Below are 144179 nucleotides of genomic sequence, written 5' to 3' on the forward strand. Positions count from 1 at the left end.
ACTTGTCCCCTTCACTCATACGAATATCCCCTTGTGTCTTCATAAGGGACAGATGTCACTTACATGCTTGCCCGCTTTGTTTAAATCATGCTCATCTTCAGCTTGTAGGCAAGTGGCAACCATTGATTTACCCAAGATCATCGGTGAGTCAACCTTTGAAATATCTTGGACCCATGTAATCAGACTGTGCTATGTGCCCTCTTCATGCTTCCTCGCATTTTGTAATGACCTCGCATCTCAAAAATGTGAGAATGCATGGACCATCGATCTGAACAAGATCAACGATCACCAAGACTTGCATGGTAAGTTTGAAATGCAACTCTTTTAGATTTAAAACCATGTAAACCATGATTACCTTAAACTTAAAACAGATTTAATCAAAACATTATTTCATATTTTCCTAAGGTTTAAAAGGCATGCCCTGAGCAAGAATTTGAGAAGGGGCTAAAGGATTTCAAAAGATGTGGAAAAATGGCATAAAGTAATAGGTTCTTGACTGGATTTTGCATATTAATTGGGGTAGATAGCAGATTTAGGATTGGTTCAAAAATAAGGCTTTGTCAAATAACTTAGAATGAAAAATTATCATCATGAAACAATTAGGCAAACTGAAATGAAAGGTATCAGAAACATTGAACACCTTAAGGGCTTTAAAGGTACAGTCGATTACACAACCATTTATGGGGCTTGATTTATCAAATTATTTGAAATGGGACTAAAAAAATGAAGCATATAATTTTTCATCCCAATAGTGGCTCTTTCTGGGGATGCATGCCCCTTGTGGGCATGACAAGATTTCAGATCTCTAGGAGAAGCAAACTACTCCAAAAAATTTTAAAACTTCTCTCAAACAACTTATTTAAAGTAGGGGAACAACTACTACTACTACAATTATGTACACACGATGGCCCCGGGCTATCGAACTTTAGCAAAAATTTTTACCTCTATCATAAACATGATTCTCATCTAAACTTTCATGAGGTAAACTGAAATTTCTTCTCCTATCAGTTTCATCAATCATATTATCATCATATAACAAATCACTTGGAAAAACAAAAACATCACTCTTACTTTCAAAATGCATATAAAAACTTACTTCATCTTCAACCATTAGCTCATTATGAAAATACTGATCAACATGCTTGAACATATTAGATTGAAACTGAAAACTCTCTTCATTTAATGGCTCATGCATCCTATCATTCTCAAATATGAAGGCTTCATATTCAACTTGGCAAAAACGACCACTCATACCTTCAAAATGTGTATCCTTTTGTAAAATCGGATAGGAATCAAATGAATAATTTGATTTGTACTCACACATATCATCAATATCAACATCTAAAACTAATCTGGCATCTTCAAATGATTCTCTGAAATCAGCAAGTGGATTAGTCACCACATTAAAATATTCATCATAAAAATCATTGCAAGGTATAGGCAGATTTTCAATAACCGTCTCATCAAACACCTTGTTATCATAATCAGATGCAATATCATGATCATATTCACTGTCATATTTGGAAGAGGAAAAGTCTGACCTCTTACAGCAATAAGAAAAAGTATCATCATTAAACTTATTCCCTTCTAAATCTAAAACTTCCATGTGTTCTTCAAAAAGAGGATTGATAACTCCATGTAAAGCGCCTTTGTAGACATTAAGACAAGTGATGTGCTGATCAATGTCAAACTCCTCACCATATAACAGATTAGTAAAAGCTTTAAAACCATCTCTAACATCACTGTCATGGACACTTTCAGGATATGAAAAAGAAAAAACAGAATCGTCATAGGAGGACACACCATCAACTCCATCAAAGAAGCATGCAGAATATAAACCAAAGTTATTTTCATTGTCTTCATGTAGGTGATTCAAATGTCTTGCAAGCAAATCATCATTTATCTGATTAATAGGTGCTGATGCATTAATCTTAGGATCACTCATATACTGATCATCACCATACACATCCTCAAGATAGTCTTCTAAATAATTAGGTAATACATCCTTATAAATAACCTCTTTGTCTTCATATTGTGTAGATACATTTTCTTCATAAATTTCAATCTCAAACTGATTTACACAATTTTGAAATGGACACTCACTTTCAGATTTGGAAATAGTACTAATACCTTTACTAGTAAGAGAACACTCACTTCTGTCATTGCTCTCTTCTTCCCAATCAGCATCTGATTCACATGAAGACACATATGTACTATCACAATCCTCTTCTTGACTTGAGCAACAAGTCTCGCCATTGTCTTCACATGATGCTTCTTCACAATATGTCGGATCAGCAATTTCATCTTTATCACTTGATGCATCACTTCTAGGTTCTTCATCCTCATACCGAGATAAATACATTTCCTCTTCTTGATTCATTATGTTTTTAACACAATGCAAATCATCAATAGGAAAATGAATGACCAGATTTCTATCTTGCATGCATAACTCATTAAGTGAATCAACTCTCTCATTTGTTGTTGTAACACCATACACATGTGCATTCAATTCAGCACGAATGGAATCATTTCTTCTTTGCAACAAAGAGATTTCATGTTCACATGTTTTTATTTTTGAATCTTCAATGAAGCTATTTACAACATCAGGGGTACTTATTTACTAATCTGAAATTAAACATTCTATATGACATTGATTTTTTCTTTGCATCTCATCTTGCCGGCAAATATTTATAGAGAAGTGACTCTGGGTTAAGCCATATATTATGTTATTCTCAATCCCTATATCTATCATGAATGCTTGATGCAAAGTCTTGGGTTCTTTATCTCTCAACAGATAATTCATCTTCCTATCAAATGCACTGAGATAAATCACTAAACACATTTGATGATCTGGTTTGTAATTTTTAGGAATTTCATTTAAAACCTTAGCAAATTGGATATTAAATTCAGGAACTAACTCACCATTCCTAACTTGGTTATTCAAAAACTTATCAAATTAATCAGAGATGCTTATTCTTTTCCCAAACTGCATCATGAAATCTGACAGTAACTCATCCTTGGATGAAATTGAACATGCTGGTAAAAATGAAAACCAGTCCCTAGCATCATCTTCTAAAGTCTGAACAAACAACTTCATCTAAACATCTTCATGAGCAATTTCATAGTCACCCATCAAGTCACTGAAAACTTGAACATGTTGACTAGCTGAAACATTATGGTTTCCACTAAACTTAGGCAAAATTTTCCTAACATCATTAAGAATGACATTTGGGAAACCATGAATACCATTGAAATTCAATGGCATATACTATTTGGTAGAAATGGATCTAGGCATTTCATTAACTGACTGCATATTAGGTGAAATAAATCTTGACATTCTTAACAAATTTGAACCTCATTTAAATATAATAACTTCTAATTTATAATTAGCAGCAGATCTATACCTTTCTACCCATGAACTTTAAACACACTTCACAAACTTAAAAACAACTGACTGAAATTCAATCCAATGAAGTGTATAACCTTAAAACCATTCTCCTCTTCTTAGTGATGAAACTTCACTTGACAGAGAACACATATGTAAAACTTTTTTTCTTTCATAACAAGAAAATATCATGAAAATGACATACCTCAAGTTTTGCTACCTGAAACCACTGATCTGCTGATTAGCCTGGTGTTAATCTAAATTCTTTACACCACTGATCATAACCTTACAGAGTCGCCATCTCCTCGAGGAGAATTAAATGAAATCACTATTGTGATTCATCTTTTATCATTTCAAAGACTTTTATAACAACAAATCAAACAACACTTCCAAACTTATTAGTCAAAAACTTATAATAGATCTCTCTTCTTGCTTGCAAATTCACCTAACTTTCAGATCTGCTTGATTCCATTGAAAAAATCTTGAAATCAATTTATACATCATTGATCTACAAAGATTTAGAGATCCTTTAGATAGAGTCACCACTCACTATTGTGAGAAAGATTTTAAACATGATTCATACCACTACAGATCTAAAATGAAAAATCAACTTGAAATTTTTGAAAATCACCAAAAACCTTGAAGAGAGAGAAACTTTTGATCACCCTTGACTCTGAAATTGCAATAACACTATTGAAAACAACAACTAAATGAATTGAATAAAACTTAGTAACAACACAATCTAAACTCAACCATTAAGTTACTATTGCAAATGGATAAAACATACTGGGGTGCATGATTTGCAGTAAGAAAACTAGAAAGAACATCATAGAACTTACTGCTGAAACATTTTAATGCACTTCTCTTGCTGTATTGAATCTCTTCTTTTCAAATTCTCAAGGTTTGTCTTAAAACTAATTCAATACTTCCCAAGCAGAGCCACCATTTTGTTGGTCTTTGAAAACATGGCAGGGTTTTCAATTATCCCCATGAGAATATGACACATCTAGGGGCAGCTAACTTCCATTATCAACATATCATTTTAGACACAGGGCCAACTATAAGGCATGACCCTTCTTCTACTTCAAGCTCTGCAAAACCTAGGCAGGTGAACCTCTTTAGATCTAACATATGGAACCAATGTAATAAACATAATTAGGATCTATGATAGCAGATGAAAACCCCTTATATCTCCTAGTGGCTTATGAAACAACACAGATTCTACAATAGCTAGGTGCAAACCTATATTATTCATAAACTAAGTGAGGGTTTAAACTTTTATGTCCACTTCAACATGAAGGGAAAAAGGATTGATTTATATTGAGAAAAGACAACATGTCCAATATGCAGCAAAAACTTAGTGATCCTATAAATGACTAGTGCCTTATCCATTAGGGCAATCTTATACTTTAGAATTATGCATCCTTGAACATTAATCAACATATGACATATGTTGAGACATTCATGTTTAGTCTGTTCACTTTATGAATTAGACAACAATATCCAATATAATTCCATATTTTCACACATCCTTCTTAATGAATCTGCAACCTTGTCTGAAACCACAAGCAATTATATGACTCCTTGAGTCAAAGGCAAGCAAACTTCAAACATACAACTGGGTAATTGCTCAATAACCAGTGCACTATTCTTTTATCATAAAACATGTGGCATTTCAAAATGGCGTGACTTGGTCAATTGCGATACGTGTCCACAACCTGTTTACCTACATTATTAGAACATATTGAGATTAAATAATGTGGGCAAATGCTAGCCCTTGATGCTAGCTTAAATCAACGGTGATTCAAAATTTCAATATTTGGTGGCCCACTACAATGATCCTGACCAATGAGAAATCACCTTTTATTGCACATGCTTTGACAAACCTGATCGTGACATTCAAAACTTTGGTGCCCATGAAATCGTTACTTCCACACTTGGTCCCACTGTGCCATGCGTTGCAAAGTGGCATTCCTGCAATATTTATCTGCCTCGCATCTTGAAAATTTGGATATGCCTCATCCGTTGATCTCTCACAGATTGACAACTTTCATAACTTGTCCCCTTCACTCGTACAAATACCCCCTTGTGTCTTCACAAGGGATAGATGTCAGTTATGCGCTTGCCCACTTTTTTTAAACCATGCTCATCTTCATCTTGCAAGCAAGTGGCAATCGTTGATCTACCCAAGATCATTGGTGAGTCAACCTTTGAAATATCTTGGACCCATGTAGTCAAATTGTGCTACGTGCCCTCTTCGCACTTCCCTGCATTTTATAATGGCCTTGCATCTCAAAAATGCAAGAATACATGGTCCGTCGATCTAAACAAGATCAACGATCACTGGGACTTGCATGGTAAGTTTGAAATGAAACTCTTTTAGATTTAAAACCACGTAAACCATGAATACCTTAAACTTAAAATAGATTTAATCAAAACATTATTTCATACTTGCCTAAGGTTTAAAAGGCATGCCTTGAGCAAGAATTTGAGAAGGGGCTAAGGGATTTCAAAAGATGTGGAAAAATGGCATAAAATAATAGATTCTTGACTGGATTTTGCATATTAATTGGGGTAGAAAGCAGATTTAGGATTGGTTCAAAAATAAGGCTCTGTCAGATAACTCATAATGAAAAATTATCATCATGGAACGATTAGGCAAACTGAAATGAAAGGTATCGGAAACATTGAACACCTTAAGGGCTTTAAAGGTATAGTCGATTAAACAAGCATTTATGGGGCTTAATTTATCAAATTATTTGAAATGGGACTAAAAAAATGAAGCATATAATTTTTTGTCCCAACATATTCCTTGTAGAATAATTGTCTGTATTGTGCTTTATCCTCTTTCCTCTATCTTGTCAACTATACCAATCACTATTAGACCTTGTAGACTGGGTCACAAACCTTGACTATTCTTATCTTTAAAATTACACAATGTTCATCTCTTTTCTCCTCCCTTTTCTCTTCATACTTCATTCAATCAATCATATATAAGAAACGAAAATGTCCTTCCATTATACCAAGTCTGTAAAATAATTCCCTGAGTCAGCTATTACACCTTGTCAATTAATTATTATAAGACCTCATTAAGAATACATTTTACTTAGCAATTACATCAATGTGTCACCTTGCAACTAGAATAACTTTCCATATTATAACAAGCAAGCTTAGCCACATCATTTCCAACATGTCTTCTACATGCTTTTAAACATTCTTCTTAGAATGATATGCAAGAATTTTTTAGAGTAACTGGGGGGGGGGTGAATTAGTTACTCAAGGTCTAATAAAACTTTTCACTTATCCTAGTGAGCCCATTAAACATTCATTAATCCAAGCTTGTCAATCTAAAATTCCAGATTATTGATAAATCAACATGCAACAATAAAACATGAAATATCAAAACATAACACAATGATTTGCATAGAAACCCAATTTGGAAAAAACCACCAGTAACATGCTACCCTTTTTCTCAATCTTCTGAAGTGATGCCCTGTGAAAGGCTTGCCCTATTAAAGGCTACAACACACACTGTAAAATATGACTTGGTTAAGGGATTTGAACCACTCTATTAGAAGTGAGCTAGGTTAAGGGACTTTAGAACATTCACTTGGAATGCCACCCTATTAAAGAATTTTCAAATGGCTATTAAACCAACCTTAGTCCAAAGGATTTTTCCTAATTAATACAATTGCTAGGGAATATTCAATAAGGGCTTTTGACTTGAAAAGACTTACAACTTGACTTGCTGATATTAGATCACTTATTCTATTCACAAATCTACTTAGCTTTCAGTCTCCGCAGTTCTGACAGCTTGTTCCCTCTTCAAGCGTCTTTCTCCTTAAGCTTCTTGCTCATTATATCAATGAAGTCACTTCAATGGTCCTTTGAAAAATTAGAGCAACTATACTCTATTCTCTTAGGTTTTCCCTTAACCTTCTCAATGCCTTCTCTTTGGCACCACTCTCCAATCTAATTGACCACTTTCTCTCTATCTTCGTCTTATCACCTTGCATTCCTTAAATAAGAATTTTAATTTCTTTTTCTGCTCTAATTTCCCTCATCAAAATTAGGGTTTTGAATTAATTAGGTATGATACAATGTATTTATCCCTTATATTGTTTCCTTCTAGAAACTTCTTTTGGAATCCACTAGTATTCGCCTAAAATGGTTAGCCTAGAATTTTATACCACCAGCTCAACATTCTTATCTTCCATCTGGTTCAAAAAATTCAAGGTAACAAACTTATTAGCTTAGATCTAGCAAATCTTTTACTTTTCAAATAATGCAGTACCTTGACACTATTGACTCTCTAATGCTCAGCACATATTGTGTTACTTGGCACCTATTACATTTTCACTCAACATCAACCAAGTTTTTTTGATGCTCAACACCTATTACATTTTTCTTGGCACCAACAAGGTTACTTGACACACACCAGATTTTCCATTTACTCAGCACATACTGATAATCTTCTCGGCATAAACTAACTTTTCTCAGCACCTACTATAGACTTTGTTCAGGCTTTGCAGACAGTCTTTGTTATAACTTGTTCTTCTAAAGTTCTTTACTATAGCCAATCTTTATATCTTCAAGTATATTACCAATACATTATTTCACCATTGTCTTAACTGATCCTTGCACTACATTACAAAATCATAACTCAAACCTTCCTTTAGGTGTTGTTGTTACATCTTATTTAGCAAATTCTCTTCATCAAACAATTAAGTGATAGTGCTTGGATCTTATAAGAAATTGTCTTAGCAGAAAATGGTAGGTTTGACATCAGTGACAATATAATGATTGAAATATACCTCTTCAACAATCTCAATGATCTTTTCAATTAGATTCCAATAATCTCCCTCTTTGGCATTGATGGCAAACCAAACTGATCAACCAAGTTACTTAAAATGAAAACCATAACTAGGTTAAAACAGTAAGACAATGCCAAAAAAAATTGTTGTCATTTCTATTTTTATCAGCTTTTGTATCTCCCTATTTTTTGATACACTACTTCCTTTTATCTGCTCCCTCTTAGATCTATTATCTTGATTGATTTCTTTGCTTCTCCCTCTTTGCTGTTGTATCCCTTTCTCTATCTTTTTGCTATAGCTCTCTCTTTTCTTCTACTATTTCTCCCTCTTTTCTTCTACATCTTCAAACTTGATCAATTTATTAGTTCTTTTTCACTATGCTTTGATCAATTTTTCTATTTCTCCCTCTTTGACAAAAATGCCAAAGACATAATAGCTTAGCATCTTCATTTATGCAGATGTAGACTTTGCAGTTTCCAGTTTCTCCCTGTGTCACCATGCTTGTGACTGATTTGGAATTTCAGCACTTTAAGTACTTCAGGAAAAATCTTAAGTATGATCCTTTGCATCAATTATGTCATTCAACAATCAGCCTATTTGATGCAAGGAAATTTTTTTGTTGCTTAAATAGCCTTTGATAGGGGTATTACCCCTAGCTTGCCTCTAAGATATTTATATGTATCCTTAGGTAATGGCTTTGTGAAGATGTTAGTAATTTGTTCCTTTGAACTCACATACTCCATCTTCACCTCTTTTTCTTCCACTAATTCTCTTACATAATGATACTTGATTGCAATCTACTTTGTTTTGCCATGCATCACATGATTATTTGATATCTTGATTGCACTGGTATTATCACAATAAAGTATCACTAGTTTAGTTATCTCTTCCTTCATACCTTTGAGTAGATACTTGATCCAAACAATGCTTGTACAATTTATGGTAGCAGCAACATACTCAACTTTAGCTATAGATTGTGAGGTACAACTTTTCTTTTTGCTAGTCCAAGTGACTAATCTTCTACCTAAAAAGAGTTCTCCTCCACTGGTTTTTTTTTCCCCATCTATATTACCTCCCCAATCTACATCGATGTAGGCTTTCAACTCAAACTTTTGAGTTCTCTTATAGTATAAGCCAAAGTCATCTGTTCCTTTTAGGTACCTCATTATTCTCTTTACTACCATAAGATGATTTTCTCTTGGATTTTCAAAAAATCTTGCTACTATTTCAATAGATCATGCAATGTCTGGTCTATTGTGTACAATATATTGTAGCTTTCCAATCATTGATCTATATGATGTCTGATTCACTTCAGCTGATTCATCATTCTTTGATAACTTATGTCCTATTATCATTGGTGTACTAACTAGTTTTGAGTCTTCTAGGACAAATGTTTTGAGTATCTCCTTAATGTATTTTGATTGGGTCACAAATATGCCATATTTCAGTTGATAAAGTTGTAATCCAACAAAGAATTTGATTTCCCAAACATTGACATCTCAAACTCGTGTTTCATCTGATCAACAAAATCTTTGCATAGGACATCCTTTCCTCCAAATATTATATCATCAACAAAGATTTCAAATATCAGAATGTCCTTACCTTTTCAGTCTTGATATACAAGTTTTTGTTGTCATTTGTTCTCTCAAATCCAATCTTTACAAGATACTTGTCAAGTCTCTCATACCATGCTCTAGGTGCTTGTTTCAAATGACAGAGTGTTGTATGCAATTTTCATACCATATCCTTGTTGTTGTCATCAACAAATACCTCTGGTTGTTCTATGTAGACTTTCTCTTCCAATATACCTTTCAAAAAAGTAGACTTAACATCTATCTAATAGACTTTAAAACCTTTGTAAGCTGCATATGCAAGTAAAGTTCTGACTCCTTTTATCCTTGCAATAGGGGCAAATGTCTCCCCATAGTCTAGTCCTTCTTCTGGAGCATAAAATTTATATACTAGTCTGGCCTTGTTTCTTGTGATCTCACCATTCTCATCTAGCTTGCTCCTAAATACCCACTTGGTACTAATCACATTCTTATCATCTAGTCTTGGAACTAAACTCCTATTTTTGTTCTTCTCTATATATTCAATCTCCTCTTCCATAGCTTTGCACCAACCATCATCTTCTAGTGCATCTCTCACTGTCTTGGGTTCTATCTTTCTTAGTAGACATGATTCATTTCTTAGTTTGTTCCTTGTCATTGGTCTTGCTTCCTTATCACCAATGATTTGTTCAGTAGGGTGATTTCTTTTCACATACTTGGATAGACTTGGTTCTATCCTTATTTTTATGTTTGGTCTTTCAACTTTAGAGTCACTATGCACATCTCTTTCATGTGTACTAACTTCAGAATTAGAATGTGCATTTTCTTTATTTTGCAACTGGGCATCTAAATGAAACTCAACATTCATTGGTTGTGACTTAACAGATACTGAAACTTGTTTCTAGTTGACTATTTGATTGGCAACTTCTTCTTCAGTAGGCACTCCCTCGTAGAAGTATATAAAAGGTCTATATTTTTTTGGTCTTTTGATGGATTCATCATCATGAATTTCTGTGTATTCATTAAAGTTTACATTTTCACTTTCTACAATTTTGTTAGTGTTAGTATTTAAGCACTTGTATGCTTTGATTCTAGTGGAGTATCTAAGGAATATACCTTCATCACTCTTTGCATAAAACTTGTCATTTCAAGAATCTTTAAGAATATAGCATTTACAACCAAATACTTTGAAATGTTTTACAGTGGGTGAGTGACCATACCATAATTCAAAAGGTGTTGCATTTATACCTTTCTTGATTTGTACTTGGTTCAAGGTGTAGATAGTTGTGCTTACTACTTCTGTCTAGTACTTTAGAGAAACATTTTTCTCCATCACCAATGTTCTGGCATGGTCCATTACTGATCTATTTCTTCTCTCTACAATTCTATTATGTGGGGGAGTCCTTTGCCAATGTTTGTCTCTTGATTCATTTTTCATTACAAAACATCTCAATTTTTTTTGACGTGAACTCTCCTCCTATGTCTAATCTCAAGCATTTTAGATTCTTACCTATTTCTTTTTCAAGCCTTGCCAAATACCACTTAAACATTTGAAAAGCATTAGATTTTTTCTTTAGGAACATGGCAGTCATCATCCTGGAGTAATCATCTACAAACAACATTATGCATCTGTCTCCCTTGTAACTTTGCACTTCTATAGGTCCACACAAGTCAATATGAACAATCTCTAAAATATCTTTTGAAGTATAAGTTTTTCTTTTGAAACTAGACTTGGTCATTTTGCGTAACTAACATTATTTGCACATTATAGTGTTAGGCTTCTTTAATTTATGCAAACCTCTTACTTTCTTCATATTGCTAATGTTAATCAAGTTATAAAAATTGCCATGACAAAGCCTTTTATGACATAGACACACATCATCAATTTTAACAATAAGACAATTGGCATCATCAATGTCTAGATAAAATAGATTGATCTTAGTTTGATCTCCTTTTCCTATCTAATTTCCATTTGTGTCAAAAATCTTGGCAATTTTGTTTCCAGATTCAACTTCGCAACCTTTATTACTTAATTGTGACATACTCAATAGATTGTAGTTTAATCCTTCAACATAATATGAATCATCACATGTAATCTTTTTTGTAAGCTTAATGGAAGCTTTGCCTTTTATTAAACTGGAGTATCATTACCAAATCAAACATTGTTTCCATCATAATGAGTTAATGTCATGAACTTACCTTTGTCTCCTATCATGTGGTGTGAGCAACCACTATCAATGATCCATTTTTCATTCTTGTTCACACAAGTTACAAGTGTAGTTGCTTCATCTTCATCTGACTCATCCTTCATAGCAACATAGACTACCTCATTATCATTTTCATTTGAGTCACCACCTTCTACAATGTAGCACTTTTTGCCTTTTTCTTTGTACTCTCTGCTATCTTCACTTCTTTTGCCTTTGGATTTCTCATTTCTTTTGAAGTTTCTCTTTTTTGGACACCTAGCAGCAATATGTCCTACTTCATTGTAATTGAAACAAATAAAAGGCAACATATCTTTAAATTTTCCTTTTTCTTTGAGAAACCTCCTTGCTAGAAATGGTTCCAATTATTCAATATCTTCTTCTTCAGTGTCACTATCACTAGACACATTGTTTATCCTTCTCTTCTTCCTTTGTTTCTTTTCATCAAAATCTTTGAGAAGCAACTTAGCCTTGAAAGCAGACTCAAGACTCCCTGGCTTGTAGTTGTCAAAGTTGGTTTGTTCCCTGGTATGCATCTCTCTTGGATGGTTAATACTCTAATAGCATATATAGGGAGCAAGGTTCTTAAAGCTATGCTAAAAATACTTTTATCATCTAGATGACCAGCAACACTTCTTATTGCACTTACCACTTCCTTTATTCTAGAGGCATATTGAGCAATATTTTCACCTTCCTCCAGTCTCATGTCATCAAACTTTCCTCTGAGGATTTTTGATTTTTCTCTTTCGACATTTTTATCTCCTCCATAAATAGTTGTTAGGGCTTCCCACATCTTGAATGCAGTGGTACATCCCTTGATGTCATCAAATTCAGCATAGTTAAGAGCAAAGGCAGTCTCCAACATTTCCTGATTGTGCTCCTTCTTTTTCATATATTTAGTAGTAGGGACACCAGCTAGATCAACATGTTCCACTATAATTGAGGTTTTTACATGATCACCTATTGATCCAAGGTGCAACTTCATTAAAATTTTCCATGCAGTGAAGTCTCTGTTAAGCTTTCGAACTTCCCTCTTAGACATCTTGATTTTTGTGCTTCTAGTACCTTTAAACTAAATCAGCAGATGGCTCTAATACCAATTGTTAGAATTCTTTAGAGCAATTTTTGGGGAGGGGGGACATGAATCAGTTACTCAAGGTCCAATAAAACTTTTCACTTATCCTAATGAGCCCATTAAACATTCATTAATCTAATCTTGTCAATCTCAGCTTGTAGGTTACTGATAAATCAACATGCAACAATAAAACATGAAAGATCAACACATAACACAATGATTTACGTGGAAACCCAATTTGGGAAAACCACCATTAACATGTTACCTTGTTTCTCACTCTTCTAAAGTGATGCCCTGTGAAAGGCCTGTCTTGTTAAAGGCTACAACACACACTATAAAATATGACTTGGTTAAGAGATTTCAACCACCCTGTTAGGAGTGAGCCTAGTTAAAGGACTTTAGAACATTCACTTGGAATTCCACCCTATTAAAGGATTTTCAAATGGCTATTAAACTAACCTTAGTCCAAAGGATTTTTCCTAACTAATACAATTTCTAGAGAGTATTCAATAAGGGCTTTTGACTTGAAAAGACTTACAACTTGACTTGCTAATATTAGATCACTAATTTTGTTCACAAATCTGCTTGGCTTTCAGTCTCTATAGTTCTGACAGATTGTTCCCTCTTCAAGCTTTTGTCTCCTTAAGCTTCTTTCTTTTTGTACCAATGCAATCACTTTAGTGGTCCTTTGATGAAGCAAAACATCTATACTCTATTCTTTTAGATTTTCCCTTAACCTTCTCAATGCCTTCTCTTTGGCACCACTCTCCAATCTAATTGACCACTTTTTCTCTATCTTCATCTTATGACCTTGCATTACTTAAATATGAATTTTCAATTCTTTTCCTGCTTTAATTTCCCTCATCAAAATTAGGGTTTGAATGGATTAGGTAGGCTACAACGTATATGTCCCTTATATTGTTTTCTCCTATAAACTTCTTGTGGAATCCACTACTATTTGCCTAAAAATGGTTAGCCTAGAATTTTGTACCACTAGCTCAATATTCTTATCTTCCATCTAGTTCAAAAAATTCAAGGTAACAAACTTATTATCTGAGATCTGGCGAATCTTTGACTTTTCAAATAATGTAGTAGCTTGACACTATTGACTTTCTGATGCTCAGTACATACTATGTTACTCAACACCTATTACATTTTCACTTAGTATCAACCAATTTTTTTGATGCTTGGCACCTGTTACATTTTTCTCGGCACCAACTAAGTTACTTGGAACACACTAGATTTTCCATTTACTTAGAACATATTGATAATCTAATTGACATGAACTAACTTTGCTCGGTACCTATTATAGACTTTGTTCAGGCTTTGTAGACAGTCTTTGTTATAACCTATTCTTCTAAAGTTCTTCAATGTAGCCAATCTTTGTATCTTCAAGTATATTACCAATACATTACTTCACCATTTTCGTAACTGATCCTTGCACTACATTAAAAAATCATAACTCAACCTTTCCACTAGGTGTTGTTGTTACATCTTATTGATCAAATTGTCTTCATTAATCAACTAAGTGATAGTGCTTGGATCTTATAAGCAATTGTCTTACCAAAAAATAGTAAGTTTGACATCAGTGACAAAATAATAATTGAAACACACTTCTTCAACAATTTCAATGATCTTTTCAATCAAATTCCAACATAACAACTCTGCTAAAAGATATAACAAGTTTACTAGAACATGCTTCTATAAACTCTATTTTAGAACAGTCTTCACCAAAATTTAAATAACTTCTTCCAGACTTAATATCTTTTTCTCTTGAGGTTAGCTGCATATACTAGAGAATTAGTAGTATCTCTCTTTAACCTTGCTAGTAAAAATACTCAACAATCTATCCCTAACAACTTGATCTTTATCTTTTTTCTTCGTTCAGATACCACAAAAAATTGTTATGTTGACATCAATGAAAAACATAGTCATGAATGTAACATATCATTATGATAATGATCTAATCATGTTTTTACAATACTCCCACAAAGGAGTATCATCAAAATTCATTCTTTCAACATGTTCACTCTTGTATCCTTCAACTCCTGAAGCCTTCTTGCTCAATATGCCAATATATAAAAAGTTCTTTCCTTTGACCAGCATCTAAAGCAACACCTCTAGACTTTCAACCACACTCATTACTTTTGGCCTTGTATCCCCTTATAAAGAGAATTTCTATCTTTTTCTGCCCAAACACAATCGTCCATCTTAGGGTTAGGTTAGATTCACCAAATCCTCCCCCTTTCCATTAGGTTACCTATAGAAATTTCTCTTACACTCCTTATTAGATTCACCTCAAAATAGTTTACCTTGAATTATGTGCCACTAGCTCACCATACTTATCTTCCACACACCACATAATTCAAGAAATCAACTTTGTTAGCTCAAATTCATCAAATCTTTGATTAAACTCTTTTTTTTGTCATTCAAAATCTACACTATCCACTCAACAATAATAGTCTTTTGATGCCTAGCCAATATTAGGTTGCTCGGCATGAAATAATTCTTCCTTTCTCGATCATTACTGTTATTCCACTGACACTCAAAACTTACTATATTTTACTAATAACTAACACATACTAAATTTTTGCTTGGCCTATACTAAATTTTCCTGGCTTACACTACTTACTCAGTTAGGCTTGGCAAACACTTTTTGTGTAAACTATTCTTCTTATCTTAGCTTAAGCAACCATTTAGTTTACCTTAAGTTCATAAATAATATATCATATCATCAATGTCTTATCTAGTCTTAGTGCTTCTTTAATATACCACATAGCTCAACCTTTCTCTAGGCACTCTTGTTATCCTTTCTTTTCAAATTCTCTTCAATAATAAATCAGATGATAGAATTTAGACCAAAATTAAGTTGTTTTACCAACAAGTAGCAAGTTTGACACCAATCAAAATATAATGATTCTTCCATGATAGGTTCCAACACTTTAAAAAATCTTCTTTTCAACAAATAAAACTCTAATTGTTAGAAGAATATATTTCAAGTAGTTCTCTTATTTGTGTAGACCTTCAAATAACTTCATGGATGTTCTTTGTCCTCTTCTAATTATTTAGAGATATAAAATCTCTACTAAACCCCTTGTCTATATAGGGGGAGAAAATCATGTATCTTTCACATTGAGGTTAGTTAAATCAAATCTTTCCTTCTCATTTTTTAGATTTCAATCTAATAGCGGATTAGTTTCTCTATAACTAACACTTCTACTATATGTCACCTTCTATGTAAAAGGGTCTCATATTTCCTATTCTTTACACAATAAACATATCCTATAAATATATGCTTCACAACCTTGTTCTCTAATTTTTCTTTCTTTTTCTTTAGAATATATACATACTCTTCACAAATAGAAACTCCAAGATATTTCAATACATGCTTATGGAAAAACTATGCACTATGGGAATTGTTTGATAAAAATTGATGTAGAAGACATATTAATTAGGTAGAGAGAAGTGAAAAAAACTTCATTAAATATTCTTTTTCTCTAGAGGAACACACCACAAAACATACTGCTAGCCTTCTCTGTCAATATCTTATGCATGCTTTCTATAACTCTTATGGGGAACACAAAAATATATTTTACTTATGAATGCCAATTTTTTAAATAAAATCTATAAAAAATATTAGAGAAAGCATTATAGCCATTATTATCCTCAAACCTTATATTTTACTTCTAGTCTGTAATTCAACTCTACATATACACACATACATAGTGCTAATGATAGATGACACTAAGAGTGTTGATTGAACCAACGAAACCAAAAATTCAAATCCTTTAACTTTTACATTCGACAATATCAAAAATTCAATGAAAAGTATATCATAGAAGTAAAGTAGATCAAGAATTTGATGGCCTAATTTTTCACTTATTTCATTTTTTTTTTAATATTGTGAAAATTAGGAAGAAACTAGTTTTCAATTGATTAGGATTTCTAAAAATGTTGTTATCCTCAAGAAAAAGCCATAGAACTAGTACCATACCATATATTTTGATGAATTATTCATAAGGTTGGTGTACAAGTATAAAATAGGGATATGATTAAAACTTTGGTTATATGTTTGATTTTTATATCCCTGAGTCATTTGGTTATTTTTCATGTTATAATTCATATCCCTGAGTATTTGTAAGTCACAATGTCGTAAGAAAATTCCAATCACAAAATCTCCCTATTTTTCCCTCTAACTACTTTGAAGACCATGAAGTAGTGAAGCAATCATCAAAAGGGTCATCACAACATCACATGCTTCAATGCTAACTTTTAAGTTAGAGTTGTGAAGAGGAGATTAACTAAGGATCACAAGCTCAGGGCTTGGGACTAGCTTAAGATATTTTAATTTGTGATGATGCAAATGATAACCATGGTAATCAGAATTCTAAGCCATCACTACATCATGGATAGTTAAAGTTAACCCGAGATTACAATAGCAAAGAGGAGATGGCTTATAATCGTAACATCACAAGGTTAATAGACGAGTTAAATTTTTTAGTTTCAAAGCTATGAACAACATAAAAATTAACTCCAAATGGTTTTTGCACCATCAGGGCCAACAAAATAGACAATAGGTTTTAAGATATAAGCTAGCAATTGTGACATTGTGGCTTGTGCTTTACTAAATAATATTTGAGTTGTGAAAAGGTAACTTGGATAGACAAGATTAAGGCTATCACTTCATCGCATGTAGGTAAAGTGATCTAAGGTTAAGGTAGTGAAGAAGAGGTATATAATCATCGCACCATCACAATATTTTATCATGAGTTAAATTCTTTGGTTATGAAGCCATGAAACAATGTAGAAATCAATAAAAATAGATATCAAACCATCACACGACTTAAGAGTGTTATATGTTTGGTAGTTGTGAAGTGGTGATAAGGTTAGAATGAAGGTTTCACAACCACATAGAAGTTGCAAAGTTGTCAATTCAAAAGGTTTTGCTACTTTGCAGGCTTGAAGTGATGGTTGAGAATATGAGTAGCAATGTGGAGATAAGTGGTTTCACATCATTGCGAGTATCAAGCCACTGTTAGATTTTCAAGCAACGATGTTCTGATAAGATGTCAAGTAATTGTTTCACTAGGTCACTACAATTAAAGAAATAAAAAGCTATAAGGTTGTAAAGCTGTGAGATTGTTAAGTTCAATGTATTTGGCCACTTTACAAGCTATTGCAAGACAATTTGTTTCAATGTTGCAATGCAATGATAAGGTCAGTTTGATGGTTATCACCACATCTCTGCAGCTAGTAAGGTGGAATGATAAAAAGTTGTGATGAGGCAATAAAGAGTGAAATGAATTCCTCACTACTTTGTGGGTCTATGTGATAAATAAGAAAATAGAACTACAAAGTGGAGAATGGCTTCAAGTGTGACATCGCATGGTTGACATTGTAATTAAATAATTAGGTGGAAAAGTTGTGAAATGTTTAGAATACAAAATTTTGAATGGTCATAGTTTTCTTGAAACAAAGAAAAGAATGGAACCATCAAGATGTATAGATAAAAGTTTAATCACCACTTCACAACACTCAGTTTTAAAGGCATAAAATGAGCTAAAAGTGCATGTCTAAGGTGGAAAAAGAGAAAGTAGGAGGTACAAATAGTGTAAAAAAGTGAAGACAACACAACTTTTCAAGGACTGAAAGGATTTCAATCATGCCAATTTTTTAATGACATTAATGTTATGCTCCAATTTGTAGAAATAAGTAAATTATGAGAAGAACAAGAATTTTCATTACTAGTTGCACAATGTTTGAAGTTCCAGAGTACAATCTAAATTGCAAAGAAAATTTTAACATAGAGGGTTTGATATTATTGTGATACTTGAAGCTATGGCACAAAAGGAAGGAGATTTGATAGCATAGACACAAACTGAGTCTATGTCAAAACAAAAATTGCCTAGCCCTTTTGTTGATGATTAGTTATAGATTTTACAAGGTTCCTCTATTCTCCAATTTTCTAATGACCATGCATTCAAAGATCCCTATTGTTTTTGCTGAGATATAGAGGTTCTTAATAGAAATGGAAGTGAGTTCTTTTGGTACTTTTACAAGAATAGGGTGGAAAAGGTTCCTATTTCCACCCTTTGAACAAGGAATTTGGTGAAGTTGATCATTCTTGAGGTGTTCATAGATGTTTGTTTAATCAAGGCACTAATAAAATCATACAACCTAGTTAGCAAAGCATTCCATGAAAGGAACAAAAGTATACTTTGTGCAATGGACAAGGAACCATTAATTGAAGCTTTTGACTTGGGAGGACCTATGTCATTACCAATTGAAATTAACAAATTCAATGAGATTTTTAGCAATCACAAGAATTTCTACATGGTTAGAGTCATGACCAAACACATCCTAATGTGAAAGAAGGAGAAAGGAGAGATACCAAAGAAGAAGGAGGTGGGAGCTTTATGACTCTTGAATATTTTTGGAGATATCTTTAGATGTAATATGCTTAAGTCATATTATGATGATGCTTTTGAATGTGATGATAATGAAAATGATATTCATGAAAGAAGATAACTCCATAATATAGTACATCAACAAATTTTCTCAGATGAAGATGATGAGGTGGACACAATCTGCAATATGGTGTCATAAAAAAATGAGATGACTCTAAGGATGCATACTAAACAAGAAATTAATTAGATCAATACAAATGTGGTTGTCCAAGTATAGATCAGAGATATGTTGCAAAAGACTGAAGGATTCAAAGTGTTTAGTGTCTTTATCAAGAACTTTTATCCAAGAAAGCAGAATTCAATGAGCCTAAGGATAAAAATAAAATCAAGGTTAAGACTATGAATAAAAAGTGGGAAGCCTAGAAAGGGGATACTGTAAAAGATCCTAAAGTTCACACTAATGACACTAACAAAGAAGAAACATCATTGGTGGTCACTACTATGAATGAAAATCAGAATAATGAGAATATTGCAAGGTCATCTGACAAGAAGAAGGAGGTGAAATGTATGTCTTTTTATAATCTTCTATTTTCCAATTTATATGTTGTCAATACTGTCAAAAATCATAATAAAAGTTCCTTTGTCAGAATTGTTAAGAATTCCTAAACATAAGAGTAAAGTCATAGCATGGGTTAAGGATGTGGGTGATAGGGTTAGTCATGACTACAACTCAAATCAAATCCTTAATGAACATGAGAAAGAAATAAAAACTGAAGTTTATGTGTCTTGAATTCCATCCATGTACTTAGATGATTCAGTAAATTGGTGTTTGGGAAGTGTTGACCCCTATTTCTTAAGCATTATTTTAAATGAAAAGAGATTGAAGAATTGTATGATTGATTTTGGAGCATCAAACATAATTATGCCTTTTAGGATAATAAATGAACTAGACTAAAAAGTTGAGACTACTCAAGGTAGATGTTGTGCCATAGAAAAGAGAGAAGTTACTATCATAGGAACAATAAATATAATTCCTTATATTTATCTTCAAATCTTGATAAAGAAGAAACAATGAGTGTATTAGTTGAAGATATCATACTCAAATATGGCATGTTGTTTTCTAGGAAATGGTGTCAAACAATAGGGAGAAGTCTTCAATGTGATCTTTCATATGCAACTTTTTAGATTGATGATAAGTTGGTAAAAGTAAATAGAGATCCTAAGAGCGTCTACATGATTCAAGAAGAAATTGAAGATAATATGACATGTTTTTAGACACTAATGTTAATTCATTTAAGTCTGAAGTGTTGGTATTAACGAAAGTAAAAATCAAGTCACCCATTATAGTATAAGTTGAGTCAAAATTAGAGAAGGGTGATCTATGGACAATGTATGTTGATGGAGCATGATGCAAGGAGGGATCAAGAGAATGTATTATTTTGATTTCTCCTTATGGTTACAATTATAAGTTCTCATTTACTCTAAAATTTATATGTACAAAAAAATGGCAAAATATGAGGCCTTACTATTAGGGTTAAGATTGGCTCATAAACATGGCATAAAATGTTTACATGTCATATGTGACTTTGAGTTCATTGCTTCCGAAGTAAGAGGAGCATATGTATCTAAGAATAAAATGCTAAAACAATATAGAAATATTTTTTGGGATATGATAGAATTTTTTTGATTCCTTTGGGTTTACATAGAAAGATAAGAGTAATAATGAGATGGATGCCCTAATGGAAAATATTGCTATAAATCTTGATGACATAACCTTTGTTGGCTTATGCCAATAGTGGCATGTTTTGATGGTAAAATTTTGACATTTTTATCCTTGCCATCAAGGTTTGAATCTAATAGGGATGAGGTCCCCCATTTGTGGCATCACTGGTTCATAGCTCTAGGTCAAAGTGTTTACCCCTCTTTAAAAAAAAACAAACTTTACTGGCTTATCAAAAGTAGAAGTACAAACTTGACCCATAGTCCTAGATATTATCCAAAAATGGAAAGTATTTGAAGAAGAAAAATATATTATATGGTTTCTAAATGGTGAAGATCAGTTTTTGGGATAGGATATTGATTTTGAAACATTTATGAAAACAATAGATGGCAAGCACATTGTTTTTCGTGAGGAAGTTGTCCAATTAAAAAAGAAATAAGATTCCTAAAGGGTTGGTTGTGTTAGAAATTGTTTTTGATAATCATGGTAGATTCAAGACAACTAAAAATGAACATGATGCAAAGGACTTAGAAGACATTAACCTTGGGTACAAAGAAGCACCTAAGAAAGTATATATAGGGAAGAAGCTATCTCCTAAAATTAGGAAGAGTTCGATTAATTTTCTAAGAAAATACAAGCATGTATTTTCTTGGTCATATGATGATTTGATGACCTATAGAGAGGATCTTTTCTAGCATGAAGTTCCATTGAAGGAAGGAGCTAAGTTTTTCAGATAAAAATAGAGATCTATTAATCGAGCACTAACACCAAAGATGCAAGAGGAATTGATAAAATTAAGAAATGTTTGGATCATTAAGAAAATTAGGCATTCTTCTTGGGTATGAAATTTAGTCCTTGTTAGAAAGAAGAATAATCACATAAGATTGTGCATTGATTTTAGAAATCTAAACATTTCTTCATTGAAAGATAATTATGGTTTTCCTAACATGGAAGCCATGCTACAAAGAGTCACTAGATCAAAGTTGATGTCTATGATGGATGGGTTCTTTGGATATAATCAAGTGGTTATAAAGGGATAAGAGAAATACAAGACTACATTTACAACACCTTGGGTAATATATGTCTATAGCAAAACACTTTTTGGCCTAAGTAATGCTAGTACTACTTTCTAGATAGCTATGGATGTGGCCTTTGCAAACATAATTGACAAGTTTCTAGTGGTATACTAGGATGAATTGATAACATATTCAAAGGATGAAAAATGAACATTATATGCATCTTGAAAAAGTATTTATTAGAGCACTTAAATATGGAATTTCTTTGAATCCTAGGAAGTGTGCCTTTGTTGTTATTGAAGGCAAATTTTTAGGCCACTTTGTTGGGAAAGAAGGAGTTAGAATAGACCTAGAGAGGGTGGAAGCTATATATAAGATTAAAAAGCCTAAGAATGTAAAGGGAATTCAATCATTCTTTGGACAAATCAGTTTCCTCAAAACATTTGTTACAAATTTTGTAGAAATAAGTAGACCTATCTCTAAGATATTAAAGATGGGCTCCAAAATAAGATGAGATGATGAACCAAGTGTATCTTTTCCAAAAGATAAAATAAGCAATAAAAGATTCTTTTATTTTAAGGGTTCCTAACTATTATAAGATCGTACACATATTCTCATTTGCATCATTCCATATTGTTGCAATAGTTTTATTATGGAATAATGTAGATGGATATGAGCAACTAATAGTATTTTTTTTAGTAAATCCTTGTAGGCTGTGTTGGCTCCTGATTTAACAAAGTTTAAACAACCAAGTATACAAGGAAATAATGCATCTATGAGAAGCTATCTCCAATAATGGACACAATTCACCAAGAACCGGGGCCAACTATAAGGCTACACTCCTTCTACACTTCAGGCTCTGCAAAACCTAGGCGGGTGAACCTCTTAGGATCCAATTATGTGACCAGTGCAATGAGCATAATTAGAATCTAGAATAGCAGATGAAAACCCCTAAATCTTCTATACTTAACTAGGAATCACAAGCATGAAATAGCTAAGAACATGATTCATGAAACTGGCAAGCTAAGTGTGGGTTAAACATTAAATAACTTTCAACATAAAAGGGAAAATTGATTTAATATGTTGATATCAGTAATACCTAGGTATGAGCAACCAAATTGAATGATCCTACAATTGATTAATGCCTTATCTATTGGGTAATTACATGAATTACAACCATACATCTTCTAGAAATATATGACATAATTCCTACATCAAGATCCCTAATCTATCTTTCACCTTGTGAATAGACATTTGCATCAATATGAATCTCATACTTAGACTATCGTTTCATGAAATTTGAAAACCCTATGATAAAAATCAAGCAATTACATAGGTCTTTGATCCATAAGCAAGACATTTCAACCACATGCACTTCTAAACAAAATGCAACCTAGTTTATGCTCTTTGTTCACAAACTAGAAGAAATTACAGATCCAAAAATAGGAGACATGATTCAAACTAAATTTAAATCCCTTTGTTGTTCTTTATTTGTTTTCCTTGAAACCAAATACATGAAAGATGTATAGAAATGACTCAGAAATCACCTAACAAATCTCAACTATCTTCATAAAACATAAATGCTGCTCAATACAAGAGAAATGTTGGGTGTGTAGTTTTCATAGCCTGAGAAGAGCTCCTAGAATTGAAAATTGAAAACCAACCAACCACCTTTTTAGAGAAGAAGAAAGAATATGTATGAAGATGGCAACTCCTAGATTGAATTTGCAATCGACATGTGTCCCTTCAGAATTCCCCTTCAAGAAGCTCAAAAGAATCTCTCTACCTTCTCTCTTCAACTGCTAGAATCAAAATCTTCCTTTATTTTACCTCTGAAAGGCATCAAATCATCTCAGAAATCTCATGATGAATGAATGTAAATGATTTTCGTGTTAAAATGAAATCATGGTAAAAGTGAAAAACCAGTTACAATAACCTCCAGAAGCTAAGAAAACATCTCAGAATTAATTTTCTTAATTTTCACATTTCATCAAACCGTCATATCTATCTTTTAACCAATTTTGATGATCAATGTTGAAATTTTCTTGTTCTGCTGAGAATGCCCCAAAATTCACAAATTGGCTTATAGCACTAACTAGTGAGCACTTGTGCAAAATCTGACCTCATATTTGGAAAATTTAGATCTTCCCAGTTTCGGTGGTATATTAAAGCACCCATTTTGGATAAAAAATGCCTAGGTTATGGCCCTCTAAAGTTTCAAGCTCCCATTCACAGTTCCATAAATAAAGAATGAAATTGAAAATTTTAAAATGCCCTATAGTTTCAACTATAGAAATTCAAAATTTTAAATCAAATCTTTCAAAATGGCATGAATGTGTAGGAACAAGAATATTTTATTTTTTAGAAAAACTCTTCATATCTCTTTAGTCAATAGGGCAATGCCACTTGTCATCATCTTATTGGCTCTGACCATCAAACTACACCACATGTCACCTCGTCATTTGTCATTGGTATCCGAGCGGGACCCACCTCTCAACTCTATTGGGTTCTTCAAATTTTTGGCAAGTTGCCAAGTAGCTTGTTAGAATTTCTCAACTTTTTCGGTGGCGACTTGGTGACCACCAAATTTCGGTGAGATTTTCTAGACATCTCACCTATCCACATCTGCACCACCTCAATGCCATGTCATAGCCAGCTTATTAAGCCACATCATCATCATTATCTCACCATACTAATTATCGTGCATCTTTCCTTTAGCAAGATAGCAACGATCATCAGATCATCCTCATGGCACCAAATTCGAAGTCCAGATCCACATCAACATCTTCGCTTTTTCATTCAAAATTTAGCTTCGGCGACCTGCCAGCTGTCAATAATATCCAAGCCAGTCATAGGGGCCCCACGCACTAACATGCTTTACCTTTTCTAAAAGCGCTTGTCACAAGAAACTATTCTTTTTGTTTGGAATTGTATTTAAATAGTTCTGAAAAACACCACATCCCCAATGTGGGATTAAATGTTTCAAATGTTGTGTCAGCTTCCTTTTCTCTTTCAAACTCTGCGATATGAGGATGTGTTTATTAACGAATCTCCATTATTTTTTGCTGACTGCTCCATATGTGTCTACCTTCTTAGCACATGTTGATTGTTCCTTTACTTAGTAACTATTCCCTACACATTGTGTGAGGCTAGGTCCTCTTTCCACAAGCGTGGCTCCATTTCAACTGTTATTCTCTGCTCCTGCTATTCATTCTTGTTGGCATGAGTTTCCTATTTTTGACCTACGTTAATTCTCAAGTCTTCTTCTCCTTTTGGCATCCCCTATTCATACGACTTCCTCTCAAGCCACTGCTTTCCTTTATCATAGTGTGGAGATCCCTTTTCTAAGCTACTCTTTCTAAATGGTCAACTCCCTTTTTTAGAGTGTTTGAGTGGTTTTTATGCTACATCCTCCAATGTGTGAGTTTTTAATCTAAACTTTCCTGTTGCATACTCTATGGATTCCTTCTGTGAGGCTCTACATGAGGCTTTTTATTTAGCATGGAGACTCCATTCTGCTCCCACCTTGGCTTTATTTTTTGTTTTTTAACACCTCCCCTGTTCTAGCATTGATTCCCTTAACTGGCTCTGCTTATGCTTTGCTCTTGTTCAACAGATCCTTTTGTTTACTAGCATGAATATCCTCGGACTTTAACACTAATCTGCTCTCCTCTAACCATGCATAAATCCCTTCATCATACTGCCTTTGACTAGCTTGTAGAGCCTTCTTTGTTTTTTATGATGCCTCTATCTTTAATGCAGGCTCTCCTATTCATGCCGTGGGTAGCACTACCTTCAAGCTTGGTGTGAGTCTTTTATACTTTGGTTTGCTTCTCTTTTGACCCACATGGTCTTCTTCTCTGCATGGTGGGACCTCCCCTTTTGATGCTCTAGCTTATTTATATAAGCCGACTCTTCACCCTCCAATGTGTGATTTTTTATGTTACTGTGGATGCTCTATTTTTGCCTGTCCAGATTAAGACATCCTTATGTTTCTAGTATTTTGGTCTTGTGGATATGCATTTATTTGATATGCACACACATGATAAAATATCTCCACCCAACAAGAGATCGTATAGTTCAATTCCCAAATCATGCTAATGAATTGATTACATTTGGACCATGTATTGGTTTTCTAAATAGTATGCCTTTTCTCAACCATCTATACCAAACCTATCATTACACACTTCCACTTAGAAAATTATAAAAAACCTCAGTGTTCCTATCAATCTAATGTAGATTAGTCAAGCCCCAAGTGGGTCTGGCTAATTTTTTTTTTGTTTCTGAACAATTGAATCTTCAAACTGATCCATCAAACCCATCATATTGATTAGAAACAAATTTGATCACTGAATAATCAAATAAAACTCATTTTATCCTTTTTTGCAACCTGTCACTTTTGTGCTAGGAGGTCCATTGACTGGCCCTAAAAATTGACCAAATCACCTGATCAGGCTCTAAAAACTAGCACACTAACTCCTTGTTCCACACACTTGCACCCTGTCAAATATTGCCTCATGAAAAATTTGGGGTCAAAATATATTCACTTTTAAAGTTGACCTCTCAAAACTACCTACAAGCAAACACGTTAGAAAGCAATAAATTAGGTTCAGATTTGGCCTTGAAAACTAGGCAAATGAACACTTGGGAAAATGAAACTTGGGGCATTGTTTCTCTGTCATGAGAACATTATGGATATGAAATTTGGGCTCATGATGAATAAAAGGATGCATTTGGTGAGCGGTCAAAGTGAGCTACTTGGATTTGCTGACTGGAAAGAATGACAAGAAATCAATTTTTGCAAATGGAATTGACTTGGAAAAGTGTGCAAATGGATTCTTCATGACTTAAAAACCGACACACTTGGAGCATTTTCAGAGGAAAACATAGGGGTACAATCCATTTGATCTTACCAATCATGGATCTCAAGTTATGATGTCCCAAATAGGGGTACCAAACAATTTGCAAATGCTAACACCAATTAAAAGATAGAAATTGTGTTTGGAATCGCATTTGAAAACTAATCAAACGGATTCGGTATGAGCTGAAACTTGAAACATAAAAAGTATCTAACATCTACAATACAATTCAAAAGGAAATTTAGCATTTTGGTCAACTGGTTAAAATTTATAACACATCAAACAGGGCTTCCCAGAAATTTGCATAATTACACAAAAGCATGGAACAGTAACAGACCAACTTTGAGGGATTCAAAACCTAATCAAACAAACTTGAAACGACTCAAAATCTGAAACATAGGTTCTTGAGTATGGACACTAGATATTCCCAAAGTGGAAAATCACAAAAAAATTTTGGCTGCAAGATATTCAGATGCAAACAAGGCCTCTTGTTGCTATTTGACACTTGGGGTAAAAATGCAGAATTGACATTTGCTCAAAACAAGACTTCGCCAAATGACTCAGAATGATAGTTTATCATTACAGAACATAAGGATAATCTGGATGAAGGGTGTTAGAAACATAAAACACCACTTAGTCCTTAGACTGACAACATAGTACAATCTCATTTATGGGCATTTAGAAGGGCTCGAATTCTCAAAATTGCTCAAAAATTGGGCTACAATTTTGAGTGCCAACAGGCTATAGGATTAAAATATGATATAAATAAGGTGCATGCCTATGCATTAGTCAAGGAAGTCAAGGCATTTAGGTTTTATCTAATTGGAGATACTATGATTGCATTTGTTCCAAGTGCTATAATGAAGGACATCTTCTCACAAAAGGAAGTTTCAGGGATAAGATGCAAATTGATCAACAGGATGCAAGAATTCAATATAGACATCCAAATTATCAAGTTAGTAATAGGGAGAGGATTCTTTGGGCTAATAGAAGAGATAAAATTTGAAGCAAATCAAATAAATCAACTTGATGATAATGGTATAAATGGATTATGTGATAGGGATACCTTTGATTGGTATAAATACATAATATTTTACTTGCAATACACAAAGACTCTAGTGGGATTGATTGATAATTAGAAAAGAGTTTTAAAGTTACATGCTATCAAATATTTTATTGTAAGTGGAGAATTATGGTGGTGGAGTATGGAATGTGTCTTACTCAAATTTGTTGATAAAGATCATTCAATGATAATTTTGAATGACATGCATAATAGAGTGTGTAGAGGCCATTATATGGCTAAAACAATATCTCACAAGGTGATTTGAGCTAGATTTTGCTGTCCTAATCTTTTTAAATATGCACATGCACTTGTGAGAAAGTGTGATTCTTCTCAAAGATTTAGTGGAAAATTAAAGTTCTCTAGAAATTTTCCATTAAAATCAGTAGAAGTACAAGCACCTTTCTAGCAATGGGGAATAGATTTCATAGGTGGAAATTCAACCAAGTTTAGTACTGGTTATTCATGGATATAAGTGGCAATAGACTACTTCACAAAATGGATAGAGGCCTTACCTATTAGGAATGCTACTACTAAAGTGGTGAATAATTTTATGTTAACTAACATCATAACCAGATTTGAATGTCGTGAAAAGATTGTAACTAATAATGCCATGTGCTTTAGGTCTAAAGAATATATAAAATTTTGTGACAAATATGGTATTACAAGATCAATATCTTCCTCATACCATCCCCAAGGAAATGGGAAAGAAGAATCAAGCAACAGAAGTCTGTTGAAGATCATCAAAAGGACTCTAGAACAAAACAAATACATATGTGACTCCAAATTGCCATTGGCATTCTAGACTAATAGGGTGACAATAAAGAAAATCATAGGATGTGCACCAACTGATTTGGTATATGGGATACAGGCTAGGTTACCCCAAAATAATTTAAGAGGAATGTAGAATTTTTCTCAAAAATATGATGATGTTATCATTGATGAAATGAGGATTAGAATGGATGATATTATGTAGCTAGATGAGACAAGAAGATATGCTTCTACCAAAAATGAAAAGTTGTAGGTTTAATTTAAGTACTTATATGATAAGAGGATTGTATCAAAAAAAAATCAGCCTAAAGACATGGTATTTTTATGGAATGCCAGATTGGAAGACAAGGTAAAATATGGAAAGTTGATCCTATCTAGTTAGCCCATATATAGTTCATGAAAATTGGGGATAATATTCCTATGTCATCAAAGAATTATCAGGAGGTATTCTAGAATTACTAGTTCATGGACAATTCCTAAAGAGTTATTTCTATTGAAATACCTAGTTTCCATGAATATTAGTATAGGGTTTTTGTACATTTTATAAATATTTGTACAGTCTTTTTGTTCCTATTTTTCTATTTGTTCCCTTGTTTCATCAGGCGTTACTGTCCAACATTGTCATTCCCAGAAATTCTGAATTCTTGCATGGATACAAGTTATCCATCATTCCCACACAAAGCCACTGATGGCCTAATTTTCCACTCATTAAAAAAAATTGTATCTTGTGAAAATCAAGAAGAAACTAGTTTTCAATTGATTAGGGATTGTAAAAATATTGTCATCCTCAAGAAAAATCTCTATAACTAGTACCATACCCTATGTTTTGATGAATTATTCATAACTATGATGTGCAAGTATAAAATAAGGATTCTATTAAAACTTTGGTTTTATGTTTAATTCTTATATCCCTAAGTCCTTTGGCTATTTTTCATATTAAAAATCATATCCCTAAGTGTTTTTAAGTCACGATGTCATGAAACTTTTTCAATTGTAACATCTCCCTATTTTCCCCTCTAATTGCTTTGAGGACCATGATGTCACAAAGTAGTCAGTAAAAGGGTCATCGAAGCATCATAGGTGTTAGTGCTAACATTCAAGTCAGAGCTTCGAAGAAAAGATTACCTAAGGATGGCAAGGTCATACCTTGGGATTAGCTTAAGATATTTTAAGTTGTGATGACATGAACAATAACCATGACATTCAGAGTTCTAATTTATTGCTACATTAAAAAAAGTTAAAGTTAAACTGGGATTACATCAACGAAGAGGACATGGCTTGTAATCATAGTGTCATGGGGTTAATAGACGAGTTAAAGATTTTAGTTAAAAAGTTATGAATAAGGTGATAGTTAACTCCAAAGGGTTTTCACAAAATTATAGACAACAAAGAAGATTATAATAGGTTTTAAATTATGAAGTGTAGAAAAGCTAGACATCTTGACATTGCGATTTGTGCTTCACTAAATAATATTTGAGTTGAGAAGGTGTGAATGGTAACCTAGGTAGTCAAGATTGGGTCTATCACTTCATCCCATGTAGTTAAAGTGATTTGAAGTTAAGATAGAAAAGAAGAGGTATATATTCATTACATCATCACAATATTTTATCATGAATTAAATATTTTGGTCACAAAGCTTTACTTTTCAATGATCACTTCAACTCATCTCTTGCTTCATTCAACTGATGTAGGAGAAGATGGATTTCAATCTTCTATTTCTCAATAGTCTTTCCCAACTTCTAGACTTCCATCTTCAAGATCTTTCCTCAAAGATGCAAAGCTTTCCTTTCTAGAGGACCAACACACTAATACCAATTTTTGGAAATAAAATAGTGAAAGTAAGCTCTAAGAGTGGGGGGGGTGAATCAACACTTCAAAAATTCAACCATAAATTCATTCACCACCCATTCATCTCACAATTTTCATGTAAACCGAAATACGAAATTAAGCATGTACATCCATAGCATGAAAATAAAATAAACATTGACATATATGACACAAGATATGATTACCCAAAAAACCCTCCAATGAGAAGGTAAAACTGGGGTCAGGATCACACCGACAAATCTTCACTACTGCAACTATAAAGTGTGTCCAATGAAGGTTACAATGTTTGATCATGAACTATGATCTACCTTGTGAAAGCTTTTCTCTGTTAAAGGATTACAAGATTGTTAGATCTTACCGTGTTAAAGGATTTCAACACTTGGTTAGATGTGTTCCTAGTTAAAGTAATTCAAATTACAATGAAGTAAGAATTTTTTTAAAGGATTTTCAATAGCCTATTAACACTACTCTATTAAGAGATTTAATTGATTCACCTATTATAATGTCATAGCAATGATCGTATAGATAGCGCTCTATTGCTAGATAAAAAATCACCTTTTCAAATGTATCTCTTTTTTCCTCTAATTCCTTTCCTTTATTATCCTCTAACTAATTCTACAATCTATCTCTCATTCACAACTCCTTATCCACCATGAACACTCTATTTTTCATACAAACTTCTCTCTTCACTCCTTCCACACCCCTTAAATGTTTAGGTTTTGTCCTCCTTAAAATAGGTGACTTAGGGTTAGGTATAAATCATGTTATTCTCCACATGAATTACTTGTTCAGTATGAAGTAAGTTATAACTTGTAAATGACTGAAATGTATAGACACTCATATGTCAAAACCAATCTAAGGTCAACAGATGTAATGCCGATCATCATGATATTATGATTTTTCTTTTCAACAATCTTCTCTACAGTCAATGTTCTAGCAAGATCCTTATACTGAGCATTCAAATATTTTAGACCTAAAACATTGATGGTATTCATATCATAAGTTCTTGCTACAACTTGAAATTATCCTTGTTCAACTTGGGAATATCTCTCCTGTAAGACATCTTGATCTTTAACTTATATCCTTCTTTGGAAGAACCAAAAGCTTTGATACCAATTGTTGGAAATATATGAGGAGTAACTAAGAGGGGAGGTGTGAATTAGATATTAAAAAAAAAATCTCAAATCCCTTTAGGTTTCAATCAAAAACATAAAGCTTTGCTAGAATTGTTGTTACTTGGTTAACACATAGATACTTGGTTAATACTAATATGTTGTAACTTGACAAGCACTATAATAACAATTGTTACTCAGTAAATATTGAACATGCATAAATTAAAATATTATCTTGTGATTATCCTTAATTAAAATAGTTGTATACACATAATAGAAATGAACACAAGTGACACCAAGATTTAATGTGAAAATCCAATTTGAGAAAAACCATCAATTGTAACTACTTATTGATTCTCACTCTTCTGAAGTGAGCCCTGTTAGGAGACAACCTTGTCAAAGGTTACAAAACACACTATTAGTTGTGACCCTATCATAGGATTTAATCATCCTATTAGGAGTGGCCTTGTTAGAGGTCTTTAGACACTACAATCTAGAAATTCCACCTTGTTAGAGGATTTGACAAATAGTTGTTAATACAACTCAGTTAAGAGATTTGATACCCTACTACAATGGTTAGAGAGTAACAATTATATGACCTGATTACTAATGCAATTATATTGGTGATTTCAAATCTCAATTCTCACTCAAACACTTGATCCTTCCTAATCAAATTTATCTTTCTAGCTCAACAAGGATATTTTTCTTATGCTTCCAACTTGCTTCCTCTAAGCATATACTTATCTTTCACACTCTCACTTAAACATTCAATCCTCAACTTAACCTTATACTTATACCATAGACATTGTCAATTCATCTTGAATACAACTTATAATAATTAATATTCATCTTCTTAGTATGATAGAACTAACAAATAAATCCATAACCTCAATATGCCAAAACAAAAAATCCTTCATTAGCCCATCCTACTCGATGGATACTAACTAAAAAATGATTTTTCCATGTTAACAAGTGAACTTGGTTAACACTCCATTTTCACAAACTTCCTTTAGTAACTAATTGAGCTTAGTTAGCTCTAGTTCCATCCAACTTTCTTTTGTTACCCGAGTGAGCTCGGTTAACACTCAACGTTTGTGAACTTCTGACACCCAGGTGAACTCGATAGACATTGTCTTCTGAACTTGGCAAACCTTAAAATTCTTGATAGACACAAGAATATGACTACATCACCTAACTAAGCTTGGCATACACTAACTAGTAAAGATATGAAATTTTGTGTAACATCAAAGACATATATACAATTGATCAACACTTCCACTAGAAATTTTTGGAGCTTTTGAAGGAGGACTTGCTGAAAGTGGTGGAAGAATCAAGGAGGGAAGGATTTATCCTGAAAGAATTAAACAACACATTGATTTCTCTCATCCTAGAGAAAGTTCACCCATCAAGGTACGAGGAATTTAGACTAATCTCTCTTTATAATATAGTTTATAATATTATTACCAAGATTGTAGAAAATAGGATGAAAATTTTGTTGGACTCAATAATCTCCCTTGAGAAAAGTGGTTTTACACCAAAGGGAAGTATAATGGATGGAATAATTGTAGTACACGAGGAAATACATATATCTAGCAAGAGAAAAGAGAAGAAAATGAAGCTCAAGTTGGACATTCATAAAGCTTATGATAGGGCCAATATGGGTTTCTTGATAGCAGTCATGAGGAAATTTGTGTTTAGCGAAAGATGGTTTAAGTGGATAAATAGTTTGATCTCTTATTTTAGAGCGTCAGTGCTACTAAATGGAAGCCCTTGAGGTATTTTTAGTACAACTAGAGCTATCAGATAGGGAGATCTCATATTGCCATTCCTGTTCATTATTTTGATGGAGGTATTGGGCAAATCTATATCAAGAAAGCATGTTTTGGTTTCTTGCAAAGGTGTCTTGATTTTGAATGGGATAGAAGCCTCAACACATTCTTAGTTAGCAAATGACACATGCCTCTTTGGGGAAGCTTCAATGGAAAAGGAATAGGTTACGAAGTAAGTCTTGGATGGCTACAACATGATTTTGGGGTAGTCTGTCAATTGGGATAAGTTAGAAATATATTTTTTCAACACAAAAGTGGGGTCTTAGAGAATTATAGCAGAGTCTTTTGGAGTAACAATTGGAAAACTCCCAACCATATCTTTATGTACACCATTGTTTGGTGGTGTGGGAAAAGGCCATATATGGAATAATTAATTAGAGGATTGTAATAATAGAATGGAGAAATGGAAAGGTCAGTGGCTCACTTTGGTAGGGAGGATTACAATGCTCAAGGTAGTCATTTTGACCATGCTTGTGTAATCTATGGCATGTTTAAAAATTCTAACGAATAAAATTCAAACTATTCAGTGAAGCATGTACAAATTCATGTGGAATAGATCACAAGAAGGTGACAAGATATCCATGATGGCATGGTCAATAATTTGTAGACTAAGAGGAGGGAGTGGTGCTGGGATAGAGAATTGGAGATTCTTAAATATTGCCCTTGGTGCCAAATTAGTTTGGCAGGTATTTAATGTAGGCAATCAAAGATGGATTAAGATTCTTAGAGTTAGATATTTAGAGAGTATGGATGATGACCAAATTTTGACAAGGACAAATCCTCCTCAGGGATCTACAATTTGAAACTTCTTATTGAGTTGCAGATATTTAATCAAAAGCCATTTGATCTAAAAGATTGGGGATGATGTGAAGGAAGATTTCTAGAGATATTTGTGGGATGGGGGACAATAATTAGACAAGCTAGGAGTCCTAGAGTAGCTTATTGCAAAAACACAACAACAATGGAGTATCAAAGTAAGAGATTATATTGAAGATGTGAACTTCAACAAGGGCATTCCAAGATAGTGGAAGGAGACCTCTATACTAAATTTGGATTTTGCAAATAAGGTGAGTATGGATCAGATACTTAAGGAAAGAAGGTTAGTTTTGGCTGATAGAAAGGACTAGTTGATTTGGAATGGCTCCAAGAGTGGAAAATACATAGTCAAAATTGGATATAAACTCCTAGAGGGTATTCACATAGCATGGGAGGCTAATTTGTGTTGGGATAGTGCATGCTTTCCCAAGCTATGTGCTTTTATTTGGTTGGTAGGTAATGGTAAAATTATAACCAGAGCAAGATTGAAAAATATAGGCTTTAAAGGTCCCTTGAGATGCCCCCTATGTAGAACTATGGAAGAAAATATAGATCATTTGCTTCTCCACTTTAGTTTTTCTCAAAAGACATGGGAAATGATCAAGACTAAACTTGGATGGGAAAGTCCAGTAACATAAATATTGAAGGGATGGTTGGAAGCATAGCTAGGTAAGAAGAAAAAATAGATTTTTGTGTTAGCATAGAAGGTAATCCTTACAGTAACACTGTAGGAGGTTTAGAAAGAAAGGAATAGGAGAATTTTCTAGGAAAAGGAGGAGGACTGGCTTCATTTTGGGCAGTGACTAGTGTAGGCTATAACAGAAGTAATTAGCTTCTTCATCCTCAACATCCCAAAATGTGACATTAATAAGGCATGACTCACAATTGCAGTCCAACTTCCCTACCATCAAATTTTGGCCCACTAATGGGCTTGGTAGGGTTAATCCTAATCTAAAAAGGGATAAGGTGTTATGGACACCACCAAAGGAAGGATGGGATAAAATAAACTTTAATGGCCTGCTGCCATGGGTAATCTGGGAGTATCTAGGTTTGGCTATATAGTTAAACATCATAAGGGAAACATTCTTTCTTTTTGTGGCCAAAAGACTGAGTGATGGCATGAGCAATGTGTAAGAATATGTTGTGGCCAAAAAGGCTCTAGTATTAGGGGCTAAATTGGGTATCCAAAGAATCCATATTGAAGGGGACTTAGAGATTATCACTAATGGTATTAAGAAAGGGAAGTTGAAAGCATGGCATCTTGAAAAATACATTCAATAGATTAGAGGCCTATGAATAGAGTTTGAAGACTTTAAGGTCTCCCATATTTACAAAGAAGAAAACAAGGTGGCAAATAAGCTAGCCAATATGGGTGCGAATGCAACTTTGGGGATCCAAAATAATTAATTCAAAGACCTAAGACTTCTCAAATCAGATTAAAGAGTGGAAGAAACAATAAAGAGGCCAAATCAAAAAATAAAGTGTTATTGCTAATCATTTTGGGAGTACATTTTTCATCATGATCCCATCCCCCCAATGGCATTCATGAAATTAAAATTTCTTGAGATCACATTCTCTAGTGCGTGTTAGAGAATGAAATAATTTATTGATAGCACTATGACAACTTGCTTCCCGATTGTTTGAAATAAGTGAATTAAAGGAGGGAAAATAGGGTACTTCATAGATTTTTTTACAAGGAAGTCAAAAATGGAGGAAAATTTTATGCATAGATCTGAGAACCATACTTAAACCTGTGAAGAGAAGATTATAGTCTATAAGGTTGAAGAATATCTTCATGTTTGATAATTTGAAATTCTTGGAGGGCATACAACAAATGTACAAAGTAGAGTACCTAAAGTTTTATTGAAAGTGATGCTCTAATCTAGAGGTGGCTTCACTTTTGGTGGCATTGGCACTAGTGGTGGGTGATTCCAAGGAGGAAGATTGCAAGGTCATGGCAACTTGTGTTGACCCATAATGGCTATAGGGGTTGGAAAAAATAGTGGAATGCATTGTTCTAGGTGTGGGATTGGAGATGGGACAAGAGCTATGGCATTTGATTGGGGGTGGGAAGACTTCTTTACAACCCTTAGTTATCTAGTCTTTTGCAAGCCCAAAAGGGGTGCACGCCTCACAGGCAAAGAAAGGATGGCATAAAATAGTGAATTCCGTTGAGGTGAAGATTTGGATGTCAGCTGAGGATAGGTTTTGTTTGATGAAGGGTACAACATACAAGCACATTTTAGCTCCAAGATAGCCCCTACAACATCAAATAGTGAGGAAGAACCAAAAGGGAGGGGGAGATTCCATTGTGCAAGGCATGTGGATGAACATTTCCTTGACAAAAGTTGTGGAAGAAAGTAGCAAGCGTCACCAAGTTGCCACTCCACAGGCGAAGCCAAGGTCAAGGTCTATGTAGGATGATCAATCTACTCCAACCTTCACATCAGAGGAGGTGGCTCGATGGTTCAAAGATTAGTCACAAGTGGCAGATGAAGGAGGATGTTGTCAGTTCCTTGGGTGCCAAATGTTACTTTCTTGTGGTTTAGATGGTTTGGGCTTTCAGTGCTTATGGCAAGCTATTTATGTCCAGTTTTTTGTTCTTATTGTATGTTGAAAAGGTTGTGTATGGCTTTGAGGTTGTGTAAATATAAGTGTGCAAGGATTTTGGCCAAATTATGCATATGGCAATATATTGTAATTCCTCTTTTTAAAATCAATACAAAATTATAGTGTTACCTATAACAAAAAAAGAACATATCCACATTTAGAGTAAGATTCAAAACAAAATTCATTGCATATCTATCCAAAAGGGATTTGTACCTTCAAAATTTAGAGGGAAGTGAAGGGGGGAGAGCGACCAAGGTAACTTCCCATCTATCAGTAACAAACTGTCCACACTATTGGGAAAGAAAGAGTTAAGATTTCTATTTAGAAAAGTGAAAGAACAAACTATCAACCAACACATAGTCATTGTCTATGAAGTAGAAAAATATTTTAAAAAATAAAGAGAAATTGAAAACTAATGCATTTGAATTTTAACATTTCTTAAATAAACATATATTTAATGAAATATAAGAAAATTAATTCATGTATTAATATTTCAAGTTATATAATAATTACTTATAAAGAGAAACATAGATCACCTAGCCTGATGTTTAGTACTTTAGCAATAACTAATTTATAGTGATAATATTACCAAGAAAAGGTTAAATAGTTTGTATGTTTAATAGTTTTTATCCTATGATTTGTTATATGGAGATGTTGCTTCTAGTTTGGGAAGTTGTGTGGTCTTGTAATATGGCTATGTTTTTCTGCAACATTATGTATTTTTTTTCTAATTGAGGCCTATGCTTGGTCTTAATGAGAATTCTATGACATTCATAATGCTTGTTTGTTCTATAGTGGTGATTAAGGTAGTAATTAGAGATAGTGTGGGGAGAGAGAGAGAGAGAGAGAGAGAGAGAGAGAGAGAGAGAGAGAGAGAGAGAGAGAGATGTCTCAATTTATTTTATAGACCATTTGGGTAAGAGCTAGACAAATTGAACACTTCATATTTCATATTGGTTAAATGGTTTTTCAGGAGGTGGTGCAAGTGCTAGTTCTAAGACAAGATAGTTAAGTTGGGATGTAGAAAGTATTGAAATACTAATTCAATTGTGAATTCTACTTCAAAATAATAATTTCTCAACTTCTTACGTTATTTTCTAAGAACATTCGTAACATCTCTTTTTAATTGTTTTAATTTATATTAATTAATCTTTTGATAAAAATAAATTTTAATAGTATTTTTTTCTAATATTCATTTCATTATTTAAATTTGTAAAAAAACTATCCAAAAGTTTAATCTCTATTAGTAATTTAATATTTGTACTTAACTTGTGTTTTTAAATATTAATATCATTTACATTAGTATTTTGTTTTACAAGAAACCTACCATACAATACAATCATGCTTATCAATACAATGTTAATTAGACGTGTCGTTCCAAGAGCTCATATTCCCCTATTTTTTTCTAATCATCCGTTCGTTCTCCAATCAATGATTCTTAAACACCCAACTAAGATCAAGTTGCTACCATATTTCCATATTGTTTGTAATGACCCATTCGTCCTCCAATCAATGATTCTTAAACACCAAATTAGAATCAAGTTTCTAGCATATTTCCATGTTATTTCTAATGATCCATTCTTCCTCCAATCAATGATTCTTAAACACCCAACTAGATCAAGTTTCTAGCATATTTCCATATTGTTTCTAATGATGCACTCGTTGTCCAATCAATACTTTTAAATACCCAACTGAGATCAAGTTGCTAGCAGTTAATGAAAATAAAGAGGATATAAATGAATAAATGCATATATTAATCAAGGAATATGAATGTAAATATTCTATTTGGGAAAAAGAGGGGTAAAAATTTATTAAAACATAAATGATTATAACAAAGAGAGCTCAACAAGGAGCTCTATCCTGAGCAACAAGTTCATCAAATTCTTGCACCAACTCAAAGGGAAGTTGCCCCCTATCCATAACATTCTAACCTGGAGCATGACCAGAAGCCAATTTGGCCAAATAGTAAGCAACTTTGTTTCATTCACGATGAATTTAAGTAAACCTAATGAACTCAAGAGAGGTACAAAAGAGAAGACTCGATTAACAACAATGGCCAACTGCCAACTAACATCCTCAAGCTCCTTCGAGGAAAGCAAGTTCACGACCACTTCAGAGTCAGAGTCACACATAATCTTGCACCATTCCCCCAAACAACACTATTCCACAGCATATACAATTGCTTGAGCCTCCATGAGATTATTAGTGTAGTCACCCTTACGCACTGAGAAAAAGAATTTAACTTCAGCAGAACTGCAATGAGCCACTCCCCCAATACCAGCAAGGTCTAGGTTCTTCCATGAAGAACCATCAGTGTTTATTTTCAGAACTCCATGAAGAGGAGGAGTCCAATGCCCCTCCCGATTCGCCCATCCTTTCCTCTTTTGTTGAGGCTGCTTGAACACTCTTTGATACAATTGAGCTGCAACCCCATCCAAAGATGAAATTTGAGGTGATTGCATATAGCAAGATTAGCCAGATCCATACCCCCATCTAGCACACATTTCACTTGAATAGTTCCCTGAAGAGAATGTAAGATCTTCCACCAAAGATGGTGGAACACCAATCTGAACATCTTGGAAGATTCGACAATGTATTGATATTGATATGCTTAGCTTATTTTTGCAGCTGCTTATTGTATTGTGACACAATTTGTGGAGCTATTCTGAAAACCAACATATAGGCAAACAAAAAGAATATGAAAAAAATGTGGTGAAGACATGTGTCACTTTTTTAAATAAGCAGCCATTGCTTATTTCTAGCTCCACTTTTTTCCCCACAGCTTACTGCTTAAATTTAAGCACAAAATTGATTTAAGTAACAGCATAGAAAATGGTGTAAGAATGTGTTGAAAATGAAGTATGAGTCAACAATATGAGCACATCAGGGTCGACAGCATCCAATAGAGAAAGATAACTTAACAGATACGTTTCTGCCACATATTGATATATAATACAATTTACAATAACCCCAAAATAACCCTATACGGATTAGGGTTAAGAATATGAGATATAATACAACTAATAGCTATGAACATCTTAATTAAAATTGCAACATGCGGTAGATGAAAAAGGTAACTTAATTGATACGTTTCTTCCATTATCCATGTACGAAATGCTCAGATCACCCATCTCAGAAGCAGTCCGCCCTTCCAGATTTCAAATGGTGGAGCCGCAGGTTACAAAAATTTGGAAAAGCTTTGAGTGTCTGCAAATAAAGTTCTTATCCTTTCTATATTGTGTTGTTGACATTTCATTTGAATATCTTTTCACATCCTTGTGACATTCCATTTGAAGTTTATCATGCAAATCTACATGCAAATAAAACCAACTTAGGCAAAACCAAAACATAATCCACGCTTTGGATAGTGATGTTGAATTATAAAGATTGAATAAAAGCCTGAAACCTTACAATACCTGACGTGATTTCTTTGGAATCCACAAAGACTGTGTGAGGACCACAGGCTTCCAAATAATCAGACTTAACTTCTGAAAGAAGAGAGGCTTTTGTTGGTGTTCCAAAAGGCATCACAAGGCTTTTTCTCTTCAAGGCCACATCCCTTGTATAGCTATGAAATTTTGAGATTTCCTCAATCAGATTCCTCTTTAAATCTGCCAACCTTGGGTTCACTTCCTACATTTCCCAAATAATCATAAAGCCCAGTTTAATGAGGGAAAAGATTGAAGAAACTTTTAATTAAGAAAGAAAATTTAGAAGAAAAATACCTGTATAGATTCAAGCTGAGTCAAGTAATCTGTGAGGTGATCATATATCTTCAAAACAACTGCTCTATTTTTGGTCTTTATGATCTCCGTTTTACACTTGAGTACATAGTCCCATTTTTGCTTCACCTCAATTATGATGTTAAGGTTAAATGATGTTCTTTTGACTAAAGACTTTGTATTATCTCCATTCAGCCCCATATTCACCAGGACTTTGTAACCTGCAGCAAGCAAAGCAAACTAATGCATGAAGCAAAACTACAGAAACAGTAATGTAAATGGCTCGTAATTAAAAGATAAACCAGGCTCAAATAGTTGCCATTTTATTTAGGTCGTCAAAATATGATTTAGTATGTAGGAGCAATGAATTTTTTTTAAAAAATTTATCAGGCACTGCCACTTCCTATTTTGCCTTTACAGATATACAAATTTCTGATTGTTTCTTAAATCTCCCAAATCTCCAAATGCTATCGTCTTCTCTGTTTTTTATCACCTTATCATTGATTTTTCTATATTTTTGTTGGAATGTGTAATTTTCCTGTGTAATTTTCCACCGAATAGGGTTAGGGCAAATTAATATTTAGGTTTGTAAAGTTTTAGAAGTTGGATGATTATTTAATGAAATATATTAGTGCCATAGCACATTGAGTATTTTGTATTTTAGTTTATTTTGTCCATACAACATACAACTTTCACAAGGTGTATCAAAGTTGTCCTGGGTTTCTCAAAATGCTATCAGAGCTAGGGCAAGAAAATCCTGTCACCATTTGTGACAAATGAATTAGGGATAGCTGAAGAAAGAAGGAATTTGTTTGTCACCATTTGTGACAGATGAACCTAATTTAAATTTGTACTGAATCCTATCACTATTTGTAGTAGATGTCATAAGAGGCTATCAAGGGGCAGCTTAAAGAAGACATGAATCTGATCAAGGTTATTAGTGAATCATGTCATCGATGTTTGTGACAGATAAGACAAGATTATCAGGATTCTAGGATTAGGGCAAATTAATATTTAAATTTGTAAAGTTCTAAAAGTTATTTATGTTTAGATAATCACAGAAAAGGCTATTTGTACTATGTTGGCTAATTTAGATGTTTTTGAAAGCAATCGAAAACCTAATGTTACAAAATGTTTAATGAAATATATTAGTGCCATAGCACATTGAGTATTTTCCATTTTAGTTTATTTTGTCCATCCATCTTTTACAAGGTGTATCAGAGTTATCCTGGATTCCTACAATTTTTGCTCATCACTAATCTTGAAATTTATTAATATCGCTTTAAAAACAATATGTAAAACATACTATCTCTAAGAATAATATGTGGAAAAATACCTGTTTGCAGGCGAGTATGATCACTCAAGCGTTATGCTGTGGAACAGAGTGCAATTGCAAATCAGAGAAAGTATGTTATTCAACTGGAGATAAGCTGCCTTCGCTGATTTTGGCATTACTTTGTTAAACACTTAAAATTTAATATGGTAGTTTTCTTAATAAGTGGCACACAAGATTATATTAAAAGTCGGCTGACTGGAAAGACCACGAAAGTGCGATGTAGTTGAAATTCAATTTCAATGCACCTTGATTTATTTATAATTATTCTTCTCCTATGAAAGTATGGAGAAAGAAAAACTAGATCATCATATTTATCATCTTCCTACTTAGTCAAGTTAATTTATTCTTCTAACTAATAAATTCACCTTTTTATCTATTGAGTCACTAAGAGTTCAAAATAGCAATTTTTTATTATTAGTTACATTCTCTCTTCTAAGAATAACAAGTTAATTCTAAAATCAGTATAGTTCACTTATAATATTTTGATCTTCATCTTCATCTTCATCTTTCAATTGGTTTTAGGAAAAAATAATTATTCAAAGATATCATTTTTAATTCTAATGTTAGTTTTTTCTATCTTTTTAATTATTTAAAAGAATATATTGTTATGCTATTGAGATGCATCCACATCCATTCACAAGCAAGTCATTGCAATATGGTCATTTTAAAGTTTACCATGAAGTCTTCATAAAAAATAAGATTTGTTTGTTAGTTTTGTTTATATGTACTTTCATAGCTTCATGTTTATTTCTTCTATGATTAGGATATTTTAGTCTATAGGCTATAATCGGAAAACTGCCAGCGTTTTCTTTTTCTTAGTTGTTCTCTTCACTTTTAACTCATGTTTTTCTTTCTTTTTAATTTGATTTTTAAAATTGATTTAAGTTTTAGTTTTTAAATTATTTAGATTATTTTATTATTTTATTTTAAATATTAATTTTTAGTTTAGCCAATAGGATATTTGTGAGAGGAGCTCTTTTTTTTTACTATATTTTCCTATATTTATCATATTAATTTTTAGAATTTTTTAAAAATAATTATTTTATTCATATATTTAAGCCAATAGACTTTAAATTAGTTAAGTTTTAAGTTTTTATAATTATTTATTAAATTTTTAGTTTTAAATTAGTTTAGCAAATAGGATTAGTAATTAGGATATTTGTATGAATGAAATTTTAGTTTTAAAATTGTTTTAATTTATTTTTAAAATTAGTATAGTTTTTCATTCAAATATTGATTTTTAGTTTAGGCAATATGATATTTGTGGGAGTTGTTATATATATATATATTATGATATTTGTATGAATGAAGTTTTAGTTTTTAAATTGTTTTATTTATTTTTTAAATTAGTATAATTTTTTATTCAAATATTGATTTTTAGTTTAGGCAATATGATATTTGTGGGAGTTTCTATATATATATATATATATATATATATATATATATATATATATATATATATATATATAGTCTTTCTCATATTAAATTTTGATAATAATTTTTTTTTTGAAGAATATTTTTAAATGATTCTAAATTAGTTTAGTTTTTTATTTTTTCTAAATGATTTTATTCATATATTTAAACTAATAGACTTTAAATTAATAAGTAGGAGATTTTTTTGAAGCAAGTTAAATTGTGATATTGTTATCAAGGTTTAACTATGTAGTTTTTGAGTCAAACTCATTGACACATGTTTAATGAGTAGTGATTTACAAGAATCCATCTCTAATGATTATATAAGTAGAACACTTGGCACTCATTTGATCTAGGTGATGCTCATAAAGGTGAAGCAAGACTTCCATTAGTTTAGTTAAATTAATTTTTCTAATTATTTGAGTTAATATTTTTTGCTCCACTTTATACATTCATTTTTTTTCATATAATTTTCTTATTAGTTTTTCATAATAGATTTTTATGGGAATATTTTTTAGATGATAATTTATTACAAAATCAAATCTTATTTTACTTAAAGTAAACACCTATTGACTCATTGTTGCAAGCACAAAAACTTGCGACTATTAGTTATTTTGGTGTTGTATATTTTGTACCTTTATTATATTGTTATATGTCATTTTAGAGGTCAACATTTTCTTTAGTTCTTAATACAAAATAAACATAATGATTTTGTTGGGAATGGTCCATAAATAAAACTTTCCATATATCACTATATCTTCTAATTACAATTTTTTTTTTTTATAGATATGTGGGTCCTATGGAATTAGATACAATACTAAGTCCATATCGTTGTACATTTTTATTGTGTTGATTGTACTATGTTTTGGATTTATTTCCATTTTTTCATTTTTGTATGTTTCAACATACATTTTCTATATATAGTAAAAAATATTAAGAATATGCATAAACTCCAATGTTGCAGCATAGATCAACTACATTTATCTACTAAATCATATAGTATATATTTACACTATCATGTATACCATGTCATCTATGATATGTATACTCTATTTTTTTGGATTAAGGTAAAAATGTGGTTTAAGAGGATCATAAAATTTATACAATAATCGTGAGATGGAACATTAAGATTCCCTAATACAAACAACAAGCTAACTAGGACCAATACCAACAAAAAAAATATAAGACTAGGAAGACCTAACAACCCAAAAAGCATAAAAACTCTCTGGGGATTTTAGCCCTCTTCTTTAGGACCTTAGGGTCATATCAAATGCTTTTGGCATAAACTTAGAATGTGTGCCCTTCACAAAAATTCATCAATCTTCAACCTTGGCAAGAGCCTCCTACCAACATGAAGAATTAGGGTAATGAGTGCCGACATCCCCCAATCAAGATGCAAGAAACAAATTACTATCTAAATCAGGCCAAAATGATCAAGGAAAGGATGTAGAACCATCAGAAATAGGTATAAAACTTAGAATGTACACCCGTTAACCTCTAAATACACAATTTGTATCTATTATATTATATATAACTATAATGATAGATGTTAGCCTCAATCTTGGGTCTAATCTAGGCTTCCATGCATTATCTATCAAATTAAAAATATCATAGATGCACAAACAATCACTACATGTTAACTACTAAGCCCTTAGTTGCCTAGTTTTAGTAACCCTCAATCATAGTAATGACTACAAGAAAGGATAAAAGAGATGGACCTATCTTCCCTACCTTCCAAAACAAAAAACAAAAAATAAAATAAAATATCTACTTATAATATTACATTTGCTAGCTATATATCACTAAATGGAAAACATAATTATGGGTTCAAAAGGATTACTTACCAAACTAAGAAAATTTAGGAAAATTTGGGTGTCTTTTATGTTTGAAATTTTTGGATTAAAAATAAATAAAAATAAAAATGAAAGGGAATATTATCCTATTAAGTCATGGGAATTTTACTTTTCTATTTTGTCTTAACTTACTTTTCAAAATTGAAAAGAAATACCAAAAAAAATAGGGCTATATATGTTTAGGTCATCTATCATTATGTTTCAAGGAAAAGACCATGAAACAAAATAGTTCAAAATGTATTAAAATAATTAATTATACCCATGTTAAATTTATAAGAATAACTGAAAATTAAATCAAGATGATCTCATAGATTTACCAAGTTTATCAAATATGGCCTTACCCACACCTACCTAGATTTTTTTTAATCTTAAGTAGGATAAATGTCCTACACAATCTCAAAAAAGAGGGACAAATACTCTTCACTACCTTTTATAATTCTAAGTTAACTAGCTTCATTATGAAGGAACATGCATTTGCATATGATATGCAAAAAATAACCTCTCTCGTCTACTCTTAACTAATAGAAAAAAATAACAAGTTTATTATACAAGTACTGCACAAGCGCCATAGTCACTCTAATTTCAAAATTGTGTTCTATATGTATTCACAATAAATAACCAATTATCTTTTCAGTTTAGTAATAGCTCATCAAAGAGAAAATGTTTGCCACTTTTCTTAGTACATCATACTCAACCTCATTACTTCCAATAGAGCTACAATTCATCTAGCATAAAATGAAACTCATTATATAACCCTATTTATAATAGGATCCAACCTACATCAGCCAATTAGTGTTTTCCTCCTTATTAAATAACATTCTCATGTATGGCACAACTATACTATCATGCACCACCTACAGTTCAACATATCTATATGTTATTAATTTTGTATCAACAATAAATATTATCACCAATAAACATATCCCAAAATTATTCTAATTTTTTTTTTTTTTTTCTAAATATACATATATAGCTTATATTTCAATTTGCACATTAAAAAAAATTAAATTTGAGCCCACATATAAAATCATATAAATTCCTAACATGTGATTGTTAAGAAATCAAAGATAATATACAATTAATATTAAAATATTAAAAATAAGAAATTATTTTAAAATATAATTATTATAATAAAAATGATAATTAAATGAAATTGAATCTTATTCCAAAAAGAGAGGGGGCTAATCAATGATCTTTTTAGACCAATTGTCTTATGTAAAATCACTACAATCCACTATATTTTTTTAAAAACTAATTAGTTTGGTCAAAATTTTGACCAACCCTTTGGTGGTGACCATGGCATCCTAGTTGTAGGATGGGCTAGGATTGGTTAAATTTTTTAACAATTTGTAAATGTTTTCCACCAAGGATTGGTCAAAATTTTTACCAATCCTTTAGTCATGGGATGGCTCAAAATTGGTCAAAATTTTGACCAATTCTTAAATGTTTCCACCAAGGATTGGTTGAAATTTTCACCAATCATCTAGTAATAACCATGGTATCCTAGTCATGGGATGGCCTAGAATTGGTCAAAATTTTGACCAATTCTTGGAAATTTTCCACCAAGATTTGGTCGAAATTTTGACCAATAATGACAAATTAACCTCAAAAGGAATAACAAAATTTTGACCAAAGCATTGGTCAAAATTTCAACCAACTAGAAGGTTGGTCAAAATTTTGAGGAGAAAAATTGTGATGAATTGCTTGGTTGCACTTTCGACCAACATGGGTCAAAATTTCAACCAAAATTTGTCAAAAATTGAGTCAAAATTTACTAATGCTTCCTCCATCCAGCCATGGGCCCCACAAAAAGAGTCTTTGGCTCATAAAAGGCATTGTGTTTTAAGACAACAAGTAATTTGAGTGTGCATACATTAAAAAACTTTAAAAGTTTTTCACTCAATGCATGTGGGATAATTCATTTTTGAATAAAATGAAGATTGAAGCTCAAACCATGGCTGTGTCTTACTCAGTCATCAAATGTGTTTTAAAATATCTGATCCCTCACACAAATTGAATGGCAACAATGGGGCTTTTGAATTTGACCATCTTCTTCACATGAGATTGGTCTAGGAGGTTTTTCAAGCCCTTGATTTGATGAAGAGACCCGCCCAATTCAAGTCAGTCCAATATAGGAATAAAATCTTCAATCTTGAATTGATCATGGCTTTCATCATGAACTCCATTGACTCGTGAGACTCTTCTACATTAAATTTACACATCGTTCCAAGTGTAAATTGCATTTTTTTACCAAAACAACTATCTATAATCCTTGGCACTCACAAGGCTTCCAAGTTGGTGAAGAGACACAACATCACCGTACAACGCAAGGAATTATGCATTAAATTTCAATTACATCCTTCCCTAAAAATTTATTAGATTTTAGTCATAAATGCATTAAAGAAGAACTGTCTTGGCCAAAAACTAACCCATGGAGTGATTGTCCTCATGTGGCTTGCATACTCTACCCACTTGCGTGTTGGCCCTTTGGAATCACCTTTCAATAAGAAAGTTGCATGAGAAATTGCTACCTTTTGGAACATACAAAAATATGAACCACTCCTACAAGTCAAAATCATGGCATCTCTTTAATTCAATCTCAACACTAACATGCCATAAGTCAACTTTTCAAATTAAAAAATGTGTAATTCTTTATCCATTTTGGTGGCAGCTTATATACATAGCCTTTGGAAAAGCATTTCGTGGAATTTTCCTCACATGCACTGAATGGAAGCTATACTAGTACATCCTTATACCAGAGGAAAGTGGACTCAAATACTTATTTATGTTTAAATCTAGTCTCATGAGCATCTACTCTAACTTTGTCTTGTTTGATGAAAATTTCAAAAATTTAATAAGCATTTTATTTTATGGCATACAAGTTCAAGAAAAAGATTTTCAAAGCATTTGGAGAAAATCAATGTAACTTGGCCCAGTCTATGTAGGAGTGATGGGTGGTTTGCAAAGTTTTCAAGACATCAAAAGGATCTCAAAGTAATGAATAGAATGAAGCTCAGGAAGGAGATCAAGTGAAGACTACCAAAACCATATTATTGCACCCAATTTTTGATACCATGACTCTGAGAGAAATTAATGAGCACCCAATTCCTGAATACATGGATAATATTTTACTATGCAATGAGAATGATGATAATGTACAACACTTAGATCACACATATGGTAATTTGGCCCCGATCCATTTCTTTATTAGTCATTTTGTGTATAATTCATACTCCTTTTTGATCTCGAATTAAGATATAAGCATACTAAGATATTTAATAATCACAAACATTAGGATCTTTAAGATAACCTTGATATCCATGGTATTATATGGATCTAATGGAAACATCTGTGCCCCAAAGTGGGTCCGGCTAAAAATATTCTTGTTTTCAAACAACTGAACTCTCAAATTGATCTATTAATCATCTGATGCTAATTTGATCAAAATTCAATCATTGTTGCATTATTTAAAATTGACTTTCAACCTTTCCTACAAATTGCCAGTTTTGTACCAAGGGGTCCTCTGATTGGTTTGTAAAACTAACCAAGACCCCTAACCAAGCTCTAAAAATAGACATATTGATTCTTTGTTCTCCACTCTTCCACCCCCCAAATCTCATTGCATGATGATCACTCAGTCAAAAGATATTGACCATCAAAGTTTCCTTCTTAGAACTTCCTGCAAGCAAACATGTTAGAAAACCATAAAACACCTTCAAATTTGGCTTTGTATACAGGGAAAACTGACACTTGGGGGTCAAAATTTAGGGTTTTGGTTTAGTGTCATGAGGAGACTATAAAATTTTGATTTTGTCTCATGAAAAATAACATGACACATTTGGCAAGTGGTCAAAGTGGGCTACCTGGATTTGCAAAACTAGGAACACTAGTAGCAAAGCGATTTTTGCAAATGGAATGGACCTGGGAAACTGTGCATACAGAATCGTCAAGACTTGTAAACTAGCAAACTGATATATTTTTTAGAGTTAAATGCAATAGTACAATCCATTTGATCTCACCTATCATGAATTCACAGTCATGACATCTTGAACAGGGATAATAATCAATCTACACTTTATGACACTAGTAAAACTTTACAAATTGCATTTGAAAACTAATCAAACGAATTCATCGTAAGCTCAAAATTAAAACATAACAATTCTCTAACCTCTAGAATGAAATTCAAAAGGAATTATCTCATTTTGGTCAACTAGGTCAAAATTATAACAAGTCAAATAGGGCCTCCCAGAATTCTAAACAATTTGCATCAACATGGCAACAATAAACAACTAACTTTGAGGGATTCAAAACAACTTGAAATGTGTAACATAGGTTCTTTGATATGGATACTAAACACTACCAAAGTTTTGAGTCATGAAACATTAGTGGGCATAAGATATTCAATTGCAAACTAGGCCTCCTGTTGCTATTTGACACAGGCAAAAATGCAGCTTTGGACATTGCTCGAAACAAAACTTCATGAAATGACTCAGAATTGTAGTTTATCTTCATCGGAAAAGTGGATATACTGAATGCAAGGTGTTAGAAACATTAAACACTTCTTAGGCCTCAAAAGGACAATCAGGTACACATGCATTAAAAAGTGCTTATAGGGCCTAATTTTTAAAATGGTACTGAAAATCAGGGCTTCAATTTTGAGTCCCAATAGTGGCTCTATTTGGGGATACATGTCTCTTGTGGGCATGGCAAGGATTTAGATCTCTTGAAGAAGAATATCACACACTTGAGAACAAAAAATTTTCTCAAATAACTTTTTTGAAAGAAAAAAAGCACTCTAAAACTATACAAATGATGGCCCCAGGCCATCGAACTTTAACAAAAACTTTTACCTTTGTCATAGATCTAGTTTTCATCTAAATTTTCATGAGGTAAGCTGACATTATAAATTTTTTTAGTTTCACCAATCAGATTAGCACTCTAAATCAACTCACTTGGCCAAATAGAATATACATCTTCACTTTCATAATGCATATAAAAACTATGATAACTCTCTTCAACTTGCTCATTATTAAAGTACTATCTAGCATGCTCAAACATATCAAACTAAAACTAAAACTCACTCTATAAACTGTATCATGCATGCTTTCAATCTTTAATATGAAGGCTATGTATTCAACTTAGGGAAAAGAACACACATACCTTGAAATTATGTATCTTTATGTATAACTGGATGGTATTTAAATGAGCAATCAAATTTATAGTCACATATTTCATCCACATCAATATCTAAAACTAATTTGGAGTCCTCCAATGATTCTTTGAAATTAGAAAATGGATTAGCCATCACATTAGAGTATTCACCATAAAACTTAGTGCAAGGTGCATGCTTATCTTCAATAACAACTTTGTCAAACATCTTGTTATCAATCTCATGAGATGCAACATCATTATGATAATTATTGCCACACCTAGAAAAGAACAATCTAATTTTTGAGAGTAGTAGGATAGTGTATCATCATTAAGATCAGCATTAACTAAATCTAAACCTTCCATTTTCTCTTCAAAAAGTGGGTTTATAACTCCATGCAAGGCTTCCTTATAAATGTTATAGAAAGTGATGTGTTTCTCAACATCAAATTCTTCACCATACAACAAATTTTTGGAAAACTTGAAACCATTTCTAACATTACTGTCATGAACACTTTCAACATATGAATAAGAAAAAATAGAATCATCACATGAAGACACACCATCCACTCCATCAATGAAGCATGTAGAATATAAGTCAATGTTACTTGCATTGTCTTCACTAAGATATTCAAATGTCTTGAAAACCAATCATCTTTCCTTTTATCAATAGGTACTGATGCATTAATCTTAGAATCACTCATGTGTTGCTGATGAAAATTGCATGCAACCTTATGACATTTATCCACACAAATAAGCAATTTGTCCTTATAAATGATCTCTTTATCATCATATTTTGTAGAGAACTCTTCTTTGACAACTTCAAACTCAAGCTGATCTCTATAATTCTAAAATGTAACTTCATTTTCAGATTTAGAAAAAGAATTCATACCTTTACTTGCATACGATCACTCATTTCCATCATTGCTTTCTTCCTTCCAATTTGCATCAGATTCATATGAAGATGAACATGTGCTATCATTGTCCTTCTTTTGACTTGAGTAACCACTCTTATCATCTTCTTCATAGTATATCGGATCAGAAACCTTATCTTCATCACTTGAAACATAACTTTCGGCTTCTTCCTTGTCATACTGAGAAGAATACCTTTCAACTTCAAGGCTAATAACATTCTCAACACAATGCAATCCATCAATAGGAGGAGTGATTGAAATTTATTCTTGCATATCTAACTAATCAAGTGAACTAACTCTATCATCTACTACTGTAATATTATAAACATGTGCACTATTTTCAACAAGAAAAGGATCAACTCTTCTTTGAAAAAAAGGGGCTTCATCTTCACATGTTTTTATTTCTAAATTTTCAACAAAATTGTTTACAACAATAGGGGTACCTACATGTTGATCTAAAATTGAACAGTCTTTATGACATTGATTTCTCCTTTGAAGCTCGTCTTGTTGATAAACACTTATAGAGAAATGACTCTTAGTCAGTCCATACCTTATATTATTTTTTATCTCTATTGCTTCCATGAATGCCTGATGCAAAGTCTTAGGCTCTTTATCTCTCAATAGATAACTCATCTTTTTATCAGATCCATCAAGATAAACCACTAGACACATTTGATCATCTAACCTACAATTTTCAGGAATCTCACTTAAAACTTTTGCAAATCTGACATTAAATTCAAGAGCTAATTCATCATTCCTGATTTGGATCTTCAAGAACTTCTCAAAAGAATTGAGGATGCTCACTCTTTCCCTAAATTGCGTCATGAAGGCTGAATGTAATTCATTCCAAAATGAAATAGAACATACTAGCAGAAAGGAAAACCAATCTCTAGCATCACCTTCCAAAGTTTGAACAAACAACTTCATATGCACATCTTCATGAGCAATCTCAAAATCACCAATCAAATCACTAAGAATTTGAACATGATGACTGGCTGAATCTTCATGGTTCCAATCAAACTTAGGTAAATTCTTTCTAAGATCATATGACATGGTGTTTGGGAAACTATGAATGCCATCAAAAATTAATGGCATGTATCTCTTGGTATAAATAGACCTACAATCTTTATTCATGAATTGCATACTAGGTGAAGAGAAATTTTCCATTTCTTGCAAACTTACAATTTATTCACCAAAAACTACTTTCAAAATTTGTAACTTGTAGATCTGAAAATTCTTCTCCCAATTTAATCTCCAAACATACTTCAAAAGATAAACACATTCACTAAATCTATCCTTTATAAAGTATGTTGAAAATACAAATATCTTGCTTCATGCTGAAAATACCACTTGACAGAGAAACTTTTGTGGAAATTACTTTCATGGAAAATAAATCTCATGAAAGGGGAAATACCTTGAGTGTTGATGCATGCCAACTCAGTCCGTTGATTTGGCATAGGTGCAAACTTCATTTCTTCAATCTATTGATTAAAAACAAGTAGAGCCACCATCTCCTTGAGGAGAACCAAATGAAATCACTACTATATTCATTCATAACATTCAAATTTCTTATGCCAAAAGATCACATAAAACACTTCAAAAATTATCAGTCAAGGATTTGTATATTTTCTCTTCTTGCTTACATCTTCTTACAATTTTTTTAGATCTACACAACTAAGTTGAAAACTCTTGAAAACATTTATATAGAACCAATTTGCACCAGTAGAGAGATCTTTTATCTAGAGTAGCCATTCACAATAGAGAGGAAGATTTAAAACATGATTCATAGCATGACAAATCTGAACTGAACTTTCAACTTATGGAACTTGCAAATTATCAAACACTTTGAAGAGAGAAAACACTTTTGAAAAATTCTAACTTTGATTTTACAAAAATATCTTGAAAACCAAATCTAGCTGAATTGATTGAAGATTAAACCTAGTAATAATACAAGTTGCACTCAACGCTCAAAGCTACTATTGCAAATAGATAAAACTTCACTAGGTGCATAACTTGGAGTAACCAACTAGAAAAACACATTAGAAAACTTACTGTTGCAAATTTTTTCGTGCAATTCTCCTACTATATCAAATCTCCTTTTCACAAATTTTCAAGGTTTATCTACAATTAAAATTCAATACAGTCCCTAGCAGAGTCACCATTTTGTTGGCAACTCAGATGGGAAAAACCATACTAAAAAATAAGACTGAAATATTCAAGTAATATGAAAGATTCACATCCTTCTAATAAGGTTTATTTTCTATCATTTCCCTAAGAGAGTCACCATTTTGTTGGTGTTTTGAAACATCAAGGTTTCAAATTACCCTAATGAGAACAAGATACATCTAGGGGTAGCTACTTCCCATCTACAACACATCCTTTCAGAGACCAAGCCAACTATAAGGCTAGATCCTTCTTATAATTCAATATTTTAAAAACCTAGGTGTGTGGACCTCAAATTAACTTATATGGTACCAGTTCTAAAACATACACCTAAATCTAACAAAGTAGATAAAATCCTTAATCTTCTAACACTTATGCAAAGATCCCAGACATGAAATAGCTAAAGACATGACCTAAGAAATTGATAAGTTAAGTGAGGGCATCCTTTTTAGTTCCTTCAACATTAAAGGGAAAGATATTTGATTAATGATGCTGATTGTAGCAAAAACATGATAGGAACAACATAACACTTTCATCTTGTAGCTTATTAGTGCCTTATCTATTGGGCAATCCCACAAACCCCTAACACACATCACTGAATGTCATTGACATATCCCATACATCAAGTCTTCCTGATCTATCTATTCACCTTGTGAATGAAACATTTGAATCTTTTTGAATCTCATTCTTGACCTATCCCTTCATGGCATCTATGTAAGAATCCCAAATAGGCTCTACGCTGATCACTGTTTGTTTCCCTAGGTGTAATGATTGTTTTTGGTTTGTTTTTGAATGTTTTAAGCTGTTTTTGGGTTTTTGAGTTGATGAAAAGAAAATACAAATATTGAAAACTAATCTTACCTAAAATTGTAACTCAAATCTGGTTATAATGCTAATCAAATTCATTTATTCGGATGGCTCCTAATGTATGTACAATACTTATTGCTGGAAGAATACATTAAAAACATCATCATTAATAGTTGAAAAAAAACCTGATTTTTGTCTCCAATATGCAACCACGCTGCTGGTTGCTTCCTCCTTGGGCAGCGACTATCAAAAACTGCAATATCAAATCTCTGATTTTTAATTCACTGTAGCGCTGTACTGTTCACAGCACTGTAGCTGCTGTTATAACCCCTTCCAACCTGTAAATAGATTCATCCACTTTTTCCCTACTGAAACACAATATTGACTCCAAAATGAAGTCAACTCATAGGCAAAATTCAAGTGATATTTCACACCCTCAAATTGCATGAACTCTGAAGATACTACGTTCTCCACAGTCCGAATTCTTCTCAAACTTGTAGAAACCCTTGTTGCCACAACTTCAAGAAATTTCACAAGGCAAAGTTTTTAAGAAACTCTCATAACCTTCTCTTGAAGGAAGAAAAGGTTTGTTTATAAGGACTCCTCAACTCCAGAATGAGTCTCCACGCTCAATGTGGGATAAAAGATATAATAATAACATAAAAAATGTTATTACATTAAAACTTAGAAAATCCCTTTTAATTTTTTCATAAGCTTGGACCCACAATTAATTGAAACAATGGCCCCTTTTATGATATCATGACCCTCACTTAAGTTATATATTATAACTTAACAATATAGGCTCAAAACCAATAATGTTTATTTTTAACTGCATATGACCATACCCCTTTTCTAAAAATAGTAGGGGTCTATCTTTATAACTCAAAACTGCTAAAAATAGCCTGACCAAGCCAAACTCAAAGGAAAACTCATCATAAACAAACTTTGGCAACCCAAAAGAGTACTCTGCTCTGGTCCTTGGAGGATCTCCACACCAAGGTGACCCTCTATCCAATCTTATTAGCCTACGAGGGTCTCTGATAGGCTAATCACCAGCTAAAGTGATGTCTCTAGCTAGAAGGGGACATTACAGTCCACCCTCCCTAAAATTGCTTGTCCTCAAGCAATCTCAACTCTGGATGCTGTAAAATGTCCTCGCTCTCCCAAGTAGCATCCTCTATCGACAAATCCTTCCATTTCACCAAATATTCTCGGATGGTACGTTTCCTCAAGTTCCTCTCTCTAAAATCAATGATAGCCTCTGGTATCAAAACAAACTTTCCGTCATCATCCAGGGGTGGTAGTACTGTAGAAGGCACAATATGATGCCCTAGCGCCTTTTTGAGGTGTGACACATGAAAAACATTGTGCACCTTGCTCTCCGCTGGCAAGTCTAACTCATAAGCCACCTCTCCCACTTTCCTGATAATCCTAAATGGACCATAGTATCGTGGCTTGAGTTTCTCGGCACCACTCTTCTTGAGAGTGGATTGATGGTAAGGTTGCAACATAAGATACACCATGTCTCCAAACTCAAAAGTCTGCTTAGTCCTCTTCTGATCTGCATAGTGCTTTTGCTAATTTTGTGCCTTAGTTAGATTATCCTTGAGAGTCTTAACAAGGTCTTGACTCTCCTGTAAAAAATCACCAGCACTGGGCACTCTATTGTCACTCAAAAATAGATCCATAAAATTGGGTGCCTCATACCCATACAGGGCCATAAAGGGTGACATCTAAATAGACATGTGATAAGTGGTATTGTAGCAATACTCACAAAGATAAATCCACTTTACCCATGCCCTCTGTTGCCCTACTATATAATTTCTGAGGTATCCCTCCACCCATTTGTTTACTATCTCTGTTTGACCATCTGTCTGAGGGTGGTAGCTAGTACTCGGAGTGAGCTCTGTCGCACACAACCTGAATAGCTCCTATGAAAAGTGACTCATAAATATACTGTCTCTGTCACTTACAATGCTCCGAGGTAAGCCATGTAATTTGAACATCTCTTTGAAGAACAACTCTACCACCTGTGTAGCAGTGTATGTAGCAGTGATTGGAAAGAAGTGTGCAAACTTCGTAAGGCGATCCACAACCACATATATGCAGTCCCTGCCTTGGGCTCTAGGCGGTCCTATGATGAAGTCCATAGACAAACACTCCCACTTCCTATCAGGAATCGGAAGTGGCTACAGTAAACCGGTTGGATAGGAGTGTTCTTGCTTATTCTGCTGGCAAGTGGGACACTCCCTAACATACTGAAGTACCTTTGCTTTGAGCCCTTTCCATGTGAATCATTCTCTAATCTCTCGGTATGTCTTGTAGAAACCAGGATGTCCTACCATAGGTGAATCATGGAAAGATTTCAAAACCACCCTCCTCACTACTGATCCTGGGACCAAAAATATTCGTCCTTTGTAAATGATGAGCTCATTCACAAGGGTGTATCTGCTGTCCTAAATAGTCCCATCTATGAATCCAACTGCCCAAGTGTCCTTTGCATACTTTGCAAGGATCAAGTGTCTCCAATCCTCCGATATGTCTGTTAGTAAGCTCAAATGGGGCCTACATGATAAGGCATCAGCAACTACATTCTGTGTCCCCTTAAAATATGTAATGTCAAAGTCATAGGACTATAACTTGCTCACCCACTTTTGTTGCCTATCATTGACATCTCACTGCCCCAAAAAGTGTCTTAGGCTATTATGGTCGGTTTTGATACAAAATTTGCTACCTACCAAATATTGCCTGAATTTGGCCAAAGCATGCATAATGGCTAACATCTCCTTATCATATATGTTGAAGCTCCGCTCTGGCCCTCTCAATTTCTTGCTCTCATAAGCAATAGGGTGCTTCTCCTGCATAAGCACCGCTCCAATGCCCTCTTCAGAAGCATCACAATGTAGCTCAAAAGGTTTTTTGAAATCTGGTAATGCTAACACTGGACAAGAAGTCATCAACCCCTTAAATTTGTTAAAACACTCCTGTGCCTCAAGAGTCCACAAGAAAGCTCCCTTTCTCATCAAATCTGTCAAGGGTGCCGCATGCCTGGAATGTCCATCCACAAACCTTCTGTAGAAACCACATAGTCCTAGAAAGCCCCTCAACTATGTAAGGTTCACCGGTGAAGGCCACTCCACAATGGAACGAATCTTTTCAGGATCCATGTACACACCCTCTGCACTAGTGATGTGACCCAAGTACAACAACTCTGTCATGCCCAAATCACACTTCGACTCCTTTGCATACAAGGATTCTCTATCCAATATGCCCAGCACTGTGTCCAGGTGAACCAAGTGCTCCTCCCAAGATCTACTATATACCAAGATATCATTGAAGAAGACAAATACAAATATCCTCAACTGAAGATGGAAAACCCTATTCATTGTTGCCTGAAAAGTAGCAGGTGCGTTAGTTAGCCCAAATGGCATAACTACAAACTCAAAATGGCCACAATGACATATAAAGGTTGTCTTCTCGATGTCTTGCTCTCTAACTCTGATATGGTGATAACCTGATCTCAAATCTATCTTTGAGAAGAAGCAAGCTCCATGAAGCTCATCTATCAACTCATTGATCTTGGGAATGGGGTATCTGTTTTTAATCATCTTCCTATTAAGCACTCTATAATCAATGCACATCCTCAATGTCTCATCCTTCTTCTTTACTAACACCACTGAAGAAGCAAAAGGAGACTTACTTGGTCTAATGTGGCCCATAGCAAGTAACTCCTTTATGGTTTTCTCAATTTCATCCTTTAACCTCTTCGGGTGCCTGTAAGGTGTAATCATATGGGCTTAGCCCCCTCCTCTAACTCAATGATGTGCTCAATACCTCTGTCTGGTGGTCTACCTAGTGGAATGTCACTGAACACCTTAGAGTGTTTAACTCTAAGCTCTTGAATATCAGGAGGATATTCAATCTTATGCTGTCCCTCCTGTGATGGCATCAACATGCACTCTGCTGCCCACTCTACTTGATCATGTCGAATCAATCTAGCCATTCTACGAAAAGAGACCATCCTGCGATCTTTGTCCCTAATTGCCTTAAGAATATGTGCCTTCCCATTCACTTTAAACCTCATCTCCATCTCCTTGACGTTAAAAGTGAACTCACCAATATCATGCAACCAACTCATCCCAAGAACTACATCTGTATCTCCCATAGGTACAACATAAAAATCTGCCTTAAAGTCATAATTATTAACTTTCAATGGGAGTCCAGTGATCCTACGATCACATTTGAGGACATAGCCATCCGCTACCCTCACTCTAATTCCCCCAAAATCCTCTGTTTGTATGCCACGCTTCTCCACCATCCTAGCATCAATGAAATTATGAGTGGCACCTGTATCAACCAAGGTTACGACTCGCTGTCCAGCAAGTACTCCTCTCATCCAGAATGACCCTTCTTGCTTAATACTAGTGAGACGAGCTTCCCTAAGTTGCCCATCTCCTTCCCCATCCTTGGACTCCATTTTAGACAAGTTTTCAGCCTTGTCTTCCTCTTTTTGACCATCTATTTCCTCTATATGAGACTACTGATCTAAATTATCTGATTCTGATTCCTCATAGTATGCCCACATAACTCTGTTAGCTTTTCCCTTTGGTCTAAGAGGACAATCATGGTTTGCATCATAGGGTCCCTTACAGTAGAAACATAATTTTTTCTTCCTCAAATCATTTAATGTTTCCCTGTCAAAAGGTGCTAGAGTTTTATCTTTAGAATCATTTTTAAAATCAGTCCTCTCTGGTTTTTTATAAAATGGTTTGTTATCCTTACTAGAAGATGCTCCTTTGGACTGAAATTTGTTTGTTGGGACTGCATGTTCCATAGTTCTTTCCTTTTTCATTACTTCCTGTAAAGAAATAGGATCAAATGCCTTTATACAACCTCTTAGTGGTTTGGATAGGCCCTCAATGAAAAGAACTATCAATCTATGCTCTGAAATGTTTGGCACCATGACTTCCAACCGTTGAAATTCACCAATGAAATACTCCAAGTTGCCTGTTTGTTTCAGCTGTGCTAAGTCCTAGAAGTAAATTTTTGGATCTTTCTTGTCAAATCTTTCAACCAACCTATCCAAAAAGTCCTGGTATTCTATCACTTGGTTATGCTGAAGTGTTACCATACCATGGTACCACCAATCATGTGCTATTCCCTCCAAATGCAAGGTGGCATATTTGATAGCTTTAATCTCTGTCATTGGCCTCAGTTCCAAAAATGCGTCAAGCTTATGAATCCAAGCTTGAGCTATCATCTTACCACTCCCATCAAATGTAGGCATAGTAAGCTTACCTATAGCCCTCTTTAGCTCACTATTTTGACCTCTAGGCCTCCTATCTTGTCTGAATGACCTGTAATGCTCTCTCCTCTGATTTACAAAGCGTTCAAAGGTCATCCTCTCCTGAACCTGCAGAGCTAATAATTCCCATTCATCATTTGCAGCCATGAGTGCATCTGCGAATATGGGGTCTCCTATCGCCTCCTCTACCGGAGCTTCTTCTGGCTCCTCCGAAACAAATGTAGGGCATGTAGGCCTATCAGCTATTCTGGAATGGGTCCGTTGTGGTCTCTGATTACCTGTAGCACTCCTATTATCTCCCTATTCTCCCGGCTCCCCATTTTGTCTAACAGGTGGGTTCATCCTTTCTACCATAGTAGTGAGTGCCTGTAATGCCTATGCCATATGCTGCTGCCCTGTAACCATAGCACGGTAGAATTCTCTGGTATCCTGATCATCATTATTCCTCCTATTTCTAGGTGGACTACCATCATGCCTTTCTTCCATATTTCCTGTTTCCTGTAACTGTTCTCTTTCAATCAGAGCTCTCCTACAAGTATGGTACCTGTGTGGTCCAATTTCCAATGGCCGCATATGACTCCCCAAACCCTCAAGATGGCAGGAATGAGGCTTTGATACCAATGTAAGAACCCCAAATAGGCTCTACACTGATCATTGTTTGTTTCCCTGGGTGTAATGATTTTTTTGGTTTGTTTTTGAATGTTTTAAGCTATTTTTGGGTTTTTGAGTTGATGAAAAGAAAATACAAATATTGAAAACTAATCTTACCTAAAATTGTAACTCAAATCTGGTTATAATGCTAATCAAATTCATTTATTCGGATGGCTCCTAATGTATGTACAATACTTATTGCTGGAAGAATACATTAAAAACATCATCATTAATAGTTGAAAAAAAAACCTAATTTTTGTCTCCAATATGCAACCATGCTGCTGGTTGCTTCCTCCTTGGGCAGCGCCTATCAAAAACTGTAATATTAAATCTCTGATTTTTAATTCACTGTAGCGTTGTATTGTTCACAACACTGTAGCTACTGTTATAACCCCTTCCAACCTGTAAATAGATTCATCCACTTTTTCCCTACTGAAACACAATATTGACTCTAGAATGAAGTCAACTCATAGGCAAAATTCAAGTGATATTTCACACCCTCAAATTGAATCAACTCTGAAGATACTACGTTCTCCACAGTCTGAATTCTTCTCAAACTTGTAGAAACCCTTGTTGCCACAACTTCAAGAAATTTCACAAGGCAAAGTTTTTAAGCAACTCTCATAACCTGCTCTTGAAGGAAGACAAGGTTTGTTTATAAGGACTCCTCAACTCCAAAATGAGTCTCCACGCTCAATGTGGGATAAAAGATATAATAATAACATAAAAAATGTTATTACATTAAAACTTAGAAAATCCCTTTTAATTTTTCCATAAGCTTGGACCCACAATTAATTGAAACAATGGCCCCTTTTATGATATCATGACCCTCACTTAAGTTATATATTATAACTTAACAATATAGGCTCAAAACCAATAATGTTTATTTTTAACTAAATAAACATTAATATCTCCATACTCAACATTTTTTAATGTCGTTTGGACTGGGAGCTAACATGATAGAACTGCATATGACCATACCCCTTTTCTAAAAATAGTAGGGGTCTATCTTTATAACTCAAAACTGCTAAAAATAGCTTGACCAAGCCAAACTCAAAGGAAAACTCATCATAAACAAACTCTGGCAACCCAGAAGAGTACTCTGCTCTAGTCCTTGGAGGATCTCCACACCAAGGTGACCCTCTATCCAATCTTATTAGCCTATGAGGGTCTCTGATAGGCTAATCACCAGCTAAAGTGATGTCTCTAGCTAGAAGGGGACATCACAATCTACAATCCTATGATGATAAATCAAGTATTTACGTGACTCCTTGAGTCATAAGAAAAATAAATCAACATATATGACTAATAGATTGCAATTGAGTTTCATGCCATTCATTGCAAAGCACAAAAGATCACAAACAACATGAATGGGAGACATGATATTAGAATGAAGATTAACTTGCTGCTACATTTTCATTCATTTCTTTGAAACACATATAATAAGATGCATGAAATTGAAATGTAAAACTACCTAATAGATCACAACTATCTGTATTCTTATTTCTTATTGTTCATTACAAGAGAAATTGCTGAAGAAAATGGTGGAATCATAGCTCTGGATCCAACAATATGGTCTCATAGACAAATTGGAACCAACCCGGTCTCACAGTGAAAACTGCCAACCCTTACAATGAATGAGAAAGAGAGAAAAGAATGAAATCTTAGATTTGATCTAGAAGTGACATGTGTCCACTTGAATCTTCATTGCTTGCTATTGTAAAACATCCCTCCTCTTTCTAAAACTAAAATCTGATATGATTTTCATCATTTTTTTGTAACAAACTCAAAATATCTCTTTCTTAATGATGAAAACCCTTGTGTTGCCAAAATATCTGAAATGCTAACAATACAATGATTCAATTGACTTGAAGGTGACAAAATTTTCCCCCACTTGCATTTATACTACCTTTTATATGCATTCAATTCACCATTTCACTAGAAATCAAATCTGAACTACACCAACTAAATGAAACTAAAAAGGGACACTTGAGACAAATCCTCACATAACTTGAACTATGCAAAAAGAATCTCCAAAAATGGAAAGTTCATTCTCTCCCAATTTTGATGATATATAATAGTGCCATTCTTTCTTACTAGAAGCACCCAAAGTCTTAGTTTGAATTTCAAGATCATGTCATGGCTTTGAAACTCCATCTCATTTCAAATATTTAAATTTTTCTAAAGCTTGAAGTATATATTATAATTCAAATTTGTTTAAAAAACCTGCTTGCACGTTCAGAAAAGGAAAAATTTAAAAAAATATTATTTTATGCATTTTGTTTTTTCCCTCAAAATTTCCAACTAGGTCAACTTAGTTTGACCATCTTCGATACGTGTCAACATAGGATTGGTTCATCTCTACATAGTTAGCTAACACCCACTACTCGAGCACCACATGTTAGTGTCTCATTGACACCTCTTCTACCATGTGCCAGCCACATCACAAGTCACTATGTCACCATCCTACTCAACATGGTGCCACATTATATTGACATAGAAATGTTGTGACATGTGGCACCTTGGTCCACATCATTACTAAGTTATCATCACCATGTCACCACCTTATCATCCTACCACATCATTGGTCATCTATCACATGACACCAAAACATTGTTCCATGTCACTACCTCAAGAAGCATGCCAGGTTTGGGGTCCTCTGCCACTTGTCACTGTCTAATTCCTCATTCTCCTACCACATGTCATTATTTCATTTGTCAGTCAAATCCTATCAACATGACATCATCACATCCATTCAAAAAAATTATCTTCCTTTGGCTAGCCATGGGCCCCATGCGAGGAGTCTTTGGCTCATAGAAGGCATTTTCCTTTAAGATAACAAGTAATATAAGTGTTTATACATAAAAACACTTAGAATTTTTCCACTTAGTGTATGTGGGATAATTCATTTTTGAATAAAATGAAGAATTGAAGCTCAAACCATGGCAATGTCTTACTCAATCATCAAATGTGTGTTGAAAAAAAATCACTTTTAAAACATCTAATCCTTCACACAGATTGAATGGAAATAATGGGGCTATTGAATTGGATCATCTTCTTCACATGAGATTGTTCCAAGTAGTTCTTCAAGCCCTTGATTTGATGAAGAGACCCACCCAATTCAAGTCAGTCCAATATAGGAATATAATCCCTAGTCCTGAATTGATCATGACTTTAAGCTTGAACTCCTCCAACTCCTGAGACTCTCCTACATCAAATTTATACATTGTTCCAAGTGTAAATTACAAATTTTGCCAAAACAACTGTCTATAATCCTTGACACTCACAAGGATACCATCTTAGTGAAGAGATAGAACATCACCATACAACAAAGGGAATTCAACATTAATTTGCAATTACATCCTTCCCTTAAAGTTTATTAGATTTCAATCTTCAATGCATCAAAGAAGAACTCCCTTGGCTGAAAACTAACCCATGGAGTGCTTGTCCTCATGTGGCTTGCATACTCTACCCTTTAGAATCACCTTTTAATGAGAAAGTTGCATGAGAGATTGCTACCATTTGGAAAATGCAAAATCATTTTAGACACAATTCATCCTTTAAAAAGGTGGATTAGATTCTTTAGAGGCAAAATTATGGAGGAAAAACTCATTTGAATGCGTAAACAAACATTTTGGAGGCTCAAAAATTACTTTGATGGTCTGGACAAGAAAGAAAGAAAAATGTTTCTTTCATGATTTATAAGTAATGTTACCTCCCTTGCATCATTTGACTCAACATCTCCTTTGACTTGGGTAGCCTCTTATTCTTGGTAGCCCCTTCCTTTCTTTATCTCGGTGCTACCTAAATGAGGCTCTGCTAGCTATGAGGGTTTGTAATAGAGTAGTGACTCCTTTGTTGGTGCCTCCTCTAATATGAACTGCTCTCGCAAGTCAAAATCATGGCATCTCTTTAATTCAATCTGAATGCTAACATGCCATAAGTCAACTTTTTAAATAAAAAAATGTGTAGTTCTTTGTTCATTTTGATGGCGGCTTATATACATAGCCTTTGGAAAAGCATTTCGTGGATTTTTCCTCCCTTGTACTAAATGGAAACTATACAAGTATTGCCTTATATTAGAGGCAAGTAGTCTCAAACACTTCTCTGACTTTGGCTTGTCAAATGAAAATTTTAAAAATTTAATGAGCATTCTATGTTATGGCATACAAGTTCAAGAAAAAGATTTTCAAAGCATCCAAAGAGGTTCAATGTAACTTTCTACAATTTGTGCAGGAGTGATCGAGTGGTTTTCAAAGTTTTCAAGACATCAAAAAGAGCTCAAATAAATGAACAAAATGAAGCTCAAGAAGGAGAATAAGTGAAGACTAACGAAACTATATAATTGCAGCCAATGTCTGATACCATGACTTTGACATAAATTGATGAGCACCCAATTCTTGAGTACATGGATAATATTTTACTATGCAATGAGAATGATGATCCTATACAACACTCAGATCACACATATGGTAATTTGGCCCTAATCCATTTCTTTATTGTTCACTCAATGTATAATCCATATGCCCTTTTGATCTTAGATGAAGATATAAGCATACTAAGATATATAATAATAATAATAAATAAGATCTTTAAGATATCCTTGATATCCATGGTATTATATGGATATGATGGAATCAGTTGGGCCCCAAAGTGGGTCTGGCCTAAATAATTTTCATTTTCAAACAACTAAAATTTCAAATTGATCTATTAATCATTTGATGTTGATTTGATCAAAATTCAATCACTGATGCATTAATTAAAACTAAGTTTCAATGTTTCTTGCAAACTACTAGTTTTATGCCAAGGGGTCCCTCTAATTGGCTTTTAAAACTGACCAAAACACCTATACAGGCTCTAAAAATAGACATACTAATTCTCTATTTTTCTTTCTTGCACCCTGCCAAATCTAATGTCATGACGATCACTCAGTCAAGAGATATTGATTGTTAAAGTTGCCTTCTTAGAACTACCTACAAGAAAACATGTTAGAAAACCATAAAACATGTTTGGATTTGGCTTTGTAAATAGAGCAAATTGACACTTGGGGGGACAAAAACTTGGGTGTTGGTTCACTATCACAAGGAGAGTATAAAATTCTTATTTTGGCTCATGAAAAATAATAGATGCATTTGACTAGTGATCAAAGTGGGCTACTTGGATTTGCAAAATTGGGAACACTAGTAGAAAAGTGATTTTTGCAAATGAAATTGACTTGGGAAAGTGTACAGATGGATTCATTAAGACTTGAAAATTGGAAAAATTAAAAAAATTTAAGAGAAAAATGCAATGTTACAATCCTTTTGATCTTACCTATCACAAATTCAAAGTCATGACATCTCAAACAGGGGTACCAATCAATCTGCACTTCATGAAACCAATTAAACTTTACAAGTTGCATTTGGAATCATGTTCGAAAACTAATCAAATAGATTTTTTATAAGCTCAAAATTAAAACATAAAAAATCTCTAAACTCTAGAATGAAATTAAAAAGGAAGTATCTCATTTTAGTCAATTGGGTCAAAATTATAACAAGTCAAATAGAGTTTTCAAAAATTCTAAACAATTTCCATCAGCGTGTCAACTATAAACAACCAACTTTGAGGGATTCAAAACCTACTCAAAACATATCTGATTGAATTTAAATCTAAAATATAGATTCTCTCATATGGATACTAAACACTCCCAAAGTGGTGAGTCATGAAACATTACTAGGCACAAGATATTCAATTGTAATTTAGGCCTCTTGTCACTATTTGACACATGCAAAAATGTAAATTTGGACATTGCTCAAAATGAAACTTCACGAAATGACTCAGAATGACAATTTATCTTCATGGGATGAGTGGATATTCTGAATACAAGGTTTTACAAACATTAAATATGATGGTCTAATTTTTCACAGTGTAAAGAAGTTTCAAAAATATGTGTGAAAAATCATGTGATCCTTGTGTCATGCAGATTAGGGTTTCTCTTTTATTAATTTTTCAAAATTTTGTGTTACCCTAGTCATGTCCTTATCTCTATATGGTTTGAATTTTATTAATTTTTCAAGGTTTTTTATAAACACGGTCACTAAATTGCCCTAAGTATGATAAAACCCTAGGTTATTTTCAAATTTTTAAATTGGTTTGCAAAATTCTTAAATCTGCTCCTTTACAGTGTTACAGTGTTAGGGTTCCCTGTAGAAGCATTGAACTCTCTTTCTTATATTTCCATCATCATGTTTCATCTTTGGAATAAAGGCATAGAATCATTTTGATTTACGAGTATACCTTTCTCCAACCCGTAACAAAGAAGTGATGGATTATGAAGCTTTCTAGGTACATGATTGATCCATAGGCAGAGAAGCAGAAAGTGCTTTTCATACTTTGTAAGTTTTGACTCATGGTTCTACGTTGATGAGTTAAACCATATCAGTGAAAGCAATTCATTCAGGTGTTTCTAGCCATATGTTTTCCTTTTGAGTGTATGAGTGTAATATGTTTTTAAAGTCACCATTTTTTTGTTTTATGGGGGTACGAGTAATGTGTTGAGCAGATAAATGAAAAGGTGGATCGCTTTGTTTCATGCACTTATGTTTCATTGAATGGTGTAAGAGCATACAGTCTTGTGATAGTGTAAAGGATGTCTCATGAGGATATTAAAAGGTTTTACAATTCTATGCACAAAGGAGACTTGTAAGAGAAAAGTAAGATTTAATTTTGTCTATGTGCCTTCATTGCTTTGACCTACGAGTAACCGTAAAGAAATGTTATAATGAAGAACATGTTGTGTGGGACTTGTTAAGTTGCTAGAAAGGTGTTGAGATAAGATAATCAAACTGTGACACATTGCATATGTTAGATGGACCCAGCTCACGTGGCAGACAACTTAAGTTATTCATTTTGCATGTGCTTAAATCAACGGTGATGTTCTTTTTCTGTTTCTTTGAGATTTGATCTAGGTCATTGATTTGTTGAAAATAAAGAATTATCATTATGCCCTTACGATTGCATGTATACCATATGAACGAAGAGTTGTTTCATCCCTTACTCTGTGGCTATGAGATTGGTCTAAGCATATGAGCATAAAAGATAGACAGGGAAAGTGAGTGCTTTATGCTAGCACAAAGAGAGTGAAATGTAAGAATGGGATGCAGATTGTAAAGGCTTTCCAGTGCTATGAAGAATGAGGTAACCCATGTGGACGTAAGAGAGAATAAAGAAAAGGAAAAAGGCATTACGATGACATAGGGAAAGCTCCAAGCATTTGACTAGAGGATGGATTTGTAAAGCATTACGATGTTTCAAAAATTGAAGCAAGTGCAAGAGCATAAAGAAATTTTTAAAGGGCTCCAGTGATATGTATGTAAAATGAAAAGTGTACCCAAGGCTTTATGCTAGTATAAGATCTATTAAAGCGTAAGCATAGAGAGGCATGTTAAGAAGGCTTGAGATTCTAAGGTATAAGGGGCTATGTAAGAGCATAAAAGGAATCACAAAATCATGTTTAAAGAGCCCTAACACTTCTATGCTTGGAGTTTTCTGAAAGCATCACCAAATAGATGTAAAGGTTTGCTAGCTTTATCTCCAAGGTTATGAAGTTTGAAGGGTTTTGACTCAACATAAAATTGGAAGACCAAATTTGAAAAGAGAGAGACTAAGGTGTCATGCCAGATAAGAATAAAGGAAAAATTCACCAAGGCCAAGTAAAATAAATCACAGAAAAGTACTTCAGGATCAAATTACACAATTGATATTCTTTGTTGACAACCTATAAGGGTGGTATTAAAGCTTGTGCATGCAGAATTTATTAAAGCTGGTAGATTGCATGAATAAAATATAAAGATTTGATTGAACGTTCAGAGTATTTTCCATTTCAAAGAGATCATGTTTTCTATTTTGAGAATTTTAGGTGTCCCTAGCTTTGTGAGTTTCTGTGTTATTGTTGTAGGAGTTTGAAATACATTTGTAGAAAAAATGGTTGACATGGAGGTTGAAGAGGTTTTGACTGAAGAAGTATAAGTTGAAGATGAAGGTGATGATGTCATAGAGGTTACAGTGGAAGGAAAAAAGAAGTATGTAGTGAAAATAGAGAAGAAATCAAGGGTCAGAAAGCCAAACAAACATGCAAATGACTGGCTAAAAATTATCCCAGGGTCGTCCAATACAATTTCAGAAAATGTCCATGTTTTCAAAGACCCTTACTTCCTGTGTAGGGATGCAAAATGCCCTAAGTTAGATGGTTTTAATCTATTTTTCTATTTCTATCATAACAGAATAGAAAATGTACTAGTGTGCAACCCATGGAATAGAAAAATGGAAAAATTGATATTCCTTGAGGTATTTTTTGACATGGACTTGTTGAAGGCTTTGATAAATTCTTACAATCTAGTTACAAGGTCATTCCAAAAGAAAAATGGAAGTATTCTATGCACACTTGATAGGACATCTTTTATAGAAGCCTTTTCTTTGGAGTGACAAATGGATGTGCCCATAGACATTGAGGATTTGTAGGGTAAATTTGCGAGGAATAAAACTTATTTTATGAACAATGTAATGCTACCCCACATCCCTTATAGTGTCAAAAAGGTAGGGCTGATTCCAAATAAAGTACAGGATCATCTACCATTGAGCCGATTCAAAAACTACTTCAAGAATATAGTGTATGGATTAGATAAGGTTTTCGGAAGTGATGGGGCAGAAGATTGTGTCTATGGTTCATTATTTCTAATGGCATGTGACATACAATACCCTTTCCACAACAAAGAATATGACCATGTGGTTTTCATAATGGACAACATGCATCATCAAGTTGTCAATGCCAAGAAAGGAGAGATGGACTTCAAATTCCACCATTATTCATTGCTCATACACCTGATCCTTTACAAGAACATTGGCTTCATTAGTCAAGATTTCATTGATCAAACTTTTGATGAATTTGGTGAGTTACCTATGCAACTATGGACTTGTATTTGGGATTAGAATTTTCATTATTCAAATACAATTGTGCTTTTCAATTTGTTTAGTTCTGTTATCATGAGAATGGTAGATCATACCTTCTTTAGGGCCCCAAATGTTCTGAGAATATTACTTAGACCTTCCTTTTTAGATGAGAAAATGAAGTTAGATCACAATTGGGGTGATATTTTTTTTTAAAGGAGTGCACATTGATGAGAGTCTATGCATGCCCACAATCACCCCATTTATTACCTAAATATCTTCCTCCTAGAATAGCTATTGTTGATTTTTTTTGGCAATTTTTATTAATGATCAAAGAAATGATTCCTCCTCTGCATAAACCTACATTTGTTCATAGAATTTTTAAGGTAGGAGATTTTTTAATTGGGAAGAATGCATATGAAGAATTAAGTTAGTACCTAGGCCAGTATAAGTTTGTTATTGGACCTTATAGAATGTATGACCCAAAGAACTATATAACCAATGAAGTAAAAGCCATTAGAGGTTACCTTCTACCTCCTAGAAAACCAATCCTTGTAGAAGACTTAATTGCTAATATAGTAGCAACAAGGGAGGTAGATGAGTTTCTAGGAAAATATGGAGAAATCATGAAAATGGAGGATGCCTTGAAGAGGAATAACCTAGATTTGAAGGGTTTTTATATTAATATCCCTTATCCTAGAAATTTGAGAAAAATGGTTCAAAATTTTGATCACATAATGGCTCAAATGGCAATTGAGCTAGAGGGAGAGGAGGCAACATTGAATAGAGAATCCCCTGAGCATAATGTTCAATTGGAGATTGATGTTGAAGAGGAAGAACAACCATCATCTTCCACATGAGTGGCCAAAGGGAATAAGAGATAGAAAATAATGCATATACCAGAAAAAGTGGTGAGCAAAGCCTTACAAGTCATGCTAGGAAATGATTAATATTTTTTTGATATCAGGCAAAATTACTTGCAACAAAGGGCTATAGAGGTAGGAAGAGCCTCAACTGATCTAGAAATTGCAGCTTCCAGATTGGATGATAGACTCATCCAATTTGAGAAATTTATGGAAGATGATGATATTATCAAATCATTTAAATTTTAAAGCTTTATATGCAAAATTAAGTAAAATGAGCTTAGATTGAGCCTCATGACAAGAGAGAATCCTAAAAAGAATAATTAATTGGTTGATAGACTATTGGCATATGATCCAGATAGTGAGATAATGACCCTTGTGGAAGCAGGGAGTTGGTTGATAGGAGTGACATGATTTTAGTGTCAAGATGGGATATAGAGAAAGCCTTTGTTCTTGAACAAATGGGAAGGCAAGATAAGGAAATTAGTTATGAATCCAACAACAGTGAAGGCTTGAAGAGAGGGTCAGGTTTTAGTGTAGATACAAAGACCCTAGTAGTATGGAGTGTTGCCCTTAACACCAAGAAACCTAGAATGATGGATATCAAGGAGACTACTTAGGGCAACATGATTGTCTAGACACTGGATAATACCAATGGCAAAGAAATATCCAGCCTAGTTAAACACTTTGCACTCATGAATGAGGCAAAGGTGGATCAGATTGAAGATAGGGTTGTTGCAACTAATAATGAGTTTTTAGATGTGAGAAGAATGTATGAGGAAGAGCTAAAGACTAGCTATGTGTAGAAACAAAGGATAGAAGAGTTGGAGCGAAAGATATAGAGCTTAGAAGCAAAAGTGGCATCCTTGAAAGACCAACTCAAGACTGCAACAGAGGCAAAGCATGTACAAAGAAATGTAGAAGAGGTAAGACACACTATGGAAATAGAGGCTGAAATGGAAGACATATACATAGGGGTGATAGTGTCTGTGCTTGTGGTTAGTATGGAAGTAGAGGTTCCCCAATATAATAATGTAGCAAAGAAGGGTGTGATGACAAATATGCTAAATCACAGGGTAATCATCTTGAATAGGATCTCTCAAGATGCATATAATGCATTCACCAACTTGCAAGCAGCAGAATAAATGTGCAAAGAAACAATAGGTTAGCTTGATCCAATTTTTCAGCAATGGGGACCTTATATGCAATTTTTTGATAGATTGATACCATTTCTAGCTAAGAAGCTAGACCTTCCTGATAAGTTCATTTCTGTTAAAGAAGGCATGGACAAAGTGAAAGATTTGTTACAATTCTTTATAGGAAAGTTGAAAATTATGCAAAATAAGATGAATGTGTTGACAAATGGCTTTTATTTTTTAATCCTTTCAATCCTTAATTTTGATGGGTAATTGAAAGATTGGAATGAGTGATTTGGTTCTTTTAACCACATTACAAGTTTTGCATAGGTGACATCCATTTTTGAAGGTGACCTTGATGAGTTCTCTTTCAATGAACTCATTGATGCTCTTTTAAAAATTGAAACTGAAATGAATAAATTCACATCAGAAGGAAAAAAAATCACAAATGCTAGGTGGCAGAAGTTTGTTGGTGAGTTGGCAACAACTAAGACATGTGAATGGCAAACCAAAAGAGAGGTCACTATGTGGGAGGCAATTGTAGAGATAAAAGCTTTACTAGTAGGAGGAAATTAAAGAAAAAGACAAAATTGAAGATTTGATGCTCCAGCTATCCTTTGCAGCTGATTTCACTTTTTTCTATTTATGTTATATGACTCAAGGATATTTTGAAAAGGTCTATTGTATTTCTTGTTGTAAAAGGACACCTATTAGTTACAATTTTCCTTTGCTTGTGGAACCTCATGCTTTATAAATGAGTTTTCAAGGCATTATGATTTGTCTGAATGGCTTGTAAATTTTTTTGTTTCTCTCAAGAAAAGTACAGTCGGTCTAGTAGTATGTAATTGTTTTAATTTTACTTTCAATTGTGTACTTTCTGATACTATATAGAAATGATGAAATCAACAAGATATTCAGGGCTTTTTATTGAGTTTCTATTGGTCATTGTATTAGTCATCTAAAAGGATAATACAAAGGGGTATTTGCATCAGATCTATGTCACCAATTTCTATCTCCATTTTATGAGTTTGTTTACTTTGAAGTCATTTGAATAAGGTTTAATTGATTGAATGCAGTCTAGATGGGTTGTATACTAGTTTTGTTGTTGCTTTTAATTCAAGGAATTAAGTAAATCCTTCATTAGATTAGTAGAGTTTATAAGTTTATGAAATGGATAGTTCATAAGAATGGAAATGGGTGATTACAATTGATAGATTCATTTACAAGTTATTTGAATTAGATCTCCCACCAATAGTCAATCTTTTTCCCAATGGATAAGGCATTGGTCATATAAGTAAAAATTGAGAGAGAGAGAGAGAGAGAGAGAGAGAGAGAGAGAGAGAGAGTAAATTTTACCATTGCATATCAAATCAATTATAAAATCAAAATCATTTTCATTCCATTATGTTCAAGGTTAAAAATGTTGGTCACACTCATTTATATCTACTTTTTGAGTCTTAGGTAGCTACTATTTCTAGAAACATTTATAAATCCTAGGAGAATTATGACTAGATATGCTTATGAGGGATGCATATAAACCTTAAAAAATTGAAGAATTGGATGAACTATATGTGTGTTTGAAGACAAAGAATGAGAATTAGAATGAAACTAAGATAATTTTCATACAATAATTTGCATTTGAATCATCCCTAGGTATACCCACCTTCATTTTGTAGAGCCTAAAGAGTAGAAAGCCATCCTTGGTTTTGTTGAAGTTGGGTCCAAGTGGTTTGCACATGTAATTGTTAATAGGAATTGGCTGATCCTTAGCTTATGTGAGTATTATCACTTTGGTATTGAGCATTTTTTTGTTCATTCATTTTAAACACCAACAAAATAGTGACTTTGTTGGGGATTACACTTAGTGTTGTCATAAACTAGTATACCATCTAAGATCCATGTCTCCCTTGGGTAGTGTCTGAGGTAGGCATTTCACGTGATGTTTCCCATGGATTTGGGGGTTATATGCATTTTGCCTAAGACTGCTAGTAAAGCAATTGTCATCATTTTAGTAATTGTTACCATTTTGATAGGATGGGTGGTGACTCAAAATGTTTTAACTAGTGTCAATATTTAGAAATTTGTTGTCTCAAATTATGACATATAAGAACACATGGGAAAATGTTAAGAAAAACCCAGAAATTAAATTCCAAACTGATCTCCCTCTTAGGGGAAGATAGAATTGGGCTATGAAATGCGATTGAATGCAGAAAGGAAATTATTCCTAGGAGAAAATGGCAAGGATAGATAATACCTACCATTTTTCTATTGGAAAAGAACCCTTCTCCAAGGGTCCTAGATCTCATCGATGTTTATTTGATGATGATTTCTATAATACTCCTAAAATGATATGTCAGAAGAAAGTTGTGCAACTATATGTACTTAGTTTGGATGATAGAATAGTAATAATCTTTTCCAACATAGTAAAAACCCTTTCATGTCAAATTATTCTCCTAAAAGAGTAAGACCTAAACATTTAAAACCTGAGAGTTTCAATGATGAGAAGACCTCTAGTTTTGAGTTTACTATTCCTGACCTTGATGAGAATGAGATCTTAAGAATATAGCTTACTGAGCAAGAGGCTATTAATAGGAGATTTCAAAAGGAAAAGGAAGAAAAGAAAGAATTACTTAGGAGGATTACTGCCTACAAAAGAAAAATGAGATAGTAACTAGTGGTTGGTAGCCTGAAATTATGGGTCAAGTTGAAAAACTTAAGATACATGAGAAAAAGTTGTTGGAAACTCAGAAAATGAATCTAGAAGGACCTATAATACAACATATTAAGAACTATAGTGCTCTAGAAGTTGAAAACAATAAAATAAAAGATGTAGAGCCTACTGTGGGTGCTAAGGACAAAGGAAAATAGGAGGAGATTGGTGTTAAGATTTAGGAACCAACAAAAATTGTCCAGATCCATGATTCCATGTCACCTTCTGATATTGAATTGGAAAAGGAAAGGAAAGGAAAGGAAGCTTTAGCTAAGAAATGGAAGTTATAGAAAATGAGGCAGCCATAGCTGAGATGAATAATAAGATTAAATTCCTGGAAAATGCTAGGAAGTAGTCTACAATTATGCCTAAGGATGATATAGATGGTGGATCTAATGATGCAAATCACAATACCACTAAGGTACCTATTTCTTTCTTATCTTCTTTTTCACAAAAAAGTAGATCTAAATAAATTTATTGTTGATGCTAGTACTAGTAATACCATGGATAATGCTAAGAGAAATGTTGCCCATCATCCTAAGATTGATTTGAAAAGAAGACCTATCTAGTTAGCAGGTTATAGGAAAATATTTTTTGATGGAATCTCTAGTTTCCCTAATGCCATCCCATAAGAAATGAGAAAAAGGTTTCTTAAGTTTGTTGGGAATAATTGTATCACTTGTGAGGATCATTTAAGGAGTTTTTTGGATATGATGAGTGATTATGAGGTTGAAGCTGAAGATGTTATAATGAAGTTGTTTATTTAGTCATTAACTGAAGATGCTAGAGAATGGTTCAAAAGACTTCCTAAATTACCCATTATGGATTGGAAAGATATTGAATATTTTTTCAAAGAGAAATATGGTCACAAATAAAATCAAAGCTACATTTTGAGTGAATTCAATAACATCAAGAGATTACCTAATGAATTCGTCACTAAATTCAATACTAGATTTTAGAAGAGGATGTACAAGCTAATGTAGGCTATGTGAATTGATGACAAGGTATGTTTGATCACTCATTTGAATTCTTTCGATGGTAAAATGACATACTAGCTTAGGGATAAGGAACCTAGGACTTTAAGAGATGCTTTCAAAATTGCTATAAATGTAGAAAATAATTTGAGGATTTTAGGAAGATTAGAAAGCAAAAGAGATGATCCTAGGTTAATTGGGAATAATGGAAACAAAAAAGAACATCAAAAAAATGTACGTGGAAAAAACCAAGAGCCTAGTGAGATAAGTCATGGTCTAAATGCTATAAAGAGTCTAAATCTTCCTCAAGTAAAGAATCATAGGAATCCCACTAACAATAGGATCCCTTATCAATAAAATTTCAAAAGATAGACTAGGTTGCAAAATTTCCCCTACAACACTACTTGGAAGGATGGTCAGCCTAATGTTCCTCCCCTTAAAAATAATAACAACAAGGTGACACTGATCCTCTATCAAAAAACTCTATAAATTTGGTAGATGATGTTGAGTTCACTACTGAGTCTACATGGTGCTTTGTGTGTCAACTACCCCACTCTCCTAAATCTTGTGCAGTAACCTTGTCATTCCTAGGAAATCAAACTGTAGTAGGAAAATGTCATGAATATGAAGAAAATAATGATGATGTAGGATGTAATATGTTTGAATCACATTATTCTGACTATGAAGGTTATGATAGAGATGTAAATGAGAAAAGACAATTTTACAATGGCATGTAGCAGCAAGTATTTTCTAATGAGAGTGATGTTAAAGGCAATATGTTTAATATGAAAAATGCCAAGGAAGAAGTGACATTAAGGAAGCCTTCTAGGGAATAAATTGATCAAATTATTTGCTATTATGATAGCTCAGGTTCAAACTAGAAACATGGTTCAAAGAGATGGAAATGAATTGATTCTAAAAAGGGGGAGATTGTGAAACCTAAAGAAGTCCCTTCTATGAAGATTAAATTTGCTAATAAAAAGTGGAAACCAAAGAAGGGGGGCAATCCTAAGGATTTGGAGTTCTCAAATAATGCTCCCAAGATATTAGATGAAAAGGTATCAAAAGTGATCACTATAAATGACAAGAATTATCAAGGTACTATGAATTCTTTTGATAAACATTAGGAGAAGAGGAACATGATTATTGATAATCCCTTAGATTCTTCTATAGACATGCTTACTATTTTATCACAGATTACTGTGAAGGTTCCTTTTTCTGAACTGTTAAGGATCTCAGAACATCTAAATAAAGCCATAGCATAGTTGGAAAATATTGATATAAGGGTAAGACAAGATTCTAATGAAGGTCATGATCCCAAGGAAGGAAATAAAGAAAAGGTGAAAGATAAAGAAGCTGATGTAGTTGTGTCCCGAATTCCTCAGATGTTCTTGGATAGCTCTATAAATGAATGTTTAGAAAGTGTAGAGCCATTTTTCTTGAGTATCTTAGTGAATGGTAAAACATTGAAAAATTGCATGTCTGATTCTAGTGCTTACAATACTATTATGCCTTTTGAAATAATGAAGGAATTAGGTTTGAAGGTAGATGCTACTCAGGGAAGATGTTGTACTATGGATAAAAGAGAAGTGATAGTAATAGGTACTATTAATTCTTTACCATATAGACTAACAACTTGTCCTAACAAAGAACTCACTATGAGTGTGTTGGTTGTTGATATTCCACCTTAGTATGGAATGTTGTTATCTAGAAAGTGGAGTGTTTCCATGGGAGGGAGTTTACAATGTGATTTGTCACTTACTACTTTCAACATTGAGGGGAATTTGATAAAAATAAATAGGGAGCCTAAATGTGTATATATGATAGAAGAAGACATAGAGAATGATATGACAAAATTTGTGGATACAGATATCAGTGCACTCCTAGCTGAGGTTTTGACTTTGAAGAAATCCAAGCATAAGTCTCAGATGGAAGTAGAAGCTAATACAAATATAGACAAAGGTGATCTATGGACTATGTTTTTTGATGATGCATGCTGCAAGGATGGATTTGGTGCAGGTATTTTGTTGATATCTCCAGTAGAGATAACATACAAATTCTCTTTTACATTGAGTTTCCCTTACACCAATAATATAGTAGAATATGAGGCTTTTTTTTTAGGCCTTAGATTAGCTCATAAGCATGGGATAAAATGTTTTCATGGTATAGGAGATTCTGAATTGGTTGTATCCCAAGTAAGAAATGCCTCTGTGTAAAATTAAAAAAAAGATTAAAACAATATAGGAATTCTGTTTGGGATATGATTGAACACTTTGATGCATTTGGGATAGTTTGGAAAGATAGGACTAATAACAAGATGGTAGAATTACTAGAAAAAATAGCAATAAAACTTGATGATATTAAATTTGTTGGTATATCTAAAATTGAGACTCAAACTAGGCCCTCTATTCCTGATAATGTCCAGAATTGACAAGTATTTAAAGACGATAAGGATATTTTGAGATTTTTGACCTATGAGAATACGTTGTCAAGACAAGAAATTGGTTGTGTAGCCTATGTGGAGAATATAAATGGAAAAGACACCATTTTTATGTAGGAAGTTGTACAATTAAAGACAAACAAAATCCCAAAGGGTTTAGTTGTTTTAGAAACTATTTTTGACAACCAAGATAGGTCACAAGTTGATGCCAATAAGTATGATTCTAAAAATATGGAAGAGGTAAATTTGGGAACTAAGGAAACACCTAAGAAAGTATATATTGGTAAGAAATTGCCTCCTAAAATTAGGCAAGACCTGATAGATTTGCTAAGGAACTATAGACATATGTTTGCATGGTCATATGATGACTTAAAAGCTTATAAAGAAGATATTTTTCAGCATGAAATCCCTTTGAAACTAGATGCTAAACCTTATAGGTAGAAACAAAGACCAATAAATCTAACTCTGGCTCCCAAAATGAAAGAGGAACTAATCAAGGTAAGAGATGTAGGAATCATAAAGCCTATTAGACATTCCTCTTGGGTGTCCAATTTAGTCCCTGTTAGGAAGAAAAATGGAGATATAAGGTTATGTGTTGATTTTAGGAATCTTAATATATCTTCATTAAAGGATAATTATGGATTGCCAAATATGGAAACCATGTTGCAAAGGGTCACTAGTATGGATGTGGCTTTTGCTGATATTATTGATAAATTTTTGGTTGTATATTGGGATGATTTAACTACTTATTCCAAGGATGAGAATGATCATTGCATGCATCTAAAAAAGGTATTTATTAGAGCCCTTAAGTATGGTATCTCTTTGAATCCAAGGAAATGCAATTTTGGTGTTATTGAAGGAAAGTTGTTAGGACACTTAGTTGGTAAGCGTAGAGTGAGGATTGACCCTGAAAGAGTAGAAGCAATAGACAAAATTTAGAAGCCTTAAAGGGTTAAGGGAATTCAATCATTTATTGGGTAGATTAATTTTCTTAGAAGATTTCTGACTAATTTTTCATAGATTAGTAGACCTATTTCAAGAATGTTAAAAAAGGGATCTGAGATAAAATGGGATGGTGAGCCTAGTATTGCATTCTAGAAGATCAAGCAAGTCATTAAGGATGCTCCTATTCTTAGGGCACCTAATTATGACAAGCCAATGCATATATTTTATTTTGCTTCATTTCACACTGTTGTTGTAGTGTTGTTACAGAAAAATGAGGAAGGTTATGAGAAGCCCATTGTATTTTTTAGTAAAGCCTTGCAAGCAACAAAACTCAAGTATGATATAAATGAAAAATAGGCATATGCACTAGTGAAGGAGGTAAAGGCCTCTAGGTGTTATCTAATGGCAGCTACTATTATTGCATTTGTCACTACTGCTACTATAAAGGACATCTTTTCACAACAAGAGGTATCTAGCAGAAGATGTAGGTGGATTAACATAATACAAGAATTCAACATTGATATTCAGATCATCAAACTGGTTAGGGGTCAAGGGGTCAAGGTTTGGCCAAATTGATGACAGAAGCCAATTCAGAGGTAAACCAAATCAATCAACCTGATGATAGTTGCAGGGATAATCTTTGTGATATGGATACTTTTGACTAGTATAGAGATGTGATTTATTATTTACAAAACATGAAATCCCCACCAGGGTTAACAAACAATCAGAAAAGATCTCTAAAATTGCAAGCTATAAGGTATATTATAGTGCAAAGGCAATTGTGGTGGAGGAATATTGAAGGGGTCCTTTTGAAATGTGTAGATGAAATTGAATCTAAAAGGATCCTAAGAGATATGCATGAAGGTATGTGTGGGGTTCACTATATGGTTAAAACCACTACTCATAAAATTCTTAGGGCTAGTTTTTGGTGGCCAACACTTTTCAGAGATGCTCATGAGTTTATCTAGATATGTGATGCTTGTTAAAGGTTTAGTGGAAAGTTAATTTTTTTGGGAACTTACCATTAAGACCTGTAGAATTGCAGGCACCATTTCAACAATGTGGAATTGATTTCATTGGCAAGATTTCAAATAAGTCTAGCGGTGGACATTCTTGTATCCTAGTGGCTATTGATTACTTCACTAAATGGGTTGAAGCAATTCCTACTAAGAATTCAACAAGTAAAGTAGTGATTAATTTCATTCTAAATAATATTGTGACCTAGTTTGGGTACCCAAAAAAGATTGTAACTGATAATGCTATGTGTTTCAAATCTAAGGAATATAAGAATTTTTGTAAAAAGTACAATATTATAGAATACACCTCATCACCCTATCATCCCTAAGGGAATGGTCAGGAAAAATCAAGCAATAAAATTATATTGAAAATCATTAAGAGGATTTTAGGAGAGAATAAGAAGGCTTGGGATTCAAAACTGCCATTAGCTCTATGGGCTAATAGGGTTACTATAAAAAAGGCCATTGGATGTGCTCCTTTTGATTTGATCTATGGTATACAAGCTAGACTTCCATAGAATAATTTAAAGGAAATGTATAAATTTGTTCAACTTTATGAAGATGATATCTTTGATGAAATGCATCTTAGGATGGATGATATTGCACAATTGGAAGAAACAAGAAGGGATTCTTCTATTCAAAATGCCAAGTTACAGTAATAGATGAAGCATTTATATGACAAGAGGGCCATTGAGAGGAAATCTGAAATAGGTGATATGGTATTGATGTGGAATGCTAGAATGGAAGATAAAGGAAAGCATGGTAAATTTGATCCCATCTATCTTGGCCCATACAACATTTGTGATGTAAATGGGGAAGATTCATATTTTCTGAGGGATCTAATTGGAGATATTCTTGAATTAATAGTTCATGGAAAATTCTTGAAGAGATACTTTTCCTAAAAGTATTTGTATTCCATGAACAATAGTTTTATGGTTTTTGGTGTCCTTGTACATTGTGTATATTTTGTAAATCCCTGTATTTTCTTGTACAGTCTAGTTCCTTGTTTTTGTTGCCTTGTTTCTGTGCTTTCTAAAGAAGTTGTCATTAATGTATCAAGTATGTGGTCTGCTCTACCATAGATTCTTAATTCTTGCATAGAATCAAGTAGTCTATCATCCCTAGATAGAGTCACTGATGGTCTAATTTTTCACAGTGTAAAGAAGTTTCAAAAATATGTGTGAAAAATCATATGATCTCGGTGTCTTGTAGATTAGGGTTTCTCTTTTATTAATTTTTCAAAATTTTGTGTTACCCAAGTCACATCCTGATCTCTATGTGGTTTGAATTTTATTAAATTCTCAATTTTCATTATCAACATAGTCATTAAAATGCCCTAAGTATGATAAATCCCTAGGTTATTTTTGAATTTTTGAAAAGGTTTGCAAAATTCTTAAATCTACTCCTTTATGGTGTTATGGTGTTAGGTTTCCCCATAGAAGTGTTGAACTCTCTTTCTTGTGTTTCCATGGTCACATTTCATCTTTGGTGTAAAGGCATAAAATCATTTTGATTTACGAGCATATGGTTGTGTAACCCATAACAACAAAGTGATGGATTATGAAGCTTTTTGAGTACATGATTTATCCTCAGGCTTAGAAGTGTAGAGCACTTTTCATACTTCATAAGTTTTAACTAAAGGTTATATGGTGATGAGTTAAACTATATTAGTGAAAGCAATTCATTTAGGTGTTTCCAATCATACATTTTCCTTTTGAGCATATGAGCACAATATGTTTTTAAAGTCACCATGTTTTATGTTTTATAGGGGTACGAGTAATGTGTTGAGTGGAAAAATGGAAAGGTGGATCATTTTGTTTCACACACTTACATTTCATTGAATGACATAAGAGTGTAAAGTCTTGTGATTGTATAAAGGATGTCTCATGAGGATATTAAAAGGTTTTATAGTTCTACGCACAAAGGAGACTCATAAGAGTGAAGTAAGATTTAATTTTGTCTACGTGCCTTCACTATTTTGACTTGTGAGTAACCATAAAGAAATGTTATAAGGAAGAACATGGTGTGTGGGACCTATTAAGTTGCCAGAAGGGCCCTAAGATAAGAAAATCTAACTATGACACATTGCATATGTTAGATGTAGCTAGCCCACATTGTAGACAATGTAAGTTATTAATTTGGCATGTGCTTAGATCAATGAGGATGTTCTTTTTTTTTTTCTTTGAGATTTGATCTAGTTCATTGATTTGTTGAAAAGAAAAAATTCTCATTACGCCCTTATGATTGCATGGATACCATATGAACAAAGAGTTGTTTCATCCCTTTCTCTATGGTTACAAGATTGGTCTAAGCATATGAGCATAAAAGATAGACGGGAAAAGGGAGTTCTTTATGCTAGTACAAAGAGAGTGAATTGTAAGAATAGGATGCAAATTGTAAAGGCTTTTCGATGCTACGAAGAATGAGATAACTCGTGTGGGCATAAGGGAGAATAAAGAAAAGGAAAAGGCATTATGATGACATGGGGAAAGCTCCAAGCATCTAACTAAAGGATGGATTTATAAAGCATTACAATGTTTCAAAAATTGAAGCAAGCATAAGAGGATAAAGAAAGTTTTAAAGGGCTCTAGTGGTATGTGTGCATATGAGCATAAAAGGTAAAATGAAAAGTGTAGCCAAGGCTTTACACTGGTACACGATCTATTAAAGCATAAGCATGGAGAGGCATGCCAAGAAGGCTTGAGATTCTATAGTATAAGGGGACATGTAAGAGCATAAAAGGAATCACAAAACTATGTTTAAAGAGCCCTAATACTTCTACGCTTGGAGTTTTCTGAAAGCATCACCAAATAGATGTAAAGGTTTGCTAGCTTTATCTTTGGGGTTACAAAGATTGAAGGATTTTGACTCAACATAAAAATGGAAGACCAAATTTGAAAAGAGAGTGGCTAAGGTGTCATGCTAGATACAAAGAATGGACAAATTCACTAGGGCCAAGTAAAATAAATCACAGAAAAGTACTTCAGGATCGAATTACATGGTTGATATTCTTTGCTGACAACCTATAAGGGTGGTATTAAAGCTGGTAGATTGCATGAATAAAATAAAAAAATTTGATTGAACATTCATAGTATTTCCATTCTAAAAAGATCGTGTTTTTTGTTATGAGAATTTCAGGTGTCCCTAGCTTTGTGAGTTTTTTTGTTATTGTTGCAAGAGTTTGAAATACATTTGCAAAAAAAAATGGCTGACATGGAGGTAGAAGAGGTTCTGGCTAAAGAAGTACAAGTTGAAGATGAAGATGATGATGTCATAGAGGTTACAACTGAAGGAAAAAAGAAGAAGGATGCAGTGAAAATAGAGAAGAAATCAAGGGCCAGAATGCTAAACAAACATGTAGAGGACTGGCTAAAAATTCTCCCAAGGTCATCCAATGCAATTTTAGTGAATGACCATGTTTTCAAAGACCCTTGCTTCCTATTCAAGGATACAAAATGCCCTAAGGTCAATGGTTTTAATCTATTTTTGTATTTCTATCAAAATAAAACAAAAAATATGCAAGTGTGCAACTATTGACCTATTCCCTAAGGTATTTTTTGATGTGGACCTATTGAAGGCTTTGATAAATTCTTATAATCTAGTTACAAGGTCATTCCATAGGCACAATGGAAGTATTCTATGCACACTTGATAGGACATCTTTTATAGAAGCTCTTGGTTTGGAGGGACAAATGGATGTGCCCATAGACATTGAGGATTTGCAAGGTAAATTTGGGAGGAATAAAACTTATTTTATAACTAATGTAATGCTACCCCATATCCCTTACAGTGTCAAAAAGGTAGGGTTGGTTCCAAATAAAGTACAGGATCATCTACCATTGAGCCGATTCAAAAACTACTTCAAGAACACAGTGTATGGATTACATAAGGTTTTGGGAAGTGATGGGGTAGAGGATTGTGTCTATTGTTCATTATTTATGATGACATGTGACATACAAGACCCTTTCCACAATAAATAATATGATTATGTGGCATTCATCATGGACAACATGTATCATCAAATTATCAATACTAAGAAAGGAGAGATGAAGGACTTCAAATTCCACCATTTTTCATTGCTCATGCACCTGATCTTATACAAGAACATTGGCTACATCAGTCAAGATTTCATTGATCAAACTTTTGATGGATTTGGTGAGTTACTTGTGCAACTATGGACTCACATTTGGGACAAGAACTTTCATTATTCAAATGCAATTGTGTTCTTCAATTTGTTTAATTCTGTTATCATGAAAATGGTAGATCATACCTTCTTTAGGGGCCCCAATGTTATGAAAACATCTCTTAGACCTTCCTTTTTAGATGAGAAAATGAAGTTAGATCACTATTGGGGTGATATATTTTTGTTTAAGGAGTGCACATTGATGTGAGTCTATGCATGCCCACAGCCATCCCATTTATTGCCTAAATATCTTCCTCTTAGATTAGCTATTGTTGAATTCTTTTGGAAATTTTTATTAATGAAAAAAGAAATGATTCCCCCTTCTCTATAAAATCTTACATTTTCTTGTAGAAGTTTTTAGGTAGGAGATTTTGTAATTGGGAAGAATGCATATGAAGAATTAAGTGAGTACCTAGGCTAGTATAAGTTTGCTACTGGACCTTATAGAATGTGTGACCCAGAGAACTATATAACCAATGAAGTAAAAGCCATTAGGGGTTACATTCTACCTCCTAGAAAACCAATCCCTACAGAAGACTTAACTACTAATATAGTAGCAATAGGGGAGGTAGATGAGTTGATAGGAAAATATGGAGAAATTAGGAAAGTAGAGGATCCATTGAAGAGGACTAACCTAGGTTTCAAGGGTTTTTATACTGATAGCCCTTATCTTGGAAATTTGAGAAAAATGATTGAAAATTTTGATCACATCATGGCTCAAATGCCAAATGAGCTAGAAGGAGAGGAGTCAAAGGTGAATAGAGAATCCCCTAAGCCTGATGTTCAATTGGAGATTGATTTTGAAGAGGAATAACAACCATCATCTTCCACATGGGTGGCCAAAGGGAATAAGAGACATAAAACAATGCATATACCATAGAAAGTGGTGAGCAAAGCCTTGCAAGTCATGCTAGGGAATGATCAATATTTTTCTAATATCAAGAAAAATTACTTGTAGGAAAGGGCTACAAAGATGGGAAAAACCTCAACTAATCTACAAATTGAAGCTTCCAGATTGGATGATGGACTCATCCAATCTAATAAATTAATGGAAGATGAATATTTTATCAAATCATCTGAATTTAAAAGCTTTTTATACAAAATTAAGTAAAATGAGCTCACATTGAGTCTCATGCCAAGAGAGGATCCTAAAAAGAATAAAAAATTGGTTGATAAGTTGCTAGCATGTGATCCAGATAGTAAGACAATGACCTTTGCAAAAGCTAGGGAGTTGGTTCATAGGAGTGGAATGATTTTAGTGTTAGGATGGGATATAGAGAAATCCTTTGTTCTTGATCAAATGAAAAGGCAAGATAAGGAAATTAGCTATAAAGCCAATAGCAGTGAAGGCCTAAAGAGAGGGTTAGGATTTAGTGTAGATACAAAGATGCTATTAGTATGGAGTGTTGCCCTTAACACCAAGAAAACTAGAATGGTGGATATCAATGAGACTACTCAGGGCAACATGATTGTTTGGACACTGGATAATACCACTGGCAAAGAGATATCTAGCCTAGTTAAACACTTTGCACTCATGAATGAGGCAAAGGTGGAGTAGATTGAAGATAGGCTTGTTGTAGTATATAATGAGTGTTTAGATCTAAAAAGATTGTATGAGGAAGAGCTGAATACCAGCTATGTGTAGAAACAAAGGATAGAAGAGTTGGATGGAAAAATATAGAGGTTAGAAGTAGAAGTGGCATCCCTAAAAGACCAACTCAAGACTATAGTAGAGGTAGAGCATGCACAAAGAAATGTAGAAGAGGTAAGGCACACTATAGAAACAAAGGCCTAAACAGAAGACATAGCCATAGGGGTGATAGTGCTTGTGCCTGTGATGAGTGTGGAAGTAGAGGTTCCCTAATATAATAATGCAACAAAGTAGGGTGTGATGATAAATATGCTAAATCATAGGGTAATTATCTTGAAGAGGATCTCTCAAGATGCATATAATGTATTCACCAACTCGTGAGCAATAGAATAAATGTGAAAAGAAGTAGTAGGTTGGCTTGATCCGGTTTTTCAACAATGGGGACCTTATATGCAAATTTTGGATAGATTGATACCATTGCTAGCTAAGAAGCCAAACCTTCCTAATAAGATCATTTCTATTAAAGAAGTCGTGGAAAAAGTGAAATATTTGTTACAATTCTTTATAGGAAAGTTGAAAATTATGAAAAATTAGATGAAAGTGTTGACAAATGGCTTTTATTATTTAATCCTTTCAATCTTTAATTTTGATGGCCAATTGAAAGATTGGAATGAGTGGTCTAGTTATTTTGACCACATTATAAGTTTTCCATAGGTTACATCCATTTTCAAAGGTGATCTTGATGAGTTTTCTTTCAATGAACTCATTGATACTCTTTTCAAAATTGAAACTGAAATGAATAAAATCACAACAAAAGGAAAAGCAATCACAGATGCCAGGTGGTAGAAGTCTGTTGGCAACAACTAAGACATGTGAATGACCAACCAAAAGAGAGGTCATTATGTGGGAGGCAATTGTAGAGATAAAAAGCTTTACTAGTAGGAGGCAATTATGGGAAAAGACAAAATTGAAGATTTGATGCTCCAGCTATCCTGTGCAGCTGATTTCACCTTTTTCTATGTATTTTATGACTCAAGGATATTTTGAAAAGGTCTATTGTATTTCTTATTGTAAAAGAAAACTAGTCAGTTACAATTTCCCTTTTCTTGTTGCAACTCATGCTTTATAAATGAGTTTTCAAGGCATTGTGATGTGTCTAAATGGCTTGTAAAATTATTTTTTTCTCTCAAGAAAAGTATAGCTGGTCCAGTAGTATGTAATTGTTTTGGGTTTAGTTTCAATTGTGTACTTTCTAATACTATATAGAAATGACAAAATCAACAAGATATTTAAGGCCTTTTATTGAGTTTCTATTGGTCATTGTATTAGTCATCTAAAAGGATAATACAAAGGGGTATTTGCATTAGATGTGTGTCACCAATTTCTATCACCATTTTATGATTTTGATTACTTTTAAGTCATTTGAAAAGGTTTTAATTGATTCAATGCAGTCTGGATGGGTTGTATACTAGTTATATTATTTCTTTTAATTCAAGGAATTAAGTAAATGCTTTAGTAGATTAGTAGAGTTTATAAGTTTATGAAATGGATAGTTCATAAGAATGGAAATGGGTGATTAAAATTGATAGATTCCTTTACGAGTTATTTGAATTAGATCCCCCACTAATAGTCAAAATTTTTCCTAATGGATAAGGCACTGGTCATATAAGTCAAAATAGAGAGAGAGAGAGAGAGAGAGAGAGAGAGAGAGAGAGAGAGAGAGAGAGAGAGAGAGAGAGTAAATTCTACCATTGCATGTCAAATATATTATAAAACCAAAATCATTTTCATTCCATTGAGTTCAAGGTTACAAATGCTGGTCACCACTCATTTATATCTAGTTTCTAAGTCTTAGGTAGCTGGTATGTCCAGAAACATTTGTAAACCTTAGGATAATTATGACCAAATCTGCTTATGAGGGATGTATATAAGCCTGCAAATATTGAAGAATTGGATGAAGTGTGTATGTATTTGAAGAAAAAGATTGAGAATTAGAATGAAACTAAGATTATTCTTATACAATAATTTGCATTTGAATCAGCCCTATGTATACCTACCCTTGTTTTGTAGAGCCTTAAGAGTAGAAAACCATCCTTGGTTTTGTTGAAGTTGGGTCCAAGTGGTTTGCACATGTAATTGTTAATAGGAATTGGCTAATCCTTATGTTATGTGAGTATTATCACTTTGGTATTGAGCATTTTTTTGTTCAATAGTTTTAAACACCAACAAAATACTTCTTAGGCATCAATAGGAAAGCTAGGCACACATGCATTAAAATGTGCTTATATGGCTTGATTTTCAAAATGACTCTCAAAATTAGAACTTCAATTTTGAGTCCCAATATGTCTACCGAGTGCATGATGATGCTAAGTGTTGACAATAGTTGCCAAGTGTTAGAACCTCACCAAGTTTGTGTTCAAAACCTGAGTACATGCAGTTGAGCTAACTTTGTGTATTTTTGTGAAACTTATATTGTAGCTGACTCTAATGAATTGTAATTTGGATTGTTATATATATAAAATGCATGGTATCACATCCAAATGGAGAATATAGGAGTATTATATGAGAGACACTAAGAGTAGAAGTATGAAGTAAAAAGGCTACAAATAGTATAAGGAGTAGCAAAGGTTTATCCATCATAGCAAGGTGATCATTACACTCCAAAGGAATCTAATTCAACAAATCAGAGTTGTAGATTAGAGATCTGTTGGATACAATTGTCTAATTGTGGTTGTCTTTGATGTCACATAAATGTCATATCAGTTGTCAATTAGTGCTTACCAAGCTCACTTGGTTAGGAATATAGTTTTCCTTGTCTATTGAGTGTTCTTGAAGTTTATTCTATGAAGACAGTGTCTATCGACCTCACTTGGGTGTTAAAGGAAATTATGGCAAAAAATAGTGTTAACTGAGTTCTCATGGTTAACGAAAAGAAAATTTGGATAGAGTTAGTGCTAACTGAGTTTACTCAGTTACTAAAGGATTTTAGCAAGTTTGTGGTGTTAACCAATATTCTATTGGTTAACATAGGAAATCATTTGATAACCTGTTGAATATGATTGAAAAGATCATGAATGAAGGATAATGGAACTAGTAAAGAATTTTTTCAATCATTCTTTTGTCATTGATGTCAAACTTTCTACTTGTAGGGATAAAAATTGCTTTAGTGATCCAAATATTATTAATTGGTTGATTGACAAGCAGGTGGAAATCAATAAGATGTAACTAGAGTACCTAGAGAAAGGTTGAAGTTATGATGCTGTAATGAAGTACAAGGATCATCTAAGATATTGATGAAATAGTGTATTGATGACATACTCTAAGACACAGAGGATGGACACACTAAGACAAAAGATGTAAGGATTAACTAAGTACTAGTTAGTGCCAAACAGATTCTTAGTTGAAGCTGAGCAAGTTCAACTTAGTAGGTGTTGAGAAATCTTCAGGTACTGAGTAGTCTTCAGGTGTCGAGTGAATATCAGGTGCCCAGTAGTAGAAAAGATAATAGGTGCTAAGTGAATTTCAAGAGCCGAGTTTCACAGAATTTCTTCAAGTGTCGAGCATCAAAAAATCAATGATGTTGAGTTGCTACATTATTTTGAAAAGTCAAATATTTTCTAGATCTAAACCGACATGGTAGTTATCTAGAATTTTCAAAACTACATAGAAGATGAGAATGATGAGCTGGTGGCACATAACACTATGTAAAATGTTTTTGGCGAGTGCTAATGGATTTATCATGAAGTTTCTAGATAGAAACAAGATATGGGACAAATACATTGTATCCTACCTAATCCATTGAAACCCTAAATTTGGATAGGGAGATTTGATCAGGAAATCAAGAATAGAACTTCTTTGTAAGGAGTTATAGATCAAAGATCAAGTATGCATGCATGAGAGGGAGTTGGTCATAAGTGTAATCATGCGAAGAAGCCTAGAGGAGTAAGAATAGAGCATCAAGACTCTGAATTGATCGAGTGACCAGAGAGAGCATTGGCATAATGAGTGGAAGAACTCAAGGAGATAGATCTTAAAGGGTGAAAAAGATGTCTGCACTGCAAAGGAGGAAAGCCAAGAAAAAAGAGAACTAAAGAAGTGATCTAAAATCTACACAGTGAGGGTTGCAAATCTATATCAGGTCAAAACTCTTCTAATACTTTCTTATCATTGTATTAGATATTGAAACCCTACATTGCTAGGTTAGCTTAATAGCTAGGTGGATAAGTCTCAGGAAAAGGACAAAGAGATTCCCCAGGAGAAGGATAAGGAGATCCTCAAGAGAAGGATAAAATGATCCTTAGAAGGAGGATAGGAAATCCTTAGAGAGGGATGAAAGATTCTTTTCAGAAGGTGACTATAAATCCCATGGACTTGGGTGAGCCTAATAGCTCTATGTAAATCCTTTAATAGGGTGACATTCCAAGTTGAATGTTCTTAAATCTTTTAACAAGGTCACATTTAAAAATGTGTTGTAGCCTTTAATAGGATAGACAATCAGAAGTGGTTAAAATCAATTGTGCAGTTATTTTGTGGGTATCATCCCCACTCCAGTTTTACCTTCTTATTCTTGGAGGATTTCTGGGTTATCAAATCCTTAGTGTTATGGTGTGATGCATGTTTACTTTTCATGATTGTTTAATGTTCAATTTCATGCATGATAATTTCAATTATGTTCCATTAAGGATTTGTAGAAAAAGTTTTATTGGACATCATTGGACCTTGAATAATTGATACACCCCCCCCCCCCTCTAAGTTATTCTAAATAATTCTAACAATAACCAATATTTACCAAGCAAGGTCAGATAATAAAGGATTATGTTGTTTTGGCATGAGAAGCTTAATTATTTTAAGTATTGTTTCTAGCCAACTATGATGATGAATATTGGTGATTCTAATTTGAATTTGGGCCATCTTGATAATCTAGAAGGTATAAATGTAAGGTCAAGTTGTGATTTTCAAGTGAGTGTGCAAGTGTGTTGATTGAATTAAAAAAGAAAGAGTGAGAGGAAACTTGAAGGATAAGCAGATATCCTTTTGGAGAAAAAAAGTAATATTCGATCATGAAGGATCAAATTTTAAGTAGAATAGAGATCTAGATTCAGCAATTTAGTTGCATCACCATTAGGTCATTTCATTGGTTCTCTCTAGCCATTGTAGCAGTGATCTAAAATCTCTTAATAGAGTTGGTTTAATAGCCAGTTGTAAATCATCTAACAAGGTGGCAATTCCATTGAATTTTTCTAAGACCTCTTGCAAGGCCACTCCTAACAGGGTGATTAAATCCTCTAACAAGGTCACACTTAATAGTGTGTTTTGTAATGTTTAATAGGGTTGGTTCCTAATAGGGCTCACTTCAGAAGTGATCTAACTAGAGGATCTAGGACTATTACAGAAGAATGCCAATGAATTACATAAAGTTAATTTAATGAATCAAATTAACGTAATTGAAAGAAAGAATATCACAACATTAAAAAAATGGAATGAGCAAAGAGAGAAAGGGACACAACACATTTGATTTCAAAGTCCATCCAGTATGGACTACATCTCTGGGTCCTACTCCAATAGGGGAACTAATTTCAATAACTCCAAAAATTAGGTACAGTTTTACAACATCATTCCCTCATAAGCACAACAACATTATTCTGGTGTGCAGGACTGAAAAATGTCCTCCTGGAAAATTCTCTTCAAGTTCAACAATTCTGAATTCTCCAACTATTCAATGATCTCCAAAAAGGCCCCTAACCCCCTTTTTTATAGAAAAAATAAGCCAAAATAAGGCTATTACAAAATAATATGAAATTAGGGCCTTTAACTAATTACCCTTTGAAAATACCCTTTAGCCAATTTGGAAGATTTGGCTTCATGTTAAATTTAGGGTAAAAATAATAACTATAAACCTTATTTAACATAAGGTTGGCAAGTGGTTAAGTGTATAAGTAGAATTGGGCCTAAATATATCTTTAAGTGCACATTTGGTGCACCGATGGTTAAGGTTTTGTATGGGCTACCAGTCGGGGGTTCCAATCCCATCGGTGGTCTTTTAAAAGTCAATTTTGGTGAATGCAAGCTTATTAACAATATGTGCCGTATGAATTTTAAAGTGCATCAGTGGCACAATGGCCACTGACCGAGGTTTGGGGCCCGATGGTCATGGGTTCAACCCCGCCAACCTCCAAAAGTAATATTTTACAAGGTGGCACTTTAAATAATATATTTTATTATTATTATTATTTATTTTTTTATTTTTTGCTCCATGCCACCTCGAACTTCAATTGGGCATCATTTTTGCATACAAGCTCCTTTTTTGATGAAACAAACACCATCACAGAGCTATTGATGAGACTATCAATTTGATGCTGACTTTGACCAAATTTGGAGAGATTGAATTTTTTCCTTTTTGATGGCCCTTGTACTCGAATTTAACCAACCTTTGACTGGCCATAACTTTTTTGTATGAACTCTATTTTCACCTGTTCAAATTGCTATTGGTCCAAAATTTCAAGGACTTCAATCTGATGTTGATTGTTGGAGTTTTGGAGATACTTCAATTTTTGGTGAAAATATCCCCTGGATCAAGCCTCCCCACTAAGAAGCTTTCAAACCACTAAAAGTTTGGATTACACAAAAAGTAGGTGAGGGTATTTTTTCCTCACTTTACCAATATCCATCCATCTTGCCTTGCTTGGATGCATCCCCTTCAATCCTACTCAGAGTTATTCAACTGGTCCTCTTTGTGAGGCTTTGACATTCCTATCAAGGATGACATCTTCTAGCAATTTTGACATGTACTCCAGTGAAAGGTCATCAATGGAAGGAACTTGAATGTTAGTGCCTTCATCTAAGATCATTGGAGGTTCATACAACTTCAGATTCTCAACATTGAAAATTGAGTATATCTACATGTATGGAGGAAGATTAAGGCAGAAGGCATTGGTACCAATCTTCTCTAAGATTTCAAAAGGACCATACCAGATAGGCTTGAGCTTCCTTCCTTCACCTTGCATTCTTTCCTTGCTGATGTGTAACTAAACTTGATCACCAACTTGAAATTGATGATTGATGCGATGCTTATCATGGTGAGCCTTGTATTTGGCTTGGCTCTACTCTAACTGTGCTTCTACTACCTGATGGATTTCTTGGACCTTCTGGATGAACTTTAAAGCCCTTTCTACATCATGGTGTCCATCGATAATGTCTTCCTTCCCAAAAGAAAAATCCATTGGTGTTTTAAGAAAATAACTGAAGCAAGTCTCAAAAGGAGACTTCTTTGTAGAAGAGTGTGTTGCACGATTGTAAGCATGTTGTACATAGTGAAGACTTTCATACCACAACTTAGGATTCTTGTTGTAGTAACCTCTAAGTAGATGCACAACTATCCTATTCACTACCTCTATCTATCTGTCAATCTGTGAATGGAAGGTTCTACTCTTCTTTAGGTTGGTGTCCATGAGTCCCCACAAAGATGACCAAAATTCCCCTAAGAATTGAGAATCTTGATCTGATACAATAGAAGTGGGTAACCAAAAATGAACCCATACATTTTGAAAGTAAAAATGAGCAGTTAGTTCAATAGTAACTTGATTTTTACAAGGAATTAAAATACACATTTTGATGAATTGATCAACTACTACATACAAATAATCATGACCCTTCCTGGACATAGGTAAACCTCCCACAAAGTCCATAGACACACTTTCCCATGGATGGGATGGTATAGGTAATGTTGTGTACAAACCCAATTTCCTATTACTTGGTTTGTTGGTTGCACACATTACACATCCTTTTTATATACTTGGTGATAGTTTCTTGCATATGAGGCTTGTAACAATATTTTTGCAATTGAGTCAATCTTTTACTTACCCCAAAATGTCCTGCAATCAAAGAGTTGCATGCTTCCCAGATTGCATGTGCCTGTTCATCTTTAGGAATGCATAGTTTCTACAAGTGGTACAATAAATTATCCTACAGATAGTAATATTTTTCTTCTACATGTTTAACCTGGATTAAAGCTACATAGATATCCTTAAAGTTCTCATCATTAGCATATTGTTCCTAAAAACTTTCATGAACCATAGAACTATTTTGAAGGATTATCAAAGCATTCTAAATAGGAGGTCTAGAGAGCATATCTGCTACTTTGTTATGGCAACCCTTCTTATACTTAATTACCAAATGAAACTATTGTAGAAAACCCATTCACGTAAAGTGCCTATTTTGTTGCAACTTAGATGGTGAGTACAAATATTTAGCAACTAGTGATTAGTGTGGTTTATAGTTTCCCTTTCCAATAAGTAGTGCTTCCATTTTTTAACACTCTGAACTAAATCATAAAGTTCCTTATCATAAGTAGGATAGTTACTTGCTGCTCCTTAAAAAGTTTCAGAGTGGTAGCAGACTAGTTTACCTCCTTGCATGAGTACAACTCTCATGGAAAACTAGCTTGCATCTCTCTCAATCTCAAAGGGTTGATGTAAATTAGGTATAGCTAGAACTGGTGTAGTGCTCAACTTTCCCTTTAAAGTGTTGAAAGCCTTCTATTGCAGACCTCCCCACTAAAAATTTATCTTTGTACTGGTTAATTCATGCAATGGTGATGCAATGTAAGAGAAGTTTGCAATGAACTTCCTCCAATATTGAACTGCACCTAAAAAGCTCCTAACTTCTTTAATCATACTTGGCTTAGGCCATTTTACAATACATTCAACCTTCATAGGGTTTACTTTCAATTGACCATTCCCTATGACATAGCCTAAGTACACTAATGATGTCTTTGCAAATTCACATTTTGACATCTTGACATAGAGTTTTTCTTTTCTCAGTACATCAGGTACTTTCTTTACATGAATTACATGATCATCCCAAGACTTACTAAATAAAAGAATATCATCTAAATAGACTATGATAAAATCATTAATAAAAGGATGAAAGACATCATTCATGACTCACATGAATGTAGTTGGTACATTACAAAGCCCAAATGGTATAACCAACCACTCATAAAATCCTTATTTTTTCTTAAATGTTGTTTTCCAAATATCATTTTCTGCAATTCTTATCTAATGATATCCACCATGTAAGTCTAGCTTAGTGAAATAAATTGCATGTTTTGATTGATCAAGTAAATCATCAATCCTAGGAAGAGGGTGCTTGTTCTTTACTGTTATCTTGTTCAAAGCCCGTTAGTCAATGCACATTCTCCAAGTCCCATCTTTCTTTGGAACCAACACAATAGGAGAACCACAAGGAGAAGTAATAGGATGGATAACTCCTTTCTCGATGAGCTCCTAAACTTGCTTCTTGATTTCTTCATTCTACAAGATTGATAAATGGTACATGTTGATATTAGGAAGTGGTGCTTTTGGCTGCAACTGAATCTCATGTTTTATCTCTCTCTTAGGAGGCAATCCTTTCAGTTCCTAAAACAAGTCATCATAAGCATAAACAACTTTGACCAATTCAGCCTTATGTTTTGTATCACATCCCTTAAATGCCTCAGATGTTTCATCGTCTTTGGATTTTCCAATCATCAACACAAAATTCTTACTAGAGTTGACTAATCTTTTCATTTGACCAGCATTGACTAATGCTAGATTAGTCTTGACCTTATGTGCCTGTATAATGTATTCAATCTTATCTTTAAAAAGATGATACTTATTTTCTCCCCTATAGAAGATAGCTTGTCGGTCATACAAATAGGGACTCTCAAGTACCAGACCACAAATATCTAAAGGGACTACATCAACTTCTACCTCATCTACAAAGTTTGCAGTGATAGAAATTCTTAACTTGCATTGTTTAGTTACCTGTAACTATGCATCATCGCAAACCCATCTAAGAGGATATGGTTTTGGATGAGGTGTTGTAGTCAAATTAAGCTTTTTAACAACTTCTTTAGATATCAAATTAACTTGAAAACTCATATCAAATAATTTATCAACCTTAGTATGCTTGATAACAACTTGGATGTGAAATAATTCATTCCTTTGCTTATCATTCTTAGGAGAAGATACTTTACTTGTACTTGCACTTATACTAGAAGAACTTGCAACTGATGAAAGAGATATATGTTTTCCTTTACCTTGAATCCTAGTAGAAACAATCTTTGTCTCATCTCTAGAGTTAGATTCAATATCTTTTTGAATTATAGTAGTAATTTTCTATTTATCTTTGTTTCCACCATATCACTTTGGCCTCTTTTCAGGATGCAGCTTCTAGCACTTAGAATCATCATGCCCTTCTTTCTTGCAATGTGAGCATGTGGGTTTCTCACCCCCTTTCTTTATTGTTGCTATCTTTTTACCCTTTCCTTTGCCTTTGGACTTTTCCTCAAACTTAGATGGCTTTTTATTAGACTTATCAATGAAAGTACCCTTACCCCTTGATTCTAAATGTGTTTCCTGGACACATACTTCATCCAAATTATAAGGATTCAAGACAAGAATAGAATGCCTTAGGTAGGAATGAAGACCACCCATATACTTTAGTAAAGTGTCCTAGGTATATAATGGGACATTTAAAGAAATAGCCTTTTTATGAAATTCATGGGTGTAATCCTAGACAGACTAACCTTTCCCTTGCTTAAAATGTTGCTAGTTCATCATTAACTACTGCATATGGCCTAGGGGGTAGAATAGCTTCTTTAAAGCACCAACAAATTCTGACCAAGAAAAATTGAACTTACCATGCTGTGAAGTTTCATGTCCTACTCTCCCACTAGGATAGAGCTACACCACCTAATTGAAGAGTGGCTAACTAAATTCTATCAACATCATCTACAAGGTTTTGAACTCTACAGTAGACTTCTACTTGCTAAATCTAGTCATCTAGTTTTTTGGCATTTAACTCCCCACAATATTTTGGCAAGTCAAACTTTACTTTCAACTTGATTTGAGGCTTATGTCCACCCTTAAAAATATTAGAAGACTTAGAATGGGTAGAAGAAGCTGAAGAGGGGGGAGAAGGAGAAGAGGGAGAAGACAGAGAAGAGGGAGGTGTATTTGGAGGATCACTATCACCTCCTTTCTTTTTTTGTTTGTCCTTCTGAGCTACACGTCTTCACATCTTTTCTTCTCTTTCCTGTATGAAAACTTCTACCATTGTTTGCAAATTTTAAAAAGTCTTCTAGATACTCTTATATTGAAAAACTTATCCACCACCTTTGTCTGCCATTTATGATGATGGTTTAGTCCTTTGGTTTTTGATCTCAAGATTGCATTCCTCAAGCTTTTCTTTGCCTTTCTCAATCCTAGATCTTGTTAGCATTCAAATCTGAAATACTAGTCACACAAGAGCTTTAATACCAACTTTTATTTTATTAGAGAATCTAGGATTATTATAGAAGAATACCAATGAATTACACAAAGTTAATTTAACAATTAAATTAACATAATTGAAAGAAAGAACATCACAACATTACAAAAAATGGAATGAGAAAAGAGAGAAAGGGACACAACATATTTGATTTCAAAGTTTTTCTAGTATGGACTACATCTTTGGGTCCTACTCCAATAGGGGTACTGATTTGAATAACACCAAAAATTAGGTACAGTGTTACAACATCATTCCCTCATAAGCACAATAGTATTATTCTAGTGTGCGGTATTGAAAAATGCCCTTCTAGAAAATTCTCTCCAAGTTCAACAATTCTGAATTCTTCAACTATTCAATGATCTCCAAAAAGGCCCCTAACCCCCTTTTTTATACAAAAAATTAGCCAAAATATGGCTATCACAAAATAATATAAAAAGAGGGCCTTTAACTAATTACCCTTTGAAAATATCCTTTAGCCAATTTGGAAGATTTGGCTTCATGTCAAATTTAGGGTAAAAATAATAACTATAAACTTTATTTAACATAAGGTTGGTAGGCAGTTAAAAGGATAAGTAGAATTTGGCCTAAATATATCTTTAAGTGCACATTTGGCACATAGGCGATTAAGCTTTTGTATGGGCCATTGGTCAAGGGTTCCAATCCTACTGATGGCCTTTAAAAAGCCAATTTTGATGAATGAAACCTTATTAAAAATATGCACCATATTAATTTTAAAGTTCACTAGTGGTGCAACGACCACCAGCCAGGGTTTGGGGCCCAGTGGTCATGGGTTCGACCCCGCCGAGCTCCAAAAGTAATATTTTACAAGGCAGCACTAATATATATATATATATTTGAATTTTGCTCCATGTCACCTCAAATTTCAATCAAGTGCCATTTTTGCATATAAGCTCCTTTTTTGATGAAACAAATGTCCTCACAGAGTTGTCAATGAGACTGTTGATCTGATGCTAACTTTGACCAAATCTAGAGAGTTTGAATTTTTGCCTTTCTGACAGCCTCTATACCCAAATTTGGGAAACCTTTGACTAACCATAAATTTTTCATATGGAATACATTTTTTCTTGTTTGAATGCATTGTGTCCAGAATTTCAAGAACTTCAAGGACCTAAGCTAAGGATCAAGATGCCTTACAAAAGAGAGATTCCTAAACTAAATAGAGACAACTTTTCAGCATGGCAGGGACTCATGCAACTTCATCTAGCCACCATTAGTGATTTAGGCTTGAAATACCTTGATGAAGAATACAAAACTCCTACTGGTACATTATCTATTGGAGATCTTGTTGAGAAAAAGAACCATAACATAATGATGATTAATATTGCACCTACTCTTAGCTATGTTGAATTTGATGAGATCAAAGGCTACAAAACTACTTTTGATATGTGGAACAAGCTAAAGGATATCTATGGTGCTGATGACAATGTAAGGAGAGCCAAAGTAGAAAGCCTTAGAGGATAGTTTGGTTAGATGAGAATGAGAGAAGATGAAAATGTTGCCAAATATGTGGAAAGAATCAAAGCTAGTGTAAGTGCATTAAGAGCTTCTGGAGGATAAATCAAGGAAGATACAATTGTAAGTAAAGTTCTCAGAATATTGCTTCCTATCTATGCAATTAGAGTATCTACTATTCAAGAAAAGAGATGTGACCCAAATCACAAGTTAAGTTTGGATGCCTTGGTAGGAATATTGACAGCTTTTGAGCTAGACAACTTTGACAATTATGTTCCAAATTCCAAAAATGTTGAGTCTACATTTGAGGCCAAACTTTCACTCAAAGAAAAGGCAAGAAAATAAAGGAGATTTAGTCAAAAAGTGAAGAGGAAATAGAGGAAAGTTTTGACAATGATCTTGAAGTTGTTGAAGCTTTACTTACAAAGAAACGTTCTAGAAGCAGAGAAAAATACAAAGATAAAGTTCCCCTAATCTATTTTTCATGTGAATAAATTGGTCATATTGCTGCTAGGTGCCCAAACAAAGAGAGCAAGGATGAGAAGAAGAGTCATAAGTAAAAAGGTAGAAAGGATTTCAAAAATCACAAATCATACAAGGACAAAGGTAAGAAAACTTGCTTTATGGCTAAAGATTCTAACAATAGTGAAGATGAGATAGTATACATTGTTGTAAAAGATGAATCTGATGAAGAAGAAGATAAGATGGCACTTATCTCACATATCAGTAAAAATTATACCTGGATCATAGATAGTGGGTATTCGCATCATATGACTGGAGACAAAAAAATATTTGAACACTTTGAACACTATGATGGAGGTAGCATAAGGTTTGGAAACAATGAACCTTGTTGCATAAAAAGGAAAGGTTGCATATCATTAACTAATGAACTTGTATGTGAAAATTCCTATTGGGTTGAAGGACTAAAACATAATCTACTAAGTGTGGCATAGCTAATCAACATTAGATTCAAGGTAGAATTCATGCATGGCAAGGCGAGACTACTAGATGACAAAAGGAATCTAATTGGATCAGGCAAACAAACATGAGGTAACCTATTTTATCTTGATCTTCATGATTTCTCATGTTTTATTGCTCAAATGGAAGAAATTTGGTTATGGGATAGAAGAATTTGTCATGTAAACTTTGATAATATGGTCAAGATAAGAAAATTTAGAAAAGTAAGAGGTATCCCTAGTTTAGAGGAAACAAATTTTGGATTATGCAAAAATTGTCATATTGGCAAAATGGGAAAGACTAGTTTTAAGAGCAAAAACTATTAATCTGAAGATATCTTGGAAATTATGCATACTAACCTATGTGGATCCATTGGAATAGAAAGCTATAGTGGAGAAAAAATATTTATTCTTTTTGTTGATTACTATTCTAGAATGACGGTTGTTATGTATCTTAGAGAAAAGTCAAAGGCATTTGAGAAATTCAAATGGTATCTAGCAAGAGTAGAAAAAGAAATTGGAAAAGGATTGAAATGCTTAAGATCAGACAGAAGTGATGAATTCATCTCCAATGAATTCAATAACTTTAGTATTGAAAGAGGAAGTAAAAGATATGTATCATGCCCTGTTACTCTCGAGTAGAATAAAATAGCTGAAGGAAGAAATAGATCTATCATGGATTGTACAAGGACTCTAATGATTGAAAAGAATGTTGCTATCAAATATTGGAAGGAAGCCATCAACACTGTAGTTCATACTCTAAACCAAGTATAGTTGAAGAAGGACTCACATAAAACTCCCTATGAGCTATGGTATGGCTACAAACCCAATGTAAGTTACCTAAAAGTATTTGATAATAAATGTTATATCTTGAAAGAGTCTAGAAAAGGAAAATTCAATTTAAAAGATGATGAAGGTATATTCCTAGGATATTCTTGCAAAATTAAGGCATATAAATGTTTGAATTTGTCTACTCACAAAATAATCAAAAGTGCACATGTGAGAATTGATGAGTTTGTGGAAAATACTGAAGAAGAAAGCAAAAGGGAACTAGAAGAGTACAAAAGATTTGTCTACTTTGAATTTGATACATTGCCAAGCACATCTAACAATAAATAGACTTCACCTCCCAAGTCTTCCTTAGCTACCAAGTTGCAAGAAGTACAAACCAAGTCACAAGGAACCGAGTCACATTCTGAGGCTACTGAGCCAATGCCTACAGAGTCTAAATGACCCAAGCCAGAAGTTGAGATTCAAAATGAAGGCAATGTGATTCATTCAAAAAGAAAAGGACCTGTATTGGCCAAATATGTTAGAAGGCATCATGCACCTGATCAAATTATTGGAGATAAATCAAAAGTACTATGACAAGAAGAAAATTGAAAGGTACATGTTTACTTGATAATTTTGAAACTATAAGTGTTAAGGATGCTATAGAAAATGAAAGTTAGATTGAGGCTATGAATGAAGAAATAGAAAAAATAGAGAAGAAAAAAACTTGGACCCTTTCTCCTAGGCCTAAACATAAAAATGTGATTGGACCAAAATGGGTATTCAAAAATAAGCTAAATGAAGATGGACAAGTATCAAGAAACAAAACTAGATTAGTGTGCAAAGACTATTCTCAAGAAGAAGGAATTGATTATGGTGAGACTTTTTCTCTTGTTGCAAGATTAGAAGGTGTTAGGACCTTACTTGCATATGTTGCTCTCAGAGGATTCAAATTATATCAGATGGATGTTAAATCTAGATTTTTATATGGTATTCTTGATGAAGAATTCTACATTGAACAACCAAAAGGTTTTGTTGATCCAGACAAAAGGGGCATGGTCTACAAATTACACAAAGCACTGTATAGTCTGAAACAAGCTCCTAGAGCATGGTATGAAATGTTACATAACTACTTGATACAGATTGGTTTTCAGAGAACTAATGATAATAGTAGTTTGTATGTCAAGGAAGGACCATATAACAAGATTGTATTGGAAAATATATTTGTGGATGATACTCTATTTATAGGGAATGATGATCTATGCAAAGAATTTTTAGAAAAAATGAACAAAGAGTTTGAAATGTCCATGTTTAGTGAGATGAAATTCTTTGTTGAATTACAGATATAGTTGAACAAGAATGGTATCTACATTACTCAATCTAAGTATATCAAGGAGATACTCAAGAAGTTTGGAATGGAAGATTCAAAACTAGTTGGAACCCCGATGTGTACTAGACTAAAGCTTACAAAAGATGATGACTCCAAAGAGGTAGAACAAACCTTATACAAATCAATGATTGGAAAATTATAGTATGTAGTTCATACAAGGCCTGATATTACTTTAGCACTTAGGATAGTGGCAAGATTCTTAGCTAAACATATAGAAAATCAGATGATGGAAATCAAAAGAATCTTGAGATATTTGAAAGGTACTAAATACTATGATTTATAATACAAACTTGGAGGAAACTTTGACCTAATGGTATTCATTGATGCTGATTTGGTAGGAAATCTTGATGACAAAAAAATCACAAGTGGTGGAGAATTCTTTCTTGGTAAAAGGTTGGCATCTTGGACAAGCAAGAAGAAAAACTACACATCCCAATCTATAGCAAAAGTAGAGTATGTAGCAGTAGCAATGAATTGTTCTAACATTGTTTGGTTCAAATAATTGTTGGAAGGCATGAAGGTTGAGATAAAAGAACTAGTTGTCATGTTTTGTGATAATACCAACACAATTAACATATCAAAGAACCTAGTGATGCATTCCAAAACTAAGTACATTTCTATAAAATATCATTTTGTCAGAGAATTGGTGTAGGATAAAGAAATTATATTGGAATATGTTCATAGAAAAGAATAGATTGTAGACATATTTACTAAGACATTACCTAAGGATGCATTCTTGTATCTTAGAGGTAAGCTATGGGTCATTCCCCTATCTAAAGCTCACTAAATAAAGTTTTAGTGGTGCATCAATAGGAACCAAGTTGAAGATCAATCAATTGATGCAGCATACTCAAGGTACATTGATACTAATTTGGTAGGTGTTGTCTTTGGCATGTGTTGTCAAAGAGGGAGAATATTATTGCCATATCTTTCTAAAATTTGTTTATATCTTTCTGAGGGAGAAGTATACTATCATAGAATTAATGTAATTCCTTCAACAAGGGAGATTACTACATGAAGGAGAAGTTTTTTTCAAAAATCTAAGAGGGAGAAACTTTCTATTAGAGAAAGTTTTTTTATCAAATTTCATCGTGCTATGATATGTTGTTTTTCCATCAATGCTAGAGAGGGAGATTGTTGGATACAATTGTCTAATTGTGTGTTGTCTTTGATGTCACACAAATGCCATATCAATTTTTAGTTAGTGCTTATTGAGCTCACTTGGTCAACAAGACAATTTTCCTTATCTACCAAGCATTCTTGAAGTTTATTCTACGAAGAAATTGTCTATCAAGCTCACTCATGCATCGAAAGAAATTATGGCAGAAAATAGTGTTAACCAAGTTCTCATGGTTAACAAAAAGAAAAGTTGGATAGACTTAGTTCTAACTGAGTTCACTTAGTTACCAAAGGATTTTAGCAAGTTTGTAATGTTAACTAAGCTTCTTTTGGTTAACATAGGAAATCATCTTAGAACTAGTGTTTACTGAGCAAGGTTGGCTAATAAAGGATTTTGTTGTTTTGGCATGAGAAGCTTAATTATTTTAAGTATTATTTCTAGCCGACTATGATGATGAATAATGGTGATTGTAATTTGAACTTGGGCTGACTTGACAATCTAGAAGGTATAAATGTAAGGTCAAGTTGTGATTTTCAAGTGTGCGTGCAAGTGTGTTGATTGAATTAAAAAGGAAAGAGTGAGAGTGAACTTGAAGGATAAGTAGATATCCTTATGGTGTAGAAAAGTAATATTTGATTAGGAAAGATCAAATTTTAAGCAAAAAAGAGATATAAATTCAGAAATTTAGTTGCATCACAATCAGGTCATTTCATTATTACTCTCTAACCATTATAGCAGTGATCTAAAATCTCTCAATAGAGTTGGTTTAATAGCCAGTTGTAAATCCTCTAACAAGGTGGCAATTCCATTGAATTTTTCTAAGACCTCTTAAAAGGCCACTCCTAATAGGGTGATTAAATCCTCTAACAAGGTCACAGCTAACAATGTGTTTTGTAACCTTCAATAGGGTTGACTCCTAACAAGGCTCACTTCATCAGAGTGAAAAAATAGTAACTAATTACATTGGTGGTTTTTCCCATATTGGGTTTCCATGTTAAATTTGGTCTCTCATGTGTTCATTTCCTTTCTCTCATGTTTGCAAGATTAATTACTGTTAATGTCTTAAGATTTGATAAAAGTAATTCACACTTTGCATTTACTAAGTTACAACATTTTTAGTGTGTTTACTAAGTAACAACAACAATCAGTTTTCTCAGTCTAAATTTTATTGTTGACATCTAAGGAATTTGGGATTTATTTTAGTGGTAACTGATTCACCCCTCCTCTCAGTTACTCCTATAATTCCAACAAGATCAACCACTGGTTCATGCTAATAGGTGGAACAATTAAATCCTTTCATAAGGTAGACTTAACAATCTTTTGTAGATCTCTTTATGGAGCGCATACTTCATTGTATGTTTTGTAAATCCTTTTGTAAGGTGGACCTAGTAGTCCTTATTGCTCCTAATAGGGAAGATCATTAGAAGTGATCATTGTAAGCCTTAATAGTAAAACTTTATACTGTAATACTAAAATATTGTGGGTATCATCCCCACCCTAGTTTTACTTTCTATTTGGAAGGTTTATAGGTTACCATATTGTGTGTCAAAGTGTTTTGAAATTCTTAATGCTTTAATTTTTTCATGCATGCAATTAGATTAGAATACATACGAAGGATTAATTGGTGAAAAAAGATTAGGTTTTATTGGTTACTGATTCACCACTCCCCTCTCAATAACCTAGCCTATCTTGTATTTTGAACAATTGGTATCAGAGCATTGTGGTTCTCAAAGAAGAAGTTTAATAGCTTGAGAAAAGATCAAAAGCAATGGAGATATTTAAACTTGATAAAGCTACTGACAATGAAAAGCTAGATTTGGAATTGACTATTGGGCAACTTGAGAAAGTAAAGGATCAACTCTCTTAATCCCTAAAAGGAAGAAGAGATCTTGTAGTACAAATGAATGAAAAGCTTTAAACTGGAGATAAGCTAATATAAGATATTCATTTAGAAAGTAATTTAGATGAAGCTAATGAAGCAATTAGATAACTATGAGAAAAGAATGGTACACTTTAAGAAGAAGTAAGAAAGTTGAAAAGAGAACAAGAAATTTAGTTAGTAAGATTGTGTGAAATCATGAAAGAGAAACACAATGTAAAAGAAGAGATAGAAGGGAAGAACAATGAAATTCACCATCTATCCCTTCAATAGGAAGACTTCATTGATTAGCTTACTAATGCAAATGAAGAAATCATGAATCTAAAATCAAAGAATGAAAGATTATAGAATGATATAAACACTAAAGAGCAAACCAATGAGAGGATGATGAAATCTCAAGTAACCAAGATCAATTGAATGAGAAAAACCAATACAGACAGAAAGGCAAAATAGGAATTGGATATAAAAAAGAAGATAAATCATCCAAGCAAGGAGCTCAAAAGAATCAAAGACCTAATTTCAATCATTATGGTAAGCTAGGTCATACATCAAAAAAATGTTGGAGCAATGGTAAAGCTAAATTCAATGGAAAATGCTAGAATTGCAATAAGCATGGTCATAGAGCTAATGAATACAAAGAGAAACTCAAATTTGAAGGTAAATGTCACAAATGCAAGAAGCATGCGCACAGATCTTTTGAATACAAAACCAAGATATTGAACCTAGTAGAACATATTGTAAAATCTATGTTTGGTTGGGACTACAACACATGGTACATGTGTCATTACCATGGACAAAATTTTGACACATTGAAATAAAGTGTGTGAAACATCACATGAGGAAAAGAGACACCACTAGAAGATGTTTTATTTATAAAAAACTTGGACATCTTACCAAGAACTATATGAACACTGGAAGAATTGAAGATATTAAGAAGGCCAAGGCTAACAACATCAGAAAGTAGATAAGACAAAAATGGATTCCAAACTCTTTTGAAAATGCAAGTCCAAGAAAAGAAGCGCACGTTATGCAAGAATTGGGTAACTCAAGTATTTCTACTTGATCTCCCACAAGGATAAATGGAACTAAGATTTTGAAGTAGACATCCTACATCAATTCTAGTTAGCTAGAAGGAAAGTTTCATATCAACATTCAAGATGCAAAGGGATTATCAATTGTCTATGGAAATTCTAGACCTTGCAAGACCCTTCCAAGAAAGGTCAGGTATAACTAAGTCATTGTGTAGACACCAAGTCATGGATCACTCTACTAAGAAATTAGATTAAACTAGGTGGAAGATAGTCTATCACTAATCAAGAAAATGTACCAAGCATTTATGATGATTTGAAAGTGAAATTTGTTAAGAAGGATGAAATCAAATTCATTTGTTACCATGAATTTTCAAAGAGCTATATGTGAAGAGAAATTTCTATGCATCCAAGAAATTTGTACAAATTATTGTTGAGGTTTTCCATATTTTTGTGAACCCTACCAAGAAAAGGCATCCTCCAGTAGTAAATCCAAGAAAGGTTCTGAGATGTTGGTTCAAGGAATTAAGTGGAAAGCACCAGACTTCAAGTTAAGTCTGGCAATTGCAGAATTACTTGATCCAACTAGAGCTTAGTCACAAATACCACAAAAGGTACTTCTAGTGAATATCACATTTTTGTTGCTTGATTCAAGATATTGGAACCCTAGAAATGGATGAAACTCTAGAAAAGTTATTTGTGAATGATGTGTTGAAACTTGAGTATCAAAACTTGGAAGCCAAGGGTTTAACCTATATGCCCTGAGACTTTTAGATAAAATGGATAAGGTTATCCTTAGCCATGTACACAATGGGCAACTTTGGTTGGAGCAGCCTATCTTGATAATGAAGAAAATGATTCATTGAATCACAGGGCTACCAATGTTGACCAAGGAAAAGACAACCAAAACCCTAAGTTGGGTAGAACTAGAAAAGAAAACACTTACAAAATGGGATGAAAAAGGTATGAAGATCAGTTGTGGAGCTGACACGGAGTTGAAGTTTGGAATTCATATAATAGCACATAAAATATATAGCTCTAGTTGTCTCAATAGCATATCATGTGAAGTAGTAGATCTCACTCTCAAGGTGGTGAAGAATAACATGTCCTTCAACCTTGCCAAGCTAATGTTGAACCAATTCAACAAGACCATGGAGAGAATTAGAACTTCAAAGAATAACCCATGTAAGTTTGTATTCACTTTTAACCTAATTATTCTTCTATGTGCAAAAGTTTTTCCCTTCAAAAGGTATAGTTGTATGGAGAAAATATGTCTGTACTATATTAGATCAATGAGTATATATAGCAGAGATGGGTGAAAGCTATGTGAATATCATGAATTATTATTTTGATTCATTCAAAGGAAAGATGAATAAAAAATTCAGAATTCCCAAGAAAATTGTAGAATATTATAAGGATGATGTTTGTTTTATGGTAGACTCTAATAAGTTATACATACAAGTAGTCAAACCTAGAGTAGTGTGGGTTAAGCCTCTAGGCTATGAGGTTAACATTGATGACACCAGAGACATCATTGAGGTATTATTGAATGAACTTGCAGATCCCAAGGCCACATATTTTGGTAGATATGATGAAGCCAAAGCCATAATTGAGCTATAAATAAAGCTTCCTTAGGCTATCAGTAAAGGAAAGAAGAGGATAGCAAAATAGAGACAAACTAGTTCTACTCTCCTATTGATAGAAGGTAAAGGAGATGATGTGGAAGAAGATGATGTAGAAGATGATGTAGATGAAACAAAATAAGAAGAAGAAGAGCCAATCAGGAAGAAAGGTAAGGTTATTATAACCAAACCTACCAAGTCATTTACTATAGTATTCACAAGAATAACATCTAGAAATATATTAAAATTAGATGAAGAAGTAGAGGATGTTGTTTTCAAATGATCTCCACCTAAATTTCAAGATAAATTGAAAGAGATTGATTCTAGAGCTGGCATGGAAAATTTTAAATCATTGAGATATGAGACCAAAAATGCAGAGGAGAAGAAGCAAGTTGAAGACATTATTATATCTAAGCTAGGAAAATGGAAATATTCACTTGACCAACACACACATCAAATTCCCAATGAACTGATGGAAAGAATCAAGAAAATATGGGAACATGCAAAGAAAACTATGAAGGATATATATGAGCAGACTCTGAGGCAACTCATATGAGGCCTTAATGATGAAGAAGTGAAAGAGTCCATGAAGAAGAATGAGCAAAAATTCTTCACATGAGTTGTTTTCATAGATGAGAGTTTTGGCATCTACAATCTTCATCATAAGAGAGATTTTTTTGTTCATGTCAGTGATAAAGATGATGATGAAGATGAAAAGGAAGAATAGGGAAATGATGAAGAAGAAGGAGAAAATGATGATAATAAAGATGATGAGGAGCAAGAATAGAAAGCCATCAAGGAAAATCTCACTAAGGTTCAGAGCATTGAGGAAACTAACCTTGAGAAGATTACAACATTGGTCATAACCTCATTTCCTCAATGTCCAAGAAAAGCTTGAAATCCATCAAGCTAAGAGAAAGCTTCTATCGTGTTGGTTGTGAAAAACACTTCAAATACAAGAACTCAACCAATCCCTGCACTTGTTCAGCTATGTACTTCATTGACTAAAGTAATCAACACTTCATATGATGAGTAGTTAGTGCTTCCTCCTTCATCAATTTTGGGTACTTAGCAATAAGGTAATTATACAATTAGTGAAATATCTACTTTTTTTTCTAGTCCTTTTATTTCCACTATTTTTACTATTTCCAATGTAGAAGTAGTTAGTACAAAGATAGTTGAGAGAAAGCCTCAACCTCGTACTAAGGTTTCTAGCAAATGCAAAGATAAGGAAGAAGATATTGATCTTGATGAGGATATAGTTATCCCAAATTCAGGTATCTCTACTTTGAATCTTGATCAAATGCATACAATAGCTGAGCTCTTGTAGAAGAAAGCTAAGCAATAAAGGCTTAGAGAGGAGAGAAATAAAGAACATCAAGTGCTAGAAGATGCAAAGAACATTCTTGTAGATGCACTCAACACTGAGGTTGATACTTCTCAACCTATTTTCCTAGTTAGTAGAAGTTATTCAGAAATTTAATGAAGATCTAAATGGGAAAGAATTTTTTTAGCAAAGAGTATAGAAGAAATTTGAAAACAAAGTATTGGAGCTAGTTGAATAGAAGATTGCACTATACCAATTAGACTTGTCTGCTATTCTTAGCTCATTGGAAACCTCTACCAACAATTTCACTTCTCTATTTTGTAAACTATGTGACACATCTATCTTTACTCAAGAAATCAAAAGATAGATGAAGATCTAAAGGCGAGTGTACACCAGTTGTCACTTGACTTGAGCTATAATTTTTCTCATTACACAAAGATTAGATTTTTGACTGATATGCAAGAATAATTGCTAAGAGAAGAAGCTGAGATAAGGGCTACACTTGTAGATGTAAAAATTATTATTCTTCCAATCATGGAAGCATTGCAAAAACACATTACACATGCCAAAAATCTCATCCATGACAACAACTTCTCCATAGCTGATCACATGTTGGAGTTATTAGAATTAGTTTAGATTGCATTAAATGCAAGCAAGGTATTGCAAGAAGATTGGGACAAGATAATGTTACTAATTTTAAAGGTACGTCCTAACTTCTTATCACATTTTGGCATTACCATGCAACATACACCTTTGACATTTATGTCAAAAAGGGGGAGAATATGTGATTAAAGGGGAGAAGATAAGAAGATGTAATATAAAGATATGAGACATATGTATATAACATGCAAATTATATTGTATATATGTATGGGGGAGAATCATAATAAATAAACATGTACAGATATTCAGATAAACATATCTTACAAAATAAATTTTAAAAAATCTCAAAAATAGAGTATGTTACCAAGTTGAAGACACAAGATTTAGACTAAAGGTTGTTTTAATTTTTTTGAGAATTTAGTTTTGATTGATAAGTGTTTATGTCACTAATGTGAAAGGGGGAGATTGTTGACATTATAGTAAAGTTTGTTTGTTAGTGAAGTGACACACACACTTAACCAGATGGTTAGTAGTTATCGACCTTATCCTACAGTTTACAATGTTAACCAAGTAATTTTGACTCTACTAAGCTCTACAATTGCTACCAAGTTCTAGGAACAATATTTAGTTTGCACTAAGAAATATCTACCAGTTTGATGATTATTAGTATAAACCAAGCTTGACATTGTTTACCAAATTTCTTAATGCAAACTAAGGTCTCTAGTGTTTATTGAGTATGTAGGTTTAGTTATGTGAATCTAGTGTTGAATAAGCTATGCAGTGTCTACAAAGTGATTTAGTTTACACTAAGCTCATAGTAATAGTGTTGACTGAGCTATGCAATGTAAACCAAGTGATTCAATTTATATGCCAAGTTTCATAGTGTTCACCAAGTCACTAGTAAAGACCAAGTTTAGACTACTTGGAAGTGATTAGTATGAGCCAAGCTTCTACGTCTACTGACTGTATGACGAATGTTGACAATGGTTGCTAAGTGTCAAAACCTCACCAAGTTTGTCTTTAGAACCTAAGTATCTATACTTGAGCTGACTTTGTTTATTTTGTGAAAATTGTATTGTAGCCAACTCTGATGAATTGTAATTTGGATTGGAATATATATAATGTATTGTATCACATCCAAAGGTAGAATATAGGAGTATCATATGAGACATAGTAAGAGTAGAAGTGTGAAGGAAAAAGGCTATAAACAATATAAGGAGCAACAAAGATTTATCCATCAAAGCAAGGTGATCATTACACTCCAAAGGAATTTCATTCAGCAAAACAAAGTTGCAGATTAGAGTTCAGCTACTAGTTCATCCTAATAGGTGGAATAAGTAAACCATTTCACAAGGTCAACTTAATAGTCTTTTGTAAATCTCTTTACCAAGTGCATACTTCATTGTATGTTTTGTAAATCCTTTTGTAAGGTGGACCTAGCAGTCCTTATTGCTCCTAACAGGGCAGATCATTAGAAGTGATCATTGTAAGCCTTAATAGGCCAACTTTATACTGCAGTACTAAATCTTGTGGGTATCATCCCCACCCAAATTTTACTTTCTATTTGGAAGGTTTCTAGGTTACCATATTGTGTGTCAAAGTGTTTTCAATGTCTTAATACTTTTAATTTTTTATGCATGCAATTAAATTAAAATACGTATGAAGGATTAAAATGTGAATAAAGATTAAATTTTATTGGTTTCTAATTCACCCCTACCCTTCCAATAAGCTAGCCTATCTTTTATTTCCAACAATTTAATTAATCTATGTGAGTATCTAGATTCTTTTCTTATTATAAATATGCTAAGTTATTGGTTCAGATTTGTGGATGGGGATGGGTGCGGGTGTGCAAACCTAGTACTCAGGTGCAATAATTTTTTTTAGTGGTTTGGGTGTGCATCAAAACATGTGTGTGTGTGTGTATATGCACTTTTTTGCAAAAAAAAGAAAGAGAAATATGAAAAACTATAAAACTAAATAATTCATTATATGATACTATTAGAAATTTGTTTAGCAATCCCCTCAAGATTTGTGACAAGGGTTTAACCACTTCCTATGTACTATAAGTTGAGTGGTTCTATCAAACATTGATATATCAGTCTTTTGGTGCAATGAAAACCCCATTCTAACAAGTGGTATTAGAGTTTGGTCACAATTTCAAATCCTCAGAGCCTTGAGTAATGTTGAGAGGAATATTGTTAGAAATTAGTTTAGCACTCCCCTTGAGATTCATGACAAGGGCTTAACCACCTCCTGTGTACTATAAGTTGAGTTCTTCTATCGAGCATTGATAGATTGATCTTTTGGTGCAATGACTACCCCATTCTAACAAATACTTGATATTGATCAATGCCAAATGCCAAATATAAGTATTGAATGCCAATTGATAGTTGAAAAATATTTATATAAAACTATCAATGATATCATATATGTCTATGTTCACCACTCCCATTGAATATCATTCCAATTATTGCATTACAAAATGTAGCTAATGAAATATGATTCAGTGTTCATCAATTATCAAATACAAATCACCTTTGAATACAACCACCTTCCTTCAAAATTCCAAGATGGAGAGAAAATGATGCAAGAGCATCTCAGGTGTACGTGCAATCTTGCATCACCCAAAAATATTTTATTTTTATTCTTTTCTATTTTCATAAGCACTAGTAGATAGGGTGGTTACTATTTATGGGAACTTTCTATTTTTTGTAAGTTTTTCATATAAGCTTAGAATGTTCTCATTTCTTTTAGGAAGGTTCATTTTAGAGTTAGCCTACCATAAAAATCTCATTTCTCTATCTTAAGTATTAGAAAAGCTATTGCAGATTTTCGGTGGAAAATTTTGTAGAAAAATATTCAAGGACACCGTTGTAGGCCTTAGAGTGCCTGGACAAGGTCCAAAAAATTGATGGAAGGGTGATTGCATGATTTTGAGCTTGTAGATCATGAGCTAGCATTTACAAAAAGTGGTTATAATAGCCAATCAGAGTAACGGTTCAAGAGTTATGGTCTTCCAAAGTTGGGCTACCAGAAATATCTAAAATAATTGACAAATATGTATCTGGCTGACTCTATATGTATTGTTAGGGTCTATCAACCCTAGGTATTAAGTTTCATTATCTAGAACCTTCTCAAGTGGCATAAAATTTCCTATTTAAGAAGGGCCCAAACATTTTCTAGGACATCTATGGATGATAGTTCATAGCTTTTCTTACAAATTATTGTAATGAAGGTGCCCATGTGGGTTAGCATATTCTACTTGTGAGTTTTGTAATTCTACATTTTTGGCACAAATAAGAAGTCCATATTCTGTTCTTGCATTTGTTATTATTTTTTAATTTTTTATTATGGCTTATAGTATTAAGGGGAGCACCCTTTATCAAGTGGTATCAGAGCTAGAGTTCCTGAGTGTGTGGACAATTCAGATCAGGATCATGGTTTGGGCTAAGCATGTAGAAAGATCATCAATTATGAGGCAATTTGCACTAGAGTTTTAGTAGAAGCATGAAAATGCCTCCACAAAGAGAGAATGGTGGAAGATTTAAAGGTGTTACACCTAAGGATTTTAGAACCCTCTAGAGGAAAATGCAAGCAACACAAGAATAGATTAATAAAGCAATGAATCTTAATGTAGGAGATAATGAAAGTGAGGATGAAAGAGAAGAAGAAAGAAATGTGGAATTAGGCACAGTAGAGGAAGTTCTTAACCCAGAGGAGGTGAAGCCTTTTAGGTCTATTTCTAGTGTTGGAAAAAGACCTAAGTTTGATGTTCCCACATTTTTGGGAAATCTTAACCTAGAGGAATTGATTGACTAGATCAATGAATTAGAAGATTATTTTGAATTAAGATAGTAAAGATCCAAATAGGGTCAAGTTTGTGAAGGCCAAACTAAAGGGTCACACAAAGATCTAGTGGTAGGGGATCTAGTTGGATCAAAATAAAAGAGAAAAGGAAAAAATCACTAGATGGGATTAGATGGTAGCTAAAATGAACCAGCAGTTCATTCTTGTAGATTATGAGCTTGATCTATTGAAGAAAATGTAAGGGTTGAAGCAAGTGGGAAAATTTTTTCAAGAGCATACTGAAGAGTTCTACCGAGTTCTCATTACAACCAACCATGTAAAAGCTGATAAGGAGAAAGTCACCTATTATCTTAATGGGTTATGACAAAGAATTCAAGATGAGATGAGTCTTGTTTGACTGACTAGTATTGAGGAGTCATACCAGAGTGTCCTAAGGGTTGAGGAGAAACTAAGCAAGAAGTTTGATAATGAGAATAGTAGAAGAGGTAAAGGTGGAAGATCTGGTGGATGATCTTATGGAGGTCATAATGATGATTAGAAGAAAAAGGATGAGGCTGAAAGTAGAAGTCAAAACTAGAGAGGAAACAATTCCAACCATTTTGATGATTAGAACAATAGAGATCAGAGAGGAAGGGGTAGAGTACAAGGATTTGGAAGAGGAGGCTTCTATGGGAATTTTTTTCACTATGGAGAAGAAGGGCATAGAGTATTTGAATACTCCCAGTATCAAGGAAGGATCAATCAAAGAATAGAAGGTCAAGCCAGAGTTTCATATGTTGAAAAAGATGCCAAATCCTCACATTCTGAAGATGTTGAGAGAGGAGAAGTCCTAGTTAACAAAAGAGTCCTGCTGAGTGGCGAGAATGAACCTAATCAAAGAAGAAGCTTATTTGGCATAAGGGGCAGATGTGAAGATAAGTGTTGTGATATGATCATTGATGGTAGAGGTACTAACAATCTAGTGTTAGAAATGATGGTCACCAAGTTGAAGCTAAAGAGGAAGAAACACCCACATCCATACCATATTTCTTGGGTGAAAGATGACCACAAGGTCATGGTCAATGAGCAATGTTCAGTGAAGTTCAAGATTAGAAGCTATTAGGATGAGGTACTTTGTGATGTCAAACCTATGGACATATGTCATATGTTACTACATAGGCCATAGTAGTTTGATAGGAATTTTGTACATGATAAGTGAGAAAATACCAACACTCTAACCAAGGATGGAATGAAACATAAGTTGAAGCCATTGAAGGAGAAAGAAGAAAAAATATGTAGTGCTGCTAGAATATGTTTTCTTCATGGAAAAGAGTTTCCCAAATGTATGAAGTTTTTGGTCAAAAGAATAGTCTTGATAATTGAGTGTCAACACACTTAACCATTTCCATCATACATGTCAAGTACATAATAGAGGCTGAGGTAGAATTCCAATAGGTGTCAAGCAAGTCAGAATGTAGTATGTGTCTAGTAATCTAGGAAATGTTCATGTGTCAAGTGATCATAGAAATATTCAGGTGCCAAGAAATACAGTGTTTAATAGGTGCGAAGCAAATGAGGAAAGTAATAGATTTCAAGAAATCCAAGAATCAGTTTATGCCAAGCATTAGTAATGTAATGAGTGCTGAGTAACTCAAGATGAACATAAGAGTTTTATTTGCACAAACTAAGATGTGAACCATTTTTGGAGCCAACTTAGAGAAATTTCAAAGGAGAAAAAGGAAAAGGACAAATCATTTACATTCCCTTTGCAATCTGCATGCAATCAATTAGAAAAATGGTGAAGGCATGCAACCAATAAGAAAAATGCAAAGTATGAGCAAGAATTTGAGATTCAACATGGATCATAGATCCATACCTAACCCTATTTCTTCACATTCTTTATAAGGAGAATGAATTCACCATTGCATTATGGAAGAAAATAGAATAAGTAGAAAAGACTTAGAGGAACAGACCAATAGTTTCATATCAAGTTGATCAGAATAGCACAAGGGACAAGGAACACATAAAGAGATCAGATCAAGCAAGGACCAAAATGAGAAGAGTAGATCTAGTACCTAAATCCAGCAATTTGAGATTGCATTCAATCAAGACAAATTTCTAATACTCTCTCACAATTGTATTAGAAGTTGAAATCCAATGTTGATAGGTTAGCTTAACAACTAGGTAGGAGAACCTTTGGAGAAGGTGATTGAAAATCCTATGTATTAAGTGGGTCTAACAACCTATTGTAAATCCTTTAATAGGGTGAAACTTCATGTAACTGTTTCGAAATCTTCTAATTAGGTCACTATTGACATAGTGTAAAGCCTTTAATAAGTTAGGCCTTTCACAGGGGAGAGCATCAAAAGTGGTTGAACATTCATTGCTACAGTGATTTTTGTGGGTGTCATCCCCGCCCCAGTTTTACCTTCTTATTCCTGGAAGGTTTTTGGGTTACCAAATATTTTTGTTGTATGTTGATGCATGCTTTCATTTCATGATTATTTATATGTTTACATGCATGCAAATTATTTTTCAGATGTGTTAATAAGGGTTTGAAAGGACAAAAATTGGTACTTCTGATACCCCCCCCCCCCCCCCCCCCCCTCCTCAGAAGTACTCTTCCCATTTGAACATTCCCAAAATTGGTATAAGAGCCTAGTTCTCAGAAGAAAAAGCCTACTAGCTTTGAGAAAAAGCTTAGAAGATGGAAGTCTTCAAACTTGGGAAGACCATTGACAATCAAGTGATTGATGTGCAACTAGCTCTACACAAAGTACAGGAAGCCAGGGAGGAACTAAGAAAATCTTTGAAAAGAAGAAAGGAGATAGAAATAGCTGAAAATGACATGGAGGCCCCAAGGAATTTGATGTAGCAATAGCAAAATTAATGGAGAAAAATAGAGCGCAAGCTAAATAAATCAAATTACTCAAGCTTGAACAAAAATCACAAGTCATAATGCTTTGTGAAGTGACTGAACAAAAGAAAAGAGTTATTGAAGATAAGGCCATGGTAGAAGATGACAAGAGAAATCTCATCAATAGGCTAGAAGAGAAGAAAATTGAATTTGAAAAGATTTCAAACATGCAAATAGACACCTTAAGCCAGATGATGAATGCTCATCATGAGCTAAACATGAAGGATATCAAGATCTCCACCTTAAAGATACAGAATGAACAATTACAGAATGAATTGAAGAGAGAAAATGAAATAGAAAAAAGTTACAACAAACCCAATGAGGCCATCAAGTACTTTAAGAAATTGTTGAAATCACCAAGGGCTAGTAATGACACTACAGGACTTGGCTACATCAACACTGAACAAGGAGAATCATCCAAGGCTGTAGAAGAAAGAAGCAACAAAGGTAAGAACACTAAACCTACTTTTCATTTCTATGGTAAAAAGGGACATGCCTTTAATATGTGTAGAAGCAAGAATAGTCATCAGCATGATAAGCCTACAAATGCAAATTTTTGTCACAAGTGCAAAAATCAAGGACATTTAACACAAGACTGCAAAACCAAGACCATGAGGACACCAAGATTTGAGGGTCACTACTACAATTGTAAAAAGTATGGACATAGAGAATTTGAATAAAGATCAAAACGTATGTGGACACCTAATTAGCCTACAAGAGGAATCAATCATCACTACAATTGGGACTACAATACTAGGTATAGCTATTACTATTGTCAAGAGTATAGACAAATTCTTGAAAATTGCATAAGGACACATTTCAAGGGAAGTTGCAATAGGTGGCTAAACCAAACTACATGTTTTAGTTGTTTGAAGACTAGTCATATCAGCAAAAACTCCCTACAAAGTCAAAAGCATCAAAGACTAAAGTCAAAAATGGAAAAGAGAAGATTAATGTTGAACAAATAAGAGGAAAAATGAACAAGACTTGGAAGAAGAAGGGTGAATGCAGCACATCAAATGGAGAGATCACTTCACCCAAAAGGTCAAGTGGTCATGCCTCATCTAATTAAGCACAAGATAGATACATGGGGTTGATACATACAAAGATGTATCATACATTAGCTCAAGAAAACATAGAAGTACTGCAAAGAAGAAATATGCATGAGAAAGGATGCCTATTTAAAAGTTAGAAGATGATGCCAAGATACCTTTGGTTACTAGGTAAAAATCCAGTATATGTCGAGTTGGACAGAATAGTGGATGATGAGTGAAGAGATGTTAGTGGCTGCCAATTGATTTAGAAAAAGAAGGGTTCAATTGATGACGAGTGAAATAAGATAGTGGATGTTGAGTAAATGAACTTTAGTGGAAGCCAAGTGTACATCTATAATCACAAGTACAATAAATGTTAGGTTTTTGAACCTAATAAAGGTAAAAATTATTCATTTTTGAATCATTCAAACACGAAGTGAAGTGAAGTAGAATGAAGAGGTGATTCTATAGTGATCAAACAATGATTTGCAATGATTTCAACCATGATTCAACTCCAATCCATTGATTCATAGGCATTTCATCCAAGTGTTGAGCTATGTAGAATTTGAAATTCTATGTAATTTTAAACCCTAGTTTTGAAAAAATGGCATCTGGGTCAAAAACCTACCAAAGGGGAGGAAATTCATGAAATACAACTAGTCAGTAATAAAGTCAGACAACCAGAGTTTAGACCCATCCCTGAAGTCTCTTATAAAATTGATCCCACTGGTGCCCTATCCTTAATTCATGATAAAGTTTTTATGGTCCAAGATGTTTGAAAATGTTATAATTGTAAAGTTGGAGCCATAGGAGATTTGGAGATTTTTAATAAACTTAAAGATGAATTCTCCATAGTTGAGAAGAAGGGTTTGATCAAAGCTCTATTTTTCCCTATTATGTTCAAAATGGAATGGATATGCATTTTGTTGAGAAGAATCCATGATGGATCTTTTTGGTTAGAAATAGGGCTAGTAAAGTTTACAAAGAAAACTATACATAGGGTTATTGGTATTCCAACCCTAGATCAGCCAAAGACCCTAAGAAGTGACAAAAAGGAAGCCATAGAGAAGAATACAGGGGCAAATTGGAATAATAGGGGAATGACAATAGACACCATCATAGAACCCCTACTAGATTTTTCTATGAGAGTCATATCACACAAATTCTACTAGTCAATCATACTGAATAGTGTACCATGCATAGCAGTGGATGTTTCTTATAAATTGGAGAAGAAAGATCATACATATGATCTTATAGAGCTCATGTTATAGTAGATCAATGAAAATCTAGGAGCTATAAGGAAGTCTAAGGGAGCTCAATGCAAATTTGGCTCAGTTTTGGTTTGCATGTTTTTCTACATTACGAAAGAATTCCCTTCAGTAGAAAAGGTGAGATGGGATCCAAATAAGACCATTGTTGACCAAATAAATGGATTCATTGATCAAATGGGTGATAATTTTGATGCCCAAATGACTAGCTATTTTGAGGACTTCAAGAAGTCCATGAAGCAAAGAATGAGGATACTAGTCTCACTGGTTGAGAAGCATGAAAAGGACATTTATTTTCTTGTGGTCATTTATTACACTTACATATAGGTAGTCATATCTAGAGTAAGATGGCTTAGGCCACTAGTTTATGAACTTGATATTGATCAAGCCTCAGCTGCAATAATAGCTCTACTTACAGAGGAAATTGATAAAACTAAAAAACATTTTTGGACCTATGACAATGTTAAATCAAGGGTGGCCACAGACCTCAAAAAGCCATAGTAGTGAAGAAGAAGGATAGATTGGTCAAGAAGGTCAAAAAAAAATTTGGTGTTGAAGAGGCAAGCACAACAGAGGAAGAGGAAGTAGATGAAGAAGAGAAAGACAATGAAAATGAAGGAGATGAGCCTAAACAAGAACCTCTACAATTGACACAAGCTTAGGTGAGGCTAAAGAGGAAGGTGCCAAGGAAGAAGAAGCCAAGGAAGCACCTATCAGAAATAAAGTCACCAAGAGGAAGGAAAAAGCTCCACCTGCTTCTCAATCCAAAGCTAAGGAAGTGGCAAAACCTGCACCAAAGAAGCCCACTACCAGAGCTACCACCAGGGTCACAACACAAAAGACAAGAGAAGAGGCAGATAAGAAGAAGAAAGCCACCAAGAAGACTAATGAAGAGCTAAGAAAGAGAAGAAAATATGTGGCTCAGCCTAAATCTAATGAAGAAAAGACTGAAATAGATGATAAGAGTCAATTAAAAGTGGTAAGTCATCCACCAAAGTCTTCAAATGATAAATTATGTATAAAGATTAAAAATGATGACTTGAAAGACTTAAAGAATTTAGATTTTAATAAGCTCACAAAAGAAGAGAAAAATAAGTTAGAGGAATCTATGTATGCTATGATGGCTGAATACAAGCACACACCTCTAGAGCTAGATGACTCAATGCCCAAGGAATTGTACAAAATAGTAGAAGACAAATGGTATTTTTTCCTATAGATGGAGAAGGAAATAAGAGAATCTACTTAGCAAGATTGTTGCCTGATTTGACTAACGGTCAAATAGTTAATGCAGTTAAGAGGCACAATAATAGATTTACTCCAAAATATAGGGCATTTAGTATTTTGTAAAATAAAATTGAAGATGTAGTCAGCAAATCCACAAGATTGTGGAAAATTGTTGGAAATGATTGAAAAGATCATGAATGAAGAATAATGGAACTAGTAAAGAATGTTTCGATCATTGTTTTGTCATTGATGCCAAAATTGCTACCTACAAGAATGTCAATTGCTTTAGTGATCCAAATACTATCAATTGGTTGATTGACAAGGAGGTAGCAATCAATAAGATGTAACTAGAGTACTTAGAGAAAGGATGAAGTTATGATGTTTTAATGAAGTATAAGGATCAGCTAAGCCATTGATGAAATAGTGCATTGATGACATACTCTAAGACATAAAGGATGGACACACTAAGAAACATCAAAGATGTAAGGATCAACTAAGTTCATTAGAGAGAGCTGAGCTAGCTAGTTAGAGCTGAATAGATTCTCAATTGAAGTCGACCAAGTTCAACTTCTGTGTAAGCCAAGTAATTACTCTGATGCTAAGTAAAACAAAATCCTTTAGGTGCCAAGTAGCAGAAAAAGATAATGGATGCTGAGTATGTCTTCAAGTGCCGAGCAAAGAAAAAAATGCTATATGTGTTGAGCACCAGTAAATAAAATTAAGAAGCTGAGTAACATAGAAGGAGTTGAGCATCAGTAAACCAATAATGCCAAGTTGCTGCATTATTTGTTAAAGGCAAAGATTCACTAGATCAGCAGCGATAAGGTTGTTACATCAAATTTTGTGAATTAGTTGGATGATATGGATGATGAGTAGATGTCATTGAATTCTATGTAATCCATGCAAACCAATCCAAGGTGAATGCTAATGGATTTATCATGAATTTTCTCAAAGAAACAATTTGGAGGGAAAACAATATCATTTTCTCAAGAGAAAATTAAGATTTGAGCAAAAAATTAAGAATAGAATTTATTTATAAGGAGTTACAGGTTAGAGATCAAGTGCACATGCAAGATAAGGAGTTAGTCATAAGTGTAATCATGTAAAAAATCCAAGAGGAGTAAGAATAGAGTATCAAGACTCTGAATTGATTGAGTGACTAGAGAGAGCATTGGCATAATGAGTGGAAGAACTCAAGGAGATAGATCTTGAAGGGTGAACAAGCTGTTAGCACTGCAAGGGAGGAAAGCCAAGCAAAGAAAAGGACTGAATAATGATCTAAAATCTACAAGGTTGAAGATGCAATCTATATCAAGTCAAAACCCTTCTAATACTTTCTTACCATTGTATTAGATATTGAAACCCTACATTGCTAGGTTATCTTAACAACTAAGTAGATAAGCCTCAAGAAAAGGATAAAATGATCCCCAGGAGAAGGGTAAAGAGATCCTTAGGAGAAGAATAAAGAGATCCTTAGGAGGAGGATAGGAGATCCTTAGTGAGGGATGAAAGATTCTTTTGAGTAGGTGACTGTAAATCCCATGGACTTGGGTGAGCCTAATAGCTCTATGTAAATCCTTTAATAGGGTGACAATCCAAGTTGAATGTTCTTAAATTCTTTAACAAGGTCACATTTAACAATGTGTTGTAGCCTTTAATAGGGTAGACCATCAAAAGTGGTTGAAATCAATTGCATAATTATTTTGTGGGTATCATCCCCATTCTAGTTTTACCTTCTTATTCTTCGAGGGTTTCTGGGTTATCAAATCCTTAGTGTTATGGTGTGATGCATGTTTACTTTTCATGATTGTTTAATGTTTAATTGCATGCATGATAATTTCAATTATGTGCCATTAAGGATTTGTAGAAAAAGTTTTATTGGACATCATTGGACCTTGAATAACTAATTCACCGTGCCCCCTCCCCTCCCCCCCGCCCCTCTCAGTTATTCTAAAGAATTCTAACAATTGGTATCAGAGCTCACTGCTGATTTGTTTCAAGGTACTAGCAGCAAGAAGATCAAGATGTCCAAGAGAGAAGTTCCCAAGCTAAACAAGGACAACTTTGTTGCATGGAAAAGTCTGATGAAGCTACATGTTAGATCAATAGGTGACCATGCATAGACCTCAATCACAGTTGATCATGTAGACCCTGCAAGACCCCTCACTGTAGATGATATGAGCAAGAAGAAGGAGCACAATCAAGCTATGCTAGATATTGCTTCAGCACTAAGCTATGCCGAGTATGATGACATCAAAGGATGTGATACTTCACATTAGATGTGGGAAACATTATCAAGAATCTATGGAGGAGATGATAATGTCAAGAGAACTAAAAGAGAAAGCCTAAGAGGAAAATTTGATGACATGAAGATGGAAGAAGGAGAGAATGATGCTCAATATGGTACAAGAATGAAGGAAGTAGTCAGTGCCATAAGAAGCCTAGGAGGACACTTAGAAGAAGAAACAGTGTGCAGAAAATACTTGAGAACTTTGCATCCCATCTATGCTATAAGAGTTTCAGCCATCCAAGAGCTAATGTGTGTACCAGGAAACACAGTGACATTTGAAGGAATAATTGGAAGACTCACTACCTTTGAACTATCCAACTATGACAATTACAAGCTAGAAAATTTTGAATCTGCATTCAAAGCTAAGATGACAATGAAAGACAACGAGGAGGTTCAAAAAAAGAAAAAGAATGGAAAAGGAAAGTATGTATCCAGTGATAGCAACATTGATGAAGATGATGTGGACCAATTGGAGGCATTACTAGCAAGAAGATTTCATAGAGGAAGAGGCAAATTCAAAGGTAAGCTACCAATTATTTGTTTCAATTGTAATGAAGTTGGTCACATTGTAGCTAGATGCACACAAAAGAAAAATTACAAGGATGGAGGCAACTTCAAGAACAAGAAAGAGGAAAACAAGGACTACAAAGGTAAAGGCAAAAGATGCTACATGGTTGAAGAAGACTCTGACGAGAATGACGATGAAGTAGTCTATGTGGCTATGAAAGATGAATCAGATGAAGATGAAGCAACTACTCTAGTAACCTACATGAAAAAAAATGATAGATGGATCATAGATAGCGGATGCTCTCATCACATGACTGGAGACAAAAGTAAGTTCATCACCTTTACTCAATATGAAGCAAACAGTGTTAGATTTGGTAACAATCCACCATGTCAGATCAAAGGGAAAGGTAGTATCAAGCTTACTAAAAGGATATCATGTGATAATGCATACTATGTTGAAGGGCTGAATTATAACTTGTTAAGTGTCTCATAGTTAGGCAACATAGGGTGTAAGGTTGAATTTGAAAAAGGAGTTGCTAAAATTTATGATTCTTAAGGAAGCCTATTAGGAAAAGGTGATCAGAGTAAGAGTAATATCTTTTTCCCTAGACATGGAAGATGCTTCTTGTCTCATTGTTCAAACTAATGATGTATGGTTATGGCATAAGAGGCTATGTCATGCAAATTTTGACAATTTGATAAGCATTAGCAAAATGAAGAAAGTCAGAGGTCTACCAAAGTTGAAGAAGCCTGATAGCACCATGTGCAAACAATACCAACTAGAGAAGATGACCAAGTCAAATTTCAAAAGCAAGACTTGTACTTCAAATAAATTATTAGAGCTAGTTCATACTAACTTATGTGGTCCTATTGAAGTACAAAGCTACAAAGGTGACAGATACATAATGCTATTTGTAGATGACTATTCAAGAATGATGGCAGTCATGTTCTTGAAACAAAAATCAGATGCATTCCAAATGTTCAAATGGTACTTGGCTAGAGTTGAGAAAGAAACTGGAAAGAGCCTAAAATGTCTCAGATCTGATAGAGGAGGTGAATTCACATCAAGATAATTTGAAGAGTTCTACAAAGAAAGAGGAATTAAAAGGCAAACATCAGCACCCAGAACTCCACCTCAGAATGGTATAGCAGAGAGAAGGAATAGATTAGTTATTGATTGTGCCAGGACCTTAATGATGGAGAAAAATGTTGCACTCTCAAGTACTGAAGAGAAGCTATAATTATTGCAATCTACACACTCAATAGAGTTCAAGTCAAGAAAGGTACAAATGCAACACCTTTTGAATTATGGTATGGGCATTCTCCTAATGTAAACCATTTCAAAATATTTGGATGCAAATGCTATATATATAAAGAGTCTAGGAATGGAAATTTTGATGCAAAGAGTGAGGAAGGCACATTTCTTGGTTATTCTACTAGAAACAAAGCTTATCAGTGCTTAAATGGTAACACTAACAAAGTAGTAGAAAGCACAAATGTGAAATTTGATGAGCTTGCAGAAGTTCAAAGTGTTGAGAACACCAAGAAAGTAGAAGAATAAAAGACCTTTGTATAATTTTATGAAGGTATACCTAATAATGGTGAAGTTGCAACTCAGAATGACAATCAACAATAGAATCCAGTATTTGTCGACTCACAAACAGTGAATGTTGAACAACAGACACATTCAGAAGCCAAGCTGCAAAATATAGAAAATGTTCATTTAGATTCTGAGAATAGCCAACAAGAAGAAAATGAACAAATGTATGATGATAATATACACGAAGATTCAGATTCTGAAAGAGACAACATGCAAACAAGGAAAGAACCTGTATTGGCAAAATATGTGGAAAAAAATCATCCTACAGATCAAATTATTGGAAACAAAGAGGCAAGAACAATGACAAGGAATGTCTATACTCAAAAATGAAACATGTTTGCTCAGCAAAATGGAACCAAAAATAGTAAGTGAAGCCATAATAGATGATGACTGGTATAATGCTATGAAAGAAGAAATAGAACAAATTGAGAAGAACAAGACATGGACCTTAGTCTCAAGACCAGTTGATAAGAATGTGATCGAAACCAAGTGGGTGTTCAGAAACAAGTTAGATGAGAATGGTGAAATCACAAGAAACAAGGCAAGATTAGTTTGCAAAGGATATGCACAAGAAGGACTAGATTATGGAGAAACTTTTGCTCCAGTTTCCAGAATGGAAGGAGTAAGGACCTTACTAGCATATGCAGCCTTCAAAGGATTTAAAGTCTATCAAATGGATGTTAAGTCTGCATTTCTAAATGGTATACTTGAAGAGGAAGTCTACATAGAGCAACCAGAAGGATTTGTTGACGAAAAGAACAAAAATAAGGTATGCAAACTGCATAAGGCTCTATATGGATTAAAGAAAGCCCCTAGAGCTTGGTATGAGAGACTTCACAAGTATTTGGTGCAAATAAGATTTGATAGAACTAATGATAATAACAACATGTACATCAAATCAGAAGAAGGTAAGGATATTATTGTATCTAAAATATTTGTGGATGATATAATTTTTGGAGGAGAGGAAGTACTGTGCAAACATTTTGCTAACAAAATGAAACATGAGTTTGAAATGTCTATGTTTGGAGAAATCAAGTTCTTTGTAGGATTGCAAGTTAGTCAACTAAAACATGGTATATTTGTGACACAATCAAAATACATCAAGGAGATACTCAAGAAGTTAGGATTAGAAGACTCCAAACCTATCAGCACACCAATGGTAATAGGACATAAGCTATCTAAAAATTATGAATCAGCTAAAGTCAATCAAACAATATACAGATCCATGATTGGAAAACTACAATATGTTGTACATAGCAGACTAGACATAGCACTAGCAGTTGGAATAGTGGCTAGATTCTCTGCCAATCCTAGAGAAAATAATCTCATGGAAGTAAAAAGGATAATGAGGTATCTCAAAGGAATTGATGATTTTGGCCTATATTACAAAAAGAATGAGAAGTTTGAGCTCAATGCATACACAAATGCAGATTGGGGAGGAAACATTGATGACAGGAAAAGCACAAGTGGAGGAGCATTATTCTTAGGTAAAAGTCTAGTTACTTGGACTAGTAATAAACAAATATGCACATCTCAGTCCACTATAGAAGCAAAATATGTGGCAGCAATAGTCAATTGCACAAACATTGTGTGGCTTTAACATCTATTGAAAGGAATGAAAGAAGAGGTAACCAAACCTGTGATACTGCATTGTGATAATACAAGTACTATAAACATATCCAAGAATCCAGTAATGCATGCAAAAGCCAAGCATATTGCAATCAAGTATCACTATGTCAAAGAATTGGTGGAAGACAAACTTATGAATATCTTAGAGGTAAGTTGAGAGTAATGCCCCTAACTCAAGTAGTCTAAAGCAACATAGAAGCTACCCTGCATCAACATGAGTAGATTATTGAAATATCAAAAGAATGATGCAGAGGATGACAATGAGAGAAAAAACTCTAGATCAATCACAAGCATGGTGATAGAGGGAGAAAAACATGAAGATGCAAAGCCTCTATTTAGCATGTTAAAGATGCTACATCTTTGGCATTTATGTCAAAGAGGGAGATATAGGAGAAAATGATCAATACAAAGTAAGAGGGAGATATATATGGAGATATATATGAAGGATGAGGAATATAGAGTAAGGATTCAAGTAGTCCAAAGGGAGAACAAAACAAAGGATTCAAATTTTGGTGGTAACTAAGTTGATCAGCTTAATCATTTGATCAGTTTGGTTTGCCATCAATGCCAAAGAGGGAGATTGTTGGAAATGATTGAAAAGATCATGAATGAAGAATAATGGAACTAGTAAAAAATGTTTCAATCATTTTTTTGTCATTGATGTCAAACTTGCTACCTACAAGAATGACAATTGCTTTAGTTATCCAAATACTATCAATTGGTTAATTGACAAGGACGTGGCAATCAATAAGATGTAACTAGAGTACCTAGAGAAATGATGAAGTTATGATGTTGTAATGAAGTATAAAGATCAGCTAAGCCATTGATGAAATAGTGCATTGATGACATACTCTAAGACATAGAAGATGGACACACTAAGACACATCAAAGATGTAAGGATCAACTAAGTTCATTAGAGAGAGTCGAGCTAGCTAGTTAGAGCTAAACAAATTCTTAGTTAAAGTTGAGCAAGTTTAACTTCAGTGTAAGCTGAGTAATTACTCTGATGCCAAGTAACACAAAATCCTTCAAGTGTCGAGTAGCAAAAAAAGATAATGGATGCTGAGTAAGTCTTCAAGTGCTGAGCAAAGCAAAAAATGCTATAGGTGCCAGCACCAGTAAATAACATTAAGAAGCCGAGTAACACAGAAGGATCCGAGCATCAGTAAACCAACAATGCCGAGTTGTTGCATTATTTGTTAAAGTCAAAGATTCACCAGATCAACAGCGATAAGGTTGTTACATCAAATTTTGTGAATTAGTTGGATGATATGGATGCTGAGTAGATGTCACAAAATTCTATGTAATCCATGCAAACCAATCCAAGGTGAATGCTAATGGATTTATCATGAATTTTTTAGAAGAAATAATTTGGAGGGAAAAAATACCATTTTCTCAAAAGCAAATTAAGATTTGAGTGGGAAATCAAGAATAGAACTTCTTTATAAGGAGTTATAGGTTAGAGATCAAGTGTGTAGCAAGAGGAGTTGGTCATAAGTGTAATCATGTGATAAAGCCAAGAGGAGTAAGAATAGAGCATGAAGACTCTGAATTGATCGAGTGACCAAAGAGAGCATTGGCATAACTAGTGGAAGAACTCAAGGAGACAGATCTTGAAGGGTGAACAAGCTGTCACCACTGCAAGGGAGGAAAGACAAGCAAAGAAAAGGACTAAATAGTGATCTAAAATCTGCAAGGTTGAAGATGCAATCTGTATCAGGTCAAAATCCTTCTAATACTTTCTTACCATTGTATTAGATATTAAAACCCTACATTGCTAGGTTAGCTTAATAGCTAGGTGGATAAGCCTTAGGAAAAGGATAAAAAGATCCCCAAGAGAAGGATAAAGAGATCCTTAGGAGAAGGATAAAGAGATCCTTAGGAGGAGGATAGGAGATCCTTAGTGAGGGATGAAAGATTCTTTTGAGTAGGTGACTGTAAATCCCATGGACTTGTGTGAGCCTAACAGCTCTATGTAAATCCTTTAATAGGGTGACATTCCAAGTTGAATGTTCTTAAATCCTTTAACAAGGTCACATTTAACAATGTGATATAGCCTTTAATAGGTTAGGCCTTTAACAGGGTAGACCATTAGAAGTGGTTGAAATCAATTGTACAATTATTTTGTGGGTATCATCCCCACTCCATTTTTACCTTCTTATTCTTCGAGGGTTTCTGGGTTATCAAATCCTTAGTGTTATGGTGTGATGCATGTTTACTTTTCATGATTGTTTAATGTTTAATTGCATGCATGATAATTTTAGTTATGTGCCATTAAGGATTTGCAGAAAAAGTTTTATTGGACATCATTGGATGTTGAATAACTCATTCACACCCCCCCCTCCCCCTCTTAGTTATTCTAAAGAATTTTAACAAAAATAATATACAAGAAAATTGATGATGTGTTTGATGAAGAATATAAGGTAGAAGCAAGTGCCAAGAAAAAGGAAATGAAAGAAATAGGAAAAAAGGAGGAGAAAAAGAAGGTAGAAGAGAAGAAGAAGAATGAGGAAGAGAAGAAAGATGAAGAGGAGAATAAAGAGGAGATAGAGGAAGAAAAGGGTGGAGAAGAGGAGCAAGAAAAAATTGTACAAGACACACAACTATCAACTCTTAGCTTTCCTCATGCTACCATCACACCTGTACAAACAATTAAGATCAAAGATGTTATTGACACTTCTAGTCAAAACATTAATCCATTAACTATAGAGGATCTAACAAAGATCCTTGACCAATCAGCACAAGCAACTAGACTATGTTCAAGTCCAATACTGGTCAGTGTTGATGAGTTGCAAAAGGCAGTATTAAAATCAAAGGAAGTCAAGGTGCAAAAAGAAGAACTACCTTTGACCATACAAATGATTGGAATCCTATTCCTTCCTCTACCATCTCCACTAAAAGAAGTTACAGATGCACTTCAAGTGTTGATGCACTTCAAGTGTTGAGTGCAACAACAAGGGAAGACAAGGAGAGAACAAAATAGCCAGCAAGCGTACCCCTAGCCAGTGATAATGAAAAGGAGAAACAAGATGAAGAGAAGGAAGAGACAAGAGATGAGGAGCAATCTACACTACAAACTTTGGTTCAACTACCCAAAATAGGTACTCCCACTCAAACTCTTGAGAAGCTGAGCACTGAAATGTTAGCATTACAAATTAGGACACCAAGATCGAGCTCAAAAAAAGTAGCTAGGAGACTTCATTCTGGAATTCTTGAGCTTGATGAGGAGATCACAATACCTTAGTATGAATCCAACACACTCACTAAGGAGAAGATGAATGAAATTTAGAATGCACTGGATAGAAGAAGAAGAAACAAGGTATTGAGAAAAGAATACAAATATAGGCAAGCACTAAATGAGATCAAGGACATTGTTATGGATGCCTTTAGCTTGCAAAGACCTGATGAGTCAAGGCCAATAGTAGAAAAACTATTTGACATAGTTGATCAGGTGACAAATGAGGACCATGATGCAAATGCAAAATTAATGGAGTGGTCAGAAAAAATTCCAAGGAAAGGTAAATTAGAAAATATCTGGTGATATAGCACTATCACAAGTTGAACTGGCTAAGAAAATAGATAAAGTCAAAATTGTACTTGGAAATATATTCTCCCTATACAACAAGTTGTGTGATTTTTCCAACTTCACACACGAGACTAGCCAGAGAATAATGAGCTTGGAGAGAAATCTAAAGATTTCTAATATGCAACTCCCAACCAATCTATCTTAGAGTGAGAAGAATTTTACTCAAATGCTTCACATACAAAGAGAACTAGTTGTATTAACAATAGAGGAGGCAAATACAAAAGAAAAGTTGATGCAAATCCAGTCCTCTATAACCCCTCACTTGGAGGTACTCCATAAGGAGTAGATGTATGTAGAGACAGTCCTCAAGAAACATTCAAATCTTTCTACCTCTGATGGATGTGTACATCTAGTAGTAGAAGTTGCCATCCAGGATAAGTCATTGGACATTGCACTAGCAAATTGGGATGTAGCTTTGAGGATACTTATGGAGGTAAAAAACACTTTTTTGGCTAAGCATGGTATTACTCCATAGAACCATTTGGCATCAGTGTCAAAAAAAAGGGGGGGATAATAAAGTAAGGGGGAGATATATGTAGATACTATGGCAGATAAAAAAATTTGAACCATTTTTTATTTACATTCTTTCATCCATTTTTGAGAATTATAATGGAAAGTTTACAAATAGCCAAAAAGGAGAAATCATGTAATAAAGAAGAAAGGGGGAGATGCAAAATTTTTGAGCTTCATACCGATTAGATACAACACATGGGCTCAGAATGCTAAAACAAGGAAAAGGACAAGAGAGGATCAGGTACATTAGCATAGAATTTTAGTCTCAAGGCTTAATTAACCCAGGGGGAGTCATAAAGTATATTTTTACTTAAAATATTTTTGAAATTTTGCATGAATGCCAAGCGAATAAAGGATTTACTCAATAAAGCTAAGTTCATAAACGCTTAGTTAAGTGTTTTTGACACTCCTGTCAAAGGGGTAGATTGTTGGTCAAAAGAATACTCTTGACAATTGAGTGTCAACACACTTAACCATTTCCATCATACATGTCGAGTACACAATAGATGTCGAGCCAAAATTCCAATAGGTGTCAAGTCATAGTTGGTGCTGAGCAAGTCAGAATGTAGTATGTTCCAAGTAATCCAGGAAATGTTCATGTGTTGAGTGATCCAAGAAATGTATAGGTGCTGAGAAATATAGTGTTTAACAAGTACTAAGAAAACTAGTAAAGTAATAGATGCTGAGCAATCCAGGAACTAGTTCATGCCAAGCATCAATAATGTAATGAGTGCCGAGTAACTTAGGATCAACATAAGAGTTTTTATTTGCACAAACTAAGATGTGAACCATTTTTGGAGCTGACTTAGAGAAATTTTGAAGGAGAAAAAGGATGAGGATGAATCATTTACATTCCCTATGCAATCTGCATGCAACCAATTAGAAAAATGGTGAAGGCATGCAACCAATAAGAAAAATGCAAAGTATGAGCAGGAATTTCAAATTCAATTTGGATCATAGATCCATACCTACACCTAAGTCTTTGCATTCTTTATAAGGAGAATGAATGCACCATTGCATGTGTGGAAGAAAATAGAATAAGGAGAGATTATAAACAAATTTTAGTGTGAAGAGAAAAGACTTAGAGGAACAAAGCGACAGTTTCATATCAAGTTGATCAGAATAGCACAAGGGACAAGGAACACATACAGAGATAAGATCAAGCAAGGATCAGAATGAGAAGAGTAGATTTAGTACCTAAATCTAGCAATTTGAGATTACATTCAATCAGGTCAAATGTTCTAATACTCTCTCACAATTGCATTAGAAGTTGAAATCTTATGTTGATAGGTTAGCTTAACAGCAAGCTAGGAGAACCTTTGGAGAAGGTGATTGAAAATCCTATGTATTACATGGGTTTAACAACCTATTGTAAATCCTTTAACATGGTGACACTTCATGTAATTGTTTGAAAATCCTCTAATCATGTCACTATTGACATAGTCTAAAGCCTTTAACAAGGCAGACCTTTCACAAGGAAAACCATCAAAAGTGGTTAAACATTGATTGCTGCAGTGATTTTTGTGGGTGTCATCCCCACCCTAGTTTTAGCCTCTTATTCCTGGAGGGTTTTTGGGTAACCAAATATTTTTGTTATGTATTGATGCACACTTTCATTTCATGATTATTTATATGTTTACATGCATGCAAATTATTTTTCAGATATGTGTTAATAAGGGTTTGAAAGGATAAAAATTGGTACATCTGATTCACCACCCCCCCGCCCCCCCCCCCCCTCTTAGAAGTACTCTTCCCATTTGAAAATTCCAACAGAAGCATGAGCATATGTGTTTTCTTATAATTCAAAAATATAGTAAAGAAGTAAAGGAGGTACCTACAAAAGTTGCAGATATGTTGGGAGAATTTTATAATATTGTATCAGATAATGTACTTGATGGATTTCCCCAAAAGAGGAAGACTAGTCACCAAATGGATTTGGTTCCAAGAGCTAGTTTTCCAAACATGGTAGCACACAGAATGACACCAAAAAAAAGTGAAGAGCTGAATAGAAAAGTTCATGAGTTGCTACAGAAGGGGTTGATTAGAGAGAGTCATAGTCTATGTGATGTACTAGTTGTGTTAGCACTAAAGAAGAATGGAGAATGGAGGATTTAACCAAATCCTCATGTGATCAACAAAATCACAATTAATTATAGATTTCCATTGCCAAGGATGAATGATATTAAGGACTACTTGAGTGGAGTTGAGTATTTCACAAAGATAGATCTGAAGAGTAGGTACCATTAGATTCATATCAAAGAAGGTGTTGAGTGGAAGACTACTTTCAAGATCAAAGAAGGACTGTACGAGTGGTTAGTCATGCCTTTTGGACTAACCAATGAACTTGACACTGTCATGTGGCTAATGAATGAGGTACTAAAGGAGTTTCTAGGTAACTTTGTCATTGTTTACCTAGATGATACATTTATCTTTAGTAAGACATTGGAGGAGCATTTGATTCATATTTTTGTAAGGAAACTCAGGTGCGGAAACAACTTCCTACACTAATATCATAAGGAAAGTATGATGCAAATCCTATTAAAATCTTCTACACTTACAGATTCAAAATCATGTAAACAACAATATTGCAGCCAACAATGCATACAAAAAATAGACAGAGAAAGGAACACATAACACAAGGATTTGCCGGTGGGGAAAAATCTTTCGATAAAACAACCCCACCCCTCAAGAACCTGCACAATGTATTATCTTCAACAAAAGGTTATAATACACTTGTAGTGCAAGTTCAACATCAACAACCGAAGACTCCAGTAGCTACTTGCAGTACCAACAATACACCTTTTTCACATCGCATCTCTTTGCAACCCTAAAAATGCTTATAACATGTGCTTCACTTTAGGGTTACTCTGAAAGGTAAATCGTATTAGGGTTTTACCATTCTCCGAGAAAATAGGAACCCTAAAAAACTTTTTGGGGTGATGCCCCGAACCCCACTATTGGGGTAGAGTGTACAGTACTCAAATATCTTAGTTGCCACATGTCTTCATCTGTCATTGAATCTTCCTAACATAGCTCTTACGTGTCATAGGAATCCGTCATAACCATTTTTGTCATGATCTCCTTACACACAATTCAAGATGTCAGCACATCAACATTATTTGCAAGAAATACATTTTACAAAACAAATAATAAGACTAGGAATTATACAAGGTTGAGACACCTTATTCCTAACATTCTCCCACTTTTTGAACACCTTGTAAGAGCAACAAAAACATAACAGGAACTAACTGCTATAGGCCAAAAGGCCCATAGACTTCGAACACCATCTGAACTTCTCAGTGCCCACTGGTTTCGTTAATGCATCTACAACATTCTTCACAGTATCTACCTTTTCCAAATTTACCATTCCATCTTCCACCATATCTCTCACAAAGTGATACTACACATCAATATGCTTCGTTCTGGCATAGAAAGTTGGATTCTTCGCAAGGAAAATAGCACTTTGACTGTTACACCAAATAGTAATCTATTCTGCATCAACACCAACATCAGAACACAATCTCTTAAGCCAAATGGCTTCCTTACAAGCATGAGTAGCAGCCATGTACTCAGCTTCTATAGTGGACAAAGCAACCACAGGTTGTCGCTTGCTCATCCAACTGATGGCACCACCAAACATAGTGAACACATAAACACTGGTGGATCTCCTGTGGTCAATATCACCTACCCAATCTGAATCCACAAACCCATGAATACAAACTAAATGTGGAGATCTAGAAGAGTTACCATGATAAAATATGGAGTAATTTGATGTAGCCCTCAAATATCTAAATACTCACTTAACTGCATCCCAATGTATCTATCCAGGATTAGCCATAAATCGACTTAGGACTCCCACTACTTGGGCAATGTTTGGTCTAGTATAGACCATATCATACATAAGACTGCCAACTACACTAGCATAAGGTACTCTACTCATGTCTTCCACCTCACTAGTAGATTTTGGACAATCATCTACAGATAACTTTGTTCCCACAGGAATAGGAACACATAGTGGTCTACAATCTACCATGTTGAACCTGTCCAACACAGACTTCACATACTTACTTTGACTCAACCAATATTTTCTATTAGACCTGTCTCTACTAATTTCCATACCCAAGATGTACCTAGCTGCCCCAAGATCTTTCATCTCAAACTGTGCTGACAACTGAGATTTAAAATCAGAAATCATACCCTTACCCTTCCCAATCATCAACATATAATGCAACAATAAGAAGGCGATCATTTTCAATTCTGAAATAAACACAATGATCTGATTTTGATCTTACAAATCCAATTGACAACACAAAGGCATCAAACTTAAGGTACCACATCCTAGGAGATTGTTTCAAACCATATAGATATTTCTTTAATCTGCAAACTAAGGATTCTTTACCTTTAACAATGTAGTGCTTAGGGTGTGACATATAAATCTCTTCCTCCAAATCACCATGAAGGAAAGTTATCTTCACATCCATCTGTTCTATCTCTAAATCATATGATGCAGAAAGAGATAATAGAAATCTAATGGATGTCAACTTTGCAACAGGAGAGAATATTTCACCATAATCTATTCCCTCTACCTGTGAATACCCCTTTGCAACCAATCTAGCTTTGTACCTTTCAACACTGCCATCTACATAGAATTTCTTGTTGAACACCCATTTATAGCCAATGGATTTTCTCCCTTTAGGAAAAGGTACACGGTCTCATGTTTTTTTTTTCTCTAATGAAGCCATCTCATCATCCATAGCCTCAATCCAGGAACCTGCATCTTCCATGCCCAAAGCCTCTTTCACAGATCTAGGCTCATCAGTGTTAGTAATCAAAGCAAAAGCACAACTAGAATCTAACATAGAATAACCAAACCTTTCTGGTTGCTTTCTCTCTCTTGTGGATCTCCTTAAGGGTTGAGGTTAAGGTTGTTCTTCCTCTTCTTCTGAACTATCAGAGCTGCTAGAGCTCTCCTCATCATTAGACCCAACATGGTCTTGCTGTTCAGTCTTCTCAGGGGTAGGAGGCAACTGAACAACATCTTTTTCCTTTTCTTTTTCATCTAGTTGTAGCACAATAGGAGAAGATGTTAGCTCTCTAAAAATAATGTTTCTGCTATACAACACTTTACTAGTCATAGGATCCCAAAGCTTGTATCCTTTCACACCAGCACTATACCTGATGAAAATACATTTAACAGCTTTGTTTTCCAACTTAGATATTTTCTCCTTTGGAACATGTGCATAAGCTTCACAACCAAAAACATGAAGATGTCTAATTGAAGGCTTCTTACTAGACCACATCTCCATGGGTGTCTTACCAACAAGGGCTGATGTAGGAGATCTGTTAACTAGATAGCAAGCAGTGGCCACAACTTCGTCCCAAAACCTTTGTTCTAAACCAGCTCCACTAAGCATACTCCTAGCCTTCTCCATCAGTGTCCTGTTCATTCTCTCTACTCCATTTTTTTTTGGGGTATACGAAGTTGTCTTATGCCTCTCGATACCTTGTTCTTTACAGAACTGTTCAAACTCTACTGAGAAAAACTCACCACCATTGTCAGTTCTCACACACTTAATCTTCTTACTAGTCTGATTCTCTACAAGGGCTTTAAATTCCTTCAATCGACTAAAGACTTGTGTCTTACTTTTAAGGAAATAAATCCATGTCCTTCTACTGTAATCATCTATGAAAGATACAAAAAATATAGACTTGGAGATTGAAGGAACTTTTACAGGACCAAATACATCAGAATGAATAAGATCCAAAACATCAGAAGATTTGTGAGAACTAGAGTAAAACTAAAAATGATTTTGTTTACCATATACACAATGTTCATAGAAGTCAAACTCGAGATTGCAATCATTTAACCCTTCAATGAGATTTTTATTTTTCAGGGTTCTGAGACCCTTCTCACCAATGTGGCCAAATCTCATATGCCACAACCTTGTCTTTTCTGTAGGAAGCTTACCTTCCAAAGTGTTTGCATTGCCATCAGAACCAATAACCATAGTCTTCTTTACTGCTCGTTCAGATGGTGGGGATGAAGTGATAGCTGCTCTCTTCTTTGAAATAGAATAACTATTACACTAAGAAATGTATGCATCAAGCTGAAAAAAAGTACCTCTCCTAGTACCCTTAGCAAGAACCATAGCTCCGCTCATCATCTTACATCCATCTTTAGAAAAAACAACTTGCACACCTACATCATTTAGCATACTTATAGATAATAGATTTCATGCCAAACCTGTAATGTGCATAACTCCATTGATTCCCTTTACTCGTCCATCAAGAAATTTGATAGTGACCCTTCCACGTCCAACTATCTTTAGGTGAGAATCATCACCCAAGTACACCTTTCCACCATCGAAATCTTCATATTTTGAGAACTAGTTTCGATGAGAGGTCATGTGAAAAGATGCACCTGAGTCAACCAACCACACGTCATCAGATGCATGGGCTGCCAAAGCTACAATGAATGCATCACCATCTTCTTGAGATTTTTCAAAACCAGAATCTCAGGCTTTCTTCTTCTTCTTAGGCTCTTTACAGTCTTTATGGAAGTGCCCAATCTTATCACAGTTCCAACATTTTTCCTTGGACTTATTGGAAGTCTTTGACTTCCCACGGGATTTGGATCTACCCTTATTGTCAAACTTATTGTCATTTTTCTTTCCTCTTTTCGTGGATCTCCCATGAACAACAAGGGCTTCTTTTTTCGAAATGGAAGCCTTTCTCTGCATCTCCTCTGATAGCAGTGAAGACACCACATCATCCATTTTGAAGGTGACTAATGTGCTTCCGAGAGCCATCACAAGATGGTCCCATGAATCTGGTAAAGAACACAAAAGTGTGTAGCAATGATCCTCCTCCTCTAACTTGACACCAACTGATGTCAACTGTGCAGCCAGTAGATTAAATGCAATTAAATGATCCGTTAAGGATCCACCTTCCTCCATTCATAGAGAATACAACTTCTTCCTCAAGAACAACTTGTTCACCAAAGTTTTGGCCTGATACATGGCCCGAAGTCCCTCCCACAAACTATATGCGGTTTTCTCATCTAGAACATTCAGAAGGACTGCATCAGTTAAACAGAGTCTTATCAGACCCTTAGCTTTATGGTCCTTTATATCCCAATCTGCTTGAGCTATAGTTGCTGGTCTTGTAGCACTTGTAGTCACTTCCCATAGGTCACGATCTTCCAACATGTCTTCCATCTTGAGTTTCTACAACTCAAAATTAGTACCATTAAATTTATCCACCTCCATTCTTCCATATGATGAACTCGCCATCTCAATCTGCAAATAAGATTCAGGATGCTCTACATAAGACTCCCACTCAACTTGAGATTAGCTCAAAAAACCCTACCCAACAACTAGGATCAAAAGTTGATCAAGCTCTGATACCACTTGTAAGGAAACTCAGATGCGAAAATAGCTTCCTACACTAATCTCATAAGGAAAGTATGATGCAAATCCTATTAAAATCTTCTACACTTATAGATTCAAAATCATGTAAACAACAATATTGCAGCCAACCATGCATACAGAAAATAGACAGAGAAAGGAACACATAACACAAAGATTTTCTAGTTGGGAAAAACCTTTTGGTAAAACAACCCCACCCCTCAAGAACTTGCACAATGTATTATCTTCAACAAAAGGTTACAATACACTTGCAGTGCAAGTTCAACATCAACAACCGAAGACTCCAGTAGCTACTTGTAGTACCAACAATACACCTTTTTCACATTGCATCTCTTTGCAACCCTAAAAATGCTTATAACATGCACTTCACTTTAGGGTTACTCTAAAAGGTAAATCGTATTAGGGTTTTACCATTCTCTAAGAAAATAGGAACCCCAAAAAAATTTTTGGGGTGATGCCTTGAACCCCACTATTAGGGTAGAGTGTATAGTACTCAAATATCTTAGTTGCCACATGTCTTCACCTGTCATTGAATCTTCCTAACATAGCTCTTATGTGTCATAGGAATCTGTCATAACCATTTTAGTCATGATCTCCTTACACACAATTCAAGATGTCGACACATCAACATTATTTGCAAGAAATACATTTTACAAAACAAATAATAAGAATAGGAATTATACAAGGTTGAGACACCTTATTCCTAACAATTTGCAAGTTTTTTGATAAGTTGAGGGATGAAAAGTTGCTACTAAACCTGAAGGAGTGTAGTTTTGTAAAGAAGGTTTTGGTGTACCTAGGATTTGTAGTCTCAACAGAAGGTTTGAAAATGGACCCAGAGAAAGTGAAGGCTATCCTTGAATGACCTACTCCAAAGAGTTTGATAGAGGTAATATCTTTTCATGGACTAGCTAGTTTTTACAGAAGAGTCATAAGAGGTTTTAGCAATATTTTTGGACCCTTGATTGAAATGATGAGAGGGGATAGGAAAGAATTTAAGTGGACTATAGGAGTAGATAAGAGTTTTAATTTGTTGAAACAGAAAGTTACTAAGCAGCCTATTTTAGCACTTCCTAATTTCAACAAGGTGTTTCAAGTAGACTATGATGGTAGTGGTACTAAAATATGAGTTTTTATGAGCCAAGAAGGTAGATCTATTGCTTGTTTCAGTGAGAAATTGAATGATGGAAAAAGAAAATATTATGTTTATGATAAGGAATTTTATGCTATAGTTCAAGCATTGAAGAAGTGGAGACACTATCTTCTTCCTAAGGAATTTTTTTTGTATACTAATCATCAAGCTTTGAAATATTTGAATAGTCAAAGAAAATTTCAAACCAAATACATTTAAAGTGAGTTGAGTTTTTGTAGAGTTATACATTTGTTTTGAAACACAAGAGTGGAAAGTCTAAAAAAGTTGTAGATTCTCTTAGTAGAAGACAACTTTTGTTGATAGAATTGTAGATAGAGGTGGTTGGGTTCAAGGAACTCTATACTTTTTATCCTAATGGTCCTAATTTTGGTGAAGCATGGAAGGCTTGTACAAAACTTGTTACACTTGACAGGAAAAAGTGGTTGGATTTCATGATCTAGGATAACATGTTTTTCAAAGGAAGCCAATTGTGCATTCCTAAAAGTTAAATGAGAGAGAATCTCATCAAGGAGAAGCAAAATGGAGGATTGGCTAGACATTTTGGCAAAGATAAAACCATAGCTTTGGTTGCTAAGAATTACTACTAGCCATTGTTGTAGCAAGATGCAAAGAAGTTTGTACAAAGTTGCAGAGTATGTCAGATGGCAAAAGGAGTAGAGCAAAATATAAGGTTGTATGAACCATTACATGTACCATGGAAGTTGTGGGAGGATGTTAGCATGGATTTTTTTCTTGTATTACTGAGGACACAACATGGGCATGATTCTATTTTTGTGGTGGTTGACAAGTTTTCAAAGATGGCACATTTTATCCTTGGCAAGAAGACTAGTGACATTGTTCATGTGGCTGAGTTGTTTTTTAGAGAAGTGGTGAGACTACATGGTTTGCCAAAGAGTATAGTTTCAGATCAAGATACCAATTTTTTTGGGTATTTCTAGCATACATTGTGGAAGAAGTTGAAGATATATTTGAAGTTTAGTTAATCACATCATCCATAGATTGATGGACAAACAAAAGTTGTGAATCACAGTTTGGGAAACTTGCTAAGATGTTTGGTTGGAGACAAGCCAAAAGGATGGGATATGATTTTACCATAGGAAAAATTTACATATAATAATTCTGTCAATAGGAGTACTGGTAAATCACCATTCTATATTGTATATGGGAGTAGTCCTAGAAATGCTTCCAAATTGAGAGAGATGGATAAAGGAGAGATAAGTAGTGTTAAAGTAGAAGAATTTGCTAAACACTTGAAGAACATCCATGAGGAGGTAAGGAAGCACATCATAAAGATGAATACATAGTCTAAGGCTAAGGTAGATGTGAAAAGGAGGTATAAGGAATTTTAGATTGGAGATGATGTCATGGTTCATTTGAGGAAGGAGAATTCCCAGTGGGTGCATATAATAAGCTAAAGATGAAGAAGTTTGGACCATGGAAGGTTGTGAAAAGGCATGATTCTAGAAATGCATATGAAGTTGAGTTGCATGTTGGATTGAACATTTCACCTATATTTAACATTTTAGATTTAATAGAGTATTATGAAGGAGGTGATGGAGATGAAGTTGAAGAAGCGTAATGGAGTATTCCAGCAGCTAGTTTGGCTATAAAGGAGATTGAGGAGATTTTGGATAGTCATGTAGGTAAAAGTACTAGGTACTAACTTATGAGGAATACTTATATGAATGGAATGGGAAGCTATTGGAGGATTCATCATGGCTAGTAATGAAGGAGGTTAACCATCTTGGTTTTCCTCTAAACACTTAAGACATGATAGAGTCAATTCTCAAATTACCCCAGGTGTCTAATGCAAGAGCATCCTGGGTGTAAGAGTAATCTTGCATCACCCAAAAATATTTTATTTTCAGTCTTTTCTATTTTAATAAAGACTAGTAGACAAGGTGGTTTCTATTTATAGGAAATTGCTATTTTTAGTAAGTTTGTCATATAAGCTCTGAATGTTCTAATTTTCCATAGGAAGGTTCATTTTAGAGTTATAAGCTTAGCATAAAAATCTCATTGCTCTAGCTTAAGTATCAGAGAAGTTATTGCAGATTTTAGTGGAAACATTTGCAGAAAAATCATTTGGCTCACCATTTCAGGCCTTAGAGTGCCCAAATGAGGTCCCAAAACTCGATGGAAGGGTGCTTGCATAATTTTGAGCTTGTAGATCAGAAGTTGGCATTTCCAAAAAGTGGCTATAATAGCTAATCAGAGTAACGGCTCAAGAGTTATGGCCTTTCAAAATTGGGCTACCTAGAATATCTAAAATAATTGTCAAAGATGTATTTGGCTGACTCTATATGTATTGTTAGGGTCTGTTAGCCCTAGGTATTAAATTTCATTATCTAGAACCTTCCTAGGTGGCACAAAATTGCCTATTTAAGAAGGGCCCAAACATTGTCTAAGACAATTTTAGGTGATAGTTTGCAGCTTGTCTTGCAAATTATTGTAATGAAGGTGCCTATGTGGGTTAGCATATTATACTTGTGAATTTCGTAGTTCTACATTTGTAGCACAAATAAGAAGTCCATTTTTTTTCTTGCATTTTTTGTTGTTTCTTTGTTTTTTTGTTTTGGTTTATGGTATTAAGGGGAGCACCATTCATAAAAAAAAATTGTGACAACAAAATAAGAGGTATAGATGAAATGAATGTATGTTTAAAAGCCACATATTGGGTTGTTTTAGGGTTAGGAAGTATTTTTTTTTAAGTTTTTAAAGTTAAGTTTGGGCCTACTTTTTTCAAGGCAAGATTGAGAGTCCACATAGTGCACTTGGGTTTGTGAAAGTGAGATATTACCCTAATGAGTTTTTCCTCAAAAGAGATATTGAAAGTATTATCAAGTGTCAACACTAGAAATTTGAGAGATATATTTTGGGAATGATCTTTGTTGTGAAATTATAGTTTGAAGTCTTCTAGTTGTTAGTAGTGAACATGATGAAGTCTATTTCCCATTATAGGTTGTAAAGTTGACTGCATGGACCATGATTGCTTAAAACATCATAGACTTGAATATGCATCAGTATTGATTTATTTTCCAATGACTTATACAAAATATAGGATAATAAATGGATATTCCAATCAATATATCATTAGCCAACTACAAGATCAATACATTTGAAATGGAATGACTAGATTAAGGACCATTTACTCTGTAATAGACAAGGTGTGATTATTCGAAGAGATGATCACTAACTTAAATGGGAGATCATGTAGCATTCTATTATCTTTTGTGTACTCTATATAAGGAATCTAAATTATACTTGAGTGCAGATGTTTGAATGACCTTGATTGATGTGCATGGAACTCTATTACTTGTGATGGAGGACTTGTAATTAAGGGTGATCGAGCATTGAGTGTAGTATATTTTGAGACTTTTGGAAATGGGTATTTATATGAATTGATTAGATATCTCCATTATCATGACTGTACAAGCTTAAGAGCCTTCACTAATTGAATTCCTTATTTTTGTTTGCTTAGTGCTAGAATCATAAATACAAGTGGATTATGAGTATGCTTCATGTAGGCTAGGAAAATTGTGTGTATAATTTTCACAATGGGTTTTCATCAAGTAATCTCTATGTTGGATAGGATTGTAGGTTAGTCGTAGACCTAAAAGGAAATGTTTCATAAAAAATTGTATTGTCTCCAATGTCCCTTACTATTAGAGTTGATACAACCTTGTGCAATTTTCACATTAACCAATAGCCTTTACCAAATCTGATATCTTTTTGAAGGGTAGGTTACTTCACTTGGAGATATTAATGTTGGTAGTTTTAGATTTGAATTTATTTCTAAAAAAGCTTGACAAGGAGGTTCCATAAAATTTTCTATGTTAAGTACATGTTTCCACAAGAGTCTCTCTACTTGAGAACCAAATATACTATCTAATTGATGTCATAAAGTAATGAAGATAACTAAAAATTATGACACAAGATGGCACGAGATAGTTTAGGCATTCTTATTATGCATATAGGCAAGTTGATTGAATGTTATAATAAGGTTAGAAGCATAATAAGAGGGTGGTCAACAATTGGTCAAACATTGGTAGATGACCAAAAATCATAATGTTCAAAATTTTAAAACTTTTTAAGTGTTTTGGTGTATTTTGGTAGGCATTGTGAAGTTTTTGTGATTAGATTATGTAAAAATTGTAAAATTTTAAAAAATTGCAATTAAAGTTGTCATACAACTTTTCTTGAAAAATTTTGAAATTCCAATAGTCAAAGATTTGTTTGGATCAAACATGAATAGGTGAATTTGTAAGTTCAAAGGGAGGTCATATAAATTGTTTACCTTCCACCTAAAAGAGGTTAATGTGATATGTATGGATTTGGACTATACAGTTTTTAGGAGGAAATTTATACACAGTCGACAATTATGTTTCCATATTCAATTGAAAGTGAAAATAAGTGACTAAGTCCATTCTTAGAAAGTTTTATTTTTTCTCTTAAACAAAGGAAATTATTATTTTATTTGAATATGGTAAAGCAATAGTTAGTTTTGGATTTTCCTTATCTGTTCTTTCCCTGGACTATGATAAGGGTTTGTATGTACATTTTGTATTTCTCTTAATATACATAGTGAAAATTTTGGTGTTTCATAAAAAGAAAGGTTTTTATTTGTAAGAGGAATCCATGGTGAGGTTCCTAGTGTTCTATACCTACCTAAGACATAATAGCCATAGTTTGGAACCATTATTCCTGTTGTTAACATGCTGGTGGGTTAAAGACATAGCACAGTGATCATTTTAGGAATCTTGGAGGTTGGAGCTTGAGTGGAAGGTAAGTAAGGATGATTTTAATGTTGGTGGAGAAATAAAATCCACCTTTAGAATTGAGGTTGTCAGCCTACAAGGCTAAATAACATTTTCAAGCCATAAATCCTAGAAACTAGGGCTCAAGAGAAAAGGGATTTCTAGTTGAGACCCATAAACTATATTTATGATCTAGATATAGTTTTTCATTTAATAATAGATTCCTCAATTTTTTTGGAAGGTTTATTACATGTTTTTGGAGTTTAGAGCTATTTTTGGTAAAATAGGGCTACTAGGATTGAGCCCCTTTTAGGCTTCCTAGTGTAACTTGTGGTTTTGGTGTAGTAAGAAGCCCTAGACCTATTAGTTGGCCAATAATCTTGGTGGAAAAATTGGGAATGATGTATTAGGGTGCATGGAAGTTTAAGATCCTAGAGGATGCAAGTGAAGTGAGGTGTATGGGTGGATTTTGATTTGGGGAATGTGTTAGACTACTTGGAAGATAGGGTGAGTTTGATAGGGTGAATTTGGTGTGTGTGTATAATACCATTTCATCTCTTCCCTAGTCTTGAGTTGGTTCTAGGAAGGAATAGTAGGATATTGTTGGAGTGTGTTCCTCTTACATCACTAAGATACTGATTGTCTCTTCATTTAGTGATTCAAAATATTTGGCATCGAGTTCAATGAGTGAATTTAAGGCCTTAAAGCCACCATTGAGCATCCTCAAATTTTGGTAACCACCAATGTCAAGATGTTCAAAAACTTGAGTTGACCAAATGACTCTAGAAGGATCTCTATGTTTGAACAACCACTCAAATCCAATAATCATGTAAAGTGGAATAAGAATTGGAAAGGAACATAATCAAATATTTCTAGGCATCAAATTAAAGTAGAAATAAGAATATATTAAGTAAATCTAGATTACTATAGAATAATGGAAGCTGGAACCTACTCTAGATATTGATCCATATATTGCTCTAAAACTACATTGATTTATATACTGATATAGAATAATGTAAGATAAAACTAAAATTATGCATCCTTAAAGTGAATATAAAAAATAAATATAGTAGAAGAACAAAATCATGTATAGGAACTAGGTGATAACATGAATATTGTAGAGGTGACATGTATTTGATTTATAGTAGAGTTTCCCATTTATAGCTTATAATATATGTGATAGAGGATATATATAAGTTAGATCGTTTGAAGTAGCCATTCATTTTAGCCCTACCCATAATGACAACCACAAGCTAGTTGTTGATAAAAGAAGAAAAACCTTTTCACTTGCTAAGAAGAGAATAAAAACCTTATCACTGTAGCTAATGAACTTTTCCATGATGATGAGCATCTAGGATATCTCTATTTAAATGAAACAACTACATAATTACATCAAATTATTAGTCAAATGGTCTTGCATTCATCATTGGCATTACAAAGAAGTAAAAATCATATAAATTATCCAATAATATTGGGATAGTCTTTTGAAGCAATTTACAAATCCTTTCAACTACCCAACACTCTTTGGATGCTCTCTCTAAATGTTCTTGGTTTGTACTTTCATGCATTATGATCAAACATATCTAGGGCTGAAAGACCAACAATCTACTTTGGTCAGTACAAACCAACTACCTTTTCAAACTGCATAACTTTCACATGTAAAATATTCAACACCACCAATTAGAATTTCTTACCTATCCTCATAAATGAATTGATCTAGAATGCATATACATTTTATTATAAATTCAATGGCTTAGATTAGTTTGTTAGCATCAATTTTGGACGTATTGTGATGTGAGTTACATTTGTTGTGTGTTTTATGTGTTCTATCTCATATGTTCTTTGAAAAGAAACTATATAG

Source organism: Cupressus sempervirens, chromosome 10, assembly GCF_028749045.1.
Source record: "Cupressus sempervirens isolate cs-2001-9-10 chromosome 10, ASM2874904v1, whole genome shotgun sequence".
NCBI classification, from domain to species: Eukaryota; Viridiplantae; Streptophyta; class Pinopsida; order Cupressales; family Cupressaceae; genus Cupressus; species Cupressus sempervirens.